This window comes from Thalia democratica, chromosome 3, assembly GCF_965202585.1.
Source record: "Thalia democratica chromosome 3, ktThaDemo2.hap1.1, whole genome shotgun sequence".
In the NCBI taxonomy this organism is placed as follows: domain Eukaryota; kingdom Metazoa; phylum Chordata; class Thaliacea; order Salpida; family Salpidae; genus Thalia; species Thalia democratica.
This window is the reverse complement of record NC_139167.1, coordinates 85,611,601-85,755,779: the sequence shown is the minus strand read 5'-3', so window position 1 is coordinate 85,755,779 and position 144,179 is coordinate 85,611,601. Positions and strand designations below refer to the sequence as shown.

The 144,179-nt window shown below is 24.2% G+C and overlaps 2 protein-coding genes across 2 annotated transcripts; both read left to right on the top strand.

Annotated features, from left to right (window-relative positions):
* The first annotated feature begins 62,485 nt into the window (after nt 1-62,485).
* On the top strand, nt 62,486-73,491 carry LOC145831435 (MLX-interacting protein-like). Its single transcript, XM_082938693.1, has 15 exons — nt 62,486-62,765; nt 63,620-63,769; nt 64,673-64,849; nt 65,756-65,974; nt 67,338-67,511; nt 67,759-67,908; nt 68,215-68,328; nt 68,722-68,904; nt 69,355-69,576; nt 69,854-70,012; nt 70,429-70,686; nt 70,908-71,025; nt 71,280-71,389; nt 71,958-72,070; nt 72,578-73,491. The coding sequence occupies exons 1-15, from the start codon at nt 62,553-62,555 to the stop codon at nt 72,753-72,755; spliced, it is 2,538 nt and encodes an 845-aa protein (XP_082794819.1). The 5' UTR covers nt 62,486-62,552; the 3' UTR covers nt 72,756-73,491.
* A 668-nt stretch (nt 73,492-74,159) lies between these two features.
* Nucleotides 74,160-101,820, top strand: LOC145831868 (uncharacterized). Its single transcript, XM_082939216.1, has 7 exons — nt 74,160-74,263; nt 74,948-75,048; nt 92,721-92,902; nt 98,130-98,245; nt 99,539-99,639; nt 100,643-100,776; nt 101,498-101,820. Exons 1-7 carry the CDS (start codon nt 74,176-74,178, stop codon nt 101,604-101,606), a joined length of 831 nt encoding a protein of 276 aa, XP_082795342.1. The 5' UTR covers nt 74,160-74,175; the 3' UTR covers nt 101,607-101,820.
* Nucleotides 101,821-144,179: the final 42,359 nt, after the last annotated feature.

The window sequence follows — 144,179 nt, the reverse complement described above, 5'->3', positions numbered from 1 at the left end:
TAGTTTGATATATATTTTAAAACAAATTTTACTATAAAACAATCAATTAAAGTTAGATCAGGATTTCTCAAAGTGGGTCAAGTCGCCCCCTTTGGGGCTATGACAGATACTCAGGGGGCCATAAGCAACAATGGAGCCATCAGGAGACCATAAGGTCATAATCTGAAACTTACACTAAATATGCTGGACTTGCTAATAAAAAGCAAAAAGAAAAGTTCTTGGGTGTTTATTATGGCAGTTTTTGAGTAGTCTTGGTACAAGGGGCCATAGCTTTTCATTTCTTTAAAGGGGGCCATTTGAAAAAAAATTGGGAAACCCTGAGTTAGATAGCTCTTAGTTAGTATGACAATAATGCGAAATAAATTAACTTGTTATACATTTATTTAAGTTTTGTGTTTAATAATTACAGTGCTTATTCACTTATCCAGATAGTTTCAATCGGAAAAACATTCTAGTATTGTTTACAAAAGTTATTGTGTGATACAAATAGTTAAGCTTTTATACTTAAATAAAATTTTTAAGTTTATTAAAACATAATATCTAGCCTTAAATAAGTATAGATAATTAGTTATTAATGTACCATCATTCATAACTTATAACAGACTACATTTAAACTTCTCTTTAGTTTTGAATAAACTGCAAAATAACAGATCGAAATCGCGACAAACTAGCATCCTGATTTCGTTACAATTAAATTTTTTTTGTCAAAATAAACAACTAGAGTAGTGTTTCGGATCTTAATTTAAAATTTAAGAACAGCAGAGTCATCGATAATCTACATAGCTTTAACTCAGGTAAAAAAGCGTATTTTACGTAAAATGTTTATCTTATAAATAGAAGTTTACAGATAAAAGACAAGTACTTTGTTTTTTTAGAATACGTTATGTACTAGTTTCTTTTCAAAATTAGTATATTATTTTTTAAATTATAGTGTTTATTAAGCAATAAGCATATAACTTTTTGCTCGTTTAATTATATAAATTAAAAATAGTACGATGAAATTAGAATTAACTTCTTATCGTGACTTGTTACGTACCTTACGCGTGTTTTAACCTCTAAATGTGCGTTAGAACTATTGTTTTATCAATCAGATTAAGTAAAATTTCAAAACTTAGGATTTCTGAATAGTGAATAAAGGTTTTTTAAGTGTAATCTATTATGCTCGAGTAAATGTGTTACGTATTTCTAATTAAAATCTGTCAATTTTTTATGCAATGTGTTTTTTCAGTGTTTTGTGACTAGGGTTTTTTTAATGATTATAGATTAAATTGTTATGTTAATCAAAAAGCTAAGCTAGCTACCACCAAAACAAATACTTAATTAAGGCTTTTTTAATATGTTTGTACAAGTAACTGAAATCTGAATAAACATAAAGGTCTAGTTAAAAACATAGTATTGAGTTAAAATAAAACTTTACTTATAAATTTATTAAACTGATCATTTATAAATTAATTAATAGCCTCATTTTTTATAAAGTTTATAAAAAGAGCCGACTACTAAATTTGATATAATTAGATATATATTAAATAATAACTAGTATAAATAGAATCTGAGTGTAATTGAAATTTTAGAAACATAAAAAAGAATGAGGCTATTAATTAATTTATAAATGATCAGTATCAGTTTAACTGTATTATAATGAATTTTATTAATTGAAAAATTAGTTGCTTTAGCTTTTATCATTATATAGCATGTTGTTTAATGAACCTTATATAATTTGCATAATTTGCTGAATCTATATTAAACAAACTTTTTTTACTTAAAATTACTTCATAAAAAACAATTTTGTACCTACGGTTTATAACTGGTCTTAAACTTAAATTACAGCATTGAATATTTGTTTAGATTTAGTCTTTCGTTTCATTACTCAAGTATGTTATTTTAGTAATAAGATGCTTATTATTTTATAGATTTCTTTATGTCCATCATGAGTGACATGAATCAGTTGTCGCCTACTAGTGTACGAAAAGTTTTGTATGAAAATAGGTATTGTGACCAAGAAGGATTTAGTATTTTGGCATGTGGAGGAAAAAATGAAAATTAAGAGTATTTAAATCAAGTTTCAAAAGTCAAATTTCCTAGCTTTGAAGTTAGCAAGTTTCCATAAATGGAATTTCCAAGTTCTTTCCCAAAAACAGCGACTATCGATTGTGAAAAATTTGCTATTAAAAATACTGGAACTAACTTTAACAAGTTAAGTAATTCTTATGCATCTGTTGAAACTTATTCTGAAAAAACTAAATCTTGGAAACATAGGTATGTAAATTTTGTGGAACAATTTAATTTTGGTATATGTTCATTTATGAAAAAGTTGTATATAATCGGAGGATGGAATATAACAAGCAACTATAAACGCCTTAGTTCGTGTCATATTTATGATACCAATAGTGGAAAATTGAACAAAATCGCAGATCTAAATGTAGCAAGAGAAAATGCATCTTGTACAGTTTTTAAAGGTAAAGTTGTTGTTACAGAGGTTACATTGATAATGATAACTTTGCACACTTAAAACCAGTAGAATCAGTAGAAGCATATGATTATTATGAAAACAAATGGACTTTTTTATCTGACATGATTGAAAAAAGAAGAGAACATGCTGCAGTTAGTATGGGTAATAAATTGTTTGTTATTGGTGGATGGTATTCTACAAGCTGTGAAGTATTTGATAGTTATTCAAGGAAGTTTACCAAAATAAGGTGTTGCTTAAAAGTACCTGATTTGAAAATAATGTATTTCAAAGCTGCTTGTGTCAGTAATTATATTGTGGTATTCCTAAGTTTTTGGAATTATACTCAAACAACAGTTCATCTGTACGATATACGTGAAAACAAATGGTCAAATATCAAATGTGATTTCACTGAAAACTTGTTTTTTTCAAGTTTAGTCAAATATTACACCGAAAGTTAAAATATTAAACACATCAATCAAACTGAAATAAAATTTAAACTAGTTATTTAAAAGTTTATTAAAGCGTTTTTTTTCTGTTTTATAGTTTTCGTTACCGTTTTAGACATTATTACGTTTTTAAAAATTTTTAGTTAAATAAACTATTTTCATGAAATAACTTGTGACTTGTTATCTGATAAATTTTTAATTAAAAGTTTTATTTTTACTAGCTGAAATACACAATCAAAATAAATAAAAGGAAATAGCACTTTAGTTTTTTGTAATGGTTATTTAGGAAAAAGAAGTCAAAAATCAACAATGAATATGATTCCGTGTAGATTATAGATACTGTCGAATGTAGATTAAGTTATATTAATATTGTACGATAAACAAAGTGTTTTTACTACTAACTTAGATTTTTGCTACACTAAACAGTGAAAAGTAGTGCAAAAAAACTTTATATCAATATTAAAAAAATTCTTATTGAAATCATTTTAATAAAAACAAAAAGCTTGTAAACAACAAACAAACTTTTCTTCATTTGTTTTAAACGTTAACTTGTATTTAAACTATATTCTAAATATTTCTTATTATATACTAAACGATTTATTTCCAGCTTATATATTTTTATAATTTTTCTTAACTCAGAATTAATAGAACTTCAAGTAACCTGCAAATGAAAATTTATTTAAAACTATTTACTTATAATATATTAATTACACAAAATAGTTTGAAAACTAATCATCTTAAATAAACCATCAGTCATGAGATTAAAAATTTACAATAGTTTGTTTTGTGAGATATAAATAACACTCAACTATGCCTTTTGAATACAATGTTGACAAATTTAAATAAAAATAAATATGTACTTTTCGAAACAAAACTGCGGATAAAAAAGAATATACAAAGTCAATTTAAACTATAATCATTTCGTATTTGGAGCGTATTGTGCAACAAACATTTTAGCTTATATTAAAAAAAAAATTAAAACGCTTAACTTAAATCATACATGTTAGGTGTTAAAAAAAGAAACTACAACATTGTATCTAATACAAACATACAATTATGTATGGTTGTTACATAACATTAAACTATAACAAAACTATTATAAACTTTTTATCATTATTTAATTAATCTAAAAAAAATAATTATGTTACGTAAAACATTATTGTAGATAAATTTAAAAATTGAAAAAGAAAATAACATTTGCAGAACAAGAAAACAAAAGACTTGCTTTATGAGGCTATAATAATTTTTTAAAGTTTTTATAGTTTGTGTTTGAATATACAGCTTACATTTAGTAATTTTAATCAGTAAATAGTTATCTAAATAAATTCAGATTAAAGCTTTATCTATTGTATATATAAATGATTTACAGATTTATTTTTTGTTTTGCCATTTTCTACTAAGATAAGAATTAGCATACTTCTTAAAATTTTTATAGGTAAGCTTAGTTTGTTTTATACATTTTCTATAATTATAGCTTGAATATAATTGAGCTCATTTATAGTTCTATTTTCACCAGTTATACCCATACTAACTGCAGCATGATCAAACTTTTTACTAATCTAGTTATGCGCTTACAGCGAATATTACTTAATACAAATTATTGTAGAAAGTGTACACTTATTTGAAGTAAGACACTATTAACATCACTAGGAGATTATTAATGAATTAAAAAAAAATAATTAAAGATACTTAGCAAATACAATAACTTTCTGTTTACAAATACAATCTAATTAAGTGTAAAAATCTAATAGTGAATTCAAGTTTATAAAAACTACAGTTTAATACAAACTCATTAACCTAAACAAAACTAATAAAAATTAATTCACATAAACTGTAATAAAGAAAATTTACCACCTAAAACAAGGAGATTTACCATTGGTTTAAATTTACTTCAGATTAAAAATCCCCAGTTTACTCTTAAATGTATCAGTTCATTTCATTTATAATAAATACTATAAAATTAAACATTTATTTCTTTTTAAAGGTACAATTATAAAGAATGATACTATGTTATAAAACATATTTTATTTATTAGCAGCGACAAAAAGCTGAAACATATACAATGATAAATTAAAATATTTTCTGAAGGTAAATTAAAGCTCTTGTTCAAAAAGGAAAGTAAAAACCAATTTATTCATAAAATTAAATGATTATTTAAATGATTTTGTAGATATTGCAAATTTGCTTTTACTGTTTTTTTCATTTAAACATAGTACTTTACATAGCTCGGAAAAAATAATTTCTTAGTAAAATCACATTTAACACTTGTCCATTTTTCTTCTGCGACATTGTACAAGTAAATAATTGTTTGTTTATATCTATAAAAGTTGATAAAAACAACAATGTATTTACCAATACAAACAGCATTATAATACCAGCTAAATATATTATATATTTCAGGACAAGACTCTATTTTAGTAAACTTTCTTGAAAAACTGTCAAATACTTCACAGCATGTAATAAAACATCCAACAATAACAAACATTTTATTACCCACAGTAACTGCTGCATGATCTTTTCTATAGTTAATCATATCAGGTAAATAAGTCCACATGTTTTCATAAAAATCATATGCTTCTACTGATGCTAATAATCCTGATCATAGTCCTACACCTCCAGTAACAACAATTTTACCTCCAAAAACTGTACAAGCAGACCTACATCTTGCTACGTTTAAGTCTGCTATTTTGTTCCATTTTTTACTGTTCATATTGTAAGTTTAACACGAGCTGAGATTTCTGCCATCAATTTTTCTTCCGATTACATGCAATTTACTAATAAATGAACAAGTACAAAATTCCCATCGTTTATGAAATGATTCAATAGACAGAACTGAGTTACTTATGTTCTTATTAAATGTTTTACTTTCACTAATAGCAATTATATCACTTTTATCTTTGGCTAAATCAATAAAGCAATGTGGTTTCACCATTGAAGGAAACTCAGTAACCTCAAAGCTAGGTATTTTGACTCCTAAAACTTGATTCGTTAATTTACCATTTTTGTCTTGTCCTCCACAAACCATAATACTGAATCCATCTTGCTTACAACATCTATTTTCGTACAAAACTTTTGGTACATGTAAATGATTTGACTTGTTTTCTTCAGACATCATAGAGTTGTGCAAAAATATATTTATATATGCGAGCTAAAAATGGATACTTTTAGTTATGCAATGTTGTTCAAAAGATACTAAGTATAAATATGCATAGTTTTAGAACATGAAGTATTGAGAAATGTGATAAGTATATAAGTTCTTATCTTCTAAATGTTTATTTTGTATACAATTTATATAACTTTGTTATATATTTAAAGAAGTTTTAGTCTATTGTAGAAAGTACAATAATATAACATTGTTTATTAAACGATAAAAAAATGCGCTCAAAAGTTTTGTTCTAAGGACCTGGTGTACAAAGGAACCTTTTGGTTATCGAGTCGTACACCACATGCTTATAAAGTTTCTTACTAGCTATTACACACATTTTTTTTTATCATTTAAATATTTAAATCTTTGGTATTTAAACAATCAGATAAACGAAATGAAAAATGAAAGAAAATAAAACTAAACAAAAACTAACTGAATTTTGTGTTTAATAATGTATTATGAATCTTGTTTTGTAACATAAAACTAAAAAATATATATAACTCTATCTTAACTTTTAAAAGGAAATAAACAACACTAAAAACAAACGTGCGAGTACTTGAATTAAAGGTTACAACCTCTTTAGAGAAAGTAAAATGTAATACTCTGAAATAGTTTTACGAAAATCTTTATATGTATTTTGTGCTAAAAAGGTAATTTTTATTTTGTTTAATAATTTATATTGAGCAGTAAAAATAAGATTACATTTGTTTAGTTAAATAAACTATTGTAATTCTTTATAAGAATTTTAAATAAATGATTTTACAATAACTGAACTTTTATAATTGAATATATAAAGATTAGTACTGTCATTATGCTTTTAATAAAAAAAAAATAATAACTTTGACAATAATAATATTAACAACAACAAATGACTTTCTGTTTTAAAAATTATTGTTGCCTTTTTAAATACTCGTGCAAGTCTAAAACTGTAATGATAGAAAGCAAGCAACTTTGAAAACATAAAAAAGAATATTTTTTTTATTTTATTGCCTCCAAAAAAGGAGACTTTTTAACTTAAGTTTGCTTGAAACAGTTATCTCAGCTAAATATTTAAAAACTTTATTTTCTGCTAAAAATAAACATCTGTAACTATTTTTTTAAATTTGCATGATAAAAAAAAGGTTTGTAAGCATAAGAAAAAAATCTTAATATATAAAAGTAGTAAAATATATTGTGATATAACTTACCTTTTGTTATTAATTGTGACTGGTTCATAATTTTTAAGCTTATTATATAACTTACTTAAAAGATTCGTTAATAGAATGTTTCTATAACCTTTCTTTAGGACTAGATGAATATAATAAAATCTAAGTTAAAAACTAATCTATTTCAAAAACATTAACTGGTACCTGAAATTTGTTTTATATCATACCTAAAAATTAACAATAATAATTTTTTTTTGTATAAAAAATGCAAAAACTTCAAAATAAATAAATTTTAAAATTAATAAAATGCATTTTTGTATTGCTTTGTTTATTTATTTTTTTTATATAGATTAAAATTTAAAAAAGTTATGTTTATTGATTAATTTTTCACCTTTATAAAAAGATAATATTAACCTTATACACAATGTCATTTAGTAGAAATGTAATTTAGATTGTATTCAATAATGTTAGAAATTTAAATTTAAATTTTACTATTTTACTCTCTTATATTTTTAATAAGCTTAATGATAACGTTTTCTGAAAATTACAACCTTATTTGTATATTAGGAGCAGATTTGGTAATTACACTCCAAAAACATGTAAAATTAATAAAAACCTTGCAAAAACAGATAAAACAAGAAAAATAGCACCGCTGATATGAAAGTTTGATTAAATTATTAAACACTTTATTTTTTTCAAAAATGGTAGCCTAGTTAGTTTCTTAAAGTTAAGTAACAAAGTGATGAAATTAATTCTGTAACTAAAACGTTAACTTTGTCTTAAGTGAGCTTAAGGTACTGCAAAATAATTAAACTAAATAATTGAAGGAAGCTTTTATTTTCAGTGCACAACTTATCTGCAGAATCTAAACAACGATAAAATATTTTAACAAGTTATCACCAGCACTATTTAGAAAACAAAATTACTTTAATTCAAAAACTAAGTTTAAAATATGTAAAAAGTATAGTTAAGGTATATTTTAATTTTTTGAGTTTTAGAACTAAAACTAGTAAAACTATTAGACAAAAAAAAAATATTGTAAAAAGTAAACGAAACATTTTTGTAGTTCAAACAAAAAATTCAGAGTTTTATCGTTTTAATTATTTGTTAAAGATCAGTACCTTATCTAGGTTCAAAATGTTTTTACTAATATAATACAATAGATATACTGTTTTATGTTAAGCCACTGAAATTGTTTTAAAAAAAATATTTATTTAGCACCACAGACTATCTTTGTTCATTATGCTTTCAAAATATAAACCAGTTTCTCTTTTTGATGTACCAAAAGTTTTGTATGAAACTAGATATTGTAACCAAGAAGGTTTCAGTTTTTTGATTTGTGGAGGACTAGACGTAAATGATATACCGAATAATCAAGTTTTAAAGGTCAAAATACCTAGCTTTGAAGTTACTAAATTTCCACTGATGGTGAAACCGCATAGGTGTCAAAAAATAGCTACTATCAATTCTGAAATGTTTGCAATTGTTCATAGCAAAATTGTGTATGGACTGTTAGGTAATTGTTGTACATCTGTTGAAATATATTTCGGAAAAACTAAGTCTTGGAGGTATAAGTATTTGACTTTTGAAGAACAACTTGATTTTTGTCTGTGTTCGTTCATGAACAAATTGTATATAATTGGAGGACAGGATTTTAGGTATAAAAGTATAAGATCATGCAATACTTATGGTATCAGTAGTGCTACATGGAACAAAGTAGCATATTTAAAAGAAGCAAGAAATAGAGCTGCTTGTACAGTTTTCGAGGGTAAAATAGTTGTTACTGGAGGTTACAACTATGATCAGGGAAGGTTAGCATCAGTAGAAGCATATGACTATTATGAAAACAAATGGACTTTTTCACCTGATATGATTAACTATAGAAGTGATCATGCTGCAGTAAGTATGGGAAATAAAATGTTTGTTATTGGTGGAAAATACACTAAAAACTGTGAGGTATTTGATAGTTGTTCAGGAAATTTTACTGAAATGAAGTCATTCTTACAAGTACTTGATGTAAATTATAGTTGGTATTTGATGCTGTTTGCATCGGTCATTATGTTGTAGTATTTCATAATAGATATAGTGAATCGGTCATCAATCTGTATGATGTTTGTGAAAACAAATGGTCAACTATCGAATGTGATTTTAATAAAAACTTGTACAATTTCTGTTTTGTAAAGTATTGCACTAAAAATGTAAACACCAACCAACGGAAAGCAGTCAGTTAACTTATACTGCTTGTGTTTGATTTCATATATAATTTAGTTTTGGTTTTCAATATTTAGTACTCGTCAATTTATCGTGTTTTACTTAAATTAAGTTTTTGATTTTCTTTTAATAAGTTAAACTAAAAAAAATGATTTGTTGTGTTTTAATTAGAAGTTTATAAGTATTTTTTATATAACTTCTTATCAACACTTAGACTATGCTAAGCTTAAAAATTTCTAAAAACGTTAAAAATAAACATTTAAAACCATTTATTGTAATGATATGTAGCACTTTTTCGACCTAACAATTTTAAACTTACTGATTTTCCAGAATAACTCGACTTAAAAACTTATTAACATAAAAAAGTAAACTACCAACTAAGTGTTTTTCAAGTTAAAAATATAGTTAATAGCAAAATAATACTTAATTGCTCTCAGTTAAAAATCTAAATTATTTTGCCCGTCAAAACTGGTTTAAATTAAAATTTATAAATTAAAAATTAGGTCTAAAAAACATACATTTGATAACATTTTAATGTTTTATTTCCGATTTTATAAATATTGTTAGCGCGAGTTTTTTTGCTAACGCATATGTTATTAACATTTGATAAATTAAAATTTACTTCATATGGGTAATTTCTTTCTTACTGTTTGGTAAAGTTTTATTAATGCATCAAATTAGTCTATTCCTGATCTAAAAACTTTACTTTAATATAATAAATAAGCTACTAATAATTAAGGTTTTATAAGTAATGTTTTCTTTTATTTTATTCTTTTCTAACGACAGCCTTTAGTTACATTTGAGGAAATTTTCGGACTTATTTACCTAAGAAATAATCATGCAGCAGTTAGTATTGGTAATAACATGTTTGTTATTGGTAAATATAACACTAGAAGCTGTGAAGTTATTTGCAATTTTAAAACAACCACTTTAATTTTTTAGTCATCATGTTTTTGTCTTAAGCATTATAACAAATTCTACACCTCAACTAACAAATTAATACTTATTAAACTTTAACTTATGAGGTTTTACGAGTTGAGTAAAACAAAAAGAATCTTTTATTATTGATCAATGTTTTGAATAGATATATTAAACTTGACCAAATAGAAATTTAACTTATAACTAGGATAAAAATATGACTAAAATATTTACTTAATTTTATTAATAAACCAAAGGGATTCGATATAACTAGGACTGCTAAAATAAATTAATAAATGTAATTAAAGTAGTTAACAGCATATAGTTATTTTTACCCGATTGTTTTTTTTTCACTCTAATACTTTTATGGTTTTAGAAATACAGATCAAAGCTTTGTTCATTGAAGTAAATAAAATTATATACCCAGCTAAGTCTAATATATTTAAAACTTTTTTACTTTAAATATTATGAAATACAGCCAGTACGAAGCCAATAAATGCATTTATATTCAAATTGATGTTGGTAATAATATAACTGTAACTAATCGGACAATTATAGTGAAATCTAAATATCCATAAAACATACTAAAACCAAAATCTATTAGAAAAGTTTTTTAAACATTATGCAGTACTTCTGCTGAAATTTACTTAATAAAAACAACCTTCGGAAGCAAATAATGCAAATAAAAATATAACAATAAGTTTTGTTTTATTATGAATGTAATAACAACATATATACAGCAAAGACTTGGTAAAAGAAATAAGTGTAAATTATATTTTATATTCATTATTTGTGAAGAATAGTAGCAATATAGTGTGTTTACTTAGCAGTTTATTCTTACTATAATTAGTTTTAATATTACAATCAAAACTAAGATAAAGTTATTATCAACTAAATAATCAAAAGTAAGTATTAAGCGCTAGAACTTCTTCAAGTTTTGCGAATATAGTGGTATTGTACAAACAAACGCATAAATTTTGCCGGAATTTAAATGTTCGCAACGAATTCGACATTATCAATAAAATCAAAGTACACATATAGAATTTAAAAGGCAATAAATAATTTTTTTATTATAAACTGAAAGTTGTCTTAGAACTACTACTGCATAAAACTGCAATGTATGAAAGAAATTTAATAGTAAATTATTAAAAATTAATTTAAATGAATGTTTGGTTAATATTAAGAGTTCCAATATCTATCAGAAAAAAATTTGGCTAGAATTATAACAGCTAATCCTAGTTATTATGTTTGCAGTTATAAAATCTAAAATAAAAAAAAAACTATACTTAAATTTGTCATAATATGTTTTAACACAAGGTCTTATAATGAGTTTGTGAAAACAATTCTTATATAAGTTTAAACTTGCGTATTACTTCTGATGTTTTCCGCCTTTAAAGCAATATAAAGGATTTCTTGTTTAATCTGCTGTTTTAATCATATACTACAAATATATTTAATTTTAAGCAATTTACTTTGAATATTAGTTATAATTATGTGTGAAATGATACAATAGTAAAACAAAACACACTGTTTATAAATATTTTTTGCATATTTGGGGCAAATTTAGTATTTACACTCCAAAACATGTAAAATTGATAAAAACCTTGCAGCAACAGGTATAAAAAATTAAAAACAAAACCGCTGATATAAAAGTTTGATTACATTATTAAACAATTTATTTTTCAAAAATGGTAGCCTAGTTAGATACTAACAATAAAGTAATAAAGTGATAAAAATTAATTCTAAAACAAAAATTTCAACTTAATCTTATATGAGCTTAGTGTTAAGGTACTGCAATACAACTACGATAAAACATTTTTAGAAATTGTTGTTAGGACTGTTTAGAAGTTAAAACTACTCAAAAGTAACAAAAAATATAAAAATATATAAAAGAGAATAGTGTTAATGGTGTATTTTAATTTATTGAGCTTTTGAACTAAAACTAGTATATTTGTTAAACAATTAAACTAAATATTAAAAACGTAAACGAAACATTTTTGTAATTTAATACAAAAATTCAGTGTCTTATAGTTTTAATTTCTTGTTAACAATCAGTACCTTATCTAGATTTAAAGTATTTTTATTTTTATAACACAATACATATACTGTTCTATGTTAAGTTACTAAAATTGTATTCAAAACTAATAAAAAACATTATTTAGCACCACAAACTATCTTTACTCATTATGTTTTCAAAACACAAACCAATTTCTCTTTCTGATGTACCAAAAGTTTTGTACGAAAATAGATACTGTAACCAAGAAGGTTTCAATTTTTTTAGTTTTTGGAGGAAAAAACGTAAATTATATACCGAATAATCAAGTGTTTAAGGTCAAAATACCTAGCTTTGAACTTACTAAATTTCCATTAATGGTGTAACCGCATAGGTGTAAAAGAGTAGCTTACATCAATTCTAAAATGTTCGCAGTTGTTCATAGCAAAATTGTCGATGGACTGTTAGGTAATTGTTGTACATCTGTTGAAATGTATTTTGGAAAAAATAAGTCTTGGAGGTATAAGTATATAAATTTTAAGGAACAACTTTATTATTGTCTATGTTCGTTCATGAACAAATTGTATATAATTGGATGGCAGGATTTTAGGTATAAAAGTATAAGGTCATGCAATACTTATGATATCAGTAGTGCTACATGGAACAAAGTAGCATATTTGAAAGAAGCAAGAAATAGAGCTGCTTGTACAGTTTTCGAGGGTAAAATAGTTGTTACTGGAGGTTACAACTATGATCAGGGAAGATTAGCATCAGTAGAAGCATATGACTATTATGAAAACAAATGGACTTATTTACCTGATATGATTAACTATAGAAGTGATCATGCTGCAGTAAGTATGGGAAATAAAATGTATGTTATTGGTGGAAAATACACTAAAAGCTATGAGGTATTTGATAGTTTTTCAGGAAGTTTTACTGAAATGAAGTCATTCTTAAAAGTACTTGATGTAAATTATAGTTGGTATTTTGATGCTGTTTGCATCGGTCATTATGTTGTAGTATTTCGTAGTTTTAATATATATACTGAAACGCTTATCAATCTGTATGATGTTTGTGAAAACAAATGGTCAACTATCGAATGTGATTTAAATAAAAACTTGTACAATTTCTGTTTTGTAAAGTATTACACTAAAAATGTTAACACAAACCAACGGAAAGCAGCCAATTAACTTATACTGCTTGTGTTTGATTTCATATATAATTTAGTTTTGGTTTTAATTAGAATTTCAGTACAGGTCAATTTATTGTGTTTTACTTGAATTGAATTTTTTATTTTTCTTAATAAATTAAGCCAAAAAATTGGGTTTTATGTGTTTTTATTAGAAGTTTATAAGTATTTTAAATAACTCTTTATTAACACTTAGATTACACTAAGCTTAAACATCATTAAATATGATAAAAATTAAACATTAGAAACCATATGTTGTAATGATATAAAAATCTTTTCCGACCTAACAATTTTCAAATTATTGAATTTCAAAATAACTCTACTAAAAACTTAATCAAATAAAATAGTAATTTACTAATAAAGTACTTTTTCAAGTTAAAGAGATAATTTTTAGCAAAAAAATATTTAATTGCTTGAAATTAAATATCAAAAAGTTAGTGTCCCCGTCACAACTGGATAAAATTAAAATCAACAAATTATAAATGAGTCTAAAAAACATAAATTTTATAAAATTTTAAGGTTTATTTCCGATTTTATAAACTTAGCGTGAGTTTATTTTGGCTAACACAAATGTTATTAATATTAAACCAATTGAAATTTATTTCATGTGGAAATTTTTTTTTTGATGTTTCGTCAAGTTTTATTTATGCATCAAAATAATCTATTTCTGATCTGAAAACTTTCTTTTTATATAATAATTAAAGGTAATGTTAATGATTCGAACATATCAATTAATATTTAACATTTTATGCTGTTTGTTTCGTCTTTTTTGTTTATGTAAATACGTTTTATCCATCAATATATTGCTATTGCTAATCTGAAAAGTTTTGTTTAGTTTAATAATAAAAGCTTTTACCTCAGTTAATTAAAAAACTAATTATTTTCTTCGGCTAGGGCAAATAATATTAATAGTGAACCACTTAATTTTTAACACCATATAGAAAACTTTAATAGTTTTTTTGCTTTAGAAAATACTTTTCATCAAACAAATTATTCTTAATGTATTTTTAAAATGTTAGTCATGAAAAACTTGTCTTTTAAAAATAAATTGAACAATATACGATTGTTGATGTGACGGATTTCCCCTAATATTTGTTGAATCATCAATTAAATGTTTTATTATTATTTTTTAATATTTATACCCTTAACCCTAACCTAACCCTAACTCAAAATACACAAACATATTAAAACAAAAAAAAATTATAATCTTTTATGCTGACTCAGAAAATATTGGGGTAATTCCGTCATATCTACAAAAGCACTCATGATAAGAAGTAAATAATCGATTTAGCTAATGTGTCATACGTAAAACCAAACAAAACTACATTAGTATTTTAATTTCATAATATTAATTTTTTTAAACTGGTTTAAACGCCGTTCATGCATATTTTAAATTTTGCGTTAAATAAATTTGTTTTAAATATTTGTTCTACTACCACTGCTACCCCTAATACTTAATTTTGTGAGGCAAGTAAGCTTTTGTGTTGTATCAAAAAGTTTTTATAAAAATAATAACTTCCATTATTATTTTAGCTCAAAATACGTGATATATTAAATAGCGTTTAGGCTAAGAAATAAAATGATAATAACTTAGTTGTAAATTATTTTTATTTTACTAAAAATTGTGTTAGTATGCGTTTCCAGTTTTAAATCACAAAAGTTTACACACACTACATAAAACTTGGCCGATGGTTTTATTATAATCCAATTTAAAATTTACAAATGAGACGACAGATGTATTTTCATAATAAACTGTTAAAAACTAGTAGAAACAGTAAAAAATATTTAGATACAACTGTACAAAGAGAACTATACTATACAATACATAACATTTATTAACAGCATCAAGTTACAAAAACGGAATACACAAATATAGAACCAAAAAGTTTCTCAAATGTAACTAAAAGCTGTCGTTAGAAAAGAATAAATAAAACATAACATTTTTATTAGTTAAATAAGAATTTTAGTTTAAAAAAGCTTATTTATTGATAGCTTAACTAAATACTTAAAACTTAATTATAAACTAAGTAAGACATATATAAGTACGCATAGTTTTTATATTGAGTTTATCTTTAACTAATTAATAAAATTAATACGTAATATAATGGCTTCAAAACTTGTATTTACAAAATATTGTTCTAATGACTTTAAAATGACGTAAAGAGAAGCTGTTTTTGTGAACAGAAATTTATTTCGTGAGATATATAACTTTGATCAAAGTCAAATTTTCTTACCTTTAACAAATTTACAATCAGTATTAAAACCAACATAAGTACACATATTCATAACATAGTTCATTATTAAAACGAAATAAATCCAATAACAACACTGCACACAATTCCTAAAACTTTCAGAGGTGAAATCAATTGTTTTCACGGGTACCAAAAAAAAATTGAATTATCACATTAGTTATAATTGTAAACTGCTTCAAAAATCAATTCTTCTAATTAATGTATTTTTGATACGGACTTCATTATTACAAATTTTCGTAAAAAACTGTCAAATACGTCACAGTTTGTTATTATAAACCCACAAAAAACAGATATTTTGTTATACATACTAACTGCAGCGTGATTATGTCTTCTTTTATCCGTATTATATACATAAGTCTATTTTGCAAAATTAATAATAACACTCTACTGATTTAATTTATTATAAATATAGTCTCTAGTAACAAAATTTTACCTTCAAGAACTATACAAGCAGCAAATTCTCCTGCTAAATTTAAATGTGTTATTTTATTCTTTTTAACATCATCGATATCGTAAGCTTGATATAAATATATTTAAAACATTGTGTTGCTAACAATGTTATGATTGAAAAATTACAACAGCGCAATATTTGTATATTATCTTTAAACTAAAAATTGTTTAATTTGCTCTATACTTAACACAATGTATTATATTTAAACTAATTTAAAAAAACACTTTGTTAAGTTTGTTTATGTTTTTCATAAAAAAAATACAAAAATGCTTTATATGCTCTAAAATAAAATTAGTTGGGTTATCAAAAATTTTGCCAAAAACTTATTTTGAATATTAAATTTATCAGTTTATGTTAAATCAAACAGCTTAAGTTAATTATAAAAATTAAAAAACTGATCTTTCAAACTTTTTTCTGGTTGTAAGGTCAAGTTTTTCTTTAAATTGTAAAGTTATTCGTACCACCGTACGTCTATTATTTCGTTACGGTTTAGTAGTTATTAGTTTTGTTGTGTTTTTAATCAATTTTATATTGCAGAACTAATTAACTGGCTAGCAATAAAAATATTTTTGACTAATTACACTAAAGAATCTTTATTGTACTGAACTTAAATTAAGTATCGATTCTTTACAGAATCCTAAGTTATATCTAACTAGTATCTAAGAGTATATTTGCAAATAAAATTTCAAGGACTTTTAATGAAATTATAAAGTTAACTATATACGTTGTAGTTAAAAATACTGTGTAAATATACTTTTCTCTATTTGTACGTAGCTGTTATTTAATGTTATCTCCGAATGCTATTTTGAAGTGAATTGTTCTTAGCAAACTTAAGCAAACTCCTCGATTAACAACATAAAAATATAAGTTCGTTTTATTTTTTTAACTAGTAATTTTTTATTGTTATACATGATTTTATTTGATAATCGTTTTTTTTTTTTTTAATTTTAACACATTTTTTAGTAAACTAAGCTTGATAAGCATATGATCTAACAATTCAATTTGGACAAACTAAATACTTAATTATTAATGCATATAATAAGATTGTTAGAACAAAAAGTAATTCGAAATATATAATGTTTTCAAATGTATTCAGAATTAATATTGTTTTTATGTCCTGAGTTATCATAGTTTTTTTTATAAGTTTATTTTACTAGTTTATATAGCATGTAAACACATGATCACAAAATGTTTTATTAAAAATAAATATAAAATTTTTAATTACAACTTAAGATGTCAAAAAACGACTTTATAAAAATTCAAAAAAATTACTACTAGATGTGTAATAAATAATTCTTCGGATGTTTTTCGTCATTAACTCGTCTAAACATAATACTTAACATATGAAGAACGAAACAAGTTCTTAGTGATATCACATTCGATATATGACCATTTGTTTTCACAAACATCATACAGATAGATAACTGTATTAGTTAAGTCAATACAGAAAACTACAATATAATTACCAATGCAAACTGCATCAGTGTACCAACTGCTAGTTGCATCAGTTACTTATAATAAAGATATTACTTCGGTAAATTTTCTTGAAAAACTATCAAATACTTCAAAACTTCTATAAAAAGTTCCATGAATAGCAAACATTTTATTACCAATACTAACTGCAGCATGATTATTTCTATTAATAATCATATCAGGTAAATAAGTCCACTAGTTTTCATAATAATCATATGCTTCTACTGATGCTAATTTTCCCTGATAATAGTTATAACCTCCAGTAACAACAATTTTACCTTCAAAAACTGTACAAGCAGCACTATCTCTTGCTTCATTTAATTCTGATATTTTGTTCCATTTTTCATCAGTGATGTCACCCCCAATTTTATGTTTTTTTAGTTCTTCTAATGAACATTCGATAGAGTAAAAGTTTGGAATATTTGTTGGAACTTCGAACTTTCCTGGATAACAAATCTTTCTCCCTAACATTTTTTCACTAAAAAGTACAGTACTTAATTTAGTATCCAATTTTTTATAAATTACTTTGGAAGTAAAAATTTTTGTTCTCACTAACATCTCAGGGGGATCAGTATCAAATAAAGTACTTTTTGCTTGGTCTACTAGAAATCCTCTAACTTCAGACCTAAATGCTTGTCGTATTAAAAATCTTACTGACTGCATTTTAGAAATTAACCCTAAACTTTGTCTCTAAAGTATATTAAAAACTGTTATTTACGATTTTAACTAATTTTTAAAATTTTATTTTTCAAATACAGATGTACTAAAATTTAAATATTTTGTATACGTATTAGGTCTTGAGATAACTTTAAACAGATGAAATTTATTTTAATTAGTCGTTTTATCTTAATTTAATTATTCTTGAAAATTTAAATATAGGAAAAAAAACTTGTTACAGCTTCAGATTTATAAAGTAACGTCTAATATTTATTTTAATTATTTACCAACATTATTGCATTAAGTGTGTGAATCTAAAAAGTTATAAAATTATTATTTTTTATTCTTTTATATTATTAATTAATTTTATTAAACATATTTTATATGTTTTTTAAAGTTTCTATCGTTTTTTAAAGATTAAAAACAAACGTTTTTACTTAAAAAACGGGTAGCTTTCTTTTTAAACTAATACTAATTAGCACTTTTTACTTATTTTTTATGAATCTTAGTCGTTTTTCGGAAAACTTATATTTCTTGTTTTGGATAAAGACTTTTCTCTTTTCACTAAAAAAAACAAACAAAAGTGTTTGCTTTTCTTGAGGTTGATGGTTCTGATAAACATTCACTCGGTTATAGTGGTAAATATTTGTTAGACATAATGGATTTTTACAAGAATAGTTTAGTTGTCATAAATATATATAACATATTTTTTTTTGTTTTTAGCTCGTTAATAATAATATTAAGGGTTATGAAAATGATTTCTAATAAAAAAGTTTTTGTTTTATAAGCTTCTTTTAATATAATTTTTTTCATTCACCAAAACAATTGCAATAAGTGAGTGCAGCTGAAAAGTTGCAAAGTTAATTTTATTTTTTTTATGCATTTATATTTTTAAAACTTTACATTACATTTTTTTGGTTTCTCAAAGTTTTTTTTGTTTTGTAAGGATATTAAATAAAAATTTTACTTAAATAGAGGTAAAACTACTTTTAAAAATTTATCAATTAACATGTTTAATATTTGTGTTTGAAAAATTATTTATCTTCTTTTATCTAATAAAACTAATTATCTCGTTTAACTAAAACAATAAAAGCAAACAGCTTCTCGCATCGGTTAATGTAGGCATTTAAAATTAAACTTGTATTATTTATAATAAAGCTTTAAAGTTTTATCTAGCCATTTTCTAAAAGAATGATTTGTGATTTCACATGATTTTTAGTTTAGTACTTCCCGTTAAGTTCGAACTTTTGGATTTTGCTGAAGTCCTAACTCAGAAGAAAAATGACTGTAAGTTTTTTTAAAATTTATAAAGTAATTGTGCTTAATTTTTTATATAACTAGTTTTAAGTTAAAATTTACTATCAGAATAAAATAGCATAAAAATAAGAATAAAAAACTATCTTTAAGTTATACAATATTATGTAGCCTCTATCTAAAAAGTAGTAGAAAAATTGTAAGTAGTTGTTGACTACAGTTAGGTAAAAACAAATCTTAAATTCCTATTTATAAATAGGTTTGTTTACACTAGCTTTATAATGACTGTAACGAAGTAAGGTTGAAATAAACAACTTAAAAGTTTAGTTTAAAACTAATAAACTTTCTCAACGAAACAGTATTTATTATACTTTAAATAACTCGTTAAAGTTAATTAAGTGATTGTTGACGTGATCTATACTTTTTTTGTAAAAAAATCGTTTGTAGAAAACAGTTTTTTAAGTTTTAAGATTTGCATTTAAGATTTAATAATACAAATTATAAAAATTAGTTTTTTGATGTACATTTGATAAACATTTTATTATGTATAACATTTAATTCAATGTTTTTTTATAAAAACACTTAAATGTATAATTCTAATTAAAAATACCAAAAATATAAATATAGATATCGCAAATTATTTTGAAAACGATATATTTTGAAAACGAATAATGCCTTATTTTGTTCTTTTTTTTTCATTAATAATTCTAGATAATAAACATTTAAAAAGCTTGTAGGTTAAAAAGTTGTAAAAAACATACTTTAGGACATTTTAAGGTCACTTAGAACAATTTTTTTAAATGTAAAGCAACCCTGTAATAACTAAATTAGATTAAGTGTAGTTTAAGCATAATTTATATTAAATATATTATTTATATTGTTTCTACATAAAATAATTAAGTGTATCCAAACACATCAATATCAATATATGACATTAATGAAAACAGTTTACTTTGTTCAGTATATATTTTGGGTACATGACTATTAAAGCTCGAACAATTTAAGTTCTGACAATTCAAACTCTTAAAAAATGTTTTAAAGGGATAAAACTCAGAATGTAATGTACATACAAATAAAATAATAAAAAATTATGTAGGTCTCATTAATTCCAAAAAGTATTTTTTTCATTGTTCAAAGTATCTATTGTTTTTTTTAGATATGGCTAAAATAAGTTTCAAAATACAGAAGTTTTTTAATATCTGAAAAACTATTTAAGCTTTGCCAAAAAAAAAACTTATAGATGCTAATAAGAAGTTTTTTAATTTTTTTAAATATATATTACCTATTAATTATTCTCTCTTAAATGTTTTTTTAAGAATTCGTATTGTGGTAGTTTGAGTTTTTCGAATTTTAATTGTCATGTAAGCCTACAATTTCTGTTTTTATAAATAAATATTTAAACAAACTAGTTTAATTCTAATGCATTGCACACTAACATACACAGATGTTCTTTTTTTTAAATAATTTTTTAATGTATAGTTGATCTAGATATCTTAAACTTGTTTAGTTTCAATTTTGTTTATTAAAATAGTTCATACTTGTTCTTTTTAAACGGAATATTAATCAATCAAGAATTACCATATTGCCGATAAAAATTAACTTTTTTAGTTCATTAAAGGCTCAAAAAATGTTTATACTTCAAAAAATATGTTTTAGAATCTTATCTGTCCTTTCAAAGCTAATTTATGAAAGTTAAACGTTTGTGTTTTCGCTGTACATATATATACATATATAACTGTTCAAACTATATGTTTAATCGTTTGCTAACAAAAGATCTTAGTGAAATAACTTCACTGGAACATAAATAAAAACAAATTGTACAGTAATCTTCCTTTATTGTACCAACATATGTTTCTGTGCGTCAACAAATCAACACACTTCAACTGGATTCTGTAAAAAATAATTTCTGTAATGAAAGAATAGAAGCATAGAATAAAGTGGGTGTATACATGTTTTTATTAAAATTTAATAATTACTACAGATAATAGTTAAAAATAGGTAAAATACTTAATACTAGATCCGACTGTTATAAAACTATATAATATTTGTAATTATTAAGTCTAAAACACTTAAAGTAAACTAAAATACACAACAAAACAACAAATCATAATATAAACAAAGCACTCACGTTTATTGATTGATAAACTGATTCAAATTTACTGTTGTTAATGAATGAACGAAATACATTCATTACATCTAATAATTACATCACAATATAAATGAGGTCATTTCAATTGTTTAGTTTGTATTGCAAAGTTTGTTAATTTAGTTTTTATTTTTGTAATCTATTTTGGACAAAAATAAAAAATAAGACATCAACCATTAGTTAGTGAATCAATAAAATTTAATAAAACTTTACAACGGCGAAGACAATAAAAGTCACAGAAAATCAATGTAACTTGTATATTATATATTAAATGCTTGTAAAGATTAAATTAAAGTTATATACAAATAAATCTGCTTCCTAATTTTATATAATTTTCACATAGCCTTCACCGTTGTTAAATTTTATTAAATTTTATTGATACACTAACTAATGGTTAATGTTTTATTTTGTTCAAAATAGAATACAAACATAAAAATATAATTTATTAAATTCTTTCAAGATGTTTTAAAGCTGACTCAGTTTCGGTCAAAGACCTCTTCAGTGATTAATTTTTAAAATCTAGAAGTTGTATGATACTTATGGAAAGCAGTTCTAACACAAAAGAAAATAGTAAATTAATAAAAAGCAGATCTTTCACTTATAAAACAGAACTAATTAAAAAAAAATTATCTCACGGATAATTGTATCTTACAGTTTAATTTTTTTTAAGGTGAAGTATCAAAATTGAAATGTTAATCTAAACGTGTATAAAATAACAATAACAAGAACCTATATGCTGTTTTTTTTTCTTCTTGAAAGTTTTCAAAGTAAACATTATTAACATAAAACGAAATTGTGCTTATTTGTAGTACAAGAGGTTAAGTTAAAAAAAATCATTATTAAATTATGAAGTAGCTGTAGAAAATTTAAAGAAATATTTGGTTTTAGAGGCTGTTACAATTTGAAATTTTGCTTGGGTTTTTTATAAAACTTTTATATTGTTATTAATGGTAGACACATAAAAAATTTATAAGAGCGTACGTAGTACTAATATTGCGGACAATTTAAGACTTAAGTTTTGAAAAAACTTATGGTTGTAATGGCTATGAAAATTTTGCTTCAGTATTAAAAAGACTTTAAATTTTTTGAATTTAGTATCTACATGAAAATTTTTTAGGATCATACATAAAACCTATTGTCAATATTATCAATATTACTATTGGTAGTGTAAGTTATATTAATAATATTGTCTATATTACTAACAATTTAAGATTTAAGTTTTAAATAGTTCGTAACGTTTATTTAATTTATACTTTTTGTCGACGTTGGCAATTATTATTTTTTCCAGGATGCATGTACTGCAAATACTTTTCGGGTTTTTAGCTTGGCTAATATGGTAAATTATTTCCCAGTTAATTTTATAGTTAATGTTGTTAGTTTTTTAATAAATTTATAGTAAGTAATAAAATAATTTTGAGACTAGTTTAAATGGTATTTATTATATTAATCTTATCGAAAATAAAGAAAATAAAGGTGTTAAATCAGAATTAAAACATCGAACACAAGATAATTTTATTAGTCAATAGTTCAAAAATTAAAGTACCATTATTGATATTTTATCAGCCCAAATAGTCAGCAAACAACTCAAATTCATTTCATCTAACCTGTAAATAAAAGAACTAACTAGTCTTTTAGGTCTAAATCATTTCAAACAAATTTTTTAAACTATTTTTGTTGGATTAAGTTTTTGTTTCCGTTTTTAAGAATATTTTAAACAAAACTTGATAAATTTTGTTAATCAAACACAACTTTTTAGTTTAATTTATTGAAAAAAAAATTTAAACTTGTTTTCTAACAAAATTCAATAATTACTTGAATACTAAAAATCGAATAAAAACTAAAATTAATTATATAACAAATCAATAAGTAGTAGAAATTAACTGAAAACTTTCACGTTCATTAGTTTTTACTTTTAAGCGTAATACTTTACAAAACAGGAACGAAACAAGTTTTTAGTGAAATCACATTCGATAGTTGACCATTTGTTTTCACAAACATCATATAGATTGATAATTATTTCAGTAGGACTCGGAAAACTACGAAACACGACAATATAATTACCAATGCAAAATGCATTAAAATGCCAACTAGTTATGTCAGTTGCTTTTAAGAACGATTTCATTTCGGTAAACTGTCTTGAGAAATTGTAGTGCTGCTTGTACATCTTTCACCAATAACAAACAATTTGTTACCCATACTAACTGCAGCAAGATTACATTTTCCTTCAATCATATCAGGTAAATAAGTCCATTTGTTTTCAAAAAAATCATATTCTTCTACTGATTTCAATACTCCGTGGCGGTTTCTATAACCTCCAGTAAGAACAATTTTACCTTCGTAAACTGTACAAGCAGCACTAAATCTCATTTCATTTAAATCTGATGTTTGATGCCACGTATTACTGTTGATCTCATAAGTACAACACTTATTAATATTTTCACAACTGTCTGTGAAACATCCTCCTATTATCTACAAATTACTCATGAATGAACAAACACAGTAAAATTCTCCTTCATCAAAATCTGCAAGTTTATGTGTCCAGGTTTTATATTTTTCAGAATAAAATTCCATAGATATAACTGGCTCATCAAATTTTTTATTTATTATACAGTTATCAGCAACAGCAACTATACCAGATTTATGAGTAACTAAATTTAAATTATTTCTTTTAGTCACCATTGAAGGAAATTCAGTAACTTCAAAGCTAGATAACTTAAATCAAAAAACCTTTTGCTGAAGTTTAAAATTTCTGTCTTGTCCTCCACAAACTAATACACTAAAGTCTTCTTGGTTGCAATAACTATTTTCATACAAAACTTTTGATGCATGGAAATTTTTTGACTTGTTTTCTTTAGGCATCATAGACATTTTTATAATATACAGCTATAAAAACAAGCTACAAAATATTAAATAATTTAGATTCATCATAAAAACGTAGATATTCAGTGAGTAAAACATTAAACTTTCAAGTTATTTTATTTTCATCTATAATATTATATATTTCAATGTTTAATATATTAAACGTTTCTAAAGTTATTCTGTTAAATTTTTCAGATTCAATTATACCTAAAAAAACTTTTGAACTAAAATGACAATATAATAAATTATGAAATATAGTACTTATTTACTAAATGTACAAAAATAAAAAAACTTTTTAACACATAACATTTATTGTAAGTGTCAAGTAAAATGTTATTAATTAAAGTTTTCTTTAGGCATCAGAGACATTATGAAAAAATAAAACTGTATACACAAACTTAACAAAAATATGCAACTAGTAAAATAATAAAAACTCAGATAAACTAGTATGATTTATTTTTATTTTTTTCTTTTAATGAAATATTTTAAAAGTTTACAACTAAATTAAAAAGCAATAATAATTATTAGACTTTTAATCTTAAACTTAAAGTATTCTTAACAGCTAACACAACAACAAGTGAAGTTATAAGTTAATAACACTGTTAAAGTGTTAGTTAATTTTTTATAAGACTATTCGTTATGAATACAAGACCTTTAATTTTTGAAGCTCTTACAATTACAAAACTATTAGACTTTCCAAAAAATTTATTAAAAATTTTTTTAACATTTAAAAGAATTTGAGTGATATCAATAAAATATATTGCTATAGTAGTAAATAAATATAAGTAATAAATTATTCTAACAATACTAAAAAATTAAGTTATTTTTTCATTTGAAAAAATATCTACTTTATAAGTTTTAAGTCTTTAAACTTAAATAATTTTTCTTTTTTTGTAAGTTAGCAAGCAGTAAAAAATATAGTCTCATTATAACAATTTAACAATTTTGAGATTTTATTTCAATTTTATACACAAACTTAATACAAAAAATTAAAGTCATTATCTGATCATAATTTTTGTAGACTACAAGATGATTTTAAAATTCTATAGTATAGAGCCACCCACGGCTTTAAAACTGAATTAACTACGTATTGTTTATTTTTACATAAGAACTATTAGTCTAAGAGCTTATTAAAATTAATTTAAAATAAGCTGGACAATTCCAAGTTTCCTTAAATTTTTTTTTTTACTGACCCTTTATAACTGATTTAACGGTTAACATTTAAATTTAATTCAGTTATTATTAAATTAAGCCTAATCTAAAAATATTAATAAAATAGTTTAAAAGTTGTTAACAATTAAATTTTCTGTATATTTATTTAGGTATTTATTAAATAAAAAGAATAAATATTTGTTGTGGTTTATGTTTAGTCTATATATCGTATGTTTAATGTTTACTTTTTAACTTTACTACTTAATTCTTAAGTTGAAGCCCAGTATTTACTATTCATAACTATTGTGTGAATAATGAGTTTTGGTATAAGTGAAGTATACAAACCGAGGGTTGAATCCGTCCCAAAGTTTCTTCATGCAATGTGTCCCTTCGTGCATACTTTTGATCTATTCTCATTAATGATCAATATTAAATAAAACAAAATTAAAAAGAGTAATAAAATGTGAAATGCCCTAAAAAAAAAATTAAGAGTAGAATAATACTAATTAAGTTTTAAAGAATAAGATAAAAACGAAAAAAAAGAAATACTATAGTAATTGAAACTACTTGTTTGAAAATTATTAAATTTTACAAAATTTAAACAAAAAAATTTTTACATATCTGCTACTTGCTTAGAAAAATGATGTGTTTAGTTGTAACTTTTGATTGGCTGTTAAACTTGTTTGTATTTAGAATCACCAAAACTTCTAAATAATAAAAAAACTTAAAGTAAGTATCAATTTCATAGCAAAAACTTTCAAAATTAAAATAATTAAAAATTGTTAAACCGGCTAAGTATTTAGTAAGATATTTATCATGTGTGTACTTATAAGCTTTTAATTTACAAGCGAAACTGTATGTACAAAAATATAAAGACTTTTGATAAGTACAAAGTTGTTTCAAATTTATTGACAACTTTCTGTTTTTAAGACACCAGCAAATTTTTCGCTTGTATCCGTATCAATTTATTTTATCCCTCTTATCAAAATCCTTTCACATGTTCTTAATTTCTTACTTCATAAAACTTGATGAAAGTCAGTTGATTTAATATTTTTTATTACAAATTTATAAATCTTTTCTACTATATTTTGCCAGTCAAAAATTTTAGTTTATGTTTTCTACCAAGTTATTTGTTTAAACATTTTTCTGTGTAGCCTTTCTGATGAACAACATTTTGTTTTCCTAACATAACATATTTTTATTTAGTTTTAAAGATATTTGTATATATGATTTAGTTATAAGATTAACAAATAGTAATTATTAGACATTATTAGATCAGTTGTATAAATTTACAAACTGTTTAATGTTATTTTTTAATTTGTTGCATATTTTTAAAGTTAACAATTTTTGGTAATATTGTGCAATTATAAACTTTATTTTGTCGTTTAAAAATTGTCGATTTTTATTAAATTTGTATAAGTAACTAAGTCTCTTGATTAATTTTAAATTTCTGAAAAACTTGTTTTGAATAAGATTTAAAACCGTTAGTTTCCAATTTTGGCTTGTCTTTACCAATATTAACTTATAAAATAACTATGATGTTTGTAAAAACAAGTCAAATCATTTCCAACTTGTAAAAATAGACATTGTAATTAAATAAATATATCTTTCCTGGTTGAGTTTATTTACGAACTAATTACAAGAATGATAAAGTCTGTAATACAAAACATAATGAAAACTAGGTAAATACTTATACATCTCTTCCCAGATTTTATCTACGAAGGAGATAAAGCGATACATTAAACTAGCGAAATAAACTGATTTCAAAACAATTTGTAACAACTTAAACACAGACTTTAACTTTAAAAATTAACGAAATTGAACTCTAAATGACAAATACATTTAAAAGTTACGATTAACTTAGTTCACTGTTAAATAAGAGTGTTAAAAAAAGACTACAATTTAAACAAACTACAATATTTTTTATCAAGTAAATTTCAGCAGAAATAACTATTAGTCTTTATAAAACTATTAAATAGATTTTTGTTTTAGTATGTTTTACGGATATTTAGATTTCACTACAATTGTCTGATTACTTACAGCTATTTTATTACAATTATCAGTTGCATATACATGCATTTGTTGGTTTAGTACTAGCTGTATTTTACAAAACTTAAATTAAAGAAGTTCGAAAATTAATAAACTTAGCTGGGTATATAATTTCATTTAATTTAATGAACAATGTTTTGATCTGTATATCTAAAACCATAAAAGTATTAGAGTGAAAAACAAATAGAGTCGGGTAAAAAATAATTGTATGCTGTTAATTACTTTATATACATTTTAACTTTAGTAGTATTAGTTAGATCGACTCCTTTTGATTTGTCATAAGATTAAGTAAATACTAAAGTCAGATTTTTTCGTAGTTATAAGTTTAAGTTGGTAAAGTGTGATGCAAACATTTAAAGCATTGATCATAAATAACTAGAAATTCCTTTTTGTTTAATTTAACTCGTAAAACCACATAAGTTAAAGTTTAATAAGTATTAGTTAGTTAATGAGGTGTAGAATTGATTAAAATGCTCTAATAAAAACATATTGACTAAAAAAATAAAGTGGTTGTTTTAAAATTCAGTAACTAACTTTAACAAAAAATAAAATGTATAAGTAACTAAAGATATGAAAATTACGTAAGCAAATACTATATTTTACTACAAATATTATTTTTAAATAATTGTGATTTTAAAGAACTTCAGTTAAGTAGATACTTTGTTACACAGCAATAAAGCTACTTTTTGATATTTCTTTCTTTTAATATATAAAATTAATTGTTGACTCCATTACAGTGGCCCTCAAAAGTTTTTTTTCTAAATAGATTGGCGTGTAAGCGAATTTTCCTAGGAAAATTTACCCGCGAGTTACGTATAGCTGACGATCTTAACTTACTAATTTATTTTTGTTTTTGCAAATTATTAAAACAATTAGGCCCATGTAGCAAATTATTTTGTTTTCTGTTTTTTAAAATATTTATTTTTTGGAATTTTTTTTCTCAATGTGTTTTACATAACAAAGTTATTTTAAAAAACAGAAATAAAGAAAGATAACAAGCGATGCATAATTGTATACTGTTTTTAATAACAGGCTGTAAATTTTTATAACTATTTAATATTCTTATTTTACATGTTTTTGCAAGGTTTTTATCAATTTTACATGTTTTTAGAGTGTAGTTACCAAATTTGCACATAATATGCAAAATTGGGTGTAATTTTCGAAATATAAGAATTATACTTTTTGATCTCTAAGCTTAATAAAAAAAAAAAAGAATATAAAACAGTAAAATTGAAAATTATTGGGTTAATATTGTACTAAAACTACAATTTATTCAAAACAGCACTATAACTATTTTTTTTTTACTTGCAAATAACTTTGTATAATGTATATTTTAATAATTAATGTCTGTACAAAGCTATGCTAATTTATTATTTATGTAAAGCTTAAAATGAACACTTATGTTTTTAATATTTACTATACGGTCTAAGGTTAATAAAAGTGATTTATATTTCATAAAATTTTAATAAATTTTTGTCCTCGTTTTTTATTTTAAATAAAGACTATACTGATTCATTCATTCTAACAGAAAAGTATGTATTAAAACATTAGCAAAACTTGTTAGTGTCAACGACTGTACTTACTTATTATCTATATTGTCTAATATAGAAAATATCAATATCAGAAAAATAATTACGAACTACAAGTTAAAATTTTCGTTTGAAAATTTATTTTGTACAAAACATCTCATTTCATTTAATGAATTTCACATTTGTCTAGAAGTAATTTTTTTTTTCTTGATATTTTATGTTAAAATTAATTTTAGTAACAGAGAACTTTTATATTTCACTATACAAAACTAAAATAATATATTTAGTTTAATATATTCTGAAATATTTGGTTGATTTTATATTTGCTGTTTTAAGTTTTTGTATAAAAATCCCAGCTTGGGTTTATAAAAAAGCGAATTAAAATCGATATAATAGAAATAGTTTATTTATTTTCCTTTAAATAAACGACAAATATTAGTCATCATTATTTTAAATAATTTTTCTTAATTTATGTCATTCACAACAAGTAGCTTTAATAAACAATAATAAATTTTACTAATAAATCAACATAAAATTTGTAAGTACAAGGAACTTAGTTTAAAAAAAAACTTATACCAAAATTTCATGGTTTTATTAGTCATTGTAAACGAAATTATATTTTTCTTTTAAAAAAAAAAATCTATAAAAAAACATTTTGTGCTAAAATATTTTAAAATATTTGTTTAATATCATTATATTTTATGAAGTTAATACTTATTTTTATTACGTTATTAATTTTGGTTGAAATTAGATGAAACTTATTAATAAAATTATTTGTGATTGTCTTTCAAACCACTTAACGAATATTTCCAAACAAATAAAAAGCCTGTAATACTCTTTGTAGCTTGTGACTAGCCTCTTAAATTTTTAAAATTAAGCTTTTATCATAAAGAGTATTAAACCTAACGAAATGTGTGAATTTAAATTCCTAAAATATACAAATAACACCGCTTAGTACTTACTATATATTAAAATACTTAATGTTTTCTTTTTTTCGTTGTATTTATATTTTTTAAAACTAACTATTTAAGTAATTAAAATAATCTTAGATTTTTAAGGAAAAAACTAAAATGGTTTTGTAATCAAACAAAATATTAAAATTACACGTAATTCGATCTAAAGTATAATTCTAGTTAATCACAATACATATAGAATTAATGTTTCCCTTTTATAAAACTATCAATCAATAAAACTGAGCTTTTTTAATTTGAATTCATATATAACCAAAAAAATATATATAAATGAACTATAATAATGTTCAAAATGTTTTGTCTTGAAATTTTAGATAGAAATGTATAATAAAATATTATAAACTGAAGTTTATGGTTCAAACCAGTTTTAGTTTTAGATTTTATTTTTATTGATTTCAGTTAGTCTTAAATTGTTATCAAATAAAAAATATTTATAAAACAAATTGTCTGTTAAGTTTTTAATTATAAACCACTCACAATTATTATAAAAAAGAATTAATGTTTTACTATAAAATTAACAAGGATAACGTGTTGGAAATAATTGTTTTTATTGTACTTTTACATTGAACTATTCTATTTTCAAGTATAATTTTCTAATTGAAAAAAAATAAATAAATAAACTTAATTAAAAACTAATAACTTTTTTCAATATACTATCTACTAATACTATACGTAATTATTCAAAATGTTTTTTTAATAACACTGCAAAATTAAAATTTTCAACATTTAACTTGTATATACAAATACTTCTCTTTCCCAAGTACACTATGTCTGATAAAAACTAACCAAATTATTTCCTTGTATGAAAAGTAATATATGAAAGTAAGTATTGTAATCAAAAAGGAATTACTATTTCGGTTTCCGAATATTTTTATTTGAAATGTTTTAATAAGTTACTATGTTAAAAGTTGGTGTTGTTAATAAAATAAATAATTAAACGTGAATTTATTATATTTATATATAAGGACGTTTGTATAATGAAAAAAATTATTGATATAATTGTAAAACCTTTACGACGTGAGGTAAGAGGTTTCGTGTTTGACACTGTTAGAAGCTACATTTTTGGGAAAGACAAGCCTGAACGAAAGAAAGAAATTAAAGTCTTCTTTGAAAAATATCAACAAAAGAGTTTTGCAATAAAAAGTGACAAACTACTTCTAACAGAAAAAATACTAGGATCAAAAGTTAAGTATCCAACTCAGTTCAACTTTAATGAAGATTTGAGTTCAAATGTATGTATTTTTAGAAGTAAAATAGTTCTGGTTAAATCAAAGCTAAAAAAGCAAGATGATGGAGAATTTACAAATTATGAGACTGCTTTTCCAAACACTAATAGTTTGCACAGAATAATGTATTTATATATAGTTACTCACGTGACATTGTTTAATGCTTAACCTATTAGTAAATTTATAAGGTGTTTTATAAGTTTATTTGAAGCATTTAACTATATGTGTGATTTTTTATAAAACAATTGATGATCTATCGAAAGTAATTTCATTGAAAAATTTTGTTTATGTTTGTAATATTCTAAGTAAAACTTGAAAGCATAAACATTTAGATTTTAAAGAACAGTTTTATTATTGTATTTGTTCATTTACGAGTATCCCGAATTTAATCGGAAGATGACTTGTAAGCACTAAAATAAGTGTTAATTCATGTTACACTTATGATACCATAAGTAATAAACGTAATAAAATAGCAGATTTAAATGAAGCAAGATATTTTGCTCCTTCTACAATTTTTGAAGGTAAAATTGTTGTTACTGGAAGTTATAATAGTTTTCATGAGTTAAAATCAGTAGAAGCATATGATTATTATAAAAACAAATGAACTTATTTACCTGATATGTTTAAAAAAATATATAATCATGCTGCATTTAGTATAGGAAATGAGATTTTTATTATTGGTGGATGTAAACTTTTTGAATAGTTTTTGATAGTTTCTCAAGAAGATAAATGTTTAAATTGGTTTACCTTATATATTTAAGGTTGCCTTCTAAAATACATCTAGTTCTTCAAAGTGAGTTTTTGTTAAATTTTTTGCTGTTAATAAATAGTGTGTTTTGTTTTACTATTGTATCATTTCATACATAAATTCAACTAATATTTAAAGTAAATGGCTTAAAATTAATTGTATTTAAAGTACATGATTTAACAATAAATGTAAACTATAAGACTTATTCATTTTATGGAAAAGTATGTATTAAAACATTAGCAAAACTTGTTAGTGTCAACGACTGTACTTACTTATTATCTATATTGTCTAATATAGAAAATGTTAATATCAGAAAAATAATTACGAACTATAAGTGATATGCAAGTTTAAACTTATATAAGAATAGTTTTCACAAACTCATTATCAGACCTTTCGTTTAAACAAATTATGACAAACATAAATATAGTTGATTTTTTTTACTTTTTAACTATAAATTTAATAAATATAAACATAATAACTAGGATTAGCTGTTATAATTCTTGCCAACTTTTTCTCTGATAGATATCGCAACTCTTAAACAAAACATTCATTTAAATTGCATTTTAAAACTTTACTCTAAAATTTCATTGATACATAGCAGTTTCATTCAGTAATAGTTATACTACAAGTTTCAACTTATAATATAAAAAACAATAACAATAAATTTAATAGTTTTATAAGTTTAAATGAAACACTTAACTAGATGTATGATTTTTTTATAAAACTATTGTTCATCTATCGAAATTAGTTTCATTAAAATTTTCTTTTTATATTTGTCATTTTAACTTTTTTATTAAGCCCGAAATTTTTATGATTTTTTTACAACTTTTTGTTCTAATCAACTAGTTCGTTTATTGAAATAAAATGTGTCCTTTGTTTAAACAATGTTTTATTAAAAATCGCTATTGTTGATGGCGTAAGTGTCTATAAACAGTTAAGTTGTGTAAGTACATCTGTTCAAATATATTCTAGAGAAACTAAAAATTGGAGGCATCAATATATAAAATTTTAGAAACAACTTGGTTATTGCATTTTTTGTGCATAAGTGAATTGTATATAATCAAATATAGGGTTGAAAACAGAGATACAAGTGTTAGTTTGTTTTGTGCTTATAATATCGGTAATTGTATTGTTTTTTATCTTTTTTTTATTGACTTTTACTGAAACAGTCATCTATCTGTACGATGTTTGTAAAAACAAATGGTGAACTATAAAACTTTATTTTACTAAACTATGTTTAGTTCCTGATGACAAGACATATAAAAAATTTATTACACTTTAGATTTCATTTGTACTTCTTGTAAAATCCCACTATATTTTAAGCATTTCAAAAACTTATTTCATTACTTTTTTTTGTAAATATGTCTTCTGTTTTGTTATAAATACTTAAAGTTAAAGTCTAAAGAGTGAATACAATATTGTACCTCAAAGAAATAATTTATTTTGCAAATATAAATCATTAATTAATTTATTATAAAAACTAGTTATATTTTTTATATAGCTAACTTATTGCATCTAACATCAATTTGTGTTTGATTACCTAAAACTTTTACGTCAAAAAGGTTTTTGGCGAAGTATTTTGAGCGTTTTTTTTTTGTTGTTTAATCAACTATGTGTAATATCAAATTGTGTTTTAAAATCCATTATATAGAGATTTTGTTAAGTTTATAAATTATCGATATCTCTTTATTGTTTGTTGAGAAAAAAGTATTAAAAATAGCGCAAAGGTTATTAAAAATAAGAATGTAAATGAATTATTACTTAAATGCAATAACACACTAATATAGTTTATATGTTTTTTTTACTAACTTTATTACTTTCAGAATCAAAAGTATTCTAACTTTTTCAATGTTTAAATGGTCTGTTTTTTAAGTTACAAATAAGTATTTGCATTGAAAAGTTAAAATATATGTATAAGCCGAATTATATATATTAGTTAACTAAAATGCTACATTTCAAGTCTAACCAGGTTTCAAAAAAAAGTTTCTTAAACAACAATTACAGTTAATTTATGTAGTTACTTTCTAAGAAAAATCAATAAAGAGTAATACAATATTAAGTAGAAAAGTAGTTGACATATTCTATCATTATCTTAACTCTTATTTAAAACTAAAGAAGTAGAAGTAATAAATAGTTTTATTCTATTTCACTTTTGTCTAAAATTCAACTTAAAAGTTCTTTAGTTGCAATGCAGCGAAACTATGTTTATTTATAAGACTAACATCTTTTATACCGGTCAATTCATTATTAGTTTTGAAACTATCAACTTTCATTTGATGTTTAAAGTGTGTAATATTTTTAACAAAATTTTTAACAAAAGTAGATTTTTCTTGGTTTTAAAAATGTACTACGACAGAAATAAAATAAAAAAAACAACAATATCTTATTCAAAGGTTGAGCAAATGCGAAACTAAGATACAATTTATTCCTGTGTGTAAAATATTCAGCTATTATTGTTTATTGGCTTAAACACTTACTATCATTTGGCTAATGAGTTTGCAGTAAAAATACGTATTATATATTTTTGTTTTAAGAAAACAAATACTGAGATTTCTACTACTAGAAATAAAATAATGAATTTAGTCTTTCAAGTTTTTTTTTTACAGACTAAGTTTCGGTCAAAAACCTCGTCAGTGCTTTAATAAATCTTAATCAAATAGAATAAGAATAAATATGTTAAAAACAAGCTTCTACTTACTTAATTATATTTTTAACTTTGAAGAGTATTAAATCTTAGCAGAAAAATAATTCTTAGTTAAACTTCTAATATTTATAAACGTAATACATTATTAAACGTCTTTAATAATTCTACTTAAAAACTGAGGATAAAATTAAGTGTACCTTTTCTAATTATTTTATTATTATGTTATTAAATATATTACAAAGCTGTACTAAAAACCGTTTTTACTAAAAAACTGCAATACTTTAAACACAATTTATAAAATTTGGTACTTGATCGTGCTATAGTTCAACTAAAAATTACAAAAAAATAAATAAATTCTATTTATACTACCACTATTATTTACAATTATAAACACAGTAAGCATGACTCAATACGTTGTTTTATCTTCGCTATTTTAAGCTGACATTTATCATGACACTCATTTTAACATATTATACAAAATAAGCTATTATGATGAAAAATTGTTACATTTGTTAGAAAAATATACTTAATTTTATAGAATAATTATTATTTATTAATTGCAAAATGTTTCGAAAAAAACGTAACACAATAAAAAAAACAGAATAATTTCTCAAATCAAGTTCAAACTTTAACATAAAAAAAGATAGTACAAAGCAAAATTTTTATTTCAAGTTATTTATTTCACACAACAACGATTAAGTATTATACTTTGCATAGCTCGAAAAAAACAAGATTTTTGTATCACATTTAACATTTGATAATTTTTCAAATAACTGTAAAACACAAAATAATTGTAACATGTAAACAATCGTTTCCGAAAGTCTTTTATAAAAACTGTAAAAAAACAAAATAATAACTATTAGTACAAACAGTCACAAAATATCTTTTTTTTATATCAGGTACTTTAAAGCTAAAATTTATTTTGGTAAAATTTCTTGAATAAATTTCATGTACATCACAGCTTGTTTTGTTATGTTTACCAATAACAAACAGTTTATTACCAATACTAATTGCAGCATGATAACATATTTTTCCAATCATATTAGGAAATAAGTTAATTTGTTATTATAATAATCATATGCCTCTACTGATTTTATTTCACCCAAAACGTAGTTATATCCTCCACTAATAACAATTTTACCTTCAAAAACAAGCACCACAGTCTCTTGCTACATTTAAATCATGATTCAAAGTTTACTATCGATATCGTAAGTATACCACTAACTTAGAGTATCATCTTTATTAATGATACTTGTAATGGGTCATTCTCCAAATATATGCAATTTACTCATGAAAGAGAGAAGACAAAAATCAAACCGCTTTTCAGTTTACACACATAAGCTTTTTAAAGGTTAATTTTGGCAGAATAAATTTTCATAGAAACATTTGATTTATATAGAATGTTTTTGTTCGACTATATTCGATTGCCAACATCAACTATATCAGATCTGATAGTATCCAAAGTTAAATTTCTATGTGGTTTCACCATTGAAAGAAATTCAGTAACTTCAAAACTAAGAATTTTAACCTCTGTAGTACTCCGTTTAACAAAAACTAAAATTTCATTACCCACACTTACTGCAGCATGAAAAAAACTTGTTTCAATCATATAAGTTAGATAAGTCCATTTATTTTCATAATAATCTTTTGCTTCTAATGGTTTTGAGTCACCTTTATAATATCTATAACCTACATTTATAACAAGCTAATCTACAAAAACTGTACTTTGACCATGATATCTTGCTTCGTTTATATTTTACATTTTTTTCCATTCAATTAGTTTTATATAGTATGTATAACAGAAACATAAACTTTCATACCTGCTCTCAATCCAACCACCGATACAACTTACTCATGAAAAGACAAATAATAAAAAAATTCTACAAACACTAAATATTTATGATGCGAACATTTAAAGTTTTTATTTAATTGTACACTATCACCACCAGAAATTATATTAAAATTTGTAGTTGCTAAATTTAAAAAATTATGTAATTATACCATTAAAAGAAAATCAGAAACTTAAAAACAGGGAATTTTGGCCTTTAGCACTTGATTTACTAATTTACCACTTTTTTTATTTTCCTCCAAAAACTAAAATACACAAGCCTTTTTGGTTACAAGACCTGTTTTCATATAAAATTTTTGTACATGAAAATGATCTTACTTGTTTTCTTCAGTCATCAAAGACTTCGTGCAAGTTAAAATTGATAAAGGAAAAATGAACTTTAAAACAAACAGAAAACTTGAAAAAAGTTATTATTTAAAAGCGTATATTTTTAGGTTTTAGTAAAATGATAAAAATTAACGAAATGAAAACTATTATAATCTAGACTTTTTTCAATTTTATTACGTATAACAACAGAATAAACTAATAAACATTGTAAAGTTTCATACAATGCATTGTAAAATGAAAAATTTTTGAAAATTAATACTAATGTTATGTACAGTAAATTTTTTATTTGTTTATACGTCTAAGCTATAAAAAGAGAAAACAAATAAACATTAAGCAACCCGTAGTTGAATTAGTTTTAATAAAACTACTAATTTAGAATTTCTTAAATTTGAATGAACTGTTTAAAAAAACATATTTGTGTACACAAAAATGAAGTAAGTATTTAACTTCTGTTAAAGTTATTAAAGTTAATTACAAACATTATTAGTAAAATTAGAAATTAGTAATTAGTTATTTATTAGTTTCAAAAGTTTAAATTAAAAAAAAATAGTTTGTTCTCATATAAGTAGCTTAAAGCTTCAGGAAGACCAAAACTACTATTTTTAAAGAAATATGAACAGAAAATGGTTAATTTAATCAACTTCTATCTTATGGTTACATTGAAATTAGTTTATTTTAACTAACTTTTCATATTTTACCAGCTTCCACTACTTTTTATAAAAAATGTACGTAAATATCAATTACTGATTCTGATAAACTAGTAATGTATAAAAAAAGTTTATCTAATTTTTTGTTTAAAAAGTTTCTAATATTTAAAATGTATAAGAAATATTTTTTGTAAAACAAAAGTCCCTTTTAAAATAAATGTAGGCTTTTTTACTTGTGTTTTTGTTTATTCCAAATTAACATAAAATGTTTTCAAACCTAAAGAGTGCTTATCGAGTCTCTTTTTTTTTAAGTTTTAATGATTTTGAATGTTATACAACTAATGAGAAAAATTTATATATTTAAGATATATTTCTTGTGTTTATCACTAAAAATGTGATGATTACAAGTAAGACAAATCTTTAAAAAGTGTTTAATAGTAGTAAAATTTACTTATTTAGAAATTTATAACGTTGAAAAACAATGTTAAAAAAATATGAATATCACTGTCGTCTGCTTATTTACTCGCGGTTGAATACGTAATTATGTTATGCTTGACTGATTTTTAGTTGTTCAGCAAAAACTTTTCAAAATGTCAGTTACTAGCTCAAAATGTTGCAAATATATATTGTTTTATATTGTATTATAAAAAAGTAAGTTTTGTAAAACTTACTTGTATTTAATCACATTTTATATATGATGAGGAATTCAATAATGTTTAAATTTGTGTCAAATTGATTAGACTTAATGGTAATTTAACTTGCATTTTACAATCTCTGAAATTTAAAACATTATATCTATTTTTTTAGTAACAAAAGTTAAGTTATACATTTTTACTGGTTGCAGATGAAATAGTAATACAAAGTTTTTTGATTTAATATTATCAATTTCAAAGTTGTCACAGATAATGGCTACTTAAGATTTTCTAAAGTTTTAAACTTCAGGCTAGTTGTGTTTTAAACTTTTTTTGCATGAAGCATTTTTACTTAAAGCTTTAAGTGGTGTAAACACTTTTTTTATTATCAAATGTTCTGTCAAACATTTAAATTTTTTTTTTTAATAATTTTTAAATTTTTATGATAAATTTAAAGTAATAAATTTTAAAGATACTTATTAAAATTTAACTATATGTAAATTCATTTCAATTTCAACTGAAAAACGTTTTACAATTTTTTTACAATAAATTAGTTGTTGTATTAAACTTATAACTTCAATTTTACAATTGGTTAAATGTTTTTTTTTAATTTGAACACTAATGTCACGGTTACTGGCTACTCAAACTTGTTTTTTTTTTTTAACTCAGGCTTGTTTATGATTTTTTATGTTTAACTTATGCTAGTTTTGATTTTTTACTTAAACACCGCCTAGTTTTTATCACTTTAAATTTATTTTTAGATTTATATTCCAAAGTTTTACTGCTTCACACCATTTATGATATAAATTTTAGGACGTTTTCTTAAAACTTAAGCTCAGTTAGGCAATTAGTTTCCACAAATCAGGTTATTATTTAGACTTTAAAATAACTGCCACACATTCAGGATGCTCAGTATATTCATGACACAGTTTAAATTTTTTTTAATTCTTAACTTCACTTAAAATATTATGGCTAACTAAAGCAAGTTTAATATAAGAAAAAAAAAACTTATGACAACTCAGACTAGCTTAGTTTTGTATATAAAAAAGTAAAGATAGTTTGAAAATAAATTGAAAATTTTTGTCCCAGTTTTTTTTCCTAGCTCTTGAATGAGATTTAGTTATAGCAGTTCTAATGCTTTGACATTATATAATTTGTTTTGTAACAATACTTGACTTTTTTGACTATGAAGAATTTATCCAAACTCAATTCATATTTTTTCAAAGTTTTTTAATTTAAATAAAATAAATAAAAAAAATCAGGATGACTCAGAACACTTTAAGGCCACTCAAAATAATTTTTGGTCTTTAAGGATACTTTTGTTTTACTAAAGATTGACAACCCTGAAGCTGTATTTTGCTTCAAAGGCAATCAAGATTAAAGAAAGCTTCCTGATTAACTGAAAATTATCATAAGCATTCTATTATCTATTTTATTTGGCAATTCTTTTTTATCTGTTTGTTTTAGTAATTCATTTTGTTTAATATTTTACTTTAAGTTTAAACTTTTTTTTTCCACTTATATTTGCTCAACAGTATTTAATAGATAAAAAAACAATTTTTTGTTACAGTGTGCACCCATGCACACTATTCAATGCTTACAACTTAGTTTGTACAGAATCTTTTTTATATAACTTATTTAGGGGTGCACGCAATTTAGAGGCAGCACTGAGAAAACATATTTTAGCAGGTTACAAAACACCTAAAACACTAAAAATTCGAGAATAATGACAGTCTAGGACAAAAAACTTGGAAAACTTTAAATTTAAGAAAAAAACCTTTAACCTATAAATAAATTTAGAAAAACTTGGATTTTGTATTAGTGTTTTTATTAGTAATTTGAAACTTACACTAGATATTCTTGAGTTGCAGATGAAGAGAAAAAAAACTCTTTTTAATTGGTAGTTTTTTAGTAGTCTTCTTGGTGGGGTCATAGATTTTGAAATTTTATAAAAGGGGGCATTTGAAAAAGTTTTGGAAACCCTGGTTAAAACTTTAAAGCGTAATTTTGTTCACTATTTAATTGTGTTTTTTTATGTAAATTGAATAAAAATTTGAGTAAGTTGAAACTACAGATATAACTAAAGTTTACTAATATTCTGTAAAGAAATTATAATTTAAATAATTGTATCCATTAAAGTTTGTAGTATCTAAGATATCTAGTATTTAAAGCATGATACGCAAAAATTATTTCGGATAAAATAAGATTTACGAGCGTGATATTGGGAGCGGGTTAGAATGACACAGCGATAAAATGACCCGGTCGTCAATAGAGTCTGTGCGTCACTTTGTCACAGCGACAAAATGACACGGTGCGTCACTTTGGCACGGAAGGTCACTTTGACGCAGCGACAAAACGAAACGGAGGGTCTTTTTGGCGCAGGGACAAAACGACACGGAGGGTCACTTTAGCACAGCATCAAAATGACACGGTGGTTAGTAAGGGAGGGAACGATTTGTTGTGAAACTTCAATCTTCATTGGTATGGACAACGATCTTATTTTTTTAGGAAACTTTTCGGTTTCCTGTATTCTAACCGGTTTTGTAGAATCAGCAACAATCACATTGATTAACTTTAAAACAAAGATCGCAGGAACTTTTGATTGTGACTTCATAAAATAAAGTGAAACACGTAATGTTTATACCTTCTATTGTCCATCGTCGTACTTATAAACAATATACTCATTTTAAGCAGTAGCAAGGTGTTAGGTGTGCTTAAAAGCTGTGCTTAATAAACGACCAATAATCATTTGTATCAAACAACGTTCACAAAGATGCAAAAGCAGCAACTTTTATAACAAAATACGACTGCCTAAATTAAAGGAATTTATTTTTGATTTCTTTTGTAACGGAAAAACTTAAACACAGTTTTGTAGTAGAACATGAAACGAGTAATGAAAATTAGAAATCGACTTGCCATTTTACGACTAGAAAGATAAAAACTCATATAAACATATTTTTCAAACTTCAGCAACATTCTGATTTGAAATACAATCTACATTTTAGATCAATCATTCAGCACATCAAAACAATAAAAAAAGTAGATGTAAACACAGAGGAAAATTTGTTTTATAAACTAAAACTCAGATGTTATCGAAAACAACTTTTCTGCTGTTGTAATTCTAAATTCTAATGCGGTTCTCATTTTACGTTTTTTTGCTTAAAAATAGTATTACTTGCGCTCTTGTGGCGACTTAATAGGTTGCAATTTTGACCTAAAATACTGCGTTCCCTGACGATTTACGTTAGTAGCAACATCTTCAAAAAATCATTGTGCACCTGACTTAAAAGATCAAAATTTTGCGCCTTTATGCGACTTATGTAGTTGCAACATATATCGTGCACTTAGAAGCAGAAATATAATGCTCTTTCGCAAATAAAATTATGCACCTAAGCACTAAAAATGCATAGATAAAAGTTCTAATATTACTAAAACTTATTATAATTTTTTAGTATTACTTATATGAATGCATATAACTTAACTAAAAATATATGACCCTAATGTCACAGATTAGTTATAGTAAAAATCAAAAATTTACAGCTTTTATAGCTTTTTTTTCAATGCTTTTGTTGACATGAAAAAATCAGTCCCAAATGCTATTTGACTGGCATTAACCCCTATGATATTCAGATTGGAATGAACCCCAAATGCCTTTTTTCTAGGTAACACCCCAATGCCAATAAATGTCGATTAAATAACACATCAACTGATATTTTATATAAAAATATAACTTGAATGTACTTACTTAAAGTTTACATGAAATTTGTGAACCACCTTAAAACTTATCAATGTATTGTATCATATATAGTTTCAAATGTATCAAGCTACTTTAGTTTGGAAAAAATATAATAAATCTCTTGTTTAACTAATTATTATCAAAATTTTACTGTTAAAATTTATTCTATTTAAGAAGTTTAGTTTTGCTTATAAGTTTGTTAATCCATGCTATAGTGACGCACCGTGTCATTTTGTCGCTGCGCCAAAATGACCTTGCGTGCCTGAGTGACGCACAGTGTCATTTTGTTGCTGTGCTAAAATGACATACCGTGTCAAAGTGACGCACCGTATCATTTTGTCGCTATGCCAAAGTGACGCACAGTGTCGTTTTGTCGCTGTCCAAAATTGACCCTCTGTGCCAAAGTGACGCACTGTGCCAGAGTGACCCACCCTGTCAGTTTGTCGCTGTGACAAAGTGTCGCACCGTGTCATTTTGTCGCCGTACCAAAGTGACGCACCGTGTCATTTTGTCGCTGTGTCATTCTGACACCCACCCAAGAGTTTAGGTAAAACTTGTATGGGTCATATATTTTAAAAGCAATAATAAACTGGGAAAGAATATTAAACATCATAAAGCATAACTATACAAGTATGTTAAAAATAAAAGTTACTAAAAAATATTTTATTTTTGTATAAAAGGTTGTACATCTGAAAAACAAAAATCGTGCAAAATTGGATTTTATCTGAAAAGTTTATTAAGGCTTAAGGTATAAAAAAAAATTGAAAAAAAAAAACTTAGAAAAAAATTTAAAAAAAATTTATAGCATCATTAAACTCCTTTAAATAAGTATGTTTATGAAAAAAATTTAGAATAAAAAAATATAACAAAAGGTTGTATAAATAAAAACTAGAAAAAATACAAAATTTTTAAACAGACCCATTTAAAAAGTCAAACCCAAATTAAATGGATTATTTTTAAACTAAAGACAAAGGACCATTCTTTAGTATAAAAAAAAGTTTTTAATTAGTTAATAAGATAATGACATAATTGTGTCTTAAGTTTGGACATTTTTACAATATTAAAAAAAAAGCTCTCAAACTAAGTTCACGCTCATATAACATTTTGGGTATAAATCAACGTTAACCAAAATCAATAAAAACATAAAAATTTGTTAAGTAGCAAATAAAACTCATGACAATTAAAACGTATGCTTACTTGACAATAACTTGTTTACGAATACTGCAAAATGTTAGTTTTTTACGATTTACTTTACATGCATTATTGCTAAACTTTGTACTCTTTGATTGAAGATTTAGTAACTAAAGTATCTTCTTATGAAATCAAAAACCGAAAATCCCTTCTAAACTAACATTTTTAAGTTTCTTAGCCCCAAATGGTTTTCAATACAGTCTGGCCCTCGTCTCACAAGTATAGTGCCGTACTGTCAACATCAGCATTACAAATTCTTTGTAAAATTTCGTTACATGATCTTTACAAAACAAAACTGTAAGAGTTTGTGACAGCATATTTATAATTGGATTTTTAGTATTTGTGCACTGAAAAAAAGACTATTTTGTAGTATGTTTTGTTTTGTTACATCTCAGCTGAATTTTTTCTCAAATTAGCCCATACAAAATGTTTATTTAAAACTGATAATTATACTCATCTACTATGAGAATGATATCTACACTGTCAATAAACAATGTGGTTGGTTTAAAAAATGTATACTAGTTGTTATGGTATGCATTTGTATATGATCTTCTGTTATTTATGAATGCTGAGTGTGACATAATCAGTCAACCAGAAAACATGTTTTTCAGTCAATGTTTTCATTATAATGAATTACAGTTTTTGTATAAGAAGTAGAGACTAAAAATTGGTTTTTGAAATTTAATAAAAAACTGCATGAAAATTTATTAGTCTATTTTCATGTTTCAAGTTTAAAAATGTTTGATAAAATATTATTTTTTTTTTAGAGTTCTTAAAACACTTTATAGTAAACATCAATTATATTTTTTAAGTGTTTTTTACTTAAACCTAAATTGTTGTTAAGTCATGTTTATCCCAAGTTATTTTTATAAGTAAATTTTATTCTTGAAATAGTGTTATTATAACAGTGTCTTTTGGTTCTTTATATAAAAGACACATTGTTGAACCTGTCTTCTCTGAATAATATAAATTAGACTTAAATAGCATTTAGTAACTGTAAGGTAATATTTATCTAGCTTAGGATTATTTTTATAATCAGTAGTACCTATAAATTAAGTGTACCTACATCTATACCTCACATAGTCAAAATTGACAGTCTTTCAGGAATATATAGAAGTATTATCAGTAAAAATAAGAAAAGTGAAAAATTTTATTTCAAATCAAAAAATTGACAATTTTTTTAGTCATTTTATTTTAGTTAACATTCTAATAAAAAACTTCTTATTAAGACCATTGTATTCAGTGTTTTATGGTGTAAATTTTGAAAAGTTATTTATTGATAAATCAGTCCTTAAGTTTAGTGATGACCATCTAATAATTATTTTAAAGTGGTTTTTCCTTGAATAAGTATGATTAGAATAACATGACATTTGAAACTCAAACTTTTTCAAAATTTTCATGTTGTAAAAAAATTCGTAAAACTTTAAAATTCTGAAATTAATATATGTTTGAAAAAAATTTAAACTAGTTAGTAGATATTATAAAAATCTACAAACTAGTTTTTGGAATAAATTTTAATAACTTTTTAAAATAAAAAAATTTAGAAGTTTACAAAAAATAAAACTACTTGTAGATGTTAAAAGTACTAAATTATTTTTTTTTATATACATTACTTTTTTAGGTGTAACCCATGAAATGCTTTTTTAGAAATTTTAACTATCGTAATTTGAATTATTTTAATTTGAATTTTAGTGTATTAACAAAAATTTTAACCCATGTATGTTTGTATTAACAAATATTATCAATAAAACTTATGAAAAAAAGGTTTTTAAATAAAAGCACAAAGCAATTGATATTTTTGTTAAATTAACTTTTGTAACTCTGTTTGATACTTAGATTAGGATAAGTCAGGCTAAAACTTTTGAAAAACTCAGGCCAACTACTGCTAATTTTTATATATTTTTTAATTCTCAATCTACATTTTACTCTTTTTTTTTTGTATTTGTTTTTTTTTTTTTTTGTTCACGTTTTTAAATACTTGAGTTTGGTTTAGATAAATTTGAATAAATTTAGGTTTAAAAAACTCTTTTAGTTGAATTTTTTTTTTTAATCAGACTTGTTTTTACTCACTCAGTTAGAAATTTGTGATTTAAAGACTGGCAATCCTTTTTTGTTAAGTATGGTTTGAAAAATTTTCTAAAGATGTTAAGTGCTAATAAACTTGTTTTATCTTATTTAAAATTTATTATCAGGGTGTTTATTTAATCCTGACTGCTTGAAAAACTATGAAAGTGAAAATTTGTGCATAAATATTTTAGAAAAGTCTGAAATTTTTAAGTTTTGTAAAAAATTAGAAAATAAGTACTTTGTACTTTGAATCAGAATAAAAAAATTAACTAAAAATCCTAAAATTTTTAACTTTTGTGCTACTTTAACATTCTAAGTAATAAAAATCAGACTGAATAAATCCAATAATTAAACACAAAAATAATCAATATATTGTTTTTTCTATTTTATTTACTATAAAATATTTTTAAGTACTATTAAGTTTTTTTTTATCTAACTATGTGCTGTTAATTACAATAGTTACACTTAAATAACATTTTACTCCAAAGATATTTAGAAAACTATATATATTGAAAACTCCTTAACAAGTTTTTTTTTATAGTTTTATTTTAAAATCTTTGAAAAAAGTCTAAAAACGTCAAAAGCTTTTTTTATAAACCTGTGGCTATCCTGAACAGACATGTTAAAAAGCTCTGCTTTGTTTACTCGAGCGTGAAATTACTAACTTAAAACAAACCAAAGTTTATACTCTTCATTGCTGAATTACCATAGTAACTATTAGCATTTTACCAACTCTGATCCTGAACTATACCTTATTTTTAATTTGAACATGAAGAAATAAATAGTTTGAAAAATATTTAGCCAGAATTGCAAAAAAAAAAGTAATTAGCAAATTGATTATTATAGATTTGGAAATTTAACTTCAAATGATACCCTCGAATTAATTTTCTAAATCTAAATATAGTATTTATACGAAATAAGTATAAAAATACTATTAATCGGCCAAGGGTTAACAGAAAAACGTTTATGTTGATTGTTTAAAATGTCATGCTTGAGTAGCTTTTAATAATTTAGTTGACTCATTATACTCTGGCCCAATATAGACTATTACTTGTCTCACCTGGTCAGCCTAATTTTAACGCTGCCGAGCCGTACCTTATATGTTAGAGTCAGTTATTAGTGATTATCTGATCCCAACTTTACAGGATTTTTCATCTTGCAGGCTGTTTCAAAACATTTTATTTCGCAAGATAAATATTTTTGCACGACATTTCAATTTGCAAGATATTTATTTTTTGAGGAAATTTCACTTTGTAGAGTATATCTTTCACATAATATTTGTTTTTGCAACTAAATATTACATTTGATTTTTATGGTTAGCATTTTATCATGTATTGTTAAAAGCTTTAAAACATACTTTATTTCAATAGTGTTTTATAAATTCAAAAAACAGAAAAGAATTCATTTAGGAAAAATAATATAGTTTTACGTTTGAAAAAAAGACAATTTATTACCCATAATGGTTTTAAAAAAATTTTAGTTCTTTTTTTTATTTAGTGTAGCTTGAAATTTTAGCTTGGATAAAACATAATGATTTTTAATGTGTTAAACAGTCTTAATTTATTACAATTTTTAAGAATTTTTGTAACTATTAAAAGAAAAATAGCTTTATTTAAAATTTTATAGTCAAGCAGCTAGATTCTAGATTACTGTTTTTATATGTAACCAAAATATTAAAGAAATAGACTTTATAAAAAACCAACCTTTTTTAAATTTATTACTAGAACTAAAACAAATTTATAGACCTTTTTGTAGTTTCTTTGTTCTTGCAACATATTTTTTTACTATTTTAAAATAATTAGTTTTCTGTATTTTTAAATACTATAAAATAATATCTATAAAAATCAATGAATTTAGATTTCTTTTTGTTTTGACAGAGTAAGAGAGCCTTACCACAGACTGTAAAAAACCAATATAGCTGAAATCTCAATTTTTTTTAATTTATATAAAAAAACAAAGACACTGAATTTATAATTTTGTTTAGTGAACAATATTAAAAATATAGTAAAATATAAACTGTGTTTTTTTAGATATATTGAAAGAACTAAAAGAGAATCAAAATTTCCAATTTTTCTGTGTATTTTAGCAATATTTTTAAAAAATAGCGTAAAGCCTAACGGAAGTTATACAAATGAAATGAAAAAATTTAATAGATATATACTTCTACGTTTTATTAACCTTGACTATTTGTAAAGTTTTAGTTATGAATTGAAGAAATTCGTAGTGTTATACAATTTGTAATTTAATGTTAAATTTTATCATTTACTTGATTATTAAAGTAGAACAAATAAATAAAATATTTTTTAGTGTTTTATTTTTAATTTATTTAATTTTAAACAGTTTAAATAAAATGTATAAAATCGCTCAACGTATTATTGCTGGGTCTTTTTGCCTAGAAACACTTAAATATTTTAAGGACAACAAAAGTACCCTTAAAAGTAAATGTGTTAAAACAAAAAGAATTTTGTTTTCAAGAGGGTGCGACAACATTGAAAAAGCTTTTGAGAATTCAAGTAACGAAACTGATGGTGACAAAATAACTGATGGTGACAAAATAACTGATGGTGACAAAATAACTGTGCACAACTTCAGACAAGGTAGATTGGGTAATTGTGGCATGGTATCTTCAATGTCAACGCTGGCAACCAACAAACAACTGTACGACAAAGTTGTGCCAGCAGGTCAAAATTTCGAAAGAGACTATTTGTCAAGTATTTCGTATTATATTTGTAAAATGTTTAACATGAATACTAAATCAAAAGTCGTGTTCAACCTTTACAAAATGGGAAAACTTCACAAAGTGGAGGTTGACAAATATCTGCCGACTGATGAACACGGATTGATATACTGCAGAAGCTCAAATGACAATTTAGTAGGGCCGTTGCTGGAAAAAGCTCTTGTTAAACTGCATTTCGGTGGAAATTACCAGCTTGCAGACGGTGTTTGTGTAAACCTCATCGCTTCCAGTTTGTCCAACGACTTTTTTGAAGATTTTCATCCTTTTTCAAAAAATATAAACATGGCCATCGATCATGGTGTAAAAACAAAAAGTCAAATGGTGGCCATCATGGAAGAAAGTCCTGATGGCGATTTACACGCTTACACGGTAGTCGATGAAGTCAGCAAAAAAATGGTTAGACTCTACGACCCTAACGGTGAAATCTATTCAGTTGAGAAAAATGCCTTTCTTGAACATCTCTCATTTTTACACATTTGTTATTTTGATAATAAAATCTACGGAATACCGGAAATGAAGAGCTTTGTTGAAATTTGGAGCAATTGGCCGAGGTTTAAAAGAAACAATGAAATTCATTACGTTGATTACGATTTAGTTGTTGAAGAGGATGATACAGAAATTCTCGTAAACATAATTTCAAAACCCAACGGCAAATTAATAAAACAACTTTTCGTTGTTACGAACGACGGTGATGTCGTAGAAAGCTCGGTGGTTGTAAACAAAACGAGAATCCACTACAAGAAAGCGTTGAGGGGAAATTTGAAAAGCGGAAAATACAAAATAGTCGTTGTGCTCGGGAGGTGGCTTCGGTTGAAAAGCTCATGGTATTGCAGGTATTTTTTGCAAAAGGGCGGAGATGAATTTCTATTTCGACTTGCTGCTTCAAAACAGTGCGTGGTTGAAAAATCAACGAAGGATGAAAAAGAAAAGATTGAGAAAGCTCTAAATAAGTGGGATTTTAATATTTTAATAAGCACTCTCTTTTCCAAACACGGTTTTATTAAAATGTATAAATCATTGACTAAATCTGACCTTTTGTGGTGGTTGTAAAAGTACTTTCTGACTATTGGTAATATTTAAGTTTTGCTAATGTTTAAGATTTGCTTAAGTTCGCCACTTTTTCTATTGCTTTTATCATCCTGTAGCTTTTGTTGATAATAATAATTTAAAATACTTGTGAATGTTAAACTAAAATTTTTATTTTATTAGATAAAATTACCCTTAGAGAATTACTTTTACAACATTGAAAAAGTTACAAACAACTGATGCGATACATAATTTTAGTGTGTTAAACTATTTGTGTACAAAAAGCAATGAAGAAACATAGAGTTAATAGAAATGTAATTTTACTGAAATTATCAACATTGCTTACAACGTATTTTTTCTAGTCAGACTTTTTTTTCTCGGGAAAAGTTATTTTTATTTTTTACACTACTAAGTAGAATTTAGAAGAATATATTTATTTTCGTGGGCATGACATAATATTGTACCTAATAAATGACTCGATACCCGAAAGGTATTTTCGTACACCAGGTCATTGGACTAATTTTTTGAGCGCTTTTTTATTGTCTAATAAACGTTATCAAAATAAGGTGATGAATTATCAATTCCCTAATTAACTATTATATCTTTATCTATAATTTTTCTCTGTGATATTATTTATTTAGTCTTATTTGTTTGGCCATTAAAGCTGTTACATTCGGCTGAACAAACGATCATTTTAAGTAGTAATCTAATGAACCAAAGATTCGGACTCGGATTCGGACGAATCCGGCCTTTTTGGACACGGATTACAGTTCAGCCGAGCCCGAATTTCAAAGTGAGATTCGAATTCGGAATTTTTTGTTTTATACATGTATGTAATAATTATTAACATTTTGTTGATAAAATAGTTAGAAAAGTATATACAGGTAGTAACTTTATAAAATAGACTTATCTTAGAAACATATTTAAATAAAGTCCATACCAGACATGTTAAAAAGCTTTGCTTTGTTTACTCGAGCGTGAAATTAATAACTCAAAACAAACCAAATTTTATACGCTTCATTGCTGAATTACCATAGTAATAATTAGCATTTTAACAAGTCTGGTCCATACAATTTCATGATCCCGAAAAATAAATCCTAATTCTAAGTATCTGTTTAAACAGTTAAGTGCTTCTCTAAAAGCTAATTCATTCACCAGTTATTTATGAGCTGAAAGATATAAGCAGGAATAATTAAGAATGTATCTTTTTTTGTTTTTTACATTTGTTTGGCCAGACATCTGTTATTAATTTGTACAAAGATGTTTTTAACATAATTAGCTGTAACTTAAATATTCAAAATTGTTTATTAAGTATATCAATTGATTTTTTTATACTAAAACCATGATTTTTAATTTCATATTTTTTTTTAGATGACTTAATTGAAGCCGTTTATGACTGCACAGATAATTTAAGGAGAGGTTTTACCAAGTTTAGGGAACTTCCCTAAACTGAAACTGAAAATATTAATATTATATGAAAAATAAATTTATTTGTAAGTTACTGACAGGGAAAAAACTGGTAACTTTTGGTTAAAACTAAAACATTATGAATAAGTAGTTGTATTTAACTTTTACTAACCTTGAATCCCAAATACTGGAAATGACTGTATTTCGGCTAGGAGTTGTTGAAAACAATAAAAGAATCATTCATTTTGTTTTTTACCGTGTTTTAAGCATAATACAACATGTTATTTAACTTTTATTATCTTAATCCAACTAACACGATAGCATTTATTTTAATTTATTAGAGAAAACAAACGTCTTAGATGAAGTATAAATTTGTACAAAAAATATATTTTGTTATACAATATATATTATTTATTAACTTTAGAATATTTCAAAAAAAATGTTAAACACAGTAATAAAACTAAATAGTTTCTCAAAAGTAACTTCACACTTATACATAAAAAAAGAAAACTTTGAAAACAAATTTTTAATTTTACTTATAGTTTACTTATATATATGTTAGTTGAGCACGTTTATTCACATTTTAGTATAATACATTAGTTAGCTCGAACTAAATATTTTTATAGTAAAATCACATTTAACATTAGACCATTTAAAAAAAAATTAGATCGTACATGTAAGCAATCGTTTCTGAACGCCTCTTATAAAAAATAGTGGAAAACAACAATGTAATTTCCAATGCATTCAGCATTACAATACCAATATTTATATTGGGTATTTTAAAGCAAGACTTCAATTCTATAAATTTTCTTGAATTACTGTCAAGTACTATAACAGTATTATCTAGTCCACCAATAACAAACTCTTCATTACCCATATTAGCTGCACCATGTTTTTTTTTCAATTATATCAGGTATTTCTTATAATAATAGCAATATGCTTCTACTGATTTTAAGTTATGATCATAAAAGTTATAACTTCTTGTGACAACAACTTATTTCGAAAACTGTACCAGCAGCAAATTTTCTTGCTACATTTTGTTCTGCTTTATTGGTCCATATTTAACTAATGACAACATAAGTATAACACGAACTAAGAACTGTATCACTATTTTAAATCCATCTTCCAATTATATACAACTTACTTATGAACGAACAGAGACAATAACCGAAACGTTCCTCAAAATCTATAAGCTGACGCCTAAAAGATTTAGTTTTTTCAGAATATTTTTTAACAGATGTACAAGAACTACCTAACTGTTTTTAACAACTTATGCTATCAACAATAGCAAATAATTCAAAATTGAAGACTAAATCATATATACAAATATCTTTAAAACTAAATAAAAATATATTATGTTAGGAAAACAATTGTTGTTCATCAGAAAGGCTACACCGAAAAATGTTTAAACAAATAACTTGGTAGAAAACATAAACTAAATTTTTTGACTGGCAAAAAATAATAAAAAAGATTTATAACTTTGTAATAAAAAAATTAAACCAACTGACTTTCATCAAGTTTTATGAAATAAGAAATTGAGACCATGTGAAAGGATTTTGATGACAAATAAAATAATTTAATACGAATAGAAACGAAAAAACAACTGGTGTCTTAATAACAGAAAGTTGTCAATTAATTGAAACTACTTTGTACTTATTAAAAGTCTTTATATTTTTGTACATAGAGTTCTCTTGTGAATTAAGAGCTGATAAATACACACATGATAAATATCTCACAAAGTTTATTGCAACATTTAGTCGGTTTAAAAAATTTTAATTGTTTTAATTTTGAAAGTTTTTGCTATAAAATTGGTCTTTAATTTAAGTTTTTTTATTTTTTTACAAGTTTTGGTAATTCTAAATACAAACAACTTCTACAGCAATCTTAAGGTGAATCTAAACTACCTTTTTTTAATAAAATAGCAGCTAATGTAAACAATTTTATTCCTTAAATTTAGTAAAGTTAAATAATTTTCAAACAAATTACTGAAGTTTTTTTTTCTGATTCTTTAAAACTTTTTAAGTATTGTTTTACTATGATTTTATAGATTTTTTTACGACAAAAATTTATTTCCAATATATATAACATTTTCTTATTGCCTCTCATACTTTTAAGTGAAGTATTTATACGTTTTTCACTATAAACATTTAACTAAAAACGAATTGTTATTAAATGTTTGAAAAAACTAATTTTAAATACTTCAATTTTTAAATCTAGTCAAGGTTTTGCTAGGCATAGTTTAATGTTAGTTAAATTTGACAAAGTTAAAATTAAAATGGATGATAAACAAGTTTACTTTTAAAATCCAATAATTTATGTAGTTTGTATCGGTTTTTGAATAAAAAAGCCAATCAAATGATATTAATAAAATCTAACAGATGAGTTATTGCTTACTTCAAAAATTAAACTAATAAAAATTTTAAAGTTTATCATAATACCATAAAACCTACAAAATAAACGAATCTAAACACCATTAAGTAGATTTTTTGAATGTTTATTTTGTCGAAATATGCACATTTTGTTCAAAAATTATTGCAAATTATAAACTAATAAAATTTCAAAAACAAAGTTACCTATTGATAAAAGCAAATCAATCTTCTAACTTTAATACCTTTTAGCAGAATAAGTTAGAAATTATCAAATTACAAGTTAATTACACTTTATACTCTATTTGATGTCGTAAATAGAAAAATTGTTCACATTTTATATCAATATTATTTTTTCAATTAAAATTAAAACTGGATTAGTAGAACTAAATTAATGACTAGAATTAAGTTTATTTTTATCTAAAAATCAATTTTAAATTTTAATTGTAACAATGTCTGTAAAACAGTTTGTGTCTATAGATACTTTAATTAACGATCAATTTATTAAAAGTTTCGGCATTACTAGTCTTCATTTAAATTATCTAGTTTTTAATAACTTTAGATAAACGTTTAACAAAAATAGACTGTATTTTACAAATACAATTTTTCTATTTCACGCTGAAGCAAAAAACCTATCAAGAAATATAACTAAATTTCTTTGTAGAATTTTTTTTATCATATTATCGTTTCTTAGCCCTACTATGTCTATTGTTTTTAAAGTTTTCTGCTTCTTAAAAGTATGCAATAGCGCTTCTGCATATTTCTTTCGGTTTCGAGGTTAGTGGTTTCCGTGTTTGTTTGTTATATCTTACTAAGGGATTTAATTTATAAAATAAAATGTTTTTAGTCTGTCACATAACTAGACATTAAGTAGTCCATGTCGTAGCGTACGTAGCTAGCTCAAAAAGTTACAAGTCTGCAAAAATTTAAACATTTGAAATAACGCGTGATAACGTTAGCGGGAACACAGCAGTTTAAACAACCTCTAATGTTACTGAATTTAATCTGAAAATATGCAGTTATATTAATACATCAAAAATGGAATGTTGAAGTACGAGTGATAACTGTATACAAGGCAATTTATTTTGCTCCACACCCCCTATGACTCTTTATGTCATACCACTTGTGTAAACCAAGAAAACATTTATTAAAAGGAAGTATAAAAAATCACAATTTAACTCAAAAACATTTATATTGTTTTGAAAATCAAACATTTAACGTAGTCAATAGCATCAACAAGTTATGCAAATTTTTGTAACATAGAATTGTATGATTTTGATTTTTGAAGCTACAGCTACCATAAGAATCAATTTTGCAATGCAGCTTTTTGATAAATTAAAGCTTAAATGCGCTAAATGTTACAATATGGATGTATTTAATTCGTTTAATTTTTACGACACTAACAATGCTAAAGAGTACATACATGTCAAAATTATGTCAAAAAAAACCTAATTTAAATAGTTTGATCGAAAATTTACTTTTTTTTTTCAAGTCAACAAAATTTCAAAAATTATATTTTAAAGCTTTTTAAATGATGTTATAATAATAATTTTAGATATTTTATATTCAAACTACAATACTACTTTCATAAAATATAATCAATGGTTCTGCTTTAATCCAACTGAAAGTAGACAAATAGAAAATAGAATCGTTTGTATTATATTTTTAGAACGATTTATAACGTTAAAACTAGTAAGACAACCATAGCGTACAGTTATTTTAAATATGTTAATAAGGCGTTTAATAATGAGTTATTCAAAACATTAAAATTTATTACTTTTCCTGTTTACAGACTATCACCGAAACTCAACTTTTTTTTTCTTTTAGCTTACAGATGTCACTTCAAATCGTTGAAATTGTTTTTTAGAATATTGTTATAATTGTAAAATATATATACTTTGATATAGATTACAAATTTTAAAAGATCACAACTCAATAATAGTGAATATCTCACAAGTAACTAAACATTAACAAAAATGAATAGTTATAAAATAATTAAAAAAATATATTCTTTCAAATTGTTTTAAGGTGTTATTTGAGCACGCTTATTATTACATGATTGCATTCAATTATAACAATTTACATAGCTCGAATTAATCTATTGTTAGTGTTTACATTTACCTAGTTTAATTTTTTAAAGTGGAACCTTTCTACTTGATTTTAATTTGTGTCATTTCTGATTATTAAACATATATAGATATTATAAATCAAAAACAAACGTCATATTTTAATTTATTTAAAAAATAAAATAAAATTTATAGTTTATATAACACAATAGTTTTCCTAGTAACGGAATTAAAATGTGGACAAAACTAACATTTTATAACAAGTTAACCATAATTAACTTAACTGAAAACCTAACGTTCATTAGTTTTTATTTTTAAACGTAATACTTTACAAAACTTGAATTACGAAGGTTTTTAGTGAAATTGCATTCGATAGTTGACCATTTGTTTTTGCAAATATCATATTGATAGGTAATTGTTTCAAAAGGACTCCCAAATCTACGAAACACGACAATATAATTACCAATGCAAAATGCATCAAAATGCCAACTTAACTTGTCTAGTACTTTAAAGGACGATTTCATTTCAGTAAACTGTCTTGAGAAACTATCAAAAACTTCACATCTTGTAGTTTTATATCCACCAATAACAAACATTTTATTACCCATACTAACTGCAGCATGATCACTTCTTTTTTTGATCATATCAGGTAAATAAGTCCACTTGTTTTCATAAAAATCATATGCTTCTACTGATGCTAATGTTCCCCGATCATAGTTACGACCTCCAGTAACAACAATTTTATATTCGTAAACTAAACAAGCAGCAAAATTTCTTGCTTCATTTAAATCTGATTTCTGATCACATGTATTACTATTTATATCGTAAGGAAATACATTACTAAGATAAATATCATTGTCTCTTAACCATCCTCCTACTATGTACAAATTAATCATGAATGAACATACACAATAATGTTCTGAACCATCAAAATTCTAAATATTGATGAGACCAAGTTTTATTATTTCTAAAATAAATATCCATAGATAAAACTGGCTCATGAAATTTTTTATTTAGTATGTAATTATCACCAACAGCAACTACATCAGATTTATGAGTAACTAAATTTAAAGTAGTATTTTTAGTCACCATGGAAGAAAATTCAGTAACTTCGAAATTAGGTAGTTTAAGTCCAAAAACTTGTTTCTTAAGTTGATAATTTTTGTCACTTCCTCCACAAACTAAAATACTGAATTCTTCTTGGTTACAATATCTGTTTTTATAAAAAACTTTTGGTATAAGGAAATGGTTTGACTTATTTTCTTCAGACATCATGGACATTATGAAAAAAAAGTATACACAAACTTAACAAAAATATGCAACTAGTAAAATAATAAAAACTGTGATACACTAGTATTAAAGAACTTATTTATTTATTAATGAAATATTTTAAAAGTATGCAATTAAATTAGAAAGCAATAGTAAGTACATATTAGTTTTTTTTAATCTTAAACTTTGAAATAGTTTTAACAGCTAACACAACAACAAATGAAATTATAAGTTAATAACACTTTTAAAATTGCAAGTATACCTTTTTAATAGACTATTAGTTATGAATAAAAGACCTTTAATTTTTGAAGCTCTTACAAAAACAAATTTATTAGACTTTTAAAAAGTTTTTTATAGCAATAATCTAACATGCAGAGAATTTGAGTAATATTTATAAATATATTGCTACAGTAATGAATAAAAATAAATAATAGACTATTCTATTAAAATCTTCATTGGAAAAAAATTACTTTTTAAATTTAAGCCTTTAAACTTAAATAGTTAATCTTTTTAGTAAATTTAGCAAGCAGTAAAAAATTTTAATTTTATTTCACAGAAGGTGTCTTGCTACATTACAACAATTTAAAGGTTTTGAGACTTTCTTTCACTTTTATACACAACTTAACAAAAAAAATTAAAATTTATTATCTGATCATAATCTTTGTAGGCTACAATATGATTTTAAAATTCTTTAGTATAAAACCAACGACGGCATTTATACTGAATTAACTATATATAATTTGATTTTACATAAGAACTATTAGTTTAATTATTAGTTTAAGAATTTAATAATGTTAGTTTAAAATTAGCAAGAAAATTCTAATTTTACTGTAAAACTTATTTTTTTTACTGATCCTTTAATAACTGATTAAACGATTAACATTTAAATTTCATTTAGTAATTATTTTATTAAGCTTAATCTAAAAATATTAGTAAAATAGTTAAAAAGTTGTTAAGAGTTAAGTTTTCTTTATACATATTTAGGTGTAAACTAAAAAAAAAAATGTTTTGTTTAGTCTATTAATCGCATTTTTAAAGTTTACTACTTACCTTTACTACTTAAGTTGAAGCCCAGTATTAACAATACACAACTATCGTTGTAAATAATAAGTTTCGGTAAAAGTGAAGTATACAAACCGAGGGTTAGAATCCGTCCCAAAGTTTCTTCATGCAAAAATGTCGCTTCGTACATATTTTCGATCCATCCCCAGTGCACATGTCCTGTATAAATATTATGATCAAGTAGTAAATATGTTTCCAATTATAGAACATTTTTTATCGAGAATAAAGATTTAAGCCAAATTTAAGCAGCATTAATAAAACGTTGTATCAAAAAACTTGAGTACTTTACTTTGAGTTAATAACCATTATTTTTAAAAAGTTTTTAAACTTAAATCTAGTCTATCGTATCTTGTATTTTTGAATACTATTCCTTTAAGAAAACTAATGTAGTAATTACTAAAAAACTCTTAAAGTTTAAAATGTATAGCTGTAGAAAAAAATACCAAGTTAAATTTCTTTATAATTAAATTTACCTTCAAAATAGTTTGACACAATTTAATACAAATAGATAATCTAGTATTGTGATGGTTGAGTCATGCAAGACATTTTCAAATTAATTTTTTTTAATGTCTTTAAATAACCAATTTTTGGGGTTTACATAAATCCGCATGATATTTTTTTAAAATCTTTACTTATTTTCAGTAGTTTTTCCCACTCAACTTTTATTAAGTTTGTCAATAACACTATTTCTAAAATAGAATAAAACCATTTTCAACGTTTTCCAGGATTAAGTTTGTTTTAGGGAATTTAGTTGTGAATTGCTAAACTTTTATGTTGCAAAGAAGTAAAGCTAAAAAAATTGAAAACTATTTATATAAATATCATAACATTTTGTACTTAACAACATTTATGGTTGTTAAAAAACCTTGAAACCAAGAAAACTTTGAATTTAATAATTAAGGCTAAAAAAACCTAGAAATTTTGAAAAAAAAAACCTGGAACTTTAAACAAAAACCTGAAAATTTTAACAATTTTACCATGTGAGTAGTGAAATTTCAAGTTGACTTAAAAATTTTATCATAAAGATAGTTTTATTTGTCATCATCAAAAGTTTTTTTTATAAAAAAACACATTTGAATTAGTTTCACAGTATCTTTTCAATGTTTTTTACTATTTAACACAGTTTCTAGTTTAAAATTAACTTAATACTAAATAGACCCAAAGGTTTGTACTTATAAAAACTTGGAGAAAATTTTAAAACCTAAAGAAAGTTTGCCAAAAACTTTGACTTTTTCATATTTTCAGGGTTGTCACTTTACCCGGAAACCTGGAAAAACATTAAATTTGACAATTCAGGTAAAAAACCTGGCAATTTTAACAATTTTAACATTTAAAGTAGTAAAATTTAGATTTGACACAAAAAGTCATAGACTATAGGTAAAATTTCGTTATCATCATCAATTTAGTTTTATTAAAATACACATTTAAGGTAACTTTACAGTATCTTTTCAATGTTTTTGTACTATTTAATACACTTTCTTACCTAAAACTTAACTTTAAACTAGAATTAAACCCAGTAATATGTACTTTTAAAAACCTGGAAGAAATTCGGAAATCTAGAAAATTTTTTGAAAAAACAATTTGCAACCCTGTAAGCTAAAAAATACTGCGAAGTAGTTATACAGTAACTTTTCAGTTTGCTATACTACTTACAGGGTTGCCATTTCCTGGAAACTTAGAAAAAGATTAAATTTGAGAAATTATGAAAAAAACCTGGAAAAACAGGAATTTTGAACAATTTTAACATGTTAAGTATTAAAATTTCAATTAGACACAAAAAATCTATCCTTAAGATAAAATTTCTTTGTTATCATTTTTTTTTTAAATAACACATTTTAAGTAGCTATACAGTATCTTCAAAATGTTTTTATACTATTTAACACAGTTTCTTACCTTAAACTTAACTAAAAAATAAAAATAGACCCAAAAATGTGTACATTTTAAAACCTGGAAATTTTTTTGAAAAAACAAGTGGTAACCCTGGACTTAGCAAAGTTTTTAGCCTTAAACTTTTTAATACTTTTGATTAAGGCCATAGTAGGGAGTAAGCCATGTTTTTTACAAGTTGGTCTTATTTTGAAGAGTTTTTTCTAAGCTTCAAGATGCTTTTTATTGTTTCAAAAAATTTGAATTATCTTTTTTAGAAATGACCAGTCAAAGTTGGGCCACATAATAGGTTCCCTATGAAAAGGGAAAACTAAAACCGCAAAAAAAGACTGTTTTATTTAAAATCTATCTCCTCCTACTATTTTTAAGCAATCTTTTTTGAAACAAAAATACTTTTTTTTTAAATTTTTGTGATAAAATTTTTATTTTATAAATTATTAAAATTCATAAGTAACATTTTTTCCTTTACTATAAGGAAAATTTCCTGAAAATTTGAAGAAGATTGCTTGAAAAATGAAGGTAGAGATAAGTTTTATTGGATTTTAAAATTTCTGAGAAAATTGACCCCAAAAAGTTTGTGGTCCAGACATTTGTATTGGAAACTTTTTACCAAAAATAAAGTATCTCAAAAGTTATATAATATTATTGAGTTCTATAAAAACTGGCTTGTAGTTTGTACTTAAAGCTTTTATATAAAAGCCAAAGTTAATTTTGGTAAAAAAAGTGTCTTATCCCCCCTATGGCCTTAAACCAACTTTTAATTGCAATTTACCTCACCACTTTATTATAACCACTTTTCAAAATTTGTTTTCTAAATTGTTGTTATTTATTATGTTAAAGTTTAGTTTAAGTTAGATCAAAAATATAACTAACTTAGTTGCAAAAAAGACCTGGCATTTGACAATTTAAGCTAAAAAATCTGGAAAAACCTTAAATTTCAAAATAAAAAATAAACCTTTAGTTTTGAACAAACTCTCTAAAAAATCTGTGTAAATGTTATCCTTAGTTTTTTTAAATACACACTTTGTTTCAGTTTAAAGAACTTTTTCAGCTTTTTTCTAAATCAAAAGCCCTGCTTATGTATATATTACTGAATATTACTTTTAGCTCAAAACTTAGGTCTCTTTAGCTAACAGTGCCTTTTCAAAATACATCGTTTTTTTATTAGTTTCCTTTCAGGTTTTGATGTCTGTTAGGTAGAGCCAATTATAAAAAAGTAAATTCTTTTGTTAGGCCTTCATTTTACTCTAAATTACAATACCATTTTGACTTAGTGTCATTTTAACTTAGATCTTACTTATTACAATAAATCATTGGTTTTTGTTCATATAGATGCACCAGAAGGCTAAAGGCAATACTTACAAAAGACAGTGTCATTTCAATGATCAGATAACAAATAAGTTAAATGAGTTGAAGTGACACCTAAATTTGCAGCTGAAATTACATTTTGTAAATTAGAAGTGCAAAGCCTAGATAATGCCTTTATTCTCAAAATAAAATCAAAAATTTTTTGAAATAAAACTGAAAAATTCCTGTGTAATAAATCAAAGTGTGCGCACATAAAACTAAAATCTGGAAAAAAATTTGAATTTTTATTTGCTTTTACATGTTAATCAATGAAACTTTGATTTGACACAAAAATTTTATCATATGTATAATTTTTTTAGTTATCTATACTTTTTTACTAAAAAAAACATTTTAAGAAGCTTTACAGTCTGTTTTCAATGTATTTAAACTATTTAAGAATTATTCTATATTAAACAACAAAAAAAGCTCTAAATATTTGATTATAGGACCTGGTGCACAAAAAAACCTTTTGGTTATTGTTTTAACTTGGATACGTTTTAACTTCTTGTCCAGGACTTTTTAAGACATTTTTATCTTCAATATAATTTTATACCAAAAATTAACTCAAAAATTTATATATTTAAAAACCTAAAATAAACTCAGAAAACCTTGAAGAAATTTCATAAAAACATTTGGCAACACTGTACTGTGTAACATAAATAACTAGGAAGTATAACTTATTTTTACATAAATGTTTTACAAAAAACTATCAGACATGTTATAAACGTTTTAAATAAATATGTTACTATATAGTTTTTTTAAGTTTTATCATTATGCAATTTATTCTTCATAGTAAATATGTGAATTTTGCTATTCAGATGTTATATAAAGTAATATTCAAAAAAAAAAAGTAATAATTAAAAAAAAGGACATGTTATTTTAAAATACGTTATAAAATAAAAGTCAAAACCAATGGTTTTTAGATTTAAATTAAAAAAGAAAATTTAAAATTATTAACTTTTGTAATAATTTTTGCATGTACATTAGAAAATTGAAGCTGAAATTAAATTTCAGAAATAAAGTTAAACAATAAAAGAAAGTTTTCAAATTGTGTACTAGAATTCATAAAATATGAAAAAGATTAATGAAGTGCCAATACATTTTAAAATGACATTTAAATTTTATTAGATTTTGTCAACCTATATCTTATCACCTAGATTATATATATATGCATATTAACTCAGTAATTTTTCTGTTAAGAAGAAAAACTGAAATTAAAATAAATTTTTAAGATCAAAATTTGAATGAAACATTAAAAATCATATTTTATGTTTTGAAATTTATGTCAAAAAAAAAGAACTATCAAATGGAAACTACATGCAACACATCTATAAAATGATGATAAAATAAACAAATAACAATACAGCTCTGTGACATGGTTGATAACCAGAAGCAACTTCAAGACACCACTTATTCATTAAACCTTAAAAAAAATATACAAGTATATTGCTAGTTAACAACAAAAAAATAATTTCAGAACTTATAGTTTTTGAGATTATGTTGAGTCATTTTTTTAACCCACAAGTATGAAATTTGAAAGTACCTAGTAGTTATCACTACACTAAATAAATGTGTTTTCTGACTTATATAGAAATTTATAAGGAAAAAACTTGATATTTTATTTAACTATGATGTTTGTAAGTTAAACATAAAATAATAAAGCACCTTCAAGCTATAAATAAAGTAATAATAATATGCATAAATGATTTTACAAGTATATTACATAATTAATAATCAGAAATTAGTTCTAAGGCTAAAATAATTAAAAAAAATATATTTGACCTAGTATCTAATATAAAATCCAATATAATAAAATTAAAAATAAGAATGAAAAGCCATTAAATTGTAAAAATAAAACACATAATAACAAATATATATTTCTTTTACAATTTAATTATTACATTAGATAACCTTTTATGTGTCAAGAATGCTAATAACAGCTAACATTTCAGACATAAAAAAATCAAAAATTTAAAAAAATTACTATGATATTTTATTTGAAAATTCACATATAAATTAAATAAATAAAATGAAGAAGAAAAATGAAGTTCCATCCAGTGGTCACTACATGGTCTCCTCGGTGGCCGAAGATGAGGAGAACAAAGCAAATGATGACGTCATAATACAAACAAACGATGACGTCATAATAAGCAAGAAGATTCAGTACAATCTGTCTACCACAGAGACCATTGATGGCAGTCTGACATCATTATTCCAACATATGAAGCTTGCGTATAATCAGGTGGGTGTTATCAAAATATGTTAGAAAGTTCTGTTTTGTGGTTATTCTGTGATATATAATCATTAAAAAAATGTTTTGAATAAAAATAAAGAAAAAGTTTTTTCATGTTGTAAGTATATTTTATTCATTATTTTACTAATATTGACTGCAATATGACTTTCAATTGAAACTTGCCTATAATCAGTTAAGTCTCAAATAAAGAAATTAATAAGGATATTTTTAATTTCTATTTATTTTTCTTATTCCTCATGGTTTTGTAAATACCAATACTTTATATATAGTTTATATATATCTTATTGTTTTTTATGTCTGTAACCTTGTTTCAATAAAAACTTGATTATAATCAAGTTAGTATCACATAAGAATATGTGAAAATACAACCTTGTGATCAAGTTAGTTTCAAACAGTTTAACAATTTTTTTATAACAAGTTTGAAAATTTATCAAAAACTAATTTATAAAATGTCAATACATGTGCAAACTTTAAAGATTTTGTAAACAAAATATAAGTTTGTAAAAAAGCTTATTTCTTTAACTTTGAGTTTACTTAATTATTATAGTTTCATGCTAGATTAAAATATTGAAATTACTTATATCTAGCTTTTGATCAAAATTTTTTTTCAATAAACTAAATAATTAACTAAAAGGAAACTTATATACAACTCTTACACTTGACAATTTCTTACGCAGCCATAAACTTATTCTTACTATTAATAAAACAAGAAAAAAAGTGGTTAGCTTTTAAAAACAGAATTTGCAAACAGTTCCTAAAAAATATCAATAGTGTAGTTTTGCAAATATGATATTAATAAACTTATTCCAAAAGTAAACTAATCAGTTATCTAAAAATCACAGGTAGTATCCCCAAAATGGAAAAATTTCAAGGGAATGAAATTGAAAGTGAAAGACAAGATTAGGCTGAACAATGTTATTTGGAGGACTTGGCACATACAGTACATCAAGAGAGTCACTCCCAAGCTCATACAGTTCAGCACCCCGTTGGAGGTGATTTTAATTTCAAATTGTTCATGTCTAGGTTTAGAAAAATATACTTAATAAACTGAAAAAATATTTATTTATATTTATTTATTTATTTATATTTTATTTATTATTTACCCCTTTGGAGGTTGACAAGTTTTTTATTGAAATTGTGAAAAAATCATGTGTAAGATAGAATGTCATTTTATCAGTCTAACCAATTCTCTGGTTTAACATAAGTTGAAGTTTATTACAGAAATATCTAAGACTCAAACTTACTAAAAGCAAAGTTTTTTGCACAGGCCTTAAAAATAAATTCATAAAAAGGTTGAACTATTACAAATACATTTCAGCACCCCGATGGAGGTGATTTTATTTAAGATTTAAGTTGTTCATGTTTAGGTTTAGAATAGTTAATAAACTGAACAATATTTGGAATGTATTGATCACAAATTGCCAACCTCTGACTTAAGTTAACGATTTTTATTAAAGGATTTACTGATGGCATCTCAGTTTAAGCAAACACAGTTTTTAGTTTAGTAAATCCAATAAATTTCTTAGCTTCTAACTTGACATTTACTTAACAGTTTTTTATATGTTTTTAATGATTAAAAAATTTTTTTAAATGATTTTTTAAAAACATTTGATTTAAAAAATACATAAACAAAGATGGTAAAAAAATATTCACTAGATTGAAAAATATATTCAATAATCGTTAGATTTCCGAAAAAAATATTTAAATCTTGTAGGGTGATTGTGAATCCGACAATTAATTCAGACATAAGACTATTAAAAAAGATGACACTACGTAGTAAAACAAACTTCCTAAAAATAAATTTGTAACAAAGAAGCTAAAATAAATCTTTGAATGTGGCTTTAAATTATCCACTTATGCATTAATCATTAAATTAATTTGATTAAATCTCGTAGGGTGATTGCGAATCGGACATGCATTCCAAACCGGAAGCCGTCGTGCTTGAAGGCAAGTACTGGAAGAGGAAGATAAAAACTGTGGTGCAGGAGTACCAGAACTGGAGGACGTTCTTCAGCAAGAAGATGAACGGCAGTGAGAAGTTCAGCAAATCGCCGTCCCAAGTTTGTCACCAGGTTGGTATAACCAACTTGAAGAAGGTAGACTTAGGTCCTCTAATTTCTAATGACATAAATATTTAAATAAACTGATATGAAGAGTTCTTTAGGTTGTTATAAAATTTCAAGAATGATAAATTTCAAAATAAGCTACAATAATAATCACACATAAGTTTGGCAGTTAAATTGAATTTAAAGTTTAGCATATATCTGCAGATGGAATTTCATCTTAAATTATATATTATTGATAATATGATTTTTATGTGATAGAGTTCCCTACTAGTATAAATAGTATAACTTAAGGACCTAACTAGAAGCACTGCTTATAAGATATTATCAGTAGGTATCATAAATAACCAACATTTTTTCTAAGGTATCATCAAACAAAATAGAGCACTCCTTAAACATCTATATGTAATTAATGAATTATAAAACATTATATTTATATTTTAAATTTAAACCTTTTTTTATCATGTATTGCCTATTATAAAGATATTCTTATAGTTATTCAACACACATTTAAACAACAAAAAATTGATATTTTAAACAAAATAACTTCTTTTTGATTTCATCTAACAAAATAGATTCTTAATCTTAAATATAGCTGTATAAGTTTGAAATTATAGCGCTTTAATAAACATAATGTTATACTGCTTATAAAGTGTTATCATTAGTATTCTGAAAATTTAAAAAACAAATTTCTCAGCTGTCTTTGAACGAAATGGAGCACTCGTTTAACAATTATAACTAATTAATTATTTATATCGTTATATAATTTAAATATACATAATTATATAATTTATTCCAGGTGTCTTCAAACGAAATGGAGCACTCGTTTAACAATTATAACTAATTAATTATTTATAGCGTCATAACATTTAATATACATAATTATATAACTTTTTATAAAATATATCATTCCAGGTGTCTTCAAACGAAATGGAGCACCTGCTTAATACGTGGGACCACACCTCGCACCACCACTTGCAAGATTTTTCAAACACCATCAACGATTTCGCTTCCGACACATTGTTCAGCAGCAACTTCAGCCAGCCCATACACTTTCCCGACCCCAGAGAGCTGCATCAGCAAACCACCAATTCGGACATGATTCAGCCCGGGTTGCTTCAACTGCAACCTCCTGTTAGTGCTGGCTTGTAAATTTTTATAACTTGGTCACATAAGTAAGTGATTACTTAAAAATATTTATTACTAACTCTTGATTGTTTCATTTGAATTTACCTTGGTGTTTACAACTTAAATCACTTGTTTATTTTGTCAAATAGGTAACACATATTTAAATTCTATGCATGTATTTCAATATATATATATACCAATTTAAATAGAAACACATTCTAAGTTTAAAATTTATTCGCAGACGACGTTTCGACTTTACATCAGTCATTATCAACAAAATATTGTGCAAATTAATTAAAAATTAGTGTTTAATAACTAAGTATACAAAAATTTAAGTAATACAATATATAAACAGTTATAAATAAGAATATATATAAATACTTCAATTACAACTCCCTGTTAGTTCTTGTATTTGTTTTATGATTTCAATATTCCTATTGGTTATACGCTAACAATTATGTTTATATTAAAATCTGCTTGTTCTATGTTCAAGTCGATTTTAGTTTTATTAACCAGATTGGTACACTCACTAATAAAAAGTATTTTTTTGTTGTGATATTATAAATTGCTTTAGCCCCTGTTAGTATTTAATTTAAAACAAACTTTAAATTCCAATTACCAGTATAATTCGTATATGTTTAAAAAAATATTTGTACAATACTTAAGTTTTAAAGCTACTTAACAGTTCAGCCCGGATTACGGACTACATCCACTGAAATGTACAAGAGAAATTTAAAGTACATTGACAGTAGTTTGTTTTAATTCTTGAAATAGCTAATTAAAGGTTTTTAATAACCATCACTATGTTATGTCGTGATCCAAGTAGCTTGGGTTATTACAATTTGCAGCTTTTCTTAGTTTTTTTTGACTAGTAAAAATAAATATGCATAAAAATATTCAAAAATCTGTGTATATTTTCAGAATATATGTTTATCAGGGTTTCCAATTTTTTTTTTCAAAAAGCCCCCTTTAAAAAAATACAAAATCTATGGACTCCCTCCAACAAGATTACTCAAAAACTACTATTAAAAAACACCTAAGACCTTTTTTGTTTTGCTCTTCATCATCAACTACAGAATATCTAGTGTAACTTTCAAATTATGACCTCATGGCCCCTGTGATCCCTTTACTAAGCATGTCCCCCCTTTAGCCCTTTACTGCTCACGGCCCCCTAAATTTTTCTGTCATAGCCCCAAAGAGTGCCATTTAGCCCACTTTGGGAAACCTTGATGTATATAAACACAATTTGAATTTACCTTAACAACAAAGATGCATCTTTTGACACACACATTTTTTGTTTGTAAAACGTACAATGAAAATTTTAAAAAGCTTTCTAAACAACTAATTAATTCTTTAAACTTAATTCCAGGTAGCGGACAGTTACGATACAGAGTTCAACTTGGATCCGTGGTCTTCCGTCCACCAGCAGGAAATACACCAAACAAGTATCAACAGAGGGAAAAACCCCCAGCAGAAACTGATCCACATGAACGTTCAGGAAACTCAACAGCAATCAGTTCTGTACTATCAAACTGATGAACAGGTAGATTTGAATATATAAGCTATTTATGAACTTAAGTTATCATATAATTTAACAATTAAATATGGTAGATAGATACAAATTTTTATTATCAATTGAAACTTATAGCTTGTAGTATGAGACAAAAATAAAAGTTTTTATCGACGACACACAACATTATAAATTAGTGAAATAAATACACAACTTTAAAACTTACAGTTTATTTTTTAACTATTTATTATTTGTATTTCATTTTAAAAAATGTGATCAGACCTTCCTGGATCCGATGTTGTCGTCATCAGTTCGACCTGGAATCGCCCCACAGGGGTTCAAACAGCCAGAAAAACCCCAAAAACAAAACTCGAGGTTCGAGTATCGAGCCAAGAGGAGAAACTCAAATTCAAATGGGAGCCAGCAACAGGTGAGAAAATATTTAAGTGAATAACAATAATTTGTTGGAATTGTTTGTTTCTTGTTCCGCAGCAAACTTCAAACGTATTTAATACTTCACTGTAGTACTATTTTTAATTAAATATTATTTATTTAATAAAATTTCATAACTATTTAAGTTTAAAACTTTTTCAACATGTGTTTCATTACTTGCAGAAATATTTTACACAATGCACAGCAACGTGTAAAAACAACTGAATTTATGAAACAATTTATTTTTAAATTACAGTTATTTTTCAATTTCAATTAAACAACTGATTAATATTTGTTTTAAAAGGTGCAAGTGTTCACTGGTTACAATGAGCCGACTCCCATGGAAGTATCTGAACAGCAACCGTTGATTGTGACGCAACCAACTACTTTCAAAAACAACATTCAGAATGGCAATCAGGTGTGTATTAAATAGTTTAGGAAAATTGACTCATTCGTTTTATACAAAATTTAAAGAAAAAAAAAGTAAGAATGCTGGTTAAGTAACGATTATAAAAACTGAATAAATTGATGTGTTTATGATGATATAAATAATGCAGCTTTTTTTTATATTTGCTGCACTCCTTTTTTTGTTCATCTTGAATAAAAACATTCTGATATTAATTTTAAAGAAGTTGTTTGATTCTTTTAGTTTTTTATGAATTGTGTTGCAAACGCGTTTTTATGTTAAAACTTTGTTATTGTTTGTAAATATCATGAAGCTGATGTTCCAACTATGCAACTAAATAACACGATTTTTCAGACTTACAGAAAAACTTAAAAAAAAAAAACTTCAACTATGTTGGCTCAACAGGTAACAGTGGTGTCGGGCCAGCCGGGCGACTACCAAATCCAACCGAACCAGCTGCAGGGGCAGCCGATACAGTCGGGAATCGTGCACTCAGGTAGTGAGAGCAGGAACAGCAAGGTGAGGTACGTGCCGGGGAGGCACAGGCAGGGAAGGGGGAGGGTGAGGAAGCAGACTGGTCAGCAACAGGTAACATGTTATAATGGTTAATTGTAAAAATTTTATTTCTATTATCTTCTTTTTGTTGAAAGCTTTGAAACTTAGTTTAGATGTGATATGATTTTTTTTTGATTCAATAAGGTCTAGATATTAATTAGTCGATCTTTTGTTTTTGTTTATTAATATATTTTTTAAGTTAAGTGATATTATAAATTTTTATATTAGATTATGTATAAGTATATATAAAAATAAAATTGAATGATTTATATTTTTGTTTTAGAAATAAAAAATAACTCAAGTTGACTGAAAAAGAAATTATTTTGGTACTTACTCTAACTAAGCCAACTGGTTTAATTTAGTTATACTTAAGATTTTTATTGTACTTAGTTATCGTAAATGATGTTTCTAACAAAGATATATAGCTTGATGAATTAGGAATGTTCTAGAGTCTTCATGGTACTGAGACTATCTTTTTTTCAGCAACTGCAAGTGGCCAGAGGCCAAAGCAACCTGATAGCAGTGACTTCCCAGCAGCACTTTCAACTGCCAATGAGAAGCCAGAACAGCTCCCAACTACCAATGAGAAGCCAGAACAGCTCTCAACTGCCAATCAGATCGCAGAACAACGGCAGCGTGGAAAATGGCGCGAAGAGGATGAAGCAGCTGCTCAACTCAAATCCCCCGCCTGTGTCGAAGCATCAGGTTTGAATAATATGTAACTGCATGATAAACAGGTTGAAGTTCATAAGTGTCTTTTCTGAAGTGCATCTGGTTCAAAACTCTATACTGTATTAGTATCCAGAAGTATTTTCTATTGATTTTTGGAATTTTAGAACTTATAAAAGTCTACTAAATCAGAGTTTCTAGGTGGTGGATTCTAGAATTCTAGGTGCTGGATTGTTTATTAACTGCTGTAGAGATTCAATTACCATTATTTTAAATTTAAAAATTAATAAACTCTTTTATTCTTCAACGCCAGGTGTCTGAAAACAGAAGGTCGAGAAAGTACAGCCCCGGCAGCCATAGCAACCAGCAACAGTACGTTTCCAAGCAACAGTGGTCCCCGCAACCTCCCCAGCAACAAAGCACCCAGGGCATCACCAACTTTGTCAGCCCGAGCCCGTCTTCGACTACTTCCGTGAGTTTATGTGTAATAATAAGTAATACAATAATAATAAATAAAATTAATAATAAGTGAGTAAAAAATAATATAACAATAATAAGCAAATTTACATATTTGATATTCTTAAAACTATTTTCTGGAGTTAACACATAATAAATTGTAAACTTTAATACAGCGTTCACAGTAATTAACTAACATTGTTTTTAGCTGGAATGTTTGTATAAAATAAAAAAATAGTGTTGTTTTGCTTATTGTTTTTATATGGTTTTCTGCAAAATGTTTTTTTTTATAAGTAAAAATATTATGAATACAACCCATCTCAAGTGTCCAAAATTAAACTCAATAACTTTTTAATTAAAAGAAAAAGCTCATAGTTTTGCACATTGCTCAACCCCAAGTTTATTTGGTAGAAAATAATATTTTTCCCCCAGGGATTCATGTCGCCCCTGGTTATTGACATGGCAACATCGCCCTCCAGCTCCGACACCCAATCGATCAGCAACCTCTCGAACGTGGGAAACTCCCTCTCGAACCAGGGTAATACCCAGCACGGCAACTCTTCATCGTCTAACAGCAGTAGGAGGGAAAATTCCGTGCAGACGGCAGAACACAAACGGAGGCTGAATATCAAGCTGGCTTTTGAGAAGCTGCAGGGCTTGATACCAATGGAGCAGCAACAAGACGGGAGTGTGAGTAAAACAGTAGTAGTTATATATTTGAATAATTTATTTGTATAAATAGGAAGTCAGAAAGGGAAGTATTGACGATATTGAAAAAACATTTTAGACTTGCACTGGTCTTGTAAAGATAAACGAGGCTATGATTATGACAAATACATATACATATTATTTAGTTTTATTAAAATACAAATCAAAAGTTTATAATTAAAAATTAATATTTTTAATTTCAGACATCTACCGGTCCTGCGAAAATAAGCAAAGCGATGATAATGACGAAGAGTTGCAGGTACATGAGAATGTTGCAGGGTGAAAAGAATAAAAACGACGAACAAGTTAAAAAGCTGCAAGGTAAATTTGTTTTCAATTGATGTTTTCATACTAACTAACTGAAATAAAGTTGATTTTAAAGCCATTTACACTAAGTTTGTGTAATTTTAGTAAACTTTTACACTATCAATGCATAAAATATATATATAATTGTTGTACATTTTGTATTAAAAAACAATACTTTAATCAGCTGAAGTAGAAAATCTGAAATCTCAGATCAACCAACTTTAAAGAGTTATTAATTTTTTTTTCAATATTTACTTTTTTTTTAATAGCCGAAGTAGAATCTTTGAAAAATCAGATCAACCAACTCCAGATGCAACTTCCAGAAACGGGAATTCCCGAAATGAGGCCGAAATCAGAAGACGTTAGCAACCGTTACCAGGTAAAAAAAACGTTGTCTATGCATATATATATATATATATATATATACTAAATGAAATAAGGGTGTATGAATATTAACACTTTATGTTAGTAGGTTGTATACATATCTTTGTAACAATAGTTGTAGTTGTATACATATCTTTCAAAACTTAGTGCACAAGAATACCCATGTTTGTACATTCAACATGTGCAATACATACTAAAACTGTATGTAAGCAGGTTTAATACTCATATGAGTAAACTATTATTCATGTATAGTTTTATTGCAATTACCAGATAAACTGTAAATGTGTGATGAAAGGAACTTAGTATATAGAAAATCGTTAACATAAGTACAGTTATAAAATGATCAAAATATTTTTAAGAATATTTGTTAAGGTAGTTACATTGCTTTATATATATATATATATATATTAAGTACTTTTATAGTACATATTTAGTTTCTATACCAGCAGGAGTAATAACCATAAAAGCAAATCATTATGTATCTATTTGTCAGCTAATGTTTTAATATTGTGTATAGTAAAGTATAATTAAATGTAAATTTGATATCATAAAATCGCTTACAGGGCTGGGTCAGAGAAAAGAGTTCAAGTAACTGGAAGTTCTTTTTATTCGCCTCTGTCATGAGACCATGGTTCGAATCGTATCATGGTTCTATGCACGACGGTAGTGCGTTTAGGTTTGTATATTTGAAACTATTTATAAATTTATCATATTTGTGTAAAATAATTTCTAGATACAATATTGATTACGTTGTAGGTAAAAACATATGCAATAACTGATATGAAGACGTTTGTTGTATTCATTCTAGTAATTTTGCAGTTTACGAAGCACAATTTTATTATTTAGTATAAAAAATATTGTACCTGAATAATTGTATCTATATCTTCATGAAGTGTTTGTATCTGGACAAGATATTGAATTTAAATTTTCTTAAAAATAATCAATTAAAGTACTCTATTAAATTGGGATGAAGTAGTCTGCCACTTTCGATTTTAAAGACCGGACAGGATTGGAATTAGACTTAATAAAAAATAGTTAGAACCGTCAAAAAAATCAGTCTCAATCTTATACCTACACTAAAAAGAGATCTAAATATTTCTTTTTATATTTATATTTATTTTTCAAAGTACTGTATTACCTTTATATTCTGATTTTTTCCTAACATTTATATATTCAACTACAGGGACTTCATGATGAACTGGACACAGGAAAAATGCTCGCTGGCCCAGCTTCGTCAGAACGTCGTCAACACGCTGCAGATGCTGTCGACTAAAACGTCAATACTGACCGATCCCGACCAACTGGAGGGGCAGGTGATGACGATACTGGGCGAGGAGGAAGTCAAGAGGAAGAAGAGCTGACGTCACTGATCTGTGACGTCATGAGTGGACTATTGTTGTCTTCGATGTCAAGAGACTTTTTTGCGATAATTGACGTAATTTTAAATGTTTTTCAACTTTGACGTTAACTCTTTGAATCAGATGGATACAGGATGAGGACCTACTTAGTTATAAGATGGATATTTGACGACTTTTATTATTATTGTAATAGTTCTCAGGAAATTGTGTGATTGTTGCAAATTTTGAAAAGAAGTTAATTTAGTACACCGGTCAAAAACATTTGTCAATTTAAAAAGTTAATGATTTTTTTTGCCAACTGGTAATTTAAAGCCAAAACATTTAAAACTTGGGCCACCTGTTAAGATATGTTTTATTTATATTAATAGAACATTTAAGTTAAATTGTGATTCGATATCATGACTTAATCATAGTGAAATATTATTTTATTTTTTTTTAAGTGTTAGTTTATAATTGTGCTACTTATTGTTATGCTGATTAAAGTTGTTAAATGTTAAAAGAGGTTTTAGTTTCAATGAATTACTTAGATTTAAAGTTAATTGAAAATAAATCTTCCAAAATAATTTAAAACTGTACAATGTTTAAATTAAACCGACTAAATGTCATATTTTTTTTAGTTTAAAAATTAATTAAAATTAAACTTTAATCTACGTTACAAAGTTACGTATGAATTTTTTAAAATTATTTTGTCAATTTTTCAATATATTTTAACTTATTCATTATATTTTACTTCAAACTGTTGGTGACTCATGATGAAATATATAATTTTGTTAACAAAAACAAAGTCTTTGATTTATAATGTTTTTAAATTTTTGCTAGAATTTTGAAATTACATCATGCTTTTATTTTGAAATAAGTTTGTTTTTATTTCAATCCATTATTTTAATTATGTTAGCTTTTTAAAAAATGTTATGTTTTATTTTTTTATTCAAAATACTTTAAAAGCTAAAATTTTTACGAAAAGTACTTTCTTTGTAATTATTGTAAAATAAAAATTTCTGCCAAAAGTTTTAGAGACAAAACTTTTATAATCACTCAAATTTAGACTTAATTTCGACTTAAATGTACTGTCAAATATAAGTTTTGCCAATATAAGAAATTGAATGAAAAGTTTATATATACATATGAATCTTCAAAAACTAAAAGTATTAAGTTATTTGTATTTTGTAATTATTTTTTAATTTTTTTATTATCACTTTTTTTCATTCAAAACGTACATAAAACACCCTTCTTAATTTAGATTTATTAAAAAAATTGTTTTATCATTACAAATTAGAAAAATAACGCTTATAAACACTATAATTACCGACAATTTTTTATTTTACATATAAATTTTAGGGTTTTTTTTTATTTTGATCAGCCAACGTTATTTAATTTAGTGTGCCTTTTACTTTTTTTTTCCACAGAATTTTATTAATAAATAATGAAAGTTATAGTGTTGGGCGCTGGCCATGGTACCAGATTGACCAGGGACATACAAGATTCCAATGGTTTTTATGACCATTTATTAGGTAAATATTTTTTTTAAATTTTATTAAAAAACTAATTGACATTAAGTTAAACTTAAATAAATTAAACAATGAATATAAAGGACTCAAATTTTATAATATTTTGTTAGGTAATTAGTTTTTTTTTACTATTGTATTAAAGTAATACACTTAATTTAATTTTAATAAATTAAATAATAGACATAAAATGTTCCATTATTTGTTTAGTCAAAGACACGCAAAATTGTAGTTGATAAACTTTTGAGACATGAAAGTTTCCAATGCTGCTTATGAAGTTTTTTTTAAGTAGTTAGTTAGTTTTTTTAATAATTATCATCAAATACATGTTCCGTTGACGACATTTATTTAGTAGTGATGCATATTGACAGAAAAATAAAATAGTTTTATCAAATTATTAGTTTATGTGAGTTCGCTCATTTTTAAAGATCCAGTTACTTTTAACCAGTATTTCCTAAAGTCGCCCACTCTATGAACTGCTTTGAAAAATGTTGTCTAACAAAGAAACAAACCTTTTTAACTTTAAAATTACCTTAAAAACTGTTTGTGAATTATTTTTTGTATTTACATATCTTAATATTTTTCATTAGTAATAATAATGAAAAAAAGTAACACTGTCCGCAAGTATGGTATTATTTTTTAACAATTAGCAGTTATTTGTTTGATAATTATGTAAATTAATTATTTCAGACGTGCCAAAACTTCTTCTGCCAATAAACAAGAAACCCCTCATGACAAGATGGATTGAAATATTTGAAAAAATCCCCGAAATAGAAAGTGTTTATATCGGGGTTAGTTTTGTTTACACATTGAAAACCAAACCATTAAATTGCAAGTTTCAGAAGTTTGATACTTCAGTTATCTATATATGTCTTCTGTTGTATGTTGTGTAACAGTATAGATTTTATAATCATTCTATACTAATAAACCAAAATTAAAAGAGTTTATATCGGGGTTAGTTTTGTTTAATAGAATTTGTCTTTCATTTTAAACTATATTTTAATGAAATTTGATACATAAATTAAATATATTTTTCAGATTTATTTGTAGATTTACTTTCTGAAATTTATAAAACCGAAATAAAAAGTTTTTAAATCGGGATTTTTTTCTTCTAATAAATAGCTTTATAGTGTTGTGTGAATTTTTACAACCTTTTTTATTTAAAGTAATGAAACATTTGTCAACAACACTGATTACTTTTTAATTAAAATAATTGTAGGTATAGCTTAAAGTAACGCAGATATTAATATTTAATATAAGCAATAAAATAATAACAACTAGTCTTCGAATTGTTTACGGTTGTTTCATTGCTTTAAGCATATCTTTGGAACAAAACAACGATTAGATAGAATGTTTATTTGTTCACAGAGCACACTGGAAAAGTTTTTATACTACTAAAAAAATATTTTAATTTGTTTTTTTTTTCAATAAACTTTATATATACTTAATTTATAAAGTGTGCTGTGAAAATCAATGTCATGGTTTTACAAATAAAAGTTTCACACTTTAAAGAAACTCAAACTTTAAATCTTTAAACATTTAAAACCAGTTTTTCTTCAAAACCAAACAAGTTGAGCCGAAATGATAGTATTTGAAAAATGTACTTGATTGCGTTAAGTAAATGGTTTCAATCTAAAATAAAGTAATAAAAATAAACTTAATAAATTTACGTTTTGATATTTAAAACTAATCTTATTTTTTTCATGCTTGACTAATTATATAATTATTTACTCTTGAATTAAAAACAATATAATTATATTGTTGTATTCCATGTAAATTTTTCATTTTTCATAATTTTTGCACAAATCTGTGAACTAGGTTTTATCGTTTAAAACAAGTCTTTTGTAAGTGTATTATAATTTTTATAATCTAGTGTTATATATTTTCTTTTTTTATTATTGCTTAGGGAAGTAAAACAACTTAATATGTCATTTATCAGGACAAATTAAATAAAAAAATCAGTTTTCTATTTCAGTATCTATTTATCTAATATAAGTCAATGCTGTTTTACAAGTAAAAAATGAGTTTATCAATATAATCAATTAGACGTATTAATAAATGTATTATATATAATTTTCATGGATTATTAAAAATAATACGACGTTTTTTATATATATATATTATGATAAACTACAAGAGATCTTCACTTAGTAAATAATTTTATTAAGTAGAAATAATTTATAAATAATTTAAAATTTATCAAATAAATAAAATAGATTATTAAAATATTGCAGATTTTCTTCATACAAAAATATAGGTTTTAAATTAATTTGTCATGTGTATCCCCCTAGGCGGGTTTACATACGATCAAGTAAAGATAATTCTCTCTACACTATTACTTAACTTGAATAATATGGAAATAAACATTTTTTTTTAATAATAGTAACTAGCTATATATCTCTGCTGTGCTAGTTATATTTCGCAATTTTAAATAACTACTGTGTATGATGTAGTTTCACAAAACAGTTTACATAATCACATATCAATGAAGTGCATTGTTTAACAAACTGTTGTATACTTTACTGCAGTTTAACTGAATGAACAAAACAGTTTTATGTACTGACTTTTTTGTCAATTGATTAAAGTTTGATTTAATTAATGTTTTTAACAGAAGTTAGATTTTAATTTTATGAATAATGTTATTTATCATTTTGCTAACAACTGTACCTGAGTATTTTAATGTTGTTATATTTTTCAATCAAATTGACTTTAAATTTGTAAGTTTTATACTTAGTACATTTTTTGGTGAACATTAATTTAGTTTTAATATTTATACATTGAATTTATAAATTACAGCTTCTGACCTATACACATCATTATAGTGTAAAGATATTCACAATTTAATACTTAAAAGTAAAAGATTTCTTAAATTTATAAGTACTCGATTATCTTTTATTTCATTACAAATAAAGAAACAGCATTCAATAAAAACATTTTCTTATATGATAAAGAATATTTTAAAGCAGAATAGAGCTAATTAATTTTAATAAACTCAAACGCTTAGTATTTTCTTTTACGCTTTATAACAAACAATGACATTGCAAAAGAATTTTAACATATAATTGTGTATTCTACATGGTTGGTAAACATTTGTTTTGCATGTTGTATGTGTAGTGTGTTATGTAAAATTTAAAACAAACAAAACATTTTAAACATTGACAAACAATTTTTTACTTTTTTAAAAGAAAATTTTAATGTTTTAATGTTTTAATTTTAGTGTTTTATTAAGAAGACATTGTCATTTATTTAAAATCTCTAATTAAGCTGTTAAATTAACTTTTATATTATTAGTGAATGTAGTTGTATTGTATGTAATAGTTAAAACAAACAAAATACAACGTTTAAAGTCATCGACAATCTGTTCTATAAGGATTTGTGATTATTTTATCCTAAATTATTATTTCTTAAAGCTTGTAGTATCGTCAACATTATGTTATTTTTAATTACAAATATTTGATTTTAGACCATTTATTTGTTGTTTAGTTGTATGGTATATAAAAATTAAAACAAACAGTATTTCCAATATTGATTATAACTTCTATTGAGTATGTTTTTTTTTATCTACTTTGTAAAATGATTTTTGAAAACATTAGTATATAAAATTATGTTTTTTGATAAATATTAGTTATGACTTTTGAAAAAGTAGAAAACAATTTACATATATAATAAATTTAAAAGAAAATAAAAATAATTTTAGTTACAAGTTAAATTGTTACAGAATATCTAATTACAGTTTTTAAAAAAGTTCTAGATGTGTTAAATTACATAAGTGGCTATCAAAAATAAATGTTTGATTTATAATTTGGATTGTGAAATTAACCATTTGTTCGCATTAACTCTTTACAGTTTTTAAAACTAATATTAAAAACTGCGTTGTCGATAAAAATAATACAATTTCACTTTGAATGAATTAGAAAGTTATAAATTAAATTACGTAAGTACAAAAAACAAAGATAAATAATTAACCAAAATAAACATTTATGATTAAGGCATTTTGTGGGCGTGGTTTGGGTGTTAGTGAAAACAATTTTTTTGATTTGTTAGTGAAATTAAAAGTTTTGTTTGTTTTTAATAGGTAAGTACTAAACAAATTTGAATTATATTTTGAATCTGAAATGAAAATTATATGAGAGTTAAAACATTATTTTTGATGACAACTAAAACTGTATACATAAACAAAAATAAAAAAGTTTTAAGTCTCAGAAAAAGCTAGCTCTAAAATTGAAAGCTACTTTTATATGAAAATAAAATGAAATGTTAAAGTTGATAAATATTGTATAATTTTTTAGTATACTCAAAGTTTTTAGAAAACTTACGTAAGTTAGAAAACAAAAGTAAATAATTAACTACTTGGAAAGTTTTTGTTTATAGGCATATTTGAGGCGTGTCAACATAAAAACGTTTTGTTTGTATTATAAATGTTGCTATAAACCAGAAACTGACCTTAAAACTGTATCTGCATAGTCGAAACATTATTTTGTTAATGAAAAGTTATTTATATACTATTCAAAAATGTTATTACACATGAATGCGTTAATACGTAAAAAGTGTGAATTTTTTATAAATTTATATTTTTTAAACTGTCCATTTACAACAAAGCATAAAAATCTGGAAAAAAAAGTTTTGTGCTTTTTTCAAAATTGTTATCTGTGAAAACCAAGCAAGTTTTTTTTAAACTTTTAATGTTTTTGAACGCCTTACCTAAGTGTTAAAAACAAAAGTAAATAGTTAACCACAGTTTTTGTTTGTAGGCTTGTCAATCGATGTAACGTTTTGTTTGTTTTGAAATTTAGTATTAAACACAAGTTAACCTTGAAATATGTATTGTAACTATCTATATAGTCAAAATAGTCATGTTTTGTACTTGTTGCTCATAAACTATTTTCTAAGTTATTAAAAAAAAAATACAATATGTTTTGGTTTTAAGAAAACAAATAGAGAGATCTCAACTGCTGGAGGAGAAGTAATATATTTATTCTTTCAAAAATTTATTTTACAAACTAAGTTTCGGTCAAAGACCTCTTCAGTGCTTAAATAAACCTAAAAAAAGATATGTGACAGTCATGGAAAATAGCAATTGAACAATTAAATTAAGATAAAAACAAAATATTACTGAAAATTTTTACTTAAGAAACTAAACAAATCAAATTTTAATATAAAGACTGAGTTTTAGTAGAAGTTTAAATTTTTAGCTAAGTTTTAAAACCAATATAACAACAATACTAACAATAATCAAAGCTGTATATAGCTTTCTTTTTTCTTCTAAATAATTTACAGACTAAACATTGCTTAAGTAAAAGTGTAATTAATGAAATGAGCTTAAAATTTAATTGAAATTGGTGTAGCTTATTTTGATTGTGACGTAATTATTGAAAATTTGAACAGTTTTGTGCTTTTAATCGTTATTAAAATTTAAATTTCCGCTCAAATGCTTTATATGGAAGCTTACAGTTAAAACAAATTTTTACCTTAAAACAAAACAAGTTAAATTATGGTATAAAAAATACTTAATATAAGTATTACTCACATATGTATCTAACACGTAGTTGTTATAATTTTATGGTCGAAATATTTTATATTTTGTTCTGACTTATATTTATCTAAATAGTATGATTACTACAAAAAGTCAGATTAAAAAAAATATTTATATATATATATATAAATGTTCTCTTAAAGTGTGTTTGATAGTTGAAGTGTATAAGTAAAATTCTAGTTTTAGTAAAGTAATAAGATTTAAATAAGTTAATGATCCAAAAAATAATATGTAACTACTTATTAATTTTAAAAATGTTTTACTTTTAACAACATGCAGTTTATTTTTATCTACTCTATTATTTATTTGCTAATGAGCTGTGTCGTTTCAAGAAGTATTTGTGCTATATTAAGTTGATAAATACAGTTTTTCTAATTGTAAAATAATAGGAGTAAATGCAGTTTGTAAAACAATAAAGATTACTATGTCAACCATAAAATGAAAAATTGCTCAATCAGCTCAATTTTAAAGTAGATAAGTGTTCTTTTATTATTTTTTATTGTAAATAAAGTCGAAAAAGACTTTAAAGTGTTACAATTTAACTATGTACTTTATTTTGTATTATTTTAAGCATTTTAACATAATAATTATTTTTGTAATAGATACTATTTTTCATTATTAAAATTGAGTGGAAAGCTTTTAAAAGATTTAAAATGATTATAAAGAGAGCTATTTTAGTGTATTGTTAAAAAATTATTGCATTGTTAAAAAAAAAAATAAAGGACTTAACACTAGATAAAGTCCAATCGAAATTTGTTATTGAATTTTTTTCTGTCTTAAATTTTTTTACTGGTTATGAAAAACTTTGTTATAATTGTTGATGATTTTTGTATTATTGTATAACCATAATTAGTATTTTTTTGAAAGCTCAGTTATTGACGAAATTCGCAAAATTTTTATGTAACAATTTTTTAGTTTTTAAAAATTTTATGCTTAAGTAACAAACTAAGTGTTATATTACAATAGTAACATAAGCTTTAATGAAATAAATAGAATTTTAATTTGGTAGGTCATTAAAGATATGTAAAACAAAAATTAAAACTAAATACTTATGTTTATTGATTATTTTTATACTTGATTAGTTTTTGTACTAAAAATTTTTTTTTTATCACACCAACAAAAAAAATCAAATAAAAATATAGATCACTTTTTTATAGTTTTAAGTGTATAAATAAATTTTAAAATGAAGTAAACTATAGTTATGCAATGAATCATTATTTTATATTTTGTTGTGTAAATAACAAAACAAATGGTATTAGTTTATTGTAAAAAATAAATAATGATTCACTATTTTCTTTTTAACAAACAAAATTATATTGCAACGAACTCATCAAAAATCAACACTTTACTATTTAGCACTAAGGTACTATCTAAAATGCTTATCAGAATGTACTGTAAAACAAATAAAAAGTAGTATTTTATATTTCAAATCAATTTAAAATGATTTATTGGTTTCGATTTTTAATTTTCAAAAATCACAATATACTGCTATGCATTTTTATTTGTCTTGTATGTTTTTAGACTTTTTTTTTATGTGAATTTACCATCAAAGTGTCATAATGTTTTGTAATAAGAAAATATAATACTATGTGGTTTAACTTGAAAAACAGAATAGTACTGCAATACTGGTATTATTTTATTTATTATCTTAAACAGAAAACTTCAAAAATATAAAGCAACATTTCTTAAGAACAAAATAATGTGGTTTGTTGTTTTAAAAATTTCCAATAGACATTGTAAAAGGTAAAAATTAATATCCTTTCGATTTATATTACATTACCATAATTCAAGATTATATAAAAAAGGTGATAAAATAATTTTAATCAAAGTCGAACATCATGTGTTTTTCTGTCTTAATTTTAAACTAAATAACAATGCAATCCATTCATTGGATTATTTATAATTTTTTAACGTTATAGATTTTTTTTTGAACTGTTGTTTTTTACACAGCACTAAAAAACACATCAATTTATTTTGCTTTATAGAAAAAAATTTATTTGGTTTTGAAAAATTTCTCATAACACTACAATATTTTCAACAAAAAACTACATTCCTCTGAGATAGAGTTTACTATCTTAAAATTTACAATCAAGTGTGTTAAAAAATACAAAAGTATTTTTTATTTTGTTAAACAAATTAAAACATCATTTGTCTTGATATTTCGAATTTTCAAATACATTGCAATGTATTCAATAAAAATCAGTATTATCTAAAATTATATTAGTTAATTATCTTTAAATAATCATAAAAGTGTGTTTATGTTACATAACAATAGATAACAATACCTAAAAATAAAATAGAACATCATGGGTTTGATGTTTTAAATTTAAATAACACTGCAATGCATTCAACAAAAATCGATAGTTGAAAGTAGCAGAGGTTATTTTGAAAAAGTTGGCTCATTTTTATAACTTTCAACTGTTTGTTGCATTTAAGCATTGTTGGGATAAGTAGAAAATTTGTATTGATTTTAAAGAGAGTTTAAAGCTTTATGGGTATTGGTTTAAAAGATTGTTTGAAAAAACACATAAAATGTTTAAGTTTTTGTAAGTTAAAAACCAAAAAAAAAGTTCAAGTTTATTTAAGAGCTTTAAATATATAATCTGTATTGATTTTTTTTGAAAGTTAAACTTTTTTTTGAAATTTAAATTTAGAAACAGTTTTTTGGAAATCAATTGAATAAAACGTTTTTTTTGTGGATTGAAATTACAGAACAATTGAAATAACTGCGACTTTAAGTACAAGATTTTAACTTTGAGTCTAAATAAGAAAAAAAACTGCATTGATTAAAATGAAAAAATGGTTTTTATTTATAAAACTTTAAATTGTTTTTTTGAATTTAAGCTTTTTATGTTAATCTTTTTTTCTTAGTAATTCCCTCTGGCAATGTTTGCGGTTTTTCAAGTTGTTTTGTGAATTACTACAATTAAACTCAGGGCACTTAAAAGCTCACAAACATAATTACAATGGTTACTTGCACTAGTACCTTGTTACTACTGTAAAATTTAATTTTGTTTTTAACAATTTTTATGGAAATTTACTATAATTTTTATTAAAACTTAGCATAATTAATTACAACTTACAATAAATATAGTGCTGTACTTCTTAGTTATTTGACCGTATTTCCAAATACTGAAAAAAGATTAGATTTTTTCTTGTTTCTTCTTTTTTTGACTCTGTAGTGAAATTTGTTTAAAATATTTTAAAAAATCCTGAACGACTTGACAAATGTTTGTTTTAAAAGTTTTATAATAATTTTGTGCAGTATTTTACTTCTAAAAGATTTTTTGTCGTTCTTGCAAAACTTATTCTAAAATCAATTTCAAATGTGAAACAAACTCATAACAACTAAACATTGTTTGTTTAAATATTTTGCAACAATAACACTTGAACCACTTATGTGACATCATAATTGTCTCTATATTTAGCTGTAAAATTTGTTTCCTTGAACTATGAATTCTTTCAATTATGTTTACTTTTTGATAATGAAAAAAATCAGTATTTAAAACTAGTTTTCAAAAACAAGTTTTTCCAAACATGTTTTAGATGTGCTTTCAAATAAAGTATTGAAATAAAATATTAAAATAGTATATGATAATGTTTAGTTTAGAAATAATGTTTAGCAAAAATGTTTTTGTTTTGTTTATATTTTACTATGATTGTAACCAAAGTACAATGTTCATTTAATTTTATTTGATTTTAGAATGATTTAATATTTATCTCTAAATAACATATGTCGGTAATCTACAACAATTACTGTTTCTACAATAAAATAAGTCTAAATAAGTTAAATAATTCTGTATAAAAATTAGTCCTGAAGTGCATAAAGCTAAAATATTCAGTTTTTAGTTATTTTTAAAACTTTTGTGATTATTTTAGCATGTATGTTACCCATTCAGTAATGGAATAAAAATGTTTACAAATTTACTCATACGTCACCAGCAGTTAGTTTGAAGTTTAAAAATAACTGTTCATTAATTTGAAATTTTGTATTTTGAATATTGTTGATTTAAATGCCATATTTAAACTAAAATTCCCACTTAAAACTTGATATGGCAGTTGTACTTGGAAATACATTGAAATAAAGAAACTATTTTCTTTAAAACTGTTTGAGTTTTACCTGTGATCTTTTACACATCAATAAAATTTTTTTTATTAATTTAAATAAGTATTTAATAAGTTAGCCTTCTATTTCGAACTAATTGCGTAGTAAGTTAATTATTAGTAATTAAACTTGCAAACTATTACTACTGTGAACTTATAATGACTTATTATTTGTATTAGAATATTGTTTGTATTTATATGTTCCAGCTTTAAAAGTTGAACTGTTTTTCAGATTTATTTGATAAAGTATTTCTTTCAACTGGAGTTTGTATTAATATCCATTCAAAGCAAAGTTTCATAAGTTCAATAACTTTTTCGTGGTTACAATTAATCTTTTTATTAGAATTTAAAGCTTGATATACATCTCATTATGAGTGATTGAGAAAATTAGAATTCAATAAAGCTCTCTGTCGATAAATTTGAAACATAAGATTTTATCGTTAGTTTCCAATAACAATTCATTATAAACTATAAAACTTAAGACCCTGTGCTTTTCAATTGGAACAAAGTGCGCATAAAATATAATATTTATACAAATTAATATTTTTGAAGTTAGTTAAATTAAAATCAAGACATAGAAACTCAATTAACTTTTTCAAACTTGGTTTAGTTTATGTTTTGTGTTTCCTTATAGGTAATTAAGTTTTAATGTTCTTTGGTTAATAACGTAATTACTTGTATGTTTGTACAGAAAAAAAAAATAACAAAAATACATAGTATTATCAAAATTTTTTAAAAATAAAGTTTAAAGCACATATGACTAAAGTAGTAACTAAAAAAATAAAAACTTTGTACAAAAGTCATGTGGATTAAAAGCAGATTTAAACTTGTGAAAGAATTTAAATTTAGTAAATACTACAACTGTCTGAATTTATTGAGATTAATATTTTTATTGTCTTACATTGAACTGTTACATAAGATTTAAATTTTACGTTAATTATAAGATTTTTTTTAATAAAAAAATTGTTTTGTGATTTTGAAATACATTAAATGAATATTTATTGCTTAAATGTAAAAAGTAGTTAGAGTTTTAAAATTTACATTAAAGTATTTCTCTATAACTATTCCTACAATTTAAAGTACGATTTTAATATTTTATTTTCAAAACAATAGTCTAGTAGAACTTAATTAACATTGGTAAATATGGTAAAATTAATTATAAATAGTTTTTATTCAGACTAAGTTAAAAATCTTTTATTTAATTCTCTTCTGTATTAAATTAAATTAAGTGATTGATCTTAATTAGGTTACCTTAGAGATTCGAGTAAAAATGATGAAGACTGAATACTTATAACTAGTAAAATTTTGTGTTGTAAATTATTAAAACATACTTTGAATATAATGTATTATTTGATTTAATACAAAGAAAGTTTTTTTATTTAATTTTCTATTTTTCTTTTTCCAGTTTTATATGCAAATAAATCTTGAAATTCCTGCAAACAATATTAATTATAAATAAAAGCATTTGACATGTTTTATTAGTTTGTATTCATTCTTTTTATAACAATAACATTTTAAACAACTTAAGTTTTTTATTTTGAAAATTAAACCACTAAATAAGTATTATTTACTCTTAGTATAATGTGTATTTATTTCAGTAAATATAAACAAATGGAAATAAAATATTTGTTAAAAAATATCTTCTTTTGATTTTTTATTTATTTTCAATGTTCAGTTATAAATAGCTAAGTTTTATCAATTTGCATTCATTCTAAATATAGCGGCAACTGATAAGGCACTTGAAATTTGTTTATGAGTTTTTTGTTTATTTTTTTATTTTCTGCTGTTTTTTGTAGTTATGCATTATTTATAATTAGTATTTATCGTTATAAGTTTTAACCACAAAGTATAAACTATTTATAATTTATTGTTTTTAACTATAAAAAGATAAATGTTGCGTATAGATTAATCTTTTGTGTAATTGGTTGAATTGTGTTTAATTATCATTTATGATTATACTTAAAAAAACTTAAATGATTGAGATAATAATACAAACAAGATTAGAATACTTATTTATTAAGTTGAGCAATGAAAGTGATATTTTAAATGTTGTTTGGTTTCAGTCCATTAAGCCTTGTCAAACATCTACTCAAATATTTTTAATGCTACAAACTATTTACTTCAACCAGACTGAAAAATTAGTAGTGTTACGTAAAGTTTTTAAATTAAACTACAGTTCAATAATTTTAACTACTAAATATGAACTTATATCAATACAATACTTATTCTGAATATTAAACATTTTTCATATAGCTTAAATCTTGAACAAAATAATAGTTTGTGTGTTGTTGGTGTAACAAAAATATTATAAAACATAATTTAACAATCAATTTTTTTTAATATTATCTTCAATAATTTTTTTTAAATTTTTGAAGAATGATATAGTTTTTACATATTAATCCAGAATAAATATTTTTTTTATGTGTTAATCATACATTACAAACTAAACCGCACCTACGATGTTTTATTTAATGAGTTATTTAAATTTTTACGTACAGATTCTGAAACAATAGAACTTTGTTTTAAGTTTACAAAGAAAATATATTGTAATGAAACTGCACCTATTTTTAAACAGTAAACAAGAGTTTCTAATAAACAAATTATAAGTGAAAAGTTTAAAGCAGAGTTCATTTATTGAAGCAAATTGCAAACTATTAGTTGCTGCATTTAGGTTGCAGTTTTGTGGGAAGTGGGTAGATTTTTTCATAATTTTTTTATTCTTCTTCACCAGTTTAAAAAAAAATTTAGTAATTTTGTTTATTTGGTTTGATATTTTGTTAAGCTAGCCAAGTGATAGACTGCGTGTTTTTACTAATTTAGCAACAAACAACTTGCACATTTGAAAAAATTGTAAATATTTAATAAAATCTATATTTTTCAAAAATTTTTGAAATATCTTACTACGTTAATAATCAAAAATGCTAACTTATATATAAATCAAGTTTTTAAAAACCGAATACAGTTTATTTCAATCCATGAGTACGAGTAAAAGTTTTTTTTTATCCATGTCAATAAGTTAGTTTTAAATTTTAGTATGGAGCACTGTAATGAAATTCTTGTGGTTGAGAAATATGTCTTACTACTTTCATTTATGTAATATAGATGTTCTCAAATACTAAAATATAATCTCTATAAGGTCAAACATTTAGTTCAAGGTTTAAAAGTTAATACAATTTCTATACCACATAGACTTACATACCTATATAACAAGTTTCAAAAACGTATAGTTTGGTAGTTGGAAAGTTTGTAAAAATATGTAAGTTTATTTAAAACCAAGTTCATAGTTTAAAAGTTAACACAGTTTGAATAAACAAAGTTATCTGACTTAACAACTTTAAAAATTAGTATAAATTAGCTAGGTGGTTTAAAACTTATATTTCTGGAACATGCGTTAGTTCTTTATCTACTAAAATGGTAAATTAAATTAATCTTAGTATGTCATGAATCTTTAATATTAACTTTTAAAATAATGCTTTAAAATCTTGCTCTACTTAAAAATCTATTTCATTAAATTAAGCATTCAAAACTAAAGTGTTTGCAGAAGTTTTCAGTTGCAAGTTTTCAAATGCAATGAAACTTGCAAATTTTTTGTGGTCAAGAGCCGGCTTTCTGTCTGGCAAATTTAAATGCACGGTTAATTGAACTAAGCCCAATTGAAATATGTACGTATTCATTACTATTTGTTTATTACTATTGTAAAATTGTGATTTATGTTTGCAGAAATGTATCTAGTCATTTCAAAAGTTAATGTTTAAAGTTTTTTGTTTATTAGTATTATGTTCAGTTAAAATATATACGTGGTAACAGTTTATTAATACTTGTTTATTACTATTGTAAACTTGTGATTTATGTATTGTAGTAATTTACAATATTTATTAATTTTGTTCAATTAAAATATATACGTAGTAATTATAAATTAGTAGTTTAAATTGTTTATGACTATTGTAAACTTGTGACTTATAACTTGTAGTAATTTATATCACATGTTTAATTTTTTTTGAGACATATTTTAAATAAGTTTAACTTTAAAAAAAGAAAAAAAGATGCTTTTACTACTTTCCATTCAGAGATGTTTGTATATAAGTTCTACTATAGTATTTTTAAAGTTATATTTTAAATAACTTTGCTTTTTAAGCATTATAAATGAAAGTTTATAAAGTTCAAGCTTGTAGAGTCATGTAGCTTATTGTTACATTATTTATTTTTATCTTTACAGATCTTTTATTAACTAAAACTAATAAACATAACAAATTTGATAAACAGTTATTCCTCAAAGCTTATCCTATCAATTTAGATAAATAGCTTATTATAGTCAACTAAACGAAATAGTTTTAATTTTTACATCAATGCATTTATGTCATTACAAAGGTTACTTGGATTAATCCCAATAAATATTGTCAAACTTATCAAATATTGTAATATTGTAATTACTACAATCTGGTTAATTAAAACCTACTGGTCAAGTCCAACGTATTCAGTTATATAACAAAAACTGACCAATTGTTGATCAAAGTCAAGTTTAAAATTAGAATTTATACAAGTTTTATATTGTAAAATACTATTAAACTACTAAGTTTCTACGATTCACTCTGTCTTTTTGTTATTTAGAATTAGTTTAGTTTAAGATATTTGTTTTGCCTTATTAATTTTTTTATACCTTATAAATCTTTTTAATTTATTGAATAATTTAATATTCAAATCACTACAGACTGTTTAATTAAAATTTTCTAATCAATTCCAACGTATGTAGTTATATAAGACAAACTGACCAAGTATTGTCCAATAGTTTATCAATAGTTTAAAAATAGTAATTTTATTAATTTTAAATATTTTCAATCTTGAAAAACTACTCAGGGTAGATTGATTTTATTTATTTGTCTAACTTTTAAAAACATGTTCAAAAAATTTTACAAACTTTTATACCAAAATCTTAAAATAACTAATATAATTTGTTGATATTTTATAGTTTTCAATTTTTCATTTGATGTTAATAAAACAAATCAAACTTTACTTATACTTCTGCTTACAAGTTTAAGATACTTTTTATGCTTTAATACAGTTTTCGACTAAAAGATAAGTTGTGCATGAATGTGCGTATCTTTTAATTTACTTTAATTTTTAAATTTACTTTTAGATTAAAAACGAGTCTTGATATATTACAGTAAATAATTTATATCACCTTACATATGGCAAGTTGAAATATTGTTCCACTATTTAAACTTGTAAGCAAAAGTATGAGTAAAGTTTGATTTGTTTTATTAAAATCAGAAGAAAAATTGAAAACTATAAAATATCAACAAATTATATTTAGTTATTTTGGGATTTTGGTATAAAAGTTTGTACAATTTTTTTTAAACACTACAAAAAATGTTTTATTTTGATGAAGCCCTAAACTGTAAATGAAATCGTTTATACAGCAAACTTAAGTTGAATAAAAATGTTTTTATTTCTAAGAATTTACAAACCAAATAAGAAAATAAATATATTTTTGATTTTATTATTTAGGTTTTTAATTCTCATAACAAATAAATTTTGTGATTAAATTAAATGTGTACAACTTAAAGTTATGTAATTTTTTATTTGTAGCGCAGTTAATTAAAATGTGTCAAGTTTATATCTTTATAACTTTTTTTTTGAAAATGTTATGGTATATGTTTTTAAATACTTTTGAAAATTATTGAAAATATGTTTTTGAGGATCTACTGTTTAAAATATTGTAGTATAATAAAGCTATTTATTTAAATAAGTATCTACTTATGAAGTTTAAAATTAAGTTTTTGAATTCTTTATGTATACTAATTGTTATTTTTAAAGCTATATTATCTTTACAATAAACTTGATTTATGTTACTATATTCATAAAACACATACATTCATTAATTCGATGAATTATTTTACTAAAGTATTTTATAACAAAATACTTAATATACTCAGAATCATAGAGCTCCTTCAAATTTTTCATAATTGTTTACCGGTTGTTATTATTCGTTTCATAATTAAAATAAAATCAATTTAGTTATGTACGTAGTAGATCAATTATTAGTAATTAAACTAGTGTCTGTACTAACAATATTAATAATTTATGTTTTGTACTTTGTTTTAAAGTTCTATCAATATAAATATTAACTATGTTTAATTATAATTCAAACCTAGCATACTTATACTAAAAAATAAATAAAGTTCTCTGAATTTGATGTTGAATTACTAAATATAAAACAAAATGACTTTTATTTTGCTAGTCAGGCTTAAGTATATTAGCTTTTTAAAGTATCTATTCAAAGTAGTTACTTATGTAAATAGTCTTTTGGAAGCAATGCTAATTTTGGCTTAGTATTAAAGATAAACATAAAATTCAGTCTTATAAGTAATAATCAACGTTTTGACTAAAATTATAACATTTTATTTAATTCATCAATGGTAATAAGGATTTTTTTTAACAACATAAACTTATGAGTTAGTGTTACACAGCATTGAGTATTTAGGAAATCCGTGCCAACTTATAACTTGATACTTTTAGTCACTACTGTTTTCTCCTACAAATAAAAAAATCTTGGCAAAGTAGATAAAGTCGAATACTGACGAAAAAAGTAATTAAACTATTTAAGAAAATTACGAAAAAAACATTTTTCATGATATAGTTTTTAACTTAGTTTATAGTTAATTAAATTTTTTTAACGTTAGTGATGGGTTTTTATATTTAAGTAATCTTTTATAGTTGCTTTAAACAAAAATAGATTTGTTATATTATAATTACTTCAACTTGAAATGTCTTTCTAAAAAGTATAATAGTTTTGCCGTGGTTTGCTTTAAAAATAGCTTTTACAAATGAATTTCTACAAATCGCTGCAAAACACTCCTATTTGTGCTGCATTTAGCAGTAATCAAGCAATAAAAATTCATTTTATCAGTTTGAAAACATTTGTTGCTTGTTTTATTTAAAAATTGGTAATTGTTTTGCTCGAAACTGATAGTACACATGTAGTTATTGTAATATTTAGTTGCACAATCTAGCAATAACTGAGTTAAAAACTGAAATAATTCTTATTTAAGTTTACATTATTCTGTTGTCTTCAACTTTTAAATTAGTTATTTTAAGTTAGTTTATTAATAATTTAATCTTATAAAGAACTCTATGGAGTTATATTTAGAATTTATGTTTAAAAAAATTACTAGGATTGCGTTGGTTACTATTGATAAAATACGTAAATAAATTAAAAATATATTGTATGTTTTATATAAGTATTATTGAACACCTAAGTAGAAACTTGTTAAATAAAGATAACTAAGTTAAAATATATTTAGTTAATACGATCTTCAATTTATAACAAATATATTTTGCAGCGTATTTAAATTTACTAAATATTACTATTTTTTTCAAGTTTATAGTTTTAACAAGCTTGAAAATGGTTTAACATTTTTATACTTCTGTATAAAACAAACTAATTTATTGTTACTGTTTATAATAAATTAAACGCAATTTTGCTTTTGACTCAATTTAATTTTAGTAGATTTAACGTTTTTCTAGTCTAAACAGAACATCACATTTTAAAAGCTTTAGTAACTTTTTATGAATTTGCAAATCTTATAATTATTTTTTTTTTACATAGTAAAAGGTTATTCTAAGGTAAAAAAAAATCAATTATTTTTTCATGACATCTATCTTAACTACGTGCAATAAAAGTTTATGTATTTGGAAGCAAATACTATTTGTTTTATTAAAAGCATATAAGTTTACATTGTTTGTGGTTTTTTATGTAATTTTTATCCAATTCATTTAAAATGTTGTTGTTTTAAACTATGTTCTAAGTTTAAAGTACTGTTTGTTAAAATAAATTCATTTGAATTTTGTACTAAATAGTTTTCTAAACCTATTTTAAATACGTACAATATAAGTTATACTAATGTAGAAAAAAATCCTACACTCTTATTCTTAACTTGACGCTATAAAAAATAATATATTTGGAAGCAAGTACTGGTGTTTATTGAAAGCTAATAAATTACATCGCTTTGCGGTTTTTCATGTAATTGTTGTTAAATTAAATTGTTCTAATGTTATTTTTAATTGCTAATTATGAATAAATTTCTTCAATTGTTAAAATACTGTTTTTTATAATTAATTGCTGTGAATAGTTTTTTTTCAATATTTTTCTAATAGAATATTCTATCTGTTGTAAAGTTAGCTGATCTTTTAAATCTTGTTTAAGTTTAAACAGTATTCTTTAAATAGAGTAAATTATTTATATTTCTGCATTTATAAAATTTAAAGAGGTTTACAAAGGAGTAAATAAATAAAGTATATTTAGTTCACTTAAGTATGAAAAAGAATATTTACATCAGTTTTTTTTTTATCTTTACAAATACTCTTTAGAAAGTTTATGAACTTTGGTTGTTTACAATTTTTTTGGTAAATAAAAAAGAACACTGTATGTAACTACAGTATAAATGAGAAACATACTTTTTTTCATAAAATAAAAATTAAATCACCAAAAACTTGGTATTCACAAAACTTAAATGAGTAAATTTTAACTGCAATTAATCACTCAACTAGTTTTGTCTAAAAATATTGGTCACTTTAACAACAACAAAAAACACTCACTACATTTCAAGCTATTATAAAAAAATAAATCAAACATCGATACTTAAACTAAAATAATATATTATAATTTGTTTTGATTCCATGTTCATCCAGAAGCAAGCAAATATTAATAAGCATTTTAACGTGATTTATTATTTTATGAAGGAAAACATACTACATTATATCTGTTTAAAGTAAAGATATTATTATTATTATTATTGTTAATTTTATACTTTATCATTTGCTCAACAGACAAACGACAAATTTATAGGCAAGCTGAAGTCTTGGGCTGGTGACATTTCAACTAAATTGCAAATACACATCGCCAGCGACGGTACAACTACCAATGAGAATAGAAATGGCGCCACAAGTTGCATTAAATTTGTCATGGATGAGTATGGGCTTCATGACTGTGACGTCATTATTATGGCTGGGTTAGTATAAAAACTTTTAAAGAAACACTTGATAAATTTCAATTTGTTATAAATATAATTGTTTATAGTAGTTGTTGTTTAATTAAACTTATATTTAATTTGTCATTGATGAGTATGAGCTTAATGACTGTGACGTCATAATTATGGCAGGGTAAGTATAATAAAAAGAAACTTTTAAAAGAAACACCTAATAAATTTTTAATTTATAATAAATACTATATGTTTTGGTTTTAAGAAAACAAATAGAGAGATCTCAACTACTGGAGGAAAAACAATGAATTTATTCTTTCAAGATTTTATTTACTATAAACATAATTGTTTATACTAGTTGTTGTTTAATGAATTTATTCTTTCAAGAATTTATTTATTATAAATTTAATTGTTTATACTAGTTGTTGTTTAATGAATTTATTCTTTCAAGAATTAATTTTACAAACTAAGTTTCGGTCAAAGACCTCTTAAGTGTCTAGTTGTTGTTAAGTTAAACTTGCATTAAATTTGTTGTTGATCAGTTTGGGCTTGATAATTGTGATGTCATTGTTATGGCAGGGTTAGTACTTGTAGAACGATAAAAAAGTATTTTTATCTATTATTTTAACCTATAGTTTTATTTGTAGAAATATAAGTTTTATGTATGTTAAACGTACTAAACTTGCAAATAATCCGTATGGACTGAATAATTGTAGTGTCGTTATAATGGTAGGGTTAGTACTTGTCAATAAACAGAAAAATTATTTTTAAGGTACCTTAATAAGTTATACAATTTTCTCAACACTGCAATATAAAAGTACTAATTTAATATTTACAGTGTCGTTATAATGACACAGCAAATTATAGGTTTAAGTTATTGGAATATATATTATCAATATTATTTTTACTTTACTAACTTTCTTTTGAGTAAAATGTAGTAATTAATCTTATTTTTTATTTAACTAATCATTATTAATCACATAAAAAGCTGTAATGTTATTGTTATAATTAGTAAATGATTTTTTTACTAAATTTATGTTAAGATACATAAGAGTACTTTAGATAAGTTGAGATGAGTAGTTTCTATTGATCATGTAAAATCAGTTTTTTAAACAAATTTTTATCTGAATGTTTAAAATGCTGCTAAGTTGTGATATCGTTGTTTTGTCTGGGTGAGTAATAGTTTATTTTATGATTTGAAAAGTACTTTTTATGTTTCTAACCATTTAATAACAGTTTTTAATAAAATTTAATTCCATAAACTTTTCTTGAGCACATTAGGTTTGTCATTGATAAATAATAAGTATATTTTGTTATCATTATGTTAATTAAATAAATTTTTATAAACTACAAAGTTTTGAATAATTTGTAATTAGAGGAGGAAAATTAAATTTGATGCTTATATGATATTAGTACATTAATGTAAGCTTTATCAAAAACAAGTTTCAAGAAGATATAAAAGGTTTTTAAAAACTATGACTATTTCTATTACAATAAATAGTATTGACTTATTTTAACTTGACTAAAATTTTTAAATAAGTATTGATCAAAAACATATTAAACTTAGTAATAACTGTTGTAAAAGCATTTTTAATATGTTTGTAAAGTATATTGTAAATATATGAATCAGACTAGTTTATAATATTTTAATTACTTACAAATAATACATTTTTAACAGTTTTAGAAAATTTATAGTGTTTGCCATTTTACATATTTATGAAAACAAATTTAATTCCAAGAATCTGAATAAGAATAATACGTTTTAGTGTAACGAAAAAGTCATGTGAAACAGCTTGGAAAATTGTTGTTGTTTACCGTTTTTTATATTTAGATTTACGTAGAACTTAATTCTTTGAATCTGAATAAAAATAATCTACTTTAAAGTAATGGAAAGGTTTATAATGTTATTAATTTAATACGCTTATACAAATTTGCTCTTTGTTTTTAATAAACAAAAAAGAAAATGGCTTTCTAATGTAATAAATTATTTACTGCCTTGAAAAAGAAAAAAATTACATTTAATCCAATTTATTCTTAGTAAATTTTTTTGTTCAGTTGTTTAAAACCATTTATTATAAATATATTTTTACGGTCTATATGAATAGAATTTTTTTTAAGTTGTAGTTTAAAAACAAATATATAAGTCACTTGTATGTAAATGTTCTATCAATATATATAAAAGTCAAATCCGTTATATAACCTCACATACCAAGATAAACTGATCAAAGTGGTTATATAACAAAGTTTATTATCTGTATTTGTGATATATGAGGATAAATCTTTCATTAAAACTTTTAAATGAAATTCACATACGAGACATGAGATTATGTAAATTAATCCATTTTAATGCAATTGATTTATAAAAGATAAAATATTTACCATTTCTTAAGTTAAACAATAGCTGTTGTACGTATACATGTCTTCTAAGTATACCCAAAAATAATTATTTGTGTTACTTATTTTGACAAACAAAATCATGCGTTATAATAAATATGCAGTTTATTGAAATTTTGTGTTTTAATAAATATAATTTTCTTGAAATTTTGTGGTTTATAAAACTGACAATTTCTCATAATTATAAGAAGGTTGTTTTTTATATGTGTAACTTAAACAAACAATGTTTTTGTGTAATATTTTAATACACTTTTTACACTTTTAACAACGTTTTATTTGTTAGCTTTTCAAAATGAAAATATAATTTTTCAAAGCATTTCAAAAGTCATTATTATCAGTTACTGTTTTAGAGAAGTAAGAAGGTTGTTTATTAAAGGTGTAAATTTAACAAATACTGATTATGTGTAATAATTTAATACACTTTTAAGAACGTTTTATTCGTTTTTATTATAGCTTGTCTAAAAGAAAAACATAATTTTGAAAATATTTCAAAAATAATTATCATCAGTTTCTGTTTTAACACAACTTACAACTGTAAGTGTTTAATCATATGAAAAATTTTTAATTGTTAGATTTGAAATGTTATATTTGAAAGTCGGAAATAATTGTTTTTGTATTTTTCTACCAGTAATTAATATAATATTTTTTTTTTAATTCTCAAATCTGTCATTTTAAATTGTTGTCTATAAAACAAATCAGATTTTGTCAAAACTCTCATATAAAATCTTATATTTTTGGATTTACGAAAAAGTTTTAAGAATCTGAATGAAAATAAACTTCTTTAAAGTAATGGAAAGTTTTATAATGTCATTAATTTAGCACGCTTATATAAAGCTGGTGTTTGTTTTTATTAAATAAAAAGGGAAAGGTCTTCTGATCTAATAAATTATTAACTGCCTTGAAGTAAATAAAATTAATTTAATACATTTTAAAAACAAAAGTTTCTTCGTTAGTTGAAAAAATGTTTGTTATGGTCTTCATAAAAACTCAATTTCTTAGTTGAATAGTATATAACTTATAAAAAGAAATATATAAAATAAAATCTAGAACACTTTCAAAAAGTGATAAAACTTACATAAAATCAAAAGTGCCCCCTTAAAGTTTCCTCTAAGTTGTTTTAAGTTGTGCACAATGTGTTTATGTGATAATTGGCCACAAGCAAAAAAAATCAGTTTAAAACTCCAAGGTTGCATTTTTTGGACCCCATACATTTTGCATTGGGGTGGTTTTCAGAAAATCGGTTAAAGCCAAGGTAAACTTTTCTCCAGGTCATCTAAAATTTTGCACAAATGTTTTTATGATGTTTACAAAGCATTTTTTTCCAGCACGAAAGTCAAAAGTAGTTGTAAAAATAAACACTCTATTCTAACATGTAAAAATCTAACAGTATACATGTCTTTTAAATATACCATAAGAATGTTTTTAATGAATATGCAAGATTTTTACATATTATTTTTTTGACAAGAAATCATGTGTTTTAATAAATATGATTTTCTTGAAATTTTGTGGCTTATAAAGCTGACAATTTCTCATAATTATAAGAAGGTTGTTTATTAAAGGAGTAAATTTAACAAACAATGTTTTTGTGTAACAGTTTAATACACTTTTTACAGTTTTAACAACGTTTTATTTGTTTTTATGTTAGACTGTCAAAAAAAAATCTCAAAACATTTCAAAAATGATTATAATCAGTTTCTGTTTAATATATTTTACAACTGTGAGTGTTTAATCATATAAAACTTTTTCAGTCGTTAGATTCGAAATGTTTCATTAAAAGTTGGAAATAAAAGTTTTTGTATTCTTCTACAACAAACTAAAAATTAGCTTTTTTTATTATTCTTAATTCTATTATTTTAAAGTGTTGTATATAAAAATAAAGTAAACTAGTATGCATTTGCAAATCCTATCATATAAGTAAAGTTTAGAATAAATTTTGTAAATTTTTAAAGTAAAAAAAGTTAAACCCAATGCAAACTATTTGTATTTCTGACAAATAAGTTGAAGTTGTTTACTAACTTTTAAAAAAATAAACTTTTCTTGACTTATTTTCTGTAAATTATTTAAAACATAATTACTTTGAGAAATTTTCTCTCAATTTGTTCTATCTATTATTCAGGCGGTTTTATGAAAGAATACCTCAGACTGAAATTGTTTAAAATAACTGAAATTCGACTTTAGTTTACTTTTTAAGTAATTACTAATTTATACAATTTTTGGACCCTATATATAGTTAAAAAAATTTATCCAAAACTTTTTACAACCGGTGAAAATTACATAATTTTTTCAAAGTTCAAGGTTAAAGTAATAAAGTAAATATTTGTTTTTTAAACCGCTTTTTCGTTGATAAGAGTTTTTGTTTTAAAAAAAGTGTTGATTCTAGTGTAAAACTAAGAGTTTATTACAAAACTGTATGTTTAAAAAATATTAAAGTAAAACTTGTGCTTAACAAAAAAAGTTTGCAATTAAATTTTTATACCAATGTACATTATTATTATGTACATTATAAACAAATATGAAATGTCCACAGAACATATTTAAAGTTTAAATTTTATAAAGCATTCGTAAAGGTAATGTAGATTTTTACCACAATACAGTACAAGAAAGCTGTAAAACTGTTTCAAAATGTGTTTATAAAATTTCATAGACATTTACTAGAATCTCTGTTTTTTTATTTGAAAAGTTTAGATTATAAGAAAGTTAGAATTATAACTATTGTTTTATTCTAAATTTAATCATTAAAATTAAAGTTTTAAACTTTAAAACTGCACAAAAATCTAAACAAATAAAACAAAGCTTTTTTATCAACTTACAGACAATTAGAATTTATTTTAAAACCATGTTTTCACCTAGAATACTTTTACAGTGATTTGCTATTCAAAGAAAATTTCAATTTATCGAACATGATTGAACAATTCAAAGTTTTGAAAGAAAAATACAATAAAGCGACCTTGCTAACATCCTATAAATGCAAAGACCAAGGTTTATTTAATTATTTTGTATTCATTATTTATTTAGATAAAAAGTAAAGTTGTTTTCGTTAAAAGTTTGATAAGAAGTTCAGTTTTACCCATAAAAAGCTAGATGTGTACATTTTGCTTTAATTTGCTTTATTTTCCTTTATATTTAGTCTTTGTCTAAACCTAATAATGAAATTTGTTATTATATTTTCAAAAATTAAAAATTGTCAATATAATAACAGTTTATTACACAATACTGAGAATTTTTTTCCAAAAATTTATTTTTAAAGAATAGCCAAAAGCAGTGTTTGGTTGTTTTAAATTAATAAATTTAAGTTTTCGGTAAAAAACTTAACTAGTAATTAAAGTACGAATTTAGTTTTTTTATAAATATTTTTATTGTTTTAAAAATACTTTTAACTTAAGTTACATTTTAGTTTTTTAAACAAAACATTACACATAGTACTTAATTTTAGTCTATTGCTAATTTTAATGCTAATTAATAAAACAAAAAAATTAATTTGCACTATGCATACACTTTAACCTATTTGTATGAAAAAGTTTAATCAAGTTTTTATACGAGTACATCGTACTTGAAAGTATTTGCTTTGACTAAACAAACAAAACTGTTTGTTTAACTTTTATGTAATTTATTTTTCACTGTCACTATAAAAATTGAATGCATAACAGTAAAAATATTTTTTTTATATATATTTCGTCATTTTAGGTGATATTTTGTTTTTAATTTTATATAATAACCTTTTTCTAATATGTATGTACAGTAATAGAAACAATTAAAATTAGTTAAGTATTGTATACACTTTTTGAAATATTATTTAAAAAATGAAAAATATTTTTGTTTTACCACAATTTTTTTGTGGTTAAAGATCACTAGAGCATAGACAATTAATTTGACTTTTATTTGATTGATTTCGATTTATTGTTTCAGAATATTGCGAAAAAAAATAATTTATGAGTTTAAAAACTTATGTTGGACTAAAATATCTAACAGGTGCATGTTAATATCTTTTTTTTTCTGAAAAAAATAAAATAATTCCAAGTTTTTTTTCTTAGAGTTTATTCTACACTTATCTTTGAAAAAAAAAATGAGAAAAAAATATTATTTTTTTTATTATAAAATGAATATTTTATACAATCAGATATTAGTAAACACGGAATATAGTGAAGATTATGATAAAAATATTAAACAGTTTTTAAAAACATTGTAATTTAATTTGTTTATATAAATATATTTAATATAACAAACTTAATTCATTAAGACTAAATATATCACATATAATTTTTTTTTTATCAGATGTCAGTAAACACGGTATATTAGAGCTAGAAGGTGATGATAAAAATGTAACTTCAATGCTCGAAAAACCAGATATTAGTGAAACTAGTTCTAGAAATGCTGTTAGTTTATAATAAGGTATAAATGTATTAATAATTTCAAATAAATTTATTAATATTAATAATTCATGCTCGAAAAACCTGACATTAGTGAAACTAGTTGAAATGCTATTAGTTTTATTGTTTGAAATGTTAACAAACAAATTCTTAAACAAAATATTTTGCATTAAAATACTTAACTGTTTCTTGTATCGACCAAAAACACCAATGGTTATTTCTTTAGATATAAAATTATTTTAAACATGTGTAAATTCAGCATGCTTTTAGTACTTTTCCTGTAAATTACTTTCCACTGAAAAGTTTTTTGAAAATTAACAAATCTCAAAGGAATACAAATGTATGTGCTGACAAATGTTTATTGACACGCTCAATTTACAAAAAAAAATAAAATTCCTTTCAATCTGATATATTCTCAAGAGTAATTTGTCTATAAAACCAATCTATCCACTTTAGAATTTAAAACAGTTTTGTGTTTTAGTTTAATTATGCATTTTGTTGATATTATATTGTTATTTTAAAATTAAAATGATTTAGTTTATTATTTTTTAACACTAAACTTTTAATATTTTTAACTAAATTTTTCTTCAGAGTTTAAGGTTTTAAGTTTTTACTTCAAAACATAATTTATATAAGCTCTTAGGTATGTTACTTTTATTATTAAAATATAAAAATTAGAAAACAAAAATTATAAACTTTTATAACTATCATCATTTTCATAATTATTTTTCAGTGTCCATGTTTTTACATAATGACTCATGAATACACCGATAAAATTAATAAATTTAGTGTTTTGTATTAATAATTTCTTAATATTTAAACAAATTTTTATTAGATTTTAATATTTTATTAGATTTTTAGTGTCCGTGTTTTTATATGATGACACATGAACTTACCAAATCAAATCAAAGAATTCAATATTAGATAAAATTTTGATTACATTTCAGCGAATTTAATGTAAGATTATTTTTTAATTTGTACATCTACCTTAAATATTTTTTTTACTCAGTGTCCGTGCTTCTACATGATGACTCGTGAACACACCAATCAAATCAACGAATTTATGCACGTGACAAAAGATCAGCCAATGAAAATGCGAGACGCGCCTGGAAATTTCGTTAAATATTTGATTAAAAATAACAAGTAAGTTTTATTTTTTAATGTTTGTTATTTATTAAGTTTAAACTTATTTCCATATTAAGTTTTCTGTTATAAGTCAGTAGTCGACAGCCTTTTGTAGCTTGCGGTCCAATTTTCATAGGAAAAATTGCTCGCAGACCGCACTATTTGGAAAAATATTTTCGAGGGCCGCATTTATTTAAATAAAGTTCTAGTAATCAGTACAAAAATATTATTTTAGATCAAAAATATGATAAATTAAGCAATAGTAGAGCACTATTAAATAGTATTTACTAAATTAAGAGCCTAACTGTAAACTTTTATTATACAATATTTGATTTATATTGGTTTAAAAATGTAAATTTTTGGCTGAAAAGGAGCTCGCGAGCCGCAGATTTTGACATCTGGCTCGCGGGCCGCAGTTTGCCGACCCCTGTCTTAAGTAATATACAACAATATGTTCACTTAGAATTCGACTTTTCAATATTTACTAAAATAAAATTTAATCTCCTCAACGAAATTAAGCCTTGAAACCTAAACAATGGTTAAATTTATTAGATTATTATTTACTCTTTTTATATTTAGTTACTTAATATCTTTAATTGTTGTTAAACGGTACATTAAAACTTTTATAATCTAGCTTACAACTGTCTTACCTTTAAAATATCGAATTAAAATTTAAAGTTATTTTACGCATTTTGTTTATGCATTACTTTATCTAAATAAACAGTAATTATTATTACAGAGATATATTCGCTTATGAAGTAAAAAGTGGTAGATTTGATGTTGGAAATATCAGAAGTTACCAGCTGTGCGATGAATATTTTGATCAGATTGAAAATTATTACTGTTAATTACTAAATCATTCGTTTAAAATACTCAATTCTAATCAAATAGATGTTTTTTTATAACTTCGAAAATCCTTTTTTATTTCCACAAACACAGTGCATTTTTATAATTTATAAATTGTTTCTTAGCTGCTTTTAAATGATATACTTTACCGAACTTTAAAATTATTATAGCCTCATTTTCTAAACTCATTCCATTTATTTTACTATTGTATGATCATACACACTTGCACTTATTATTCAAATAGTACATATATTATCACTATATTATAGTTTTTCTCACACTTACTAATTTGCAAGCAAAATAACTTTTGAGTCAAAATAACTTTTATTTACTTTCTACTTTAATTATTACATTTCTTGCAAAATTTAAGTGTACGTATGTATCCTTATATGATAATGAGAAAAAGTTTTTGTACAATTATTTAAACCCATTTTTTTTTACTTTAAAAAGTTATTCTAAATGAAATGATGTTATTTTCAATGCGATTTTTAAATTTAAATTAAAATTTTATTACTACTTTTTTACAATCTACTATTTTAAAAATTCAATATTTATTTTACTTTGAATCGTTCTTCATTATTTACATAGAAAATTCTGTTAGTATTAAAGTTCGTAACTTATTAAGAAATAAAAATAAAAACTTTTATAATTTGATTAGTTTTTTAGTTTAAGGTTTAGTATAAGACTAGTCGATATTTTTTTCGAAACATGAAGTATATATGTCCCTTGGTTGTTTAAATTTAATATATCAAATAGAAATAAAAAATATTTATTAACTATTTTATATGAGTTGAATAAAAATACTTATTTTCATATGAAAAATACAAAGCTTAAATTAAATGGTGTATAAATGCAGACCAGTTTTGTTTTTAATTAATATTATTAATACTATTTAAAGATATCTGTATGTAATTTGTTGCCTCATTAGTTAAAGAAAAAATATTCATAGCTATAAGGCATAACAAATAATCAATCTTTGTACTTTATTTTTTTTAAATGTTTTTAATTTTCTTTAATCATTAAAACTAATAAAAGTAATTAATAGTTCTGAATTACTTTAAAATTTTTAATTATGTATAAATTCGACTTCTAAATAAGCCCACCAAGTAAATTAAATGACTAAGTATTGGTCATTTTATCGACAATTAACAAAATTAAGTTTTATACGTATTTTAATAAGCCAATTAAAGTTTTTTTAACATTAAAACTAACTTTAAGTTAATTGCTTTTCTGTTGCAAATAACTCTTGTAACCATATAACTTAAAACTTTATACTAGTTGTTTACAATTTTAAATAACTTTGATTTAAGCATTACACCTTTAAAAAATCTTATTCAGTTACAACTATTTATTAATAATTAAACGTTAAGCTTAAATGTTTAAATATATTAAATATTCAATTTTAACAATTAAAAGCAATTTATGCAAATTAGTATGATTAAGTAGTATTTCAACTATCGAGCATTTTTATCGGCATTTCAACAAATTAAGTGTTATTACGCCTATTTATAAACCAATCAAAACTGTTGTTTATTACTAAAATCCACTTCAAATAAATACTATCATTTTTGTAAACAACTTATGCAATTGTCGAAAATAACTAAAATGCTATTTTTAAACGATTTTTATATGAAAACCGGTTTTTTGATACAAAAAACTGTTGTTTTTTTTAATCATTTCTATAAGGACCAAACAATTTTAATTGATGATAATATAAAATCAACGTTGTTTTTAGTTAACTTGATACTTAACTTCAAAAATTTTGAACCAAGTCATTGAAATTATCATGACTAAGTATTAATTCAATTACATTTACATTTTATCGGCAAGTTAAGTGATTTAACGCCTATTTATTAACCAATTAAATGTTGTTGTTTATAGATGAACACTTGAATTTAATTGCTTTTTTTTTTGTAGTAAATAGTTTATGTAACCTGTTAAAATATCCGAAAAGTGCTTATATTGTGTTATTTTTTCAAATTATTTATTCAAATTGTATTATTTTAGTTTTAATTTTTTGAACTATTGAGAAAATTTTTAAGCTAAAACTTGTTAATCACAACTACAAGTTAAAACAAATACTAATTTTATAAATTAAGCACTACAATAAGATTGTTAAGTAAATGTTACCTTAAATTTCAGGTTAGTGTCAGGAAAATTTCAATTATCTGGGTGCGAAAAATATTAACAAAAAATGAATCAGTAGATTGGCGAAATTTAATAAAACAGTAATAATTTTTGTCAAACTAACTCAAGTTTGGGAAACCCTGAACTAGTAGTAGTAAAATGTACTTGTATTAAAGTTTTAACTTAAATTAAACTCATTGCACAACAGTAAATAAAGTAAGTGTTTTAATAATAATTTATTCAGACGAAAGTTCAAATGATTATACTTGAAAGGGAAGAATTTTCAAGACTTAAAAATGTCAAAAAAACGCTTAATTAGTAAAGATTAAAGTTGTATAATTAACTTTAAAATAGTTAATTTATTTAAATTTATTCACAATTTTTAATGTCGTGCACTCCTGTTTTTTGTTCAATTTCTGTAGTAAGAAACTTAAGTAATTTAACAACTCAAAGCATTTCATCCCAAGACATAAGTATGTATTAGTTCAAAGCAGGGTTCGGCAAACTACGGCAAACAAGCTAAAAATCCAAACAAAAATTATTGCCAGATAGGTAAACAGCTTTTGCATTACAGTTAAAGTTGAGGTTTATATTAGTTTGTTTATTTCAAAATCAGGATAGTTCATATTAAACGAGTATTTTATCGCAAATTTGCTTTTAAATGTTTTCATTTCTTGTTTTTAGTTGTTTTTGTGTTTGCAAAATATTTTCTGGTACAGTTAAATCGCCTAGTAAAGAAGTTGACTACATCAAAACTCAAAATTAAAGTAATTTGAGAACATAAAGTTAATAAACATGAAATGTAGAATCGCAACATTAGTTTGAAATTTAACAAGGTTCTAAACGTTAATAATAAAAACTATTTGACAATTTGATTAAAACTCTTTGAATTAACACTGAGTTTTAATCTATATAATTTACACAGTAAATCATACCTTTCGTAAAACTTTAATAAACATTCTCAAATATGTAAAATTTAAAAAACTTTTACATTTTTCTAAACAAATGCATAAAAAAATATAAAAAGATAATTATATTTAACTTTTTTCTGTTTGATAACTATAAAAATAAAACTAATTAAAAACTTAGTTTCAGATTTGCTTAAAGTGATTTTATCTTGTTTGATTAGTGTCTTTAAATGAAAAGCCGTTCAGTAATCAAACTTATCTTAGTAAAGTAACAAACAAAAACAGAAATGTTGAATATTTTTATCAGTGATATTTTTTTATTACTTACTAGTTTTATGGTTTTGTAACTCACATTAACAGTTAACACTTTAAGTAATTAGAAAAAAATAAAGTTTGAAAAGTCAGTGACGAATTTTTTTTAAATAAGCTGTTCTTATAATTAAAATCCTTATAGTTTACAAAAATAGTGGTAAGCCTTTTTTATTAATATTCATTTTAAATCTTGTAATACTTACTTAAGTATCATAAGTTTAATTAGATTAAAAGTTAAAAATATTTATACTGAGCTTAAATAAGTTAGTTATATTAAGCTTTGTAAAATTCAAAAGCTATATTTTGTAAAAAAACCCAAGTTTATTGCACATAAGTAAGAATAATTAAAATAATATTAAAACTTTACAAAATTGAGATATATAAATTTTTACTTTTGTTTTACAGTCTTGTTCGCTTTATTCAGTAATAATTGTTTATAATTTTAAATTTATTTTGTTATAAATCGAAAATTCGTTTTTTGTAATAATAATAATTGTTTTTAAACAGAACATTGACAATTTTATAAGAATTTTATTGTAAAACAATGCATAAAATCTTATTTAGCAAGTTTATGTAGAGAACTGTAGCTAAGTTTTTTTTGAAATATTTTAATATTGACTAAAGCTAAAAAAATTTATTTTTTATAAATAATTTTATTACTTATTTGAAAAATGTCAGTCATTTTTTTTCTTAACAAATCCTAGCTTAAATTAATAAGTTCTTAAATCGTTAACATTTATAATATATTACTAATATATTTTCTTCTATATTAAATTGCACCAGTGTTTTAAGCTATTTAATTGAGACTTTTGCTCTTTTCTTAAATAAGTTTATATATTAATTAAAATAAACATTTTTATTAAATCAGCGTCATAAATAATGTTAGTAAAAAACTACAGTGTTTCTTATATAGGAAGAAAAACTATTTCCAGTTAAATGTGCAAGACTTTTGAAAAAACGGTTGTGTAAAAAAACATTCTAAATAAAAATTTTTAAGTAAAACGAAAAACACTTTATATATACTAACAAAAATAGTCGTAAAATGTAAAAAAAAATCAAAATTTTATATGAAAAAAATTTAAAATATTAAAAATTTATACTTAATTACCTTAAAACTAATTAAACAACTTTGAAAAAATATAAAAATAAAATAGTTTGTTTAAAATAATATCAACAACAAAGTTCTTTAGAATTGATTTTCGGAACTTTTTCAATTATAATTTTAACAGTTAAGGTAGTATAAGTTTAAACGTTTTAGTTTTTTTACGTTAGTTTACTTTAGTTTATAAAGAGAATTATAAACTAATTAAAACCAGTTTAAATAATAAACAAGTAAGATCAATTTTGTTAATATCTTAAGATGTATAAACTGTTTTTAAATCTATATAACTTTGACTAACTGACACAAATTAACTAACAATGTATTACAGTTTCGCAAACGTAAAGTATACATAACTAGTTGTATAGTAAAATTTGCACTGATTTTTAAACCAAGAATAATTTTATTTGCAGCTAAAACATAACCTTTAACAACGAGAAATGTTTAGAAGGAAAAAACAGAAACCACAAAACAGATGGGCTTCGTGCATTAATTTAGCTCAAAACATCAGTAATCCGAAAATAGAACAAACAAATTTGTATAAAATGAAGTGTTTATCAAAAAGTACAGCCAACTTATTAGAAAATAAAAAGAAAAGTGTTCAAGAACAAATGAGAATTGATGAGAAGAACATTAAAGACTATTTATTGGGTAAAAAACCTATGATGTTTTAATTCAATTACCATTTTTTACAGTTTTCAATTGTGTTTTTTATTTCGAAAGTATAATTCGTTTTAAAACACAAAAGAAATAACTTGAATCTATTTTATTTATTTTAGTAAAGGTTTGTTATTAAACAGATTTTTTTAAGACTAACGTATTCACAGGCTTAAGAAAAGTTATTGTTTTAATAATGTTTGTACCCTATATATTATAGATATAATCGAATTTTTTTGTTCTGCTATTTCAAAGTTTTTAGTTGAAAATATTCAATTTAGTTTATCGACTTAGTAGCAACTTCTGCTGATAATAAGTTTCTTTTAAGAATCAGACGATAATATAAGTTATTATTTTTTAATTTTAATTCTTATTGATTTTATTAAGTTTGAAAAAATTTGAAAGCTTTACAAAATGTAAGAAAATGATGTGTACATTAAATTATACAATTTTTTTAAAGATTTACATATAAAGATAAAAGTTATTAAACATTAGAAACAATTGTTTAAAAAATGACTATAATAAAATAAGTAGAAAATGTTCTTGTCATTTTATTGACTACAACTTCTTATACAAATTGTGCCTATCTATACTTTACATATTTCTTTCTTTTTAATATACAATAAATACATTTAACATTGTGTGCATTTGAAGATATTTATATTACGAATAATAATTCTAACTAATATGTATGTACAAGCTGTTTAAACACAGAATTTATGTTCATATGAGTTAATTTTCTTAAAGCAAATTAAAAAAGAATCCGTTAATAAGTACTTATATTTATAATTGTTAACAAAAATAAATATACTTTTATATTACAATCAGGTATAGGAATTTTTTGTAATATTAAATAAAGATGGTTATATAGATAAAATGGATATTACTGAGAGGCTGGTAAATAAGAGGTTATATTTCCCAAGATTTATATGAGTCTATTAGGCCAACTGGGTCACGATGCCCAAAACTATATGGACTTTAAAAAATCATAAGGATAGTTTTCAATGCAGTTTTATCCTATTTTTAATGCAGTTTTTCAATCCTATTTTATGTATGATTAATTTTGCCCAGTATAAAAATACTATGTCTTTAATTTTTGTTTAAAATTTAGTTTCTAAAAAGTTTTTTAAGTTATGTGTAAAAGACTCTTTTATTTTGTTGAGACTCTTCGTAATAACTCAAGTTCATCAGACCAAAATTGTTCTTTTGACACTAAAAGTCTTTTACTAATGTCCCACATTGTTATTAACGATTAACATTTGTGTAAAACTATTACAACTCAAATCTTAACCCTACCATTATCACAAAAAGAGTAGTTAAAAGTATGTTATACTAGCTGTGAAAAATGTTGAACTTATATTTAATGTTTAGATTTATGAACAAACTAATGGTATTGCCATGGGGAGTCCTGTATTAGCGAATATTTTTGTCAGATATTTGGGATCTGTTTTGTTTAAAAATATAGATAAGCCGTTAAACTAATTATATATGTAGACGATATTTTTATCTGAAATAAAAAAGACTAGAACGTAAAAAATTTACTTAATAAAATCTCTTACATACATCCCACACTTAAATTCATTTGTGAAAATAAAGTCGACAACTATTTACCTTTTCTAGATGTGTCATTACAACGAACCTTATTTTATTCTATTACATCTATTTTAATAGGAAGCTAACATTTGTTGGCCAATACATCCCATGAAAGTCCTTTTGTCCTACTTCACAAAATGTAAATCTTATTTCGTCTCAACTTATTGACCGTATAAAATCTGCTCAAAAGTCAAATAAAATAAACGAATTTAAAATATTAGTAGTACATTTAGATCATTATGTTACAAAACGGATATTATCAAGAAAACGATTGACGAGACCATCATAAAACGCACTATTACTACAAAACAAGGCCCAAAAAAGTGCCCAGTCAACTTAAAACTTCCCTACTTAGGTAATGAAGCTAAGTTCCTGGAAAAAAAATTAAAACACACAATCAATATACAATTTGGAGTAGTTAGTCTTCGAATAAGTCACCCAACTAGATAAAATTTAAATGTAAAATTTTATTATACTCTTGACGGTGAAAAAATAATGCTATCAATCAATTTAAGTTCACTGTGATAGTGTATTCATCGAGAGAATTTCTCAGAGAATCCATCTGAGAAGGAATCAGCATGTAAAGAATTAGTAAACTTGATTTAGTAAACTTAAATAATTCATTTAATATATTATAAATTTGAAATATGCTATTTATTTATTCAATTAATTTTCTGACATAAAGCATTTAGTTATTAAATAGTTTAAATTAAAACAAGTTTGAGTTATTTTTAATATTTTACTTTTTTGTTAGATTACATTAATTTTTTATCAACGTTTACCACAGATTTACTTTTTTTTCATAAAAATTTGAATAGCAATTTTAACTAAAGCAATTTTATAAAATAAATAAAACAGAAAATAGTTATTACTAGTACAACATATATACCTCATACATAGTTGGTAAAAAAATATAGACAATTAAAACAAATTAAACTTTTTTTTTGTTTTTTATTTTTATTGAAACAAGTAATTTTCTGTTAAAATGAGACTTTTATAACATAGACGCAAACATTAGCTTTTAAGCAACCGTTTACATTGCTAAAAAATCCAAAGCCTTTAAATATTAGTGCAAAGATTTTTAAAGATCATCTCTAAGTCGAAGAATATAGCGACAAAAGAATTATTGTGTTTTAACATCAAACTAAAACTTTTATATTTTAAGTTATAATTCAACATCTAATAAAAAAACAAAATAAAGTTTAAATATCGTTATAACCGTCTAAATTAAAAAAGGCTTGGATAACTTTAATTAAAACAATATAGTTATTTTTTTAAACAAAGTTATATTTATTTGCAGAAAAAGCATTCTGAACCACGCCACCATGCCGCAGTTTTCCGACCACAGAAAAAGCATTCTTCAGGCCCACCAGCTTCAAACCTCCTACCACTGAACAAATTTTGTGCTGAAGTTTTCTTACCACTAAACTGTCTAACCACCGCCATGATAACAGCTATCGGCGTCAGCGCCACCACTAACATGACTGTCATTGCCACGATTAATGTGATCAGTGACGTCAATGCATACGTCATCGCGAACACTATCGGTGTCGTCATGGCTATCAGTGACGTCATGATCGGCGCCGTCACCGTCATGAGTGACGTCATAGTTTGAAACGTCGCCACCATCACTGACGTCACAACAGGAGTCATTGCTATCGTCAGCGTGATAACCGCTTGCATCATCATTATCGTCAATACCGACATTACTGCAACCAGTGACGTCACAACTGCAGTCGTTACTACCATTAATGACGTCATCACTGTCGACATCATAAATACTATTTGTGTCATCATCGTCATCAAATGAACTTAAATTTCTAAAAAATATGAGGTTAAATTTTTTAAGTAAAACAGTTTGAATATTGGTGTTTTAGTAAAGAAACAATTGCTTTTATTTTCTTTGATGAATGAAAATATTTCATTAGCTTCAATAATTTTATTCAAATCAAAACTTAACCAGTGCCAATTGGTGACGGCATTACTGATCAAAAATACTAAGGTTGTGATTATGTATGACAAACTAATTTTTTTAAAAATAAAACCATTTACATTTAGACAGTTTAAATGCATTGCGTCAAATGCATTATTTTAATGCATTGCGTCCCTAACTAAAACATTTATACTTAACATTGACATTAAACTTAATCCTGGTGTAAGACTCGATAAGCAAATGGTTTTGTTCTAAACCAGGTCCTTGGACCAAGTTTTTTGAGCTCTGTTTTGTTTAATAAACAATATATCATTCATCATGTCTCTAAATATAATTAGAAAACATATTGGATGATAAAAACTACTTTTACTAAAAGTTTGCTAAAAACGTAGGTATCCTCTTTGGAACTAAAAAAGTATTTCTTATTTTGAAACCGGAAAGTTTTATAAACTGGAAATTAAAATAAAACATGTTTATGTTTTTGAAATATTACTGATATAGTTTTATGTAAACATATCAAGAGTAGGCTGCACTAATTATTTTTTGATCAATTTTTTTATTTATAGGAATTTAATAGAGTAATAATACAGGAGCAAACTATTAACATTACGATTCTAGGGTCTAAAACTAAAAAATCCTACCAACCTCAACTCTAAAAATAAGACAAATAGTATTTTTAGTTACTTTAAACAACTGTTTGAGTTAGGTTATTAAAATGTCTTTAATTATCCTAAACTTCTTGATGCTTTTAAAAATTTCAAAATACTCAAGAGTTTTTCTGAATATCCTGAGTGTGCAAAATAGAAAATTTTATATATTTTTTCTCTTAATAGAAAAATATTTTAAAATTATTTAATCTACTATAGAATTGACAGTTTTTGAAGCCAAATAAAAATTTAGCAAGAGAAAAACTAGCTATATGAGTTAAAGAAGAATATTTAGATATTAGGCTAAAAAACTAATGTATGTTAATATTATGAACTAAATAATATAATTAACTAAATATGGTAACAAGTAGCATTAGAGGTAGAGTCTGAATTAAATCAATTTAGCCTCAATTGGCCTGAGATTGTGAAAAAAAAGAAAAAAAAACGGTAAATTTGAGACTAAAACTGTCAACTTAAAGTAAATTAATCTACCTTAAGCAGTTAAATAAAATAAAATTAGAAAACAACAATTTTAAAATAAAACTGAGTTTTATGCAAAAATTATTTAAGCCTGAGATTTAAGAAAAATTTTCAAAATAGCCATAGCTGTTCAAAAATTGTTTTTAAAACCTTGAGTTTTTCAAAAGAGATTAAACTAGCTTGAGTTTATTTTTATTTTAGACAAACCTGAATTATTCTGAGTAGCTATAATGAGTAGCAACCTTAATAGAAAAAAAAATCTATGAAGAATAAGTTTGTTTTTTAATATTATTTGTCAAGGCAGAGTTTATTTAAGCTATTTTTAAAAATTTAAAAGTGTTCCAACTAAACTTGGGTTACAAAAAGATTCAAACTAAGCTATGATATCCTGAATAGCGTGATTGTGTGATAATTTTCTTTGTAATTTATTAAATAAATAAAAACAAGTTTTAGATAATAAACTTTGTTTATAAGTTTGTTATTGACATTTTATGCCTAATTTCGATGGCCTATATCAACTCAATTCACAACTATAAATGTTTACTACTAGTAGTAATTGGTAATCTTACAAAAAGCTATAGTAGGATGTAGTAACAGGGTTTTCAAAAGTTTTTTGTAAATTTCTTTGAGATTCTCTGAATGTCTTCCAAATTTTTTTTAGTTTTTTTTTAGTTCATTTTTAGAAAAAAAATGTTAAAATAAATAACGCTTCAAATAGTTTAATTACACTATTAAGATCCTGCAAAGTCATTTAAATGTGTTGTCTAATAAAAAAATATGTTTTATTATTTAAACAATTATAAAATTAAGAACAGTTTTCTCTTGCTTAATCAATTTTCTTACTTAAATTAAAATTAAAATTACAGTTTTCATAATGATTTTTGTTTGAAATTAAAGTTTTGTTAGAGTTTTTTTTTAATTATCAAATTCAGATTTTTCAAAATTTTTTTTAGCTAAATTGTAAAACTCAAGGTTTTTTTGCAACCCTGCATATTTTTATTGTTCTAATAAAATTAAACTTTTGTTAAGTTTATATAGTTTGGGTATTAATTTTTAAATCCTTAAAAAAAACTGTTTAGCAAATTGTAAGGATTTAACAGTTTAAAAACTGAACTAAAAATTAAACAAAATGGTATATCAAAAACAAGTATTTTAAAATTGTTAGGTTGTAAATTTTTAAGATAACAAAATAATTAAATCAGATACCAACTAACCAGAGAACTTGGTTGGCATTCTTAAGAGAAAAACACCTTTAGTGAACAAACACAACACTGATATATACAATATAGAAGTTTCAGATTTTGAAACTAAAAAAATGTAGTTTTGAAAAAAAAAGTAAACCAAAATAAGAACTTTAAATATTAAATAGATATAGTTCATGAAAATAGTCTTAGATATAGAAAAAAATCCACAACTAACCTTACACTTAAAAAAAGTAAAACAAACGTTGGTGAGTCTGACTTAAAAAATAAAAGTTCTAACTTGACTCAATATTCATACTCAGAGTTGCCAAATTATTTTGAGGAATTTCTAAAGGTTTTTTTAAATTTTTTTTCAAGTTTTCAAAAGTACAGGTTTATGGGTCTATATTTATCAAAGATCAAGGTTAAAAACTGTGCTTAATAGTATGATGAGTAATGACTTTGAAAAAGTAAGGTAAAGCTACTATAAATGTGTTTTTAACAAAAAACTTTATTTTATATGGTAGATTTTAGGTGTAAATTAAAATTTCAATACTTACATGTAAAAAGTGTTTAAAATTCCAGGTAATTTTTGTTCATAATTTAAGGTTTTTAAATTATTTTTGTTCAAATTTCCTTTTTTTTTATTTTTAATTTTTAAATTCAATGTTTTCCAGGTTTTTTTTATAGAATTGTCTAATTCCAATTTTTTTGGCAACCCTGCATAACTGTATGGAAAACATGACTAAAGACATTGTTGTAATTAATAAGAATTGAAAATGAAAAGTATTAATATTTAGAATAATATCTATCCATTAAGTCTGGTTACTAAAACAACTAGACTATTTTTAAAAATAAAATATAGTAATGTAGCTTTTATGTAGAATCTGTATAAAACTTTTATAAATTTACATGTCTCACTGTTTACCTATTTCTCATCAAATATATAAATTTCTTTAACTGTCATGAAGGCTAATAAATGGTGAAATTGATACTTATTCAAAAATATGACAAAAGTTTTTAAACAAACAATTTATGTTTGTAACACGAGCATAAAGTTATTGTTATAGGAAAATTTATTAATTTTTCAAAAAACATAAAATTTTAATGTCAATTATTTTCCTTATCTTAAAAGCTATCTAAACTTTTTTTTTTTATTTTAGAGAACGCACCTTTGCCTTTAATTTAAAAAAAAAATTATTTAATTTGGGGTTGGAATTATTTCATGGGGTCCCTCCAAAAATAAAGGTTTTTTTTCGTTTTTTTTTCATCAAATGGTATTAGAACCAAAAATAAATATTTTTTTTTAATTTTTTTTTTGATTTCCCTTAGTTTGCATGTTATAAAAACTCTTAAATAGTTATTTTATAAATAATGTTAATATCTTTTACGATTTGGCCCAAAATCAAAATGTAGTATATTACACTATCATTTGCCTTGGCCATTTCCTAGATAAAAAATTGATAAAAGGAAAAAAAAAGTTAATAAGAATGTGAATATACAACAAATTTAATTAAATTATTTTATTTTAATTTAGTTTGATGTAATTCACATTCTTATTAACTTTTTTTTTCCTTTTATCAATTTTTTATCTAGGAAATGGCCAAGGCAAATGATAGTGTAATATACTACATTTTGATTTTGGGCCAAATCGTAAAAGATATTAACATTATTTATAAAATAACTATTTAAGAGTTTTTATAACATGCAAACTAAGGGAAATCAAAAAAAAATTTAAAAAAAATATTTATTTTTGGTTCTAATACCAATTGATGAAAAAAAACGAAAAAAAACCTTTATTTTTGGAGGGACCCCATGAAATAATTCCAACCCCAAATTAAATATTTTTTTTTTAAATTAAAGGCAAAGGTGCGTTCTCTAAAATAAAAAAAAAAAATTTTAGATAGCTTTTAAGATAAGGAAAGTAATTGACATTAAAGTTTTATGTTTTTTGAAAAATTAATAAATTTTCCTATAACAATAACTTTATGCTCGTGTTTGTAACACTTACAGCTTGCTGGTTGAATTTGTTTTTGGCTCAAAAAATAAAAATTATTCAACCGTAAAGTATTGAACATTTATCTGCAAGCTTAAGTTTTGTACAAAACCAAAATCTGATCTTCGTTTACCTTGGGTTTTTTTAAACAAAGTTTTAAAATTATACTTTTGTCAAACACAGTTACATCGCTTTTCAATTTGAAGCAAAAACCATTTTAAACGATTAGTTGTGATTTTTACATATATATATTTATATATATTTTTTTATATACTTATTTATTTAAGTATATAAATTAAAGATAAACACCTAAAAACATTTTTAAGACTTACAATTTATTAATATATTGTGTTTATTTTATAGAAGAGTAATACAAATATAGTTGATAACTTTCAAAATTTTTGTTATTTGTGCATAAAAAACAACTTGAACTTTTCGTATTGCTCAATAAACATCAGGTTTTTTGTTTTATCAAAAAAAAAAAACTAAGTTACGAAATAAATTTCCGACTAGTTCTTTATGTTCTAGTACTTTTATTAAAATCGATAATTTTTTGACTTTATTAGACTCTAAATATAAAACTTTTTCATAGTGTTCACTATTCAGCACATATATACATATTTAAGATAGCAAGACTAAATTTTTAATAAAGCTTTGGACATAACAAAGTCTGAATCAAAATCATTTTTGACTAATTTTCTCAGTAAATGGACAAACAATTGTAAGACTATGAATTTTAAGTTAAAGCAAACAAACATTGATCAAACATTCTGTGTTATACAGCAACATTTTGAAACTCTTCTGCAAGAGAGTATACGTTTTTATTATTAATAAAAGCATAAGCAGATAAATTGCGCTCCTATGCTTACTTCAAAGCATGTACATAACCTTAAAGCTTTTTTGATACAAAAACAGAACTAGACAGAGTTATCAATCCTTGGTGGGAGATATGAATTATATAAACTTATTGTTAAACTTTTATTGCGTTACGCCGTTTCCCTGCAGAGCAGTTCATCAGACGCTAAAAAAAGCTGAAAACAAAAGTATACAGGGCGATGAATTGGAAAATAAAAATACACACATAAATGAAAATAATTTATGTATTATGTGTGTATTTTTATTTTCCAATTCATCGCCCTGTATACTTTTGTTTTCAGCTTTTTTTAGCGTCTGATGAACTGCTCTGCAGGGAAACGGCGTAACGCAATAAAAGTTTAACAATAAGTTTATATAACCTTAAAGCTTGTCCTAAAAGCTTCAACATAACTTTGAAAAAACAGTAAAGCTGGAAAATGTTGCCAGAATCTGAGTAAGGTTTAAATCTAGCTTTTTTAAATGCTTACTTAAATCATTTTCATAAATGAAGATAAAAAACTTAGCAAGAACTAACTAATTGATTAAAGTTCTTCAAGTTATATTAGAATCTAGAGAAAACGAAGATGTGGTTAAAAAATCACTTAAACAGTTATTTAATTAAAAAAACGCACTGAATGTAACGAGAAATAAATATATATCGTTTTTGATACTTTAAAAAAGTTAAACAACTAATTACCTTCTTAATGTCTCACCATTTTTTAATATTTTTTAAAGGTGCTCTTCAGACAATGTTACATCACTAAAAAAGTTCTGAAATCCGTTAAACATAGTGGCGTACACAAATACAAGTATTATGTGCTAGCATTGTGAAAATTCGGTTAGATTACAGTCTACAGACTTCAAATAAAGTTTTAATTATAAACAATAACAACAAATAAGTTTTAATAATTAAAAAAAACTTCTTTAGAAATGAAATTTTATCTAAAGCTTTTAATAAAATATATATGAAAATGCACACTAGTAGGTTTTTAAAGTTATTAGTGGCAGGCAAAAATTGAATTCATGTATAGCTACACTTTGAAAAAGCCAAATAAATATAAAAAAAAGTTTTACTGAGTTTATTACTTTACAATTAAGTAGGCATAAAATACTTCCTATAAGTATTGCAAAACTGATAAAGCTTTGATTTTTGTTTAAGTTACATTTAAAATTTATTTAATATTTAGTTATTTCTGCTAGTAAGTTAATGCTAGTTAACTTAACAAAACGCCTTAATTATTAAATTTAAATACATTATAAATTAAACTTTAGTTTTAAATTAATGATTTAACTTTTATTCGGTTTTATATACAAAAACTTTTTTTTTTACATTTTTAAACTGTTTGTGAAAAATAATTAAATCAGACATGGCCAAATTAGGATTTTAGCTAATTGAGAAACCAGTGCAGCGAAAACTATTCAACTATCATTACTGATATTTTATATAGTTTATTCTGTTTTTAAACAAACTGTGTTGCTTACTTTTTTTTATAGCAATGCTCACTTTAAAATTTTTGTTTTTTGAAGAGTATACTTTTCCAAAATTAAACTATGGTCTATAAAAGAAAAGAGTTATACACACTAATAATTTAAAATGATTTCAAAATTTATAACCACTTCATTTAAATTCTTATAATTTTAAACGAGTACAGAGTAAAATTTAGAGAAATGAAACAATGCAGAAATACACATTTTATAAATTGATGATCAATTATACATAATATCAATTTAGAGTGAAAAATTATTTTTTTTTACCTTTAAGTTAAAGTGTCTTGTTTATATAGATAAAAATCGAAACATGTCTAAAAAAAAATAACAACATAATATCATAAGTACATGCTCAGATTTTTAGACCATTATACTCAGCATACTTAAAAATGAGTACAGTAACCTCTCAGATCTTTACGCACTCGTGACGTTACGCACTCTCGTTTAGTTACGCATTTCAGAATTCTATAAAGTTCAGAAAGTAAAAATTTTAATTTTTTTTAATATTCCACAAACTAGGTTTAATGTATATTTTCAAATTGAAATATGTCTTTAAATGCTAACACACCTCTCTATATCTTTAGACTTTGTAAATTTATGTTCCTTAACTAATTGATAAACATTTAGTTATACCTCAGTATATCAGAAATTATGTTAACAATAAGAGATTAAATCAAAATTATGAAATAAACATGACTGTGATTAATAATGAAAGTATAATTAAATAATGAGAGTTTGAAACACAAAGAAATAATACAGCAGTCTTGCCCTATATATAAATAAACATTTTTTTATAATTGTAAAGAAATGCTTAATTATAAATTGAATTTGCTAAGTAGAATAAAATATAAATGTCACATATAGATAAAGATAAAAATAATATTACTTATTATTAAAATAGTAATATTATTTCTACGTCTAAATTATTATAGAAATTCAAATCCTTTTTTTAATTTATGTATAGTTTTATCTGTTGTTTTCATATTTATAAATAAACAAATAGTTAAAAGGGGGAAATTGCCCAGTCTGCTTTTAATTAGAAGCAATATTAAAAAACAGCCATTATAGTGAGTATATTTGGTACCTCTCGTTTCTTTACGATCTCTCATATCTTTACGCACTTTTTCTGTGGACACAATGTGCGTAAATAAGCGAGAGGTTACTGTATACACATTCGTGTTGGCAATCAATTTTTAAGTTTTAGTAATAATAAAAATCATGGTGAAACATATAACCTATATAAAAAGATAATAAAACAAAGAGTTAGACATTGAGTAACAGAGTTATCATAACTCCAAAAACGATAGCCAATGTCGAATACAGTTTTGTTTGTTTTAATTTAAAATGCAACTCTTGCCTAACTGCAAAGCTAATTGCTTACAGTAACCTGGAAGCTTTTTGCATGAAAAACAGTTAAAAACGATTTTAAATTGATTGCAGTAGGGTTGCCAAAACACAATGTTGCTATGTAAACTGAACACTAAGCTAAAATTTGTTTTGAATCGAAGTAAAATCCAATAATAAGAATTTAATTTGCTAATTAACGAGAAATTCCAATAAGTATAGTGGGTGGTTTAACTTTTTGCACATGTAAATTTTTATGCTTTAAATTTAAATTACATTTCAATGTGGTGTTTTATAAGCATATTCTTACATCTAACTTAAATCTAAAAATTATTTCCAATTCAGTATAAACCATTATTAAAGTATATCATTAACGAATTTCATAGATCATACTATATACTAGTGTAATGCTATTCAAAGTTTCACTTGTTAAACCGTTTGGTTTTTAAAAGAAATTTAAGAGTTTATTGCAATAACAATTCAAGCTCGGGCAAGTCTGAAGTAACATAAGTGAGAAAGAGAATAAAATAGAATGAGAGCGCATTTATCTTTATGACGTATTATCAAAACTGATTAATGAAATATTTTTGTGTTTTGTTTGGTCCGTAAGCTGACAGGCCAGACTGAGTTGTGTTGACAGAACCGCAAGGAGTTGCAGAGACTGTTTACAAGAAAGACACTTAAATATTGGTATTAAGTAGTTTTATAAAGTTTTAGTATATATAATTATAATTTTTTTTGTTAGATTTTAAGATTGTAATTTAAAGTAAGTTTTTTAACTCTCTTGCTGTACATTTTTATAGCTCTTTTGATTTTCAACAAGTGATTTATTAAAATCATTTTTTTACAGTGGTTTAATATTGAACATTTTTCACATAAGTGACATACTTTTATAGTTATTGCAATTTTCAACACTTTATTTTGCATTTAATATTAAGTATTTCAAAAAATACTATTGAGATTTTATATAGTTGTTTACATACAATATTTTAGTACACAAATAACATATTTATTAGTTATGGTGATTTTAACAATTGGTTTTGAATTCATTGAAGTTCGTTTAACAGAGAAACCCACTCAATTGATGAGCCTAATTAATTGTAATACTGATATCTAGTAATACAAGTCTAGAGTAAAATGTTAATTATGTAAAATCCCAGTAGTAACGTCACACTCAGATTAAGCCCAAAGCGTAAACGTTCTCGGGTAAATGAGCCTTTGGATGTTGGATCATCAACACCCTCTGGTTTCAATCGCGTTCTCGAAAATAAGAATTATCAATTATTTAATAAACAGTTGATTTAAAATGTCACAGGGGGTCACATAGAACAAAATGATATAGGGGGACCTAAACAAGTTGGTATGAGGGGTGAACAATACAATAATTATGCTATTCAGACACAGCGAGCTGATAAATACGAGGACCTTGATATAGCTGAGCTCCGTAAGCAAGTTGTACGTGACAAAATTAGGGCATATACTAGGGCTAGGGGAGAAAAAAAGCAACTAATTGAACACTTACACTTGTATTAGGACGAACGAAACAGGTCCATCTGCAGCATACCACAATCAAAATATGTCACCCTTGCTAGTATCATAAGCCGTTTCATATGGCCTAATGAATCATACATGGCAACTAACAAACACCATAATGATTTAACATATGGTCGACTTAAGAGAGTGAACGATCTGTAATTTGTAACCTGAACTTTAGTATTTTGAGCATCAATGCGAGATGTACGAGGATAGCAACGAACAGACAAAGTACGAAATTCTGTTACAAAAATGGCCTCAAAAGGATGTTAAAGACTTCTGGGAGTCTACCTCCAAGCAGGAAAGAAACTACAAAAATTTATACCGTTTGCTGCAAGACAAAGGTTGCCTTTTACCAAATTCTGAGGTCCAGAACAGCGTCTAATGCACCAATAAAATACTAAGATTTGCGTATGGAAGCAACAAAGTGGGCAAAAGCAACTTTAGATGATAGGGTCAAGTTTTTTACTTGTTACTTGGCGCCAAATAATCTTAATAATGAGGTCCGGGCATACTTTAGAAATAATATTGAAGAATTTCACTTTAGGATGGCAGCAACCTTTGAACGGCACTTAGATAGCACACAAAACATCGACTATGTTGTTCGCGAGCCACGCTTCACAACAAATAGAACAAGGAGACGCAAACGCAGGCTGGCATGAGAACCAAAATTTTACCACTTAAAGAAAATGAAAAAGCAGTAAAATACTGTTCATTTGCAATTGCAAAACCTGCTTCTTTTAGTCCAAAAAAAAAACTACAAAAATTTAAACCTAAAGCTTCTAGAAAAATTATAGCATATGGAGTAACTGGCAGAGTGAATGGGTTTATGTAAGCAAGGGATATGGTTTCATTCATTGTGATGATAAGGACAATGATGTATTTGTTCATCACACTGACATTACTAGAAACAACCCTAACAAGTGTTTAACGTCACTTGGACAAGGTAAGGCTGTTAAATTTGATGTAGTAATGAGTACAAAAATATGCCACAAGCTACAAATGTAACAGGATCCAACTTCAGACCAGTTCAGGGTTCAAAATATGTCCCAGATAGGTGGACAAGCTATAATCAGAGGTTTAACAGGGACCAGAACCCACAACAAACATGTTATTTGGCGAATGATTATTGCAAATTAAGACACAAAAAGCAGATAAAAAAAACATAATAATGATAAAATAAAACACAACCACCAATGAACGCATCAGATTAAAACACCTAATGTTAGAAATTTTCTAAATAGAAACTACCAGAATAATTCTTCAAACAAATTAAATGCTAGTTCAACAGGTTATAAATAAACCTATTAACAATAATAAAGAACTGGTAGAGCCTCTAAAAGAAATTTTAAATCTGCATATAAAGCAAGATGAGTTGATAAAGGAAGGTCTAATAATTGAAAAAAATAATGTGTATTAAACTTAAGATTAGGGAACTAACAAATAAATTTTTTATAAAGGCCAATGTAGAATAATAGTATTCTAGGGGTAAATTAGGCATGGCAATTGGGTGATTTTTTCTTGCGTAGATTTACATTTTAATATATGTTTGTTTTCTTAAACCTTATACTGCTAATTTCTGCAGTTGTTTTTGACTCATGTCTAAAATTATTTTGGTAATTAATTTCTAGTTAAAGCATTAAAACTTTTTAAGTATTAGAAAAATTAATATAACTTAAGAGAACTGATTAAAATCTTTTATTTGTTTATTCCTAGTTATTTGAGTTATTTTGTGTTATTAGTATATATTCTTTTTTTTTTGTTTTATTATTTTTTTGTTTTGTTTGTTTTTTGTTTTTGAAATGCTAGAGTAAAGTTCAATTCCCATCAAATAGAAAAAAAGAAGTGAGGTGAGGATTCTCTTTCAAAATAACGGGAAGAGGAAGCGTAACGATATTCCATATTTTAACAGTGGTTAAATATAAAGCATTTTTCACATAAGTGACATATTTTTATAGTTCTTGTATTTTTCAACACTTGGTTTTGCATTTAATATTAAGTATTTCTTAAAATATTACTGAGTATTTTATATAGGTCATTATACAGTATTTTAGTACACAAATTACATATTTAATAGTTCTTGTGATTTTTACAATTGGTTTTTAGTTTATTGAAGTTCGTTTAATAGAGAAACCCACTTAATTGTTGTGCCTGGTTATTTATATCTAGTAATACTAAGTCTAGACTAAAGTAATAATTATGTCCAATTCCAATAGTAAAGTCACATTTATATTAAACCCTAAGCGTAAACGTTCTAAGTTAAATGAACCTTTGGATGTTGGGTCACAAACTCCCACTGATTTCAATGATATCATAAGTACATGCTCAGATTGTTAGACAACTATATTCAGCATACTTAAAAATTAGCATACACATTTGTGTTACAATAATTTTTAAATTCTTTTTATTGCCACAATGTTAAACATATATTAATATAAAAGGATAAAAAACGTTAGACATTGAGTAATACTATTATCATAACTCCAAAAACGATAGTTAATCTTGAATACAATTTGTTTGTTTTAAATTGAAATGTAACTCTTGACTAACTGCCAAGATAATTGCTTACAGCAACCAGGCAGCTTTTCGCATGAAAAAGAGTTGAAAACGATTTTGAATTGATCGCTGTAGGGTTACCAAAACACAATGTTGTTATGACAATTGAACACTTGACAAAAATTTCTTTTGAACTAAAGTAAAATCCAATAACGAGAATTTAATTTGTGAATTAACTAATAATTTCAACAAGTATAGTGGGTGGTTTTATTTTTTGCTCACTTAAATTTGTATGATTTAAATTTATGTTATATTAATTTTATGAGCATATTCTCACATCTTACTTATACCTAAAAGTTATTTGCAATTAAGTATACCCAATTATTAAAGTAAATCATACACAAATTTCATAGATCATACTAGCTATTATATGTAAAAAATGAGTTAGTAGTTAAAATAACTTTCATTTCTGATTTTATGAACTGCAGGATTTTGAATTCAATTTAATTTTTGTCTATTTAAAATTAATCATTAAAGAAGCATAAACAATAGTTGTTTAATAGTTATTCATTACTATATCTGACATAAAATACTGCTTAAAATAACTTTGTTGATTTATTTAATTTATGTTTGCAGGAATACATATTAATTAATTTTAATATTACAAGCTCAAATAAAACATTTACTTCTTATGTATTGCTTTGTTTTGTACATATAAGTTTGTGTAAAAACTTTATTCGTAAAATAAAAAACAAATAAGAAAAACAAATAATCAATACTTTTTATTAAGCGAAAAAAAAAAAATCGTTCAAAAAACTGGTGATAGGGCATGGTGTACAAAACATTTCGGTTATCGGCAAATAGCAAACTTTGAAAATAGAAGATCCATTTAAATATGATGTTAATATATAAATTATTAAACTTTAAAGAGCAACTTTTGTAAAAAAAAGTATGTAAGTAAATATTAAATTTAAAATATCATAAAAACTAGAAATTAACCCTAACTTTAAATAACGAACATAATTTTATTAGTTTTATCAAAAAAATATCAAGACTCATTATATACACCGAAATTTATCTTATTTATTGTACTTTTGCTAAAAAATATCCTTAACACCAGTAAACTTATAATAAGAAACCCTAAGTTAATCAATCTTCGCAACTCAGCTTAAAGCTTGCTTTATGAATTTTCTTCATCATTTCTGACATCGTCACCATTGAAATCATGATCATCATTGACTTCACGGTTAATAATGACGTCATCACCGTAACCTGTCATTCGCATTAATTTATCAGCAACTTATATCAAAAAAATTTGCTAAAGTAATAATTTAACTTTAATTTTAGAAAAATATCAAATAAACGTGATTTTGTTAATTAACTATTATCTAAATTAACTATTAAAAATATTTAGTTTTAAACAAATTTCATACATCTAAAAAGTTTTTCAAAACTACCAATTAATGCTAACAAAGTTATGTTTACCTGTCTCTGCATAATATCTTTGTAAATTTTCTGAGCTTTCAGTAATAAATTCAGTTCTCTGCTTAGCCAAAGCTACCAGAACATCTAGACTAGTAAAAAGTTTGTTAACAGCTACTTGGATGTTATGAACGTAATTATCAACTTGTACATCATCTTCATCAGATACGTCACCATCTTCTCCAGTTTCCTCATCAGCATGATCAGTTACGCTATCATATTGATCAGACACGTCATCACATTCATCAACTAGGTCATCATATTTTTTAGTTTCGTCATCAACTTCTTGAGTGACGTCATAACCTGCTTTATTTACGTCATCTTCTTTGTCACTTACGTTGTCTTCGTCAGTTACTTCATCACTTTCTTCAGTTTCGTCATCAACTTCTTCAGTTACGTCATCGACTTCTTCAGTTACGTCATCGGCTCCTTCACTTACTTTATCATCTTCAGTTACTTTATAATCTTCAGTTACGTCATCATATTCAGTTACCTCACTATCTTCTGCATTTACGTCATTAACTTTTTCAGTTTCGTCACCAACTTTTTCATTTACGTCATCATGTTCAGTTACGTCATCTCCTTCAGCTACGTCATTATCTTCGCTGTCTTCGTCAGTATTATCAATTTTATTTTCTTCTTCTTCGAGTTCAGCCAACCTATCTTTATAGTACTCTAAATCAATTATTGTTTCTTCAACAAGTAAAACACCAAAAAAACTGTTGTCATTTTTGTTTCTTGCTTCTTCTAAGTCTTTAGACAGTTGTGCGATCTTTCTTTTCGCTTCTATCTTTTCAAGTATTTTGATGCTTGACTCGACAGTTTGAAAAGATTCTTCAAGCTCAAAGCTAATATTAGCAGGTGATAGGCAAATAGATCTATAATCCTCAACTAACAGTTCCGGGTTTTCTGCATCATTCAAACGACCGAAAGTTTCTTCAACAAGATTATATAACTCTCTTGTTTTCTTCCGAATAATATCCATTTTAGATTCGGTAATAATAGCAGCAGATGAAGATTTGTTTTTATTACTTGGCAAATCAACAGAATTCTGTGGATTCATGCTTACTTATTTGTTAGTACCTAGAAACAAATTTTTATTAATCTTTAAAGCTAAGAAAGTCTTGAATTAAATCAATTTTTAAACAGTTTTTACTGCAATACTGTTTTGTCCTTAGAAGTATTGTTATAAATTCAAATTTAAAGATAAATGTTTGTTCAAGGTACAAAGTATTTTTAAAAATTTAGTGATGCAGGGATCTCATGAAGAAAAGGACATTTGATATTTTTTTTAATTAAGAAATCGTTCATCTATTGTTTAAATTTTAAACAATTTATAAATCTAAAGGACAATTAGATGGGAAAGTTTGCAATATATAGCAACAAAAGTTTAAAAACTTTTCAAAACACACTACTAAGGCTAATTTTAATTTTTTGAAAAAGTCAGTTTACTTTCTGTTTAAAAAAGTTTATGCTAGTTTAAAAGGTAAAATTTAGTGTTGTACTAATATTCTGACTAAAATTTTTATAATTTTTTTTAATTTGGTTCAAGACTTATCCTTCAAAGCTTGGTTTTAAGTTATGTTATTTAAAGTTTTCGACTCAATTTAGATTTTTTTTTGGCATAAACTCAGGCCAGCTAAGATTAGTTTAAAGACAATATTTGTTTCCTAAATATTTAAGTTGAATTACTTACAAAAAACATAACCACATTATGAAAATTTATTAAAATTTTTAAGATACTTGTGGTAAAGACACCAGACTAAAGTTTTTGTAAAAAAAAACTAGCATAAGTTTTAAAATTCATCAAACTAGTCTCAACCAGCTTAAGTGTTTTGTATGCAAAAAAAAAAACTGAATAATGTTATTATCAATTTTCTTAATTTGTGTCAAACCCTTTATAGTGATTTTTAAAAGTTATAAATGACCCAAATTTTTTTGAACATTTTCATTTTTTTTTTTTCAATAAATTTTAGAAAATTAAGTTTAAAAAGCTAGCATTATTTAGAAATTTTTACTAGTAAACCAACGTTTACAAACTTGTTTTTCAAGCTGAACAACCAATGACTTACTGTATACCACATATTAGGTTTAATTTTACTACTCTCAATAACTAAAAATTTATTTCTCCAACTTTAGGTAAACTAGTTTCAATAAAATATGTTTGTGACTTAAGACTTCATGTGTATAGCAAACTAGAAAAGTAAATGAAAATAACCACAGTTTTACCTAGGATCATAAAAATTTTAAATTCAGCCTAAAACAAGAAAAATACCGTTTTTAAAGTTATAATTTAAGTGTATATTTTGCAATAGTACTTTATATCTTTACAAAATTTATATTTTAAAATAAACATTTTTGAGCTCAATACTCAGCCAGATATAGATTTTTTTTACAAATTTACCTGACAAATTAACTAAGAACATGAGTACCATTGTAAGGTAATAGAACCAGCCTGATAGACAAAAAACTAGCTTGAGAAAAGTCTAGTTTATCAAAATTTCATAACTTATTGTGAAAAAAATTATTAACCAATAATGATTTCTTTTTAAAATTTTAGACTACCTGAGCTCTGTTGAATAGCCAGAGTGCAATTCAACTCTGTGAGAAAAACTATTCCAAGTAGAATGTTATTTTCTATAAATTTTAACAATATTTGATTATACTAAGTTGTATCTTAAACGTATAAAAGCATCAACATAAACTAAGAATAAAAAAAAAAACTATGGCATTTTGAATGAGTAAATGAAAAATATTTCTTTTAGGTTTATTATTGACATTTTATGTTGTATTCTAATGGTTTACTTCAACTCTCTTTATCAATTTCATGTTCAATTATAGTATATAGTATAGAATGGATACAATGACAGTTTTATCATATACTGGTTCTTTGATGTTTTGTGAATTTCTTGCAGGTTAAAAGAACAGGTTAAAATAAAAAAGATTAAATATTTACTAAACTATTGTCTTAAACAGTATAACTACACAGTGGATATACTGCAAATCTACGTAAACATTGATTTTTAACGTGGCTGGCACTCGTTTATTAAAGTTTTTTTCCAGGTTTTCCAATTTTCTTACTGATTTTTAAAAGTACACATTTTCAGTTCTATTTTTACCTTAGAGATCAGTTTAAGAAACTGTGTTAAATAGAGTAAATAAATTGAAAACATACTGTTAAGCTACTTTAAATATGTTTTTAATAATGAATGAATATAATTTAAAATAATATAATTTAAATTTATAAATAATATTGATAATGAATATAATTTAAATTTATATTATAGAATTTTGAAGTAAAATTAAAATCAAGCTAAGAAAAATTTCCTGACTATTCCTGAATTTTTACCAAAACTTTCCTGACTTTTTAAAATCAAACTCTTAAATTTAACTTATTCTAAAATACATAATCTAACACTTTAAACTATATAAAGCTTTCAATCTAATTTTAATACAGGTTAAAAACAACAGCTTTTTACTGAATTCTGTCATCAAACTTCCAGTACATCACTTGAACCATCTGTGTATTATTGGTGTTTGTAATAAACAGATATATCAGCAAAATACCTTATAAACACAGCTTGTCTGAAAAAAGACAAAAATTTTTAGCATTTCCTACCATAAATGTATCTAGATAAACAAACGACATATAAGGAACTTATACAATTAAAACCTTGAATTAATAACGAACTTTCACAACTAAAATCTTAAAACAATAACAAATGTTTACAGTTAAGACCTTAAAACAATAAAGAACAAAAATTTTTAGATTTTTTTAGCATAAATGTATCTAAATAAACAAAACGACATTATGTATTTACCTAAAACATGCTTTACTTATATAAACTGTTCATTTAGTTTAATAAAATACTACCCAAACTATTTATATAAAATCCTTAAATTAAAAACCAATTAAAAAAGTATATACTTAAGTAACTGTAAAAAAAGACATAAAAAAGTATACTATATATTTGTTGTATTAAATATTTCCTCTTATTATTTAGTATAAAATTTGTAATAAATAAATATACTCTTATTTACTTTAAAAACTTAAGCTACTCTACAAAAAATACAAATAATAAGTAAACTTATTCTTTGCATATACCTATCTTACAACTTATTTTATAAATTTAAACAACTTTTTAACAATTATAAAGAGGTAAAGTATAGACATCAACTAGTTACATAAAATACTAAACTTACTGCTTAGTTATAAAAAACTCAATTATTTACTTAAACAAGAACACTTTGATTCTAAAATTATGCTAGATAAACTTTTGTGTATATATCACAGTTTCACTATGGAAGTGTCCTTGCTACAGATAATCAATACTAAAAAGCTTACAAAATCTGCTTGTTCAAGTAGGGTACTTGTTCAATATGTTAATAGAACATTTTTGCAATTTTATAAAGGATATTTTAGTAATTTATACCAGATGAAGGCATTGGAAATAAAATTTAATATTTTTGTAAATTTCTAGAAAATTTTTGGAATTTTTTTCTGACTTTAAAGGACTTTTTATTAATTTTTACCATTTGAAGACTTTAGAAAACAAGGAACTTTGTAAATTTGTACTGACAAAATCTGATACTTTTTTTAATTTTATAAAATTTCCTGACTTTTCCTGACTTTTTTCCTAAACACCCCCCTTTTTTTCTGACCATTCCTGACTTGTGATATTTTTTTTAATTTTTCCTGACTTTTCCTGATTTCCTGATTTTTCCTGACCGAGTGGCAACCCTGTTTATGTTCAAGGTTCTCTGTTTTACCTATTTTTTTTTTAAATTTCTTAAACTACATGTTTTTCAAGGTTTTTTTTTGCCTAAGTTGTCAAATTCCTTGTTTTTCCAGGTATTTTTTGGCTTTCAGGTAAAGTGGCAACCCTGTGCAACGCTTGCATTTTATTGAAGAAAAAAATCTGGCTTTAATAGGTTAATAACTAACTTGACTTAAATCAACTTAACTTGGGTTAATAATTAAATTGACAAAAAAAAATTTGAGCCATTAGCTAAAAAAATACTACTAAGTATTTAGTAATTAAATTACTGACTAAAACCACAATTTTTAAGAAAAAATTATTAAAAGTAAAAAAAGCCTGTAATCAAAAAAAAGTATTAAAAGTAGTTTAATTTAGCACAAACTATCAAACTACCTTAAATTTTTCTGAGTGGTTTTAGTGTGTGACAACACTGTATTAGTTTATTTTAAAAACAGACTTTCAATAAGCAGAAAAAATAAAATCCAGTGAGGTTTATTGATATATTCTACCTTGTTTGAAACCCTATAAGTCATGTAGTAAAGTTTACAATAAGAAATATGTGTTTAACACTAGCATTTTAAGAGTATTAGTAAACTGTGCATTAAAATTAGTTAAAACTATTTTTTATATAAGGAATACTACATTTTAATTTAAGAAAAAAAATGTTGCTTATCAAAAGTTCTGTGCACACTAACACTACTTCACAAACACTACTCTACAGTGTGAACACTTTTATAAACTCATTTAATACAACTAATCAACATGCAAATGCCAAAATCCATTTAAGAATTTTTGAATTTCAACATTCAGAAACATTATTTAAACACTAATAATATAGGAAAAATGTAACTTAAAATCTTTGATATTCATTGTTCAAAAAATTAATACTGACAAAATGTGCTAAATATAAAATAAATTTAAGAGGCTAAGAATTTTAAAAAATATATACAATGATTCAATATTTTCTTTTTTTAGAATAGATTTTCTGCACATATTCAACTTTGTTACTTAAAAGTAGTACAAGTTTAAAATTCTAGGTTTTTTAGTGGTTTTTGTTTAAAATGGCTAGTTTTTTTCAAAAATATTCAAATTCTAGAATGCTGATTTTTAATGGGTAAAGTATAAACCTCATGGTTTTATGGCCAACCTGCATTTTTTAACCTTTTTAATTTCAATTTAACTTTTGTTAAGTTAATAAAATGAGAGAACAAATTATAATTTTCACGAGATAAATCTGTTTTAAAAATCAAGGATATAGAAATAAAAAATTTAAATAAAAACAAAATGGTACTTCAAAACAGATATAAAAAAAAAGATTGTTTGACTTAAAAGTAAACTAAATAACTTTATTATTTCTCAAGAAACCAAGGACTTTGTTATAAATTTTGTTGCTAATTTTCAAAGAATAAAAAGCTTTTGAGAAGAAACTTTATACTGAAATATAGAACACATCCTGAGTAGCCAAGTTTATAAGATATTAAAAAATGCAATATGGGAAAAAAAATTAAAAAAAAAATAACTGATGTTAAAGCTACGTATACTCAGATTTTTATTAGGGTTGGCACTCAATTGTTAAAAAGTTTTCAAGGTTTTTTAAATTTCTACCTGGTTTTAAAAAACACAAATTTTTAGTTCTATTTTTAGTTTAAGGTTAAGTTTAAGGTGAGTAGCTGCGCTAAAAAGAAAAAAAAAATTAAAAATATACTTCTGAGCTACTTTAAATATGTTATTTAATAAAAACAATTTTGATGATGAATATAATTTGAATTTATTTTAAAGAATTTTAAAGTAAAATTAAAATTTTAAACCAAAAAAATTTCCAGATTTTTTAGGTTTTTTTGTGATTACTGTTCAAAGTTCCCTGTTTTACCTATTTTATTTTAATTTCTAAAACTACAGGTTTTTTAAGGTTTGTTTTGCCTAAGTTGTCAAATTCCTTGTTTTTCCAGGTATTTTCTGGCTTTCAGGTAAATTGGCAATCTTGTATAAGACTTGCAAATCTTTAAAGCAAAAATCTGGCCTTATGAAGTTAACAACTGACTTGAGTTAAATCAAATTAACCTGAGTTAATAATTAAATTGACAAATGAAATAAATTTGAGCCATTACCTAAACAAATACTACTAACCAAGCATATAGTAACTAAATGACTAAATAAAAGCACAATTTTCAAGAAAAAACATTAATATTCAAAAAAGCCTGTATTCAAAGAAAAATATTAAAATCTGTTTTATTTAGCACAAACTATCAAAATACCCTAAACTATTCTGAATGGTCTGAGTGTGTGACTAAACTGTTGTTCAATAGCAATAGGCAGAAAATATAAAATTCAATGGAGTTGATTGCAACATTTTTCCTTGTTTGAAACACTATAAGTCATGTAGTAAAGTTTACAATTAGAAATATGTATTATCACTAGCATTTCAAGAGTGTAAGTAAACTGTATGCTAAAATTAGTTTGAACTTTTTTTATAAGGAATACTACAATTTTAATTATAGAAAAAAATATGTTGCTTATCAAAAATTCTGTGCACAGTAACACGAGTTCACAAACACTACTCTACAATAAGAACACTTTTATAAAATCATTTAATACAACTGATCAACATGCAAATGCAAAAATCCCATTTTAGGATTTTTTGCATTCCACATTCAGAAATTTTACTAAAACACCTATAATGAAGGAAAAATCTATACTTAAAGTCTTTGATATTCATTGTTTGAAAACTTATTACTGTCAAAAGGTGCAAAATATAAGAGAAATTTAAATGGCTAAGATTTTAAAAGAAAAATATTTACAATGATTCATTTTTTTTTTGTATTTAAGATAGATTTTCCGAACTTAAATAACTTTGTTACTTTAAATATACAAAAGGTCTAAAATTCTAGGTTTTTTAGTAATTTTGTTTAGAATTACTTGTTTTTTTTATTTTTTAATCCTCAAATTCTAGGATTTTGCAGATTTTTAATAATAAAATTATCAACCTTTAGGTTTCATGGCCAACCTGCATATTTAAACTTTTAAAATTTAGTTAAACTTTTGTTAAGTTAATAAAATCCAAGTACAAATTATCAATTTTATAAATACAAATGTTTAGAAAATAAAAGAAATATAATTTAAATATTTAAATAAAAACTGGATGGAACTTAAAAACAAATATAAAAAAAAAATTGATTGTTTAACTTAGAAAATGACTAAATAACTAAATTATTTTTCAAATAACCAGAAACTTTTTTTAATGTTTTTTGCTACTTTTTAAGAAGTAAAATAGCTTTTGTGAAGAAACTTTATCCTAAATTAAAAAACAAATCCTGAGTAGCCAGGTTTATAAAAAAAATAAATACAGTATGGGAAAAAAAAAACTGAAAAATAAAATATATGATTTAAAAGCTACGTATACTTTGGTTTTTAACAGGGTTTGCACTCTTATTTTAAACATTTTTTTCAGGTTTTCCAAATTTCTTCCTGTTTTTAAAAGTACAAATGTTTGGTTCTATTTTTAGTTAAGAGTTAGGTTTAAGGTAAAAACTAAGTTAAATAGTATAAAAAGACTGAAAATATACCATTAAGCTACAATATGAACACTTTTATAAAATCATTTAATACAACTGATCAACATGCAAATGCAAAAATCCCATTTTAGGATTTTTTGCATTCCACATTCAGAAATTTTACTAAAACACCTATAATGAAGGAAAAATCTGTATTTAAAGTCTTTGATATTCATTGTTTAAAAACTTATTACTGTCAAAAGGTGCAAAATATAAGAGAAATTTAAATTGCTAAGATTTTAAAAGAAAAATATTTACAATGATTCATTTTTTTTTGTATTTAAGATAGATTTTCCGAACTTAAATAACTTTGTTACTTTAAATATACAAAAGGTCTAAAATTCTAGGTTTTTTAGTAATTTTGTTTAGAATTACTTGTTTTTTTTATTTTTTAATCCTCAAATTCTAGGATTTTGCAGATTTTTAATAATAAAATTATCAACCTTTAGGTTTCATGGCCAACCTGCATATTTAAACTTTTAAAATTTAGTTAAACTTTTGTTAAGTTAATAAAATCCAAGTACAAATTATCAATTTTATAAATACAAATGTTTAGAAAATAAAAGATATATAATTTAAATATTTAAATAAAAACTGGATGGAACTTCAAAACAAATATAAAAAAAAAATTGATTGTTTAACTTAGAAAATGACTAAATAACTAAATTATTTTTCAAATAACCAGGAACTTTTTTTAATGTTTTTTGCTACTTTTTGAGAAGTAAAATAGCTTTTGTGAAGAAACTTTATCCTAAATTAAAAAACAAATCCTGAGTAGCCAGGTTTATAAAATATAAATAAATACAGTATGGGAAAAAAAAAACTGAAAAATAAAATATATGATTTAAAAGCTACGTATACTTTGGTTTTTAACAGGGTTTGCACTCTTATTTTAAACATTTTTTTCAGGTTTTCCAAATGTCTTCCTGTTTTTAAAAGCACAAATGTTTGGTTCTATTTTTAGTTAAGAGTTAGGTTTAAGGTAAAAACTAAGTTAAATAGTATAAAAAGACTGAAAATATACCATTAAGCTACTTTAGATATTATTTTTAATAAAAAAATTTTTGATAATGAATATAATTTAAACTTATATTATAGAATTTTAAACTTAAATAAAATTTTAATATAGTAAATGTTCCAGGATTTTTAAGTTTTTTTAGTGATTTATGTTCAAGGTTCCATGTTTTAACTTTTTTTTTCAAAATTTTTCAAATTACAGGGTTTTCAATGTTTTTTTTTCTCCTAAGTTGTCAACCCTGTATAAGCCTTGCAACTCTTAAAAGCAAGACATCAGGCCTCAATAGGTTAACAACTAACTTGAGTTAAGTCTACTTAACCTGAGTTAATAATTAAACTGACAATTAAAATAAATTGGAGCCAATACCTAAAAACTAACTAACCAAGCATTCAGTAACTATATGAAAGAGTAAAAGCACAATTTCAAAGAAAAAAAACAATGATAGTCATAAAGCCTGTAACTAAGGAAAAATATTAAAAGTAGTTTAATTTAGCATAAACTATCAAACTAACCTAAATTATTCTAAATGGTCTGAGTGTGTAACAACACTGGATTAGTTTAATTTTTTAAATAAATTTGCATTATGCAGAAAAAATAACATTTAATGAAGTTTATTGAAATATTTCACCTTGTTTGAAACAATATAAGTCATGTAGTAAAGTTTACATTTACAAACATGCTTTTAACAGTAGCATTTTAAGAGTATTAGTAAACTGTGTACTAAAATTAGTTACAACTATTTTTTAATTATTAAACATATTAAACATATTATTATATGTTAAATCAGTAAATTTCATTTAACAGGGTTGGCACTTGTTTATTAAAAATGTTTTAAGGTTTTCCAAATTTCTTCCTGGTTTTTAAAGATACACATTTTCGGTTTTATTTTTAGTTTTAGTTAAGTTTAAGGTGAGAAACTGTGTTAAAAAGAATAAAAAAGTTGAAAATATACTGTTAAGCTACTTTAAATATGTTTTTTAATAAAAAAATTTTTGATGATATATATATTTTAAATTTATATTATAGAATTTTTAATTGAATCAAAATTTTGATAATAAAAAAGTTCCAGGTTTTTCCACGTTTTTTTTGTGATTTTTGCTTAAAGTTCTAAATTTTTCCTTTTTTTTTTCAAAATTTATCAAACAACAGGTTTATCAAGGATTTTTTTGCAAAAGTAGTAAAATTTCAGGATTTTCTAGGTATTTTCAAGCATTCAGGTAAAGTAGCAACTCTGTGTAAGGCTTGCAAATCTTTAAAGCAAAAATCTGCTTTAAGAGGTTAACAGCTAACTTGAGTTATATCAACTTAACCTGAGTTATTAATTAAATTGACTAATTAGAGAAAAAATTGAACCTTTAGCTAAAAAAATACTACTAACTAAGCATTTAGTAACTTAATGACTGAATAAAAGCACAATTTACAAGAAAAAACGTTAATAGTCAAAAAAAATCCTGTAATTATGGAAAAATACTTAAAGTAGTTTGATTTAGCACAAACTATCACACTACCCTAAATTATTCTGAACGGTCTGATTGAATGACAACACTAAATAAGTTTAACTTTTTAAGATGAATTTCAATAGGCGGAAAAAGTAAAGTTCAGTGAAGTTTATTGAAATAATTCACCTTGTTTGAAATATTCCAATGAAATGTTCAAGTAAGTCATGTAGTAAATTTAACAATTAGAAATACATATTAAACACTAGCATTTTAAGAGTATAAGTAAAATGCGTACTAAAATTAGCTGGAACTTTTTTTTAATAAGGAATACTACATTATAACTTTAGAAAAAAAATTGTTGCTTATCTAAATTCTGTGAACAGTAACACGACTTCAAAAACACTACTCTACAATGTTAACACTTTAATAAACTCATTTTATACAAAATGTTAAGATGCAAATGCAATAATCCATTTTAGGATTTTGAAATTCAACTTTCGGAAATTTTACTAAAACACCTACTTTGAAGGAAAAATCTAACTTTTGAATCTTTGATATTTATTGTTCAAAATTTATTACTAGCAAATGGTGTAAAATATAAAAAAAAATTTAAAAAGCTAATAATTTAAATTAAAAATATTAAGAATAGATTTACTGCACTCAATCAACTTTTTTACTTTAAATATTGAAAAATTCTAAATTACTAGGTTTTTTAGGGGCTATTTTTCAAAAATTTTCAAATTCTAGAGTTTTGCAGATTTTTATGGATAAGGTATCAAATTTTAGGTTTTTCCAGACTTTTTGTGCTAACTTGCATGTTTAAAAATTTTAAAATCTAATAAAACTTTTGTTAAGTTAACAAAATCCTAGTACAAATATTATTTTATAAAAAAAACAGTTAGGCAAATAAAAGATATAACTTAAAAATTTTAATCAAAACAAGATGGTACTTCAAAACAAATGTAAAAAAAGAATTGATTGTTTAACTTAAAAGTAAACTAAAAAAATATATTATCTTTCAAATAAAAAGGGACTTTATTTTAATTTTTTTTGCTACTTGTTGAAGAAACTTTAACTTAGAATAAAAAACACAACCTGAATAGCTGGTTTATAAGATATTTAAAAAAATACAGTATAGGATAAAAAAATGAAAAATAAAAAAACTGATTTTGAATCTACATATACTTTAATTTTTAACAGGGTTGTCACTCATTTATTAAAAATGTTTTTTAAGTTTTCCAAATTTTTTCCTGGTTTTTAAAAGTACACATCTAAAGTTTTACTTTTAGTTTAGAGTTAAGTTTGAGGTGAGAAACTGTGTTAAAAAAAACATTGAAAGTATACTGTTAAGCTACTTTATTAATGTTTTCTAATAAATAAATTTTTGATGATGAATATAATTTAAATTTATTTTAAAGAACTTTAAAGTAAAATCAAAATTTTAATACTTAAAAAGTTCCAGGTTTTTCCAGTTTTTTATAGTGATTTATGTTCAAAGTTCCCTGTTTTACCCTTTTACCTATTTTTTTTAATTTCTCAAACTACAGGTTTTTCAAGGTTTTTTTTTTGCCTAAGTTTTCAATTTTCTTGTTTTTCCAGGTATTTTCTGGCTTTCAGGCAAAGTGGCAACCCTGTGTAAGGCTTACAACTTTTTAAAGCAAAAATCTGGCCTTATGAAGTTAACAACTAACTTGAGTTAAATCAACTTAACCTGAGTTAAGAATTTAATTGACAAATGAAATATATTTGAGCCATTAGCTAAACAAATACCACTAACCATGCATTTAGTAACTAAATGACTGAATAAAAGCACAATTTTCAAGAAAAAAAAAAATTAGTAGTCAAAAAAAGCCTGTATTCAAAAAAAAATATAAAAAGTAGTTTTATTTAGCACAAACTATCAAATACCCTAAATTATTCTGAATGGTCTGAGTGTGTGACAACACTGTATTAGTTTAATTTAATAAAAAAATTTCAATAGGTAGAAAAAATAAAATTCAATCAAGTTTATTGAAATATTTTACCTAGTTTGAAACACTATAAGTCATATAGTAAAGTTTACAATTAGAAATAAGTCTTAACACTAGCATTTCATGAGTATTAGTAAAATGTATACTAAAACTACTTTGAACTTTTTTTATAAAGAATACTACATTTTAATTGTAGAAAAAATATGCTGCTCATCCAAAATTCTGTGCACAGTATCACTAGTTCACAGACACTACTCTACAGTATGAACACTTTTATAAACTCAATTAATACAACTGATCAACATGCAAATGCAAAAATCAATTTTAGGATTTTTTGCATTCAACATTGAGAAATTCAACTAAAACACCTAAAATGAAGGAAAAATCTATACTTAAAGTCTTTGAATTTATTGTTCAAAAACTTATTACTGTCAAAAGGTGCAAAATATGAAAGAAATTTAAGTGGCTAAGTTTTTAGATGGAAAATATTTACAATGATTCAATTTTTTCGTATTTAAGATAGATTTTACGAACTTAATTAATTTTGTTACTTTAAACGCACAAAATGTCTAAAATTCTAGATTTTTTAGTAATTTTGTTTAGAGTTCCTTGTTTTTTTTCTATCTTTAATTCTAGGCTTGTGCAGATTTTTTATGATAAAATTATCAACCTCTAGGTTTTATGGCCAAACTGCATATTTTAAACTTTTGTAATTTAATTAAATTTTTGTTAAGTTAATAAAATCCGAGTAGAAATTATCATTATTATAATACAATTGTTTAGAAAATAAAAGAGATATGGTTTAAATATTTGAAAAAAAACTAGATGGTACTTCAAAACAGATATAAAACAAGAATTGATTGTTTTTTAGAAGATGACTAAATAACTAAATTATTTTTCAAATAACCAAGGAATTTTTTTAATATTTTTTGCTACTTTTTGAGGAATAAAATAGCTTTTGTGAACAAATTTTATCCTAAATTAAATACACATCCTGAATAGCCAGGTTTATAAAATATTAAAATTTACAGTACGGGAATAAAAAACTTAAAAATAAAATAACTGGTGTAAAGGCTCAAATACTTTGATTTTTACCAGTGTTTGCTCTTGTTTATTAAAATGTTTTCCAGGTTTTCCAAATTTCTAACTGGTTTAAAAGTACAAATGTTTGGTTCTATTTTTAGTTTTGAGTTTAGTTGAAGACATATTTTTAATTATTAACTTTACTACATGACTTATAGTGTCATGTACTTCAAACAAGGTAAAATATTTCAATTAATTTTATCTAAGTTTATTTTTTCTGGCTATTGAAAATTTGTTTAAAAATTTTAACTAATACAGTGTTGTCACACACTCAGACCACTCAGAATAATTTAGGTTATTTTGATAGTTTGTGCTTAATTAAACTACTTTTAATTTTTTTCCTTAATTTAAAGCCTTTTTCGACTATTAATGTTTTTTTTTTTGAAAATTGTGCTTTAATTCAGTCATTTAGTTTCTAAATGCTTGGTTAGTAATATTTTTTTAGCTAATGGCTCAAAATTATCATATTTTTCAATTTAATTATTCTCAGTAAATTTATTTAACTCAAGTTAGTTGTTGACTTCTTAAGTCCAGATACAAGATAGATAGTTTTAGTTCTTTAGTTAGTTCTTTAGATAGTTGCAAGCCTTATACAGGGTTGCCACTTTACCTGAAAGCTTGAAAACACCTGGAGAAACAAGGAATTTGACGACTTAGGCAAAAAAAAAAACCCTGAATAACCTATTGTTGGAGAAATTTTGAACAAAAAGGTAAAACATGGAATCTTGAACATAAATCACTAAAATAACTTTGAACATTTTCAATATTAAAATTTAGATTTTACTTCAAATTTCTATAATAAAAATTAAAAATATACTCATCATCAAAAATTGTTTTTATCAAAAAACATATTTAAAGTAGCTTTACAGTATGTTTTTAATGTTTTTACTCTTTTTAACACATTTTCCAACCTTAAACTTAAGTCTAAACTAAAAACAGACTAATTGTGTGTACTTAAAAAATCAGTAAGAAATTTGAAAACTTGAAAAACATTTTTAAAATCAGAGTACAACCCTGTTAAAAATCTAATTATACGTAGCTTAAACATCAGTTACTTTATTTTTCAGGTTTTTTCCCATACTGAATTTTTTAATGTTTTATAAACCTGTCTACTCAGGATGTGCTATATATTTCAGGATAAAGTTTCTTCAAAAAATTTTTTTATTCTTCACAAAGTAGTAGCAAAATTTAAGAAAGTCCGTGGTTTTTAGAAAAATAATATAGTTTTTTTTTTTCATCTTTTAAATTAAATAAAATAATTCTTTTTCTATTTCTGTTTTGAAGTACCATCCTGTTTTTATTTAAATTTTAAATTATATCTCCTTTGTTTTCTAAATAGTTTTATCTTATAAGAATGATAGTTGTACTCGGATTTTATTATCTTAACATTTAATACTTAGTATTTAGTATTATACTTAACAGTAGAGTAGATTTTGTGAAGTAGTGTTACTGTGCACATAGTTTTTGATGAGCAACATATTTTGTGTTGAATTAAATGTAGTATTCCTTATAAAAAAAAATTTCAAACTTATTTTAGTATACAGTTTTCTTTTAAAAATCAAATTAAAATGCTGGTGTTAAAGACAGATTTCTAATTGTAAACTTTACTAAATGACTTATAGTGTTTCAAACAAGGTGAAATATTTCAATAAACTTCATTGAATTCTGCCTATATAAAATTTGTTTTAAAATTTTAACTAATACAGTGTTGTCACAAACTCAGAATACATTAAGGTAGTTTGATAGTTAATGCTAAAAATAACTACTTTTAATATTTTTTTATTAAATATAGGCTTTTTTGACTATTAATGTTTTTTTTTCTTGAAAATGGTGCTTTTATTAAGTTATTTAGCTATTAAAAACTTGGTTAGTATTATTTTTATTGTAGCTTATGGCTAAAATTATTTTATTTGTCACTTTGATTATTAACTCAAGTTAAGTTGATTTAACTTAATTTGTTATCAATCAATAAGGCAATTTTTTTTGATTCAAAGAGTTGCAAACCTTAGACAGGTTTTCCACTTTTCGGATTTACATGTTGATCGGTTATAGTTCACACTATAGAGTGGTGTTTGTGAAGTTGTGTTAATGTTGACATAGTTTTGGATAACCAACATATTTTCTTCTATAATTAAAATGTAGTATTCCTTATAAAAAAAAGATCAACTAATTTTAGCATACTGTTTACTTATACTCTTAAAATGCTAGTGTTAAGACTTATTTCTAATTGTTAACTTTACTACATGACTTATAGTGTTTCAGACAAGGTGAAATATTTTAATAAACTTCATTGAATTTTACTTTTTCTGCCTATATAAAATTTGCTTTAAAAAATAAACTAATACAATGTTGTCACTTACTCAGACCACTCATAATAATTTAGGGTAATTTAATATATTGTGTTAAATTAAACTACTTTTAATATTTTTCTTTAATTACATGCTTTTTTTAACTATTAATGTTTTTTTCTTGTAAATTGTGCTTTTAATCCGTCATTTAGTTATTAGATGCTTGATTAGTAGTAATTTTTTATCTAATGGTTCAAATTTATTAGTCAATTTAAATATTAAATCAAGATCCTTGAAAAACCTGTTGTTTGAAGAACTTTAAAAAAAAAGGTAAAACATAGAACTTTCCACATTAATCACTAAATAAACTGGAAAAACCTGGAACATTTCCTGTATTAAAATTTTGATAGTACTTAAAAATTCTATAATACAAACTTTAAATATATTCATCATCAAAAATTTATTTATTAAAAAACATATTTAAAGTAGCTTAATAGTATATTTTCAATTTTTTTTTTTCTTTTTTACACAGTTTCTTACCTCAAACTTAATTTTCTAAACTAAAAATAAAACTTAAAATGTGTACTTTTAAAAACCAGGTAGAAATTTGGAAAACATTTTTAATTAATGAGTGACAACCCTGTTAAAAATCAATATATACATAGCGATAAAAATGGGTTATTTTATTTTTCATTTTTTATCCCATACTGCAATTTTCTAAATATCTTATAAACAGGCTATTCAGGTTGTATTTTTAATTTATGATAAAGTTTCTTTAGAAAAGCTTTTTTATTCTTTCAAGACTAGTAAAAAAATAAATAAGAAGTCCCTGGTTATTTGAAAAATAATATAGTTATTTAGTCATCTTTTAAGTTAAACAACCAATTCTTTTTCTAAATTTGTTTTGAAGTACCGTCTTGTTTTGATTTAAATTTTTAAGTTATAACTCTTTTATTTACCGAACAGTTTTTTTTATAAAATAATATTTGTACTTGGATTTTTTTAACTTAACAAAAGTTTAATTAAATTTAAAAAGTTTAAAATATGCAGGTTAGCACAAAAACTCTGGAAAAAAGTTGGAATTTGATACCTTATCCATAAAAAATCTGCAAAATTCTGGAATTTGAAAATTTTTAAAAAATATTCCCTAAAAAACCTAGTAGTTTAGAATTTTTCAATTATTAAAGTAACAAATATGATTAAGTGCAGAAATTCTATCCTAGATACAAAGAAATTAAATCATTGTAAATATTTTTAATTCAAATTATTAGCTTTTTAAATTGCTTTTATATTTTACATCATTTGCTAGTAATAAGTTTTTAAACAATAAATATCAAAGATTAAAAAGTAAGATTTTTCCTTCAAAATAGGTGTTTTAGTAAAATTTCCGAAAGTTGAATTTCAAAATCCTAAAATGGATTTTTGCATTTGCATCCTGACCTTTTGTATTTTATGAGTTTATAAAAAGTGTTCACACTGTAGACTAGTGTTTATGAAGTCGTGTTACTGTTCACAGAATTTTAGATGAGCAACATATTTTTTTCTGAAGTTAAAATGTAGTATTCCTTACAAAAAAAAGTTCCAACAAACTTTAGTACATAGTTTACTCATACTCTTAAAGTGCTACTGTTAAAAACATATTTCTAATATTTAACTTTACTACATGACTTATAGTGTTTCAAAAAAGAGGAAATATTTCAATAAACTTCATTGAATTTTATTTTACCGCCTATTGGAAATTTATCAAAAAAAAAAAAACTATTTTAGTCTTGTCACACACTCAGACTATTCAGAATAATTTAGGTTAGTTTGATAGTTTGTGCTTAATTAAACTACTTTTAATATTTTTCCTTAGTTACAGGCTTTATGACTATTAATGTTTTTTTATTTGAAATTGTGCTTTTACTCTGTCATATTGTAACTAAATTCTTAGTTAGTTGGTTTTTCTAGGTATTGGCTCAAGTTTATTTTAGTTGTCAATTTAATTATTAACTCAGGTTAAGTTGATTTAACTCAAGTTAGTTGTTAACCTATTGAGGCCTGATGTCTTGCTTTTCGGAGTTGCAAGGCTTATACAGGGTTGACAACTCAGGCGAAAAAAAAACTTTGAAAAGCCTGTATTTTGAGAAATTTTGAAAAAAACAAAGGTAAAACTTGGAACCTTGAATAAAAATCACTAAAAAACCTGAAAATTCCTGGAACATTTTCTGTATTTAAATTTTGATTTAAGTTTAAAATTCTATAATATAAATTTAAAATATACTTATCATGTAATATTGTTTTTATTAGAAAAAATATCTAAAGTAGCTTAATAGTGTATTTTCAGTCTTTTTATACTATTTAACTTAGTTTTTTACCTTAATCTTAACTCTAAATTAAAAATAGAACCAAACAGTTGTACTTTTAAAAACCAGAAGAAATTTTGAAAACCTGGAAAAAGTTTTTTAAATACGAGTGCAAATTCTGTAAAAAAACCAAAGTATACGTGACTTTTAAACAAGTTATTTTATTTTTCAGTTGTTTTTCCCATACTGTATTTCTTTATATTTTATAAACCTGGCTACTGAGTATGTTTTTTTAATTTAGGATAAAGTTTGTTCACAAAAGCTATTTTATTCCTCAAAAAGTAGCAAAAAATATTAAAAAAATGCCCTGGTTATTTGAAAAATAATTTAGTTTTTAAGTCATCTTCTAAGTTAAAAAATCAATTCTTATTTTATATCTGTTTTGAAGTACCATCCAGTTTTTATTTAAATATTTAATTTATATCTCTTTTTTTTTCTAAACAGTTGTACTTATAAAAATAATAATTTGTGCTCGGATTTTATTAACTAAACAAAAGTTTAATTAAATTTTAAAAGTTTAAAATATGCAGTTTGGCCATAAAATCTATAGGTTGATAATTTTTTCATAAACAATCTGCAAAAGCCTAGAACTTAAAGATAAAAAAAAAATAAGAAATTCTAAACAAAATTACTAAAAAACCTAGAATTTTAGACCTTTTGTATGTTTAAAGTAACAAAGTTAACTAAGTGCGGAAAATCTATATTAAATACAAAAAAATAAATCATTGTAAATATTTTTTATTTAAAATATTAGCCACTTAAATTTCTTTTATATTTTGCACCTTTTGATAGTAATAAGTTTTCGAAAAATTAATATCAAAGACTTTAAGTATAGATTTTTCCTTCACTATAGGTGTTTTAGTTAAGTTTCTGAATGTTAAATGCACAAAATCCTAAAATTGATTTTTGCATTTGTATGTTGATCAGTTGTACTAAATGAATATATAAAAGTGTTTATACTGTAGAGTAGTGTTTGTGAACTAGTGTTACTGTGTACAGAATTTTGGATAAGCAACATATCTTTTTCTACAATTAAAATGTAGTATTCCTTATAAAAAAAAGTTCAAACTAATTTTAGCATAAAGTTCACTTATACTCTTAAAATGCTAGTGTTAAGACATATTTCTAATTGTAAACTTTACTACATGACTCCTAGTGTTTCAAACAAGGTGAAATATTTCAATAAAGTTTATTGAATTTAACTTTTTCTGCCTATTGAATTTTTTTGTTTTTAATTTAACTAATATAGTTTTGTCACTTACTCAGACCACTCAGAATAATTTAGGGTATTTTTAAAGTTTTTGCTAAATTAAACTACTTCTAATATTTTTACTTAGTTACAGGCTTTTTTTGACTATTAATGTTTTTTTTTTCTTGAAAATTGTGCTTTAATTCCGTAATTTAGTTACTAAATGCTTGGTTAGTAGTATTTATTTAGCTAATGGCTCAAATTTATTTGTTAATTTAATTAGTAACTCAGGTTAAGTTGATTTAACTTAAGTTAGTTTTTAACCTCTTAAAGCAAGATTTTTGCTGTAAAAAGTTGCAAGCCTTACACAGAGTTGCTACTTCACCTGAAAGCCTGAAAATACCTGGAAAATCCTGAAATTTAACACCTTAATCAAAAAAAAAAACCTTGAAAAACCTGTTGTCTTGAAATTTTGAACATTAAAAAGTAAAACATGGAACCTTGAACATAAACCACAAAAAAAACTGAAAAACTTGGAACATTTTCGGTGTTGAAATATTTATTTTCTTTCTAAATTCTATAGTATAAACTGAAAAAATATTCATAATCAAAAACTGTTTATATTCAAAAAACTTATTTAAAGTAGCTTAACAGTATGTTTTCAATTTTATTTTAACTTTTTAACATAGTTACTCACCTAAACTAAACTCTAAACTAAAAATAGAACCAAAATGTGTATTTTTAAAAACCAGGAAGAAATTTGAGAACCTAGATAAAAATTAATTAACGAGTGCTGACTCT

What these genes read in the sequence shown, in the direction of transcription:
- LOC145831435 (XM_082938693.1), top strand. Translation starts at nt 62,553, where the DNA reads ATGAAGAAGAAAAATGAAGTTCCATCCAGTGGTCACTACATGGTCTCC. An exon ending in AGTTCAGCACCCCGTTGGAG is followed by an intron (nt 63,770 to 64,672) that starts GTGATTTTAATT and finishes TAAATCTCGTAG; the next exon opens with GGTGATTGCGAATCGGACAT. An exon ending in ACAAGTTAAAAAGCTGCAAG is followed by an intron (nt 71,026 to 71,279) that starts GTAAATTTGTTT and finishes TTTTTTTAATAG; the next exon opens with CCGAAGTAGAATCTTTGAAA.
- LOC145831868 (XM_082939216.1), top strand. Translation starts at nt 74,176, where the DNA reads ATGAAAGTTATAGTGTTGGGCGCTGGCCATGGTACCAGATTGACCAGG. An exon ending in GACGTCATTATTATGGCTGG is followed by an intron (nt 92,903 to 98,129) that starts GTTAGTATAAAA and finishes ATACTTTTACAG; the next exon opens with TGATTTGCTATTCAAAGAAA. An exon ending in TATTTGATTAAAAATAACAA is followed by an intron (nt 100,777 to 101,497) that starts GTAAGTTTTATT and finishes TTATTATTACAG; the next exon opens with AGATATATTCGCTTATGAAG.